This window comes from Ricinus communis, chromosome 5 (genome assembly GCF_019578655.1).
Source record: "Ricinus communis isolate WT05 ecotype wild-type chromosome 5, ASM1957865v1, whole genome shotgun sequence".
In the NCBI taxonomy this organism is placed as follows: Eukaryota; Viridiplantae; Streptophyta; class Magnoliopsida; order Malpighiales; family Euphorbiaceae; genus Ricinus; species Ricinus communis.
The window spans coordinates 2,147,698-2,264,226 of record NC_063260.1 but is presented as its reverse complement, the minus strand read 5'-3'; the positions used below and the strand labels follow the sequence as shown (position 1 = coordinate 2,264,226).

Below are 116,529 nucleotides of genomic sequence, written 5' to 3'. Positions count from 1 at the left end.
AGAAATAGTTATTTATTTCACGTGTTATCGACTGTTATAATTATTTCATTTACTATTTGAAAGATTTTTGTTTTGATATGTGTATTTTTTTTGACACATGAAATTTTTATTTTTAATTGTAATAAAATAAATTTAGAATTAATATTATATTAAAAATAATAATTTAAATATATATTTTTATATATTTATCAAAATTAGTCGTTTACCCGCCTTTTCTGACCGTCGTAATTATTTTGATTATAAATAATAATATAAATTGAATTTATATATTAAATTAAATATATGTTTTAATATTTTATAATTAATTCAAATATTTAAAAAATAATAATAAATTAAATACTTTTAACATCTTTATTAGTTTTTTTATATTTTAAGATTTTATCAATACAAAAATTTAAAAATTCTAAATAAATTAATAGAAAAATTTTAAAATTATACATAAACTTGAATTCTATGTGTCAATAATAAGTACAAGTGTCAAAATTAAAAATCATATGTATTAGAATATAATAACAAATGTCAAAATATTTTTATTAGACTAGATATATATTAATATTTTTTTGTTCATTTAGATGTACCAAAATGTTCAATTAATTTTTTTTGTATTTAAATATTCATTATCTATGAACTTAATATTCATTACGATTAATGTTCATGTTTATTTCGTTTAATGTATTATTCATTAATGTTAATATTAATGTTCATTATCTAGTATTGCAATGCTTGTCTGTATATATAATATTCATCAATATTCTAAAATAAAAATGTTGATTATTTATGAAATTTTTTATTATTTTTGTGATGCATATTGAAAATATTTTATGTTTGATAATTTATAGGCAATATTCATTAGTTTGTCAATGGATATTCGTTATTGATGAAAATCATACCTACTAATTCATTCAAATGGACATATATAATATAGATATAACATAAATGGTTTTTACACAATTGGTAAACAAAAAAAATATCAGACTAAAATTATACTATAAATATTTATATTGTGGTATATATATCTTTTCAACAATATTAAGTTAACAAATAGTGAACATTTAATATTTTCAACAATATTAAATTAACAAATAATGAATATAAATTATTTAAAAAAATTACATCAGCATTTGAAGCGCATCAGTGTCTGACGCACGTATAAAACTTAAAACAAAAATTATTGTACAAGTAAAATGATGTTGAAATCTATGTGTCACTATATAGACAGGGATCCATCTTATAATTTGCATATAAATTCCAATTTACATATAAATTTTAACATGTACCCCAGTTCATGAATCTATATGGATTCAGATCCATAACACATGTGTGGTGCATTTTCTTTCTAAAATATATGGTGCATTCTACTTATAAAGTGTATAACGCAGGAAATTTTGTTCACGTTTCTTCATTATTTTAAAGTTATTTTAAATCATAATAAAATAAATTTATAAAAATTAATATTATATTAAACTTTTTGCATAAACTTGATTTTTACGTGTCAATAATAAGTACACGTATTAAATTAAAAATCAAATGTATCAAAATATAGTAATATATGTCAAAAAAATTTTATTAGGCCATATATATATTAATATTTTTTATTCATTTTTTATATGTATAATATCCATTAGATGTAATGTTCTATAATAATTAATTTTTTTTGTATTGAAAGATTCATTATCAGTGAACTTAATATTCATTATGGTTAATGTTCACGTTCATTTTGTTTGATGTATTATTCATCAATGTTCACTGTGTGTATATATAATATTCATCAATATTCTCAAATGAAAATTTTTATTGTTTTTGTGATGCATATTGAAAAGATTTTATGATTGATATAAACATTCATAATTTATAGGCATAATATTTATTAGTTTGTCAATATATATTCATCATTAATTCATTCAAATGAACATATATAATATAGACTTATAACATAAATCGTCCTTACACAATTGGTAAAAAAAAAAAAACATCAAGCCAAAGTTATATTACAGATATTTATATTGTTAATATATATCTTTTCAATAAAATTAAGTTAACAAACAATAAATATTTTATGTTTAAACAATAAATATTCAATATATATTTAATGAATATAAGTTGATAAACATTTAATACAAATTAATGAATATTAATTATTTTTCAAAATAAAAATTTACATCGTCTGACATTTGTGTCCAGAGTGATTGTGGCGTATGTGAGATACTGACGCAAATTTTTTATAAATAAAATGGTGTCGGATAGACTCCTAAATCCACAAAACTATATGGACTGGAGTCCATCTTATAATTTGCATAATATAGAGCTTTGGGTAGTATTCTTCTACAAAATCATCAACTTCAATTCAGGATCAAGCTTCATAATAGAGATTCTAATGCATTTCTTTTCAATAAAATTTGACAATTTTTTTTCACATACTTGAAATTTTTTGTATTTTTAGCGTAAAATAAATATTTCATTGTTATATAATATTTGCAGATTACTGCAATCAATTGTCAATTGCTTCTTAGAAATCAAATGCTTGTCGGATTAAGACGGAGAATATAGGGAGCTTCAATGGAACCACAATATATGTGATCTCCAATCCTAACACCAGATGAAGTCATTCTTAAATTATGATCATAGTAATGTGCAATTGGATTTCCCTCCAAATCCACAACGTAAAGACCAGCATTGTTTCCCGAATACACTGGCCCTTTAAACCTGATCGAGATTGCCATGAACTTCCTGATGAAAGGATATCTATATACCAAGTCCACGAATGCTGAATTTCCCTGTCATATATGCACAATATTCGTTATGACCATTCTATAGTACTTAATCACAAGTCAGACACAGTTTGATGAAGGGTCTTACTGATGATAATGCAATCCAAAAGTGGCCATGTCCATCAGAATGAATGTTATCAGGTGCTCCAGGAAGGCTAATAAAATTTTCTATCTGCCCTTTTTTATTGCCTTGAATGTAATACTTTCTGCACCTTCTCCTACAATAATCAATTCACAGTAAATCATCGTCAGTATCAGTGAAAGCAAGTTTAATGCAAAAATAATGTAGTTATTCATTATATACATGGGGGTTTCACAGAAGACTACGAATTCTTGATTCGGCGAGACTGCAACTCCATTGGCAAAGTGGAGATCACGAACCAAGACTTTGGTCTCTTTGGTTGCCGGATCAAAGCTCATCAACCGACCGTAAGGCTTGCCCTCCAAAATATCCCACATGAAATCATGAAGGTCATACTTGTACGATGCATCCGTAAAGTAGATTGTTCCATCTTCTGCTATATCTACACCATCTGTGAGCTTGAATTTTATACCCTCTGCCTCATTCGTAAGCAGCTCAATTCCACCATCGCCATTTATCTTCAATAACCCCTATTATTTAGGAAATTTTATTATATTTTGTTGACCGAAAGATCATCATTTTCATTAAGCTTGATCACAAATTATACTCGGCACATAATATCAACTGTTGCACATGATGAAGCGTGATATATGTAATCTATCCTGCTTTTGTGTTAAGGAGATTGTTTTGAAAGGTTCCAGAAAGCTGAAGAAGCTTTCATAATAAAGAAGCTGAAAACATGATGAAGCTCGTAGGACTACCAATCCTACACTTCTGAGTGAAAGAATATAAGAAGGGCTCAATATCTTTAATTCGGATAATGATAGGAACACATTGATGGAATTATGATAGTTAAAATGGCTGGTATTCTATGTCCTATCACAACTATATATCAACTTAGTAGTTTATGTAATACTATTATTTCTCTTATATATTTTAATAGTTATATACTTAATTTATTATTTAGTAATTTATTATTTAGGTGAATTTTAAAATGAGTCACTTTTTAATATATTTACGTATTTATTAAAAAAAATTATAAAATTTGGATCAAATTTGTATAAAATTTATATATACATACTAGATCTTTTTATATAAATTTCTTAAAAAAATTTAATAAATTAATCAAAATTTAATTATATTTATTCAATAAACATATACAGGCATTGAAAAGCTACTATAATTATAATATTTTAAAATTTATTTATTATTTATTAATTTTATAGTGATATTTACTTTTAAAGTTATAATATTTACCGATTTTTTTAAATACGCGTCTTACATTTTAGAATTGCATGATTCATACATGATTAATATTTTAAAATTAATAAAATTAATAATATGTAATAATTATTTATTAATTTAATATATGAATTAGAATAAAATTGTTATTTTTCTGTATTGCATTCCACTTTTCCGTGCCATACACGTCCTAGGTTTCAAAGCCTACGAGGTTGTCATGGAAACCAGATATCTTATGTTGTGTCAGTTTCAGTTTGTTTCTCTGCGGCTCTTTCTTTTTTATTTTTTTATTTTTTTTTTTGCTGCCAATCAGAAGATTGAATATCACATTACTAAAAAGCAGAAACAGGATAATTCCTGATTACAACGAAACTCTGAACAACAAGCAGACACAAAAAGGATTTTGCTTAAGGCACATCCAGAAGGACTTTCCTTGCCAACTCATGGGCAGTCCAATCAGAATATGGCTTTACAAAAATTTCTGGATGATAAGTGGGTACCTAAGGATTGCAAAGAAATTAAGATGCAAACACGCAGCAAAAACATGCATTATTAAAAGAAACGAAATTGTCTGATCGAAAAAGAAAGAAAGAAATGAAATTGCAATCGAAGTCTAAAGTATCCAAATTGCACCCAAAAAATTTCTATAAATTTGCTAAAGTAATTAAAATGGCCAAGTGCATGTGAATCTTGAAGTGAAGGATGATCTCAACGAAATGCATTCTCTCAACATTAAGGGTCTGATTTTCATTTTAATTCTTCTAAAAGTATTTTGCCAAGTTGGTTTAGTCATATATGGATGCTAAGGTTTGATAACTTGGTTGGGGGGCCTATTGCATTTATGAACCTACTTAGCTAGCATATATTATATGAAAGAAAATAATTTATTCAAATTTCAATATGATATCTTGATGCCTAAAAGCTTGTCCATCGTATGCTTCCATGTAAGTAACCATGGATTAGATCGGATAATGATATATATAATTATTGAATTTTGTATTTAGTTTTATTTTAATGATTTATTTTATTTCAGTTATTCAATTTTAATTGTGTTTTAATTTATTCACCTTTACAAATGAAAAATTATTATATCATATAAATGATTGACAAAAACGAGTAATAATGAAAGAAATATGATGTTTCATTCTCTCATTGGTAAAATGACTAAATTGTAATAAAAATTAAAATTGAAATATTAACATAGAATAAATTAAAGTTTTTTAATTAAAATCAAATTAAATATAAAATTTAATGAAGTTATATCACTTTTTTAAATTAAATATCAAATTTATTTCAAATCTTATATAAATATGTAAAAAAATAATATTAAAACTGAATAGTGTTGTCTTTCAAATATTTAAATTTGGATTAATATAAAGAGAATGTAAACTATTTTTAAGTTTTAAATTAACTTATAAAATTAATGTGTTTATAGTTATTAAGTATAAATGTTAGAGTTATTTTATGAATTCCAAATACTTATATAAGCAAAGCTAATAGTATCCCAAGAGAGTTTAATAAAGACTTGTGTTCTTGTTTCCTTCTTTTTTTTTTTTTGTGAGAATTTGTGTGACTATGGTGTAGGCTCTACTAGCTTCTAACGTTGTCCTTGTTTACGTTTGGGTTAATATTGCTAGATATGAAGATACAAAAAATTTCTTATTTGTACTTTATGTTCTCACTCATGCACTAACAATAAATGATTGAAATATATATATTAGTTTTAAATAATAGAGTTTGTATCAATCATCTAATATCAAAATATAAAACACTTATATATATGTGACACTCTTCTATTAGTTGTGGTGTATACATCAAACCTCGCAAGGTGTTTTACTTAGAGATTGAGTGTTTACAAGTAAGTTTCAAATTTCTTAATTTATTATATTTATTTTTTAAATTTTTATAATTTAGTTTTTTCAAATTTATTTTTAAAAATATTAATTCATAAGTAATTTTTAAAATTTTAAAAATAATTTAAAATATAAATTGAGATTGGAAAAGACCGTTAAAATATTGGAGCTTAAGTTGGGGCTCTGGCTCTCGAGCCAAGTTTTGCTTGGGGTCAATTAATCCTAATAAAATCTTCTGCTTAAAAAGGAAAAAAAGAAAAAAGAAAAAAACAAATAAGCAACCTAATCAAAATGATGGATAACCTAACAGAAACAAAAATGAAATGATGTAATAAGAACAGACACACAGCTTATTGCAGATATGCATCCAAAACCGATGACTTAGTTTATACTTCAAATAATGAATACTTTTGTTTCAGTCCACAAACCTCAAAAGCATCGGCTGCCAGAACTTCATTTCCGTGTCCCAGGGCGAGTCCGAGGGGTCTACCACCTGTGTTAACCCAATTCTCGACGACCGAGTCAGTCACCGAGTCGTTGACTGTAACTCGCTTTATCCACCCGCCTGCACAACTTGTATAAATGAGCCCTGACTTGCTGTCAAATGCAATATCTTCTGGTCCTAGCAATTCCCCCTTGCCCAAGAACTCCGATCCTTTGAGGATGTGAGCATTCTTCGTCAACACATTAGCCGGAGGACGAGTCAACTCATGAATGGGCATAGGAGCAGGGTCAAACGGGTCGAGTTGGAAAAAGATAACAGAGGCGGCGACTAGAGGTACTAACAGTGATAAAGAAAAATTGAAGAAGGATGGCCATGAGGAACAACTCCTCCTAGAGATGGTATCAGCATTATTATTTGTTGAAGGCATATTGTTTGTTGGTGTTGAAGTAGTGATGGTCCTGCAGGTATTTTATATAAAAGTTACGTATTAATATATTTTATATAATTTAAATTTAAATTTTATAAATAAAAATATCAAAAATCATATTAAACTATAAAATTCTGAAGTTCATGTAATATACGGTACATTTTCTTTAATGTCTAACACAGTGGTCTCTATTAATTATTAACATAAAATAAACCTTCTTTTCTCTGCCAGAAAAAACAAATCAACCTTCTTTGGTTTTATATCTAAGGCAATTGCGATCCAAGTTTGGCATATGCTGGCTAGCCTAAGTTACGGTAGTAATACCGATAATGCCGGCCCAGTATTTCCTTTTTCCTTTTTTGTTTTTTGAAAAAGTACAAAAAAAAAACACCCTATAATTTGACTAATTAACAATTGTAAGTATGTAGTTTTTTTTAATACAAATAAAGACTTGTGTTTTAAAACGTAAGCGTATTTAAATATCTGGCCATAACGCCGTTTAAAACAAATGACGTGGAGTTGCTGACTGACACTCAGTCCACATGTCTTGCTTATATAGGATACGTATTTTAAAATTCATGAATTTAGACCACTGTTTTACTTACCAAATCATGAATTTAAACTAAATTTATAAATTTTACAAATTTTTTCATTTAAAATCAATTAATCCAAATGACCCCTAAAGTCTCTATATAACTTCTAATTTTTATAATAATTGTCAAGTACAGAAATAGATAGAACGACTGTAAAAAAAGAAAAAAAAAAACATATTTTAGTGATATCAAGTACTATGTATAATTAGTTAATTTGGTATCCAATTATATTAGTAAGTTATTTAAATTAAAATAATATCAATTATTATAGATGTATAAAGTATCATATATCCATTATATATTAGAATGCCTCAATAAATTGATTAAAATAATCCTAATTAATTCTCTGAAGTTGAAAGATAAATTTTATGATGGCTCAACAAAGAAAGGAAAACTCAACTCAGAGTTATTCATAGCTAAAATGCAATATAAAATTTGCAGAAAGAGATTATATAAATTAGATTTGGTGTTATACATGAAAGCAAAGAAAGAAATTCAATGAGGATAAATTAATAAAGACAGAAAATTAGTATTACTAAACGGAGAACTTAAAATAGGGGTAAAATACTGAAAATTAAGACAGAAAATTAGAATTTAACACAAATTTTAAAGACTCGTAATAGAATAAAATTCAGAAAAATCATCAAAGCAATACTATATTACAGAACATATTATATTATTAAAATTTTGTGTTTAGTATAAAGAAATTAAGTACCCCTATTTATACATAAAAGATACAGCTAATTAATAAAGGAAAATCAACCAAAGGTAATCAAGTTACACTAATCAAACTCTACTCTCTTGGAAAGGAACTGGAGAAAGGAATTTAAAGGGTAAATACATATTTATCTTCCTAAACTTGTATCGATTAGTCAGTTTAACACTTTAACTTTCAATTAAATCTAATAAACACATAAATTTTATTTTTCTTAATATCTAAACACTTTTAACTTTTAATTTAATTTAACATACACTTAAATTTTATTTTTAGTAATATTTAAACACTTTTATGCAATACATGTGGACGTATTAAATAAAAATATATGTCAAAAGTATTAAAATATTATAAAAATAATAATTTAAGTGTATGGTAGATTACATCAAAAGTTAAAGTGTTAAACTGACTAAATAATTAAAATTGAAGAGCATAATTATGCATTTAGCCTGACTTAAAAGAAAAAGGAAAGAAAAGAAAGGAAAATATAAGGTGGCGTCATATAGAACAAGAGGACAGGGAACCCACATATTAGGACCTCACATTCAATGCATGAGTAGGGTATAACAATAAAATTTGTTGGATAATTGCATTTTACATTGAGTAATCTAAAATTGTAGCTTAATTATGTGGTGGCAGTGGCAGCATAGGCAGGATATTTAGCAAGATCAAGACGGATAATGTAGGGATTGAGGATGGAACCATAGTAAAGATGATTTCCAATCTTTACTCCACATGAAATCAGTATTAACTTAGGGTCGTAATAGTGAGATATCAGTTTCCCTTCCAAACTCACCACAAAAACCCCTCCACTCTTCTGTGCTTCTATGGGTCCTATGTACTTCAAATATATTGCTGCAGCCTTTCGGACGATTGGATACCTGAATGCTAGCTTCCAAAAATATGTAATTTCCTGCCACATTAAATTCAAAAAAATTATTTACATATCTAAAATTTATGTATTTTAATTGTAGGAAAAGTTAATTTAGAATTGGCTTAATTACTAATTAAATTTTGAACTTCATATTTTTTTAATAATTTTATTCGATAATTTTAAAATATTAAAATGAATACCTATGGTTTCTTTTTGGTTTCAAAAACACTTTTTAATAACATTGTTTGAAATTTGATAATGAAAAAAAATAATGTTGGAAGTCAATTCTGCTTACTAATATAAAAATTAACGAGTTCATAAATTTTTTGTTACATTTCGATATAAAATGTGTGAAAGACTGTATATATGTAAGATTTTTAATGTTCATATTATTAAATCTAAAAAGAATTATTTTTAATTATTCATAATTATTTTCCTTTTAGTATATATAATCGACTTCACTGTCATCTTTTTTACTTTAAAATTTCAAAAATTGTCATCGGAAAGTATTTTTAAAACAAATTAAAAAACTGAGTATTTATCTTAAATTTAAAAATCATTTAAATAAGATTGTTAAAAATTTTAAAATTTAGAATTTAATTTGCAATTAGAATTCTTTATAATCAAAATTAGTTATGGCTAAACTAAATTCGAATAAAATAATTATAATTTTTAAATAAATTATGGATTAGTAAGTCAATATATTTCATAAAATAAAAATATCTCTTTCAATTTTATTATTTTTATTTTCTTTATCTTTCACATTTTTTCTCTCAAATAATATAAATTTTTTAATAAATTTTAACTAAATACAATGTAAGAGTTAGGGATGGCAGCCAGACAAGTATTTTCGAATCCTCGATCCGACCGAACCATAATAGAATAGATCCGGGTAATTAATAAACGGATTTGAAATTTAATTATACTATCTGTATTCGGTTCAAATTTGAACCTGTGGGTACCCGAATCCGATTATATTTAAATTTATTATATTATATTATTTTAAATTTTACAAAATTTATGTTTGGATTGTATTAGTATATTGAACATTTAATATTGAATATTTAGATTTGATTAGTTTATATTTTATATTTTTTACATTAATTTTTATTTTTAATTATTATAAACGGATTCGATTAACGGATGCCCATTAATTATCCGAATGTTTACATAAACAGATAGAATACACGTTATCCATTTAAATATCAATAAATATATTTAATATTATTTAATTTAAATGGATTTTAATTAGATTCAGATAGTATATAAGCATTTCTATTCATGTTTAGGATAAGTTTGGATACATATATTTTAATCAAGTTTGAATTTAGATATTTTAATCGGATTGGAATTAGGATATCTTTTAATGGATAGGTAATCCACTGGTTGTCATTCCTAATAAGAGTCGCTTAGAATCTTATAAAATTAAATTCTACATTTCTTTTTCAAGAGTTATTTTTTTTTTTTTCTTATAGATGGAGTAAATAATACTTTGGAAGCAAGTCATGAACTAGTCTACCGGATGGGTCTATCGTAAGATATTATGGCCAGATATATATACATAATGCTAACAAATATTATAATTACCGTGGCTGACGCAATCCAGAAGTGGCCATGTCCATCATAATGGATGTTATCTAGTAATCCAGGCAGATCAATGAATTTTTCTATTCTTCCTTTCTTATTGCGGTGTATGTAATATTTCTTACACCTTCCCCTGCAATGACCAAAAATAAAAATTTCGGCCAAATCAAGGAAGACCCCTTTATAGATTAAAAATCCAATGCAGATTTAAGTATATAACTTACATTGGGGTTTCTGAAAAGACCAAGTAATCTTGATCAGGAGAAATTGCAATTCCATTGGCAAAATAGAGGTGATGGACCAGAACCTGAGTCTTTTTAGTAGAAGGATCGTAGCTTAATAAACGACCATGGGGTTCACCCTCCAAAATGTCCCACATGCAATCATGAAGGTCATACTTATGTGAAGCATCTGTAAAATAGATGGTTCCATCTTCTGCTACAGCAACACCATCTGTAAGCTTGAATTTTACACCTTCAGCCTCATCAGTTAGCAGCTCCACTGCTCCATTTCTACTTATTTTAAGCAGCCCCTGAATTACCCAGTAGTATAGAAAGCATGCTCAGGATAATAATATATTTTTTCCTATAATTATAATAAACTAATCAATCTAACTCACATATTAAACTAATCAGTGATGGTCGCACATAATTATACTGTGCTGTGCACATGATATAAGCCAGTGATGGAGCCACATGATTTTCAGTGGGTCAAAACTGACCCACTACAATTTTAAAGAATTGAAAAATTATCTTTTTATTCGAAAATGATACTCCATTTTCAATTTATAAACGGATTAAAAAATATAAATTTTCTTATAAATACTGTTAGATATGATTCATATACCAGTTTAAAGGACAGATGCTGGAGCAGAGCAGAGTGAGCGAGTGAATTTTATAATTGTACCAAAAGTGTTATATATATATATTGTATTTATAACCTAATAGTGTGTATGATTAACTAATAATAATAGTCACAGCCGCTCATCGCTCCTGATGATGTAGGCACATTACCAAACCTCGTTATATCACATATGTTCTTAATTTTCTTGTTTGTTTGTTCATATTTTTGTGATTTTTTAGTATAATTTCTCAACAAATACTTTTATTAAAATTTCTATTTTATATATATATATATATATATATATATATATATATATATATATATCAATTAATGAAAAATATTTTTAACCGTTACTTATTAACAATTAAGAAAAAGTTAACTAGACTAAAAGAAATATATTTTGGAAGTATGTAATAATCTATCCAAATTAGTAAACCCAAAATTTAAGTTTGACCCACTTAAAGTATAATCTTTAACAATTTATTATGACTAAATTAAAACTTAAACTACAAACTTCGTAAAATACATGAATTTATTATTCTCATTTTTATATTTCTTTTCTTAAATTAAAAAATACATGAATTTATTATTTCTCATTATTATATTTATTTTCTTAAATTAAATGCTAAGTAGCACATGAAGTGTTTTGAAAGATTTCTTAAATTAAAATTTTATTTTAAATATTATCACATGATGCATACTTTTCGTTCTATCTTTTTGTTCCTTCAATATATATAAATAATTATATAATTGAATTAGAATAAAAGAAGTAGGGCTTAGCTTTATTCCAACCTTATATGCATCAGCTACAATAACTTCACCCCTGTGTCCCAATGCAAGTCCAAGGGGTCTACCACCAGTGTGAACCCAATTCTCAACGACCGAGTCAGCCACCGAGTCATTTATAGTAACCCGCTTAATCCACCCATCTACACAACCAGTGTAAATCACCTTAGACCCGGTGTCATACACAATGTCTTCAGGTGCCAGCAACTGCCCCACACCCAAGAACTCTGATCCTTTTAAGATGTGATCATTCTTCATCGTCGGGGTAGGCAAAGGGTGAGTCAACTCGTGGATTGGCATAGGAGCTGACTCAAACGAGTCGAGCTGGTAAACTAAAATAGCAGCTAAAATAGGGATTATAAGTGAGAAAGTGACAGTGTAACATAGCCATGAGAACTTCTTTGAGATGGATTCAGCTGTGCTTTCTGTAGGCATGATCAATAGTTTGCAAGTGAAAAAAAAAAAGAAGGAAATGATAGAGACGAAGAGTTTGTGTTATGAAAAAGTCTAAAAATCCATGAATTTGATATGAAAGTTTTAGAAAGAAGAATAGCAAAAGAAACGAGATACTCAAGTTGCCACGCCACTAGTATGTGGATATATATGCATTACGTACGAGTTGCTGAAGATATAAATCTACTTATTCGTATGATATAAACAAAAGTGTCAATTTGCCTCCTAAGCTTCAAGAGATATCCCATCTATTTCGAAATTAATTTTTTGACTGTTTTTTCTATTAAATTTATATATTTTATGATAAATTATTAGATAGACTCAGTCGATCGCATGGACAAAATCAATTACATAATGACATGTGATATTATTTAATAGTTATTATATTTGTATTGGTTAATTTTTAGTAATGGGTCATTATTGATAGTAAATCAATCAATCAAATGCAAATACAACACTTAATAAATAATATCACATGGTAACATTTAATTTAATTTGTCTTTTCTCAAATTTTAGTCAATTACATTCAATTGTATAGTGACATATCACTTTATTTATTAATTATTATATTTTAATTTATTAGTTTATTTATTACCATTAACAACTCATGATTAAAATCTAACCAATTAAAATGTAACAACTAATAAATAAAGTCACGTATCACCATACAATTGACGTGATAGGTTGAGTATTGATTTTTCTTTTAGTTTTTGTAACTACTGCGAACAAATCCTCAACTCCATTTCCAAATCAAATTTCAATTTAAAAAATATAAATTGTGTGTGAGTGATATGTATATATATGTATTTTATATTTTAATATTAATTTATTAATTTATATTTTATTATTTAGAATTAATAAATATGTCAATTATTTATCGAATTAGTATATAAATAGAAAAATATATGAAATCTAGACTTAAAAAAGCTATTTAACTGTTTGAGTTACATTCAATTACTCTAAACCTGTTTAAATAAGTGGATTCAAAGGTGTGCTTACTTGAAATTTGCATGAAAAGGGACCGAGTTTGTCGGCAACTGAAGGCAATTCTCAGCTCAACATAAATGAAGTCTGTTAATTAAAAATAGTATTCAACCATCACTGAAATCTGATATGTTCACATAAACTGAAAAAAGAAAAACATAATAATTCAATTTAACCATGCAGGTTTATTTATAGACTATTTTCTTTCTCCTAAACAATATTTAAAATTATAAATAAATAATAAACATAAAATATGTATGCAAATTTTTATTATAAATCATGGTTAATAAATTAGTGTATAATATAATATTAAATAGTAAATAATTCTATTAATAATGTATTGTTATAATGATAATGAACACATAAATTAATATATCAATAAAATAAAAATTGAAAGTATCATATCTCTATACCTTTTCTTCTCTGACTTCTTGTCTTTAATTTTTTTAAAAATTTATATTAAATTATTTGAACTCCATTATAGATATATATATATATATATATTGTAATATAAAGTAATTCATCAATTTCTTATAAGCTTTAGAATGTATATAAAAAAATTAGATTAGAAAAATATATACCTGCATAAATAAATTAATAAAATAAAATTAAAAACATCATACATTTTTCTTTTTTTTTTTTCTTGTCTTCAATTTTGCAAATATTTGTAGTGAGTCATTTAAATTCCATCATAGTTATATATATATATATATATATATATATATAGTATGATATATTCATCAATTTATTATAGAATTATGAATATATATGAAATATTGATAGAATTAGGACTGAATTAGATTAATTACTAATTAACTCGGTTAGAATTAGGATATTACTCACTAATTAAATCTATTATGATTAGAAAATTAAATTAGTTATATATATAATTAGAATAAGATAAGGTTTGTAATTACTAATTAATTATATGAATATTTTAATCGGTTTATAGAATTAATAAAAAGAATTCTTACAAATTATTGTTGCCTAAGAATAAAATGGTTAATATTTAAATATTCACTGTAACTTTTTCTTGTCAAATTTTGCCTACATAAATAGGAAACAACTATATTATAAAAACTCACAATATTATTTCTATAAACCGTGCAAATATATATACTATTTCTAAAATTTAGAAATTAATTGAAAATTCATAATTTAGACTCTTATATTCAATTAAAAATTCCAATTGAAAGCCAAATTACCGCACAAGATAAAAAAAAATAAAAATTCAAGAACCATTTCTGTCTTGAAATATCATAACAAAACTTTATAAGAAAAGAAAATCTTTATAGATTTAAAAATCAACCAAACATTAACTATACTCATCTTAAAATTGACTAAACATCAACCAACCATCCACCAAATTATTCAATTAAGAAATAAAAAATAAATAAAAAACTATAAATTAACATAAAAGAATCATGACAAAACCGTAAATAAAATCCTAAAATATTTTTTTATATAAAGTTTGAAAAATTGAACGTTTAGACATCTGGAAGAAACTAATCTTTATAAATCTGAAAATCAATTAGACATCAATATAACATCAATTATACCCAACTTAAAATCAATCAAACATTAACATAATAAAAAATAAAAATCACATCGGACATATATTGGTCATGGGACGAATATGCATAGTATATCATTTATAATAAACTAATAAATTTACTCCACAATATTTTGTTCCTTAACTTTTTATTTAAAGGTACTATAGCTTTGATTTTTAAGAAATAAAAAGTCAAGAAATATAAAGAAAGCCACGCAATATTATACATAATAATCCTAATAAATATATATTAAAAGCTAAATAAACGAAAAAATAAATATATATTAGAAAAACCTAAAATATTTTTTATTGATTTGTGATTTTTTTACATAAAAAATATCAAAACATATTCTATTTTTATAAATCAGAAAATTAGTAACAAAAAGAATCAAGTGTAAGATCGAACAAATTGAATTTAAAATGATTAGAAGATCCAAATTATTTTATTCACTCGAAGAAAAAAATTAAAAAATAATTTGAAGTCAAAACTGAGTAAATTATCATGTCTATCAATATTTTGTAACTAGCTGCTTTTATTTTTTTATTTTTATTTTTTAAATTTAAGATTTTATCTTTAAAAATCTAACTGAAAAATTAGAGAAACAAAATAAAGAAAAATAAGACTATATTCAAATATTATTATGATTTATCTTGTAAGGCTAATTAGACATGTTCTTTATGGAATTGATTCATTTAACCTATATTGTTATTTTCTTATAGAAATAAAGAATTTGTAATTCTCTTTTAACACTTGTCATATTTATGTAACCGCTAGACATTTTGAAGAATAATGAGAGATATTAAAAAAACAAAAAAAAGAAACAGAAAAATAATTTAAAACATTAAATGAAAGTGTAGTTGGAAGTTATATTGATTGAAAAATAAATAAAGTTCGAAGGTAAAGTTTGTCTTTTATTCTTGTATGTGGTGTGATTATTTCAATATATTTTATATTCAAAAATTATATTGCCAACGTAATATTGCTTGCTTTAGTATTTGACAAAGTCAAGTTCATAACCTCACAATCAGGTTTGCAGTCTCATATATATGCCATGGGAAAGCGATTTGTACATTTTGTGTTCAAAGAGATGGTGTAAAACCTATCCAAAAGAAGCTTTATTTTCTGATGAGGCATCAACTTGGCAATATAAATCAACATGCTCTCAATGCAGAAAAGACAGTAATTAAAAAAAGAATCAATTCGATTTATATTTCTATAGGGTTGAATAAAATAAAAAATTCAATTGATAATTTGATTTAATTGCTACACTTAGTATGTGGCTCATTGGTTTTTTAGGTTCAGAATTCAAGAAAAAGATTGGTCCATACTATGAATTAATAAGTATAAATATCAGAATTTGAAGAAGGGAAAGAAAAAAAAAAAAAAAAGAAATCCTTGATCCTTAACAGATGGAGGAGGATTTATTCAATCACGTAGTTTCAAAGGATAAAGATTCTTTTGATGATTTAAGTGTTGTGAAAGAGAGAGAGTGAGTGTAAGAAAAGTTTTCTCAAAAGAAGTGACAAAAATATATAGGGTGCCACTATTTTGGGTTTATTTCACTTGTACTACCTCTAGAAAATTATCTAAGGAAAACTCTCATTGTACCTACTATCTTAATAATGGAAGAAAATTATTCAGAGCTTGTCCCGTGGATGTAACCCAAATCAAAAGGTGAACCGCATCAAATTACCAGTATCCTTTTTTGTTGATTATTTTTGCATTATTATTATATTATACCCGTTGTGCCCAACACCATTGACATATGAGAAAAGGTTCTTACATCACATGAATGTTGCAGAGCAGTGAACTGAAATCCATTTCATTCTAATAGAGTTGCGGGAAACAACGTTGTATGACTTCTCTTACACGGGCATGTGAACTATGTTTGAATAAAATACATGTTGAAAGAGCCCTATGTGTATGTTTTTGCTAATTTAACTTCAAAATGCACCTGAACTCTTTTAACTTTTTTTGTAGATGTGAAACCAATTTGTCCAGATTCCTACATTCCATCTCTTAACTTGGCTATTTTTACATTCCTTCCTTTGGAAGCTTCCTACATTCCATCTCTTAACTTGGCTATTTTTACATTCCTCCTTTGGAAGCTCTTAATAGTTCAGTAACATATATATGAGTATTTTACCTATTAATATTGAATGTTTAACATATATTTTATTATATAAAACTAATAAATATGTGTCAATCATTTATCGATTTGATATATAAGAAAAGATATACATCTAAGTCTGAACAAGAATTTTCTCATATATTTTTTCGAGTTTAGGTAAAGAAGACAACTAGTCTCGACCTACTACCTTTCAATCGTTTGATAAGTGACATATACTTGATAATATCCGTTCTGGCCCGGGCATTGACCGCTCGACATAAGTTATGGTATTTTTACAAGGTCTACCATTATGTGGAGGTTTCAATCTCATGGAAAGATTAAATACAACTGAATATAGCAACGTCATGAAATTGATAATTTGAAAAGAGAGAACAAAGAATTAAGACATCACATGAAAGAAAAGATATTATAAATTGAAACAGAGGAGAAAAGAGAGAACTCGGTACAGAAGAAGTAGAATAAAGGTGAAAATTATTATATGAACAATATCACTAGCTAATGAACATATATGTGAAAAGAGTCGTTAGAAATACCAGCAAGTTCAAATAGGTTAAGAAAAAAACATCAGCATATTTTAAAATTTAATTAATGTCATCCAGCAGGAACCACCATGGCCCCTTCTTGGATACTAATCTGAAAGAAAATGGAAGTTTGGTTAAGAGCTAAAAGTGAGCACATCCATCGCATATAAAAACATAGCTAGAAGATGAATCACTCAAAAAGATACTGAAACTTAGCCTCACACAATAATACTGACCTCATATATCCGGCTACTGTCCGCAAACCCATGAAAAGAGTTAACCCAGACCAAACTCCAGAAAGACCAACAACAGAGGGTAAATAGAGCATAAATACAGAAGAAAGTGCACCGACCGCCATCTGTTATTTATTCCTTGGTATGTTAAAACAATTCAAACAGCAAACTTTATATAGTAAAATCATGATAGTAGTGAGATGTGAGACTGTATGAGATGGCAGCTTACCATGGACCAAGCAGCATATGAAAAGTCTGATATTCCATAATGAAGACCATCAAAAATATAAGCTATAGCATTGATCGGTTGACTGGCGGTAACAAACTGTGGTAGACCCGGATAGAATTCCATGAAGAAAATTAAGGAACAAGAGATACGAAAAAAAAAAAAAAACAAGATAGAAACAATTTAAAATAAAAATAAAAATAGAAAAAGAACAGAGAGCAAACACAAATGTTAGGCACGTACCAGTACTCCAGTTCTAACAATTGCAAGAACCTCAGCATCCTTCGTAAACAAAGTTGCTAAAGAACTGAATGATACACCCAATATAATGGCTAGGGAAATGCCAGTAAATAGTCCTAACTGTTGGAAAATATAGAACAATACATGAATGTTTGTGACACAAGATAATATTTAGATAACAGGAAATGTCTTCGAGTGAGGATTAATGCATAACAAAATGCAGCCAAATTGGAGACAATCACCTTTAAAGAACAGAAAGTAATTTCTTTAACTCGGCTGTAGTCACCTTTTGCAGAAGAACTTGCAATAAGGGCCTGCAAGTGTTTTTAAGCCATTAAAGAATAAGGATATACTGCCATGAGGATCCAAAATTCGAAAGAATAAGAATTAAGAAAGAAGAAAGAAAGGAGCTCCAAGGCTAACAATCAGTGTGGAAGCCTACATAGTTTTTCTTTATTTTCTTTTAAGAAAGGAGATAGGCCTCAGGGCGAATGGCGCCCCTTTGACCACTTCTGAATTACTGACTGAAGATTCAAAATGTGCTACTGAAAGTTCTTATTAGAATTTTGCTATATGATTAATTATTTTAAGTAGAGGATATAATATTAAAACCATAATTTGGTTCTCTATATGGAGTTCTTTTCTTCTCAGAGACAAGCCACAAGGATCATGTATAACAGAACTGCCATTGAATGTCAACCATGTTATGACCTATACAGATTAACATGCTTTCAAATATTTAAAAAAAATTAAAGTTGTAATAGAAATTGACAATTTGTTACCTGACTAGATGCAGCTTGAGCATCTACAAGAAGTGAAACAGATAACCACACTTGCAAACATATTTGATGAGCTGCCATGGCTAATGCTCCCTGACGAGCAGCCATAGATGTACTCAAGGTTATGGTCATGACAGCAGCTAGAGTTCTTCCAAGAAGAAAACCACCTAAGAAGAACAAAACATTTATCATTTAGAAAATATATAAATAAATAAATAAAAACAAAATAAAAAATCTTAATATGTGAAATGAAGGTAGCCTGAAAGGGAATTTAGTCACTGAAAGTAATAAACCAAACATGAGCTTTCTTGTCTATAGCATGCATTAGCACAAATATAAATGAAGCAATAAATTAAGTCCTAATTAAGAATTTCAACAAAGAGCATCAGCCCCAAATGGTCAATGAACTTCTTCCTTAAACCAACTGCCAAAGTTTTATAACTGAATATATATTTCAGATTCCTAAACCTTCTGCAGATTTCTTAAAATGTTTCTAACCTGTATGCATCTGTAATCAGAAAGAGAGAAAACACTCCAAACGGATTCTCAATTTAAAGCTTGAGTATTAGCATTTTGTCAAGAGAAGCAGGGACTAAGATCTTCATGCTTAATCTTTTGCAGCAGCTTAAGACATTAATTCAAGGCTGAAGACAGAATGAAAGATGCCAAAAACTTGCATAACTCGGACACCAAAAATACTGCTGCATTACTGTGAACCCAGTACGGGAATACATCTTACATACGTACTCCAATGAAAGAAGGCAATTTAACCATAACAAAAAAAATAGATGGTACTTCAAGGGTTTTATAAAGCTTGACTCATTAAAACTCACCTGATCTTAAATAGCCACCAAAATCCAAACCTTCAACACTGGGTAATGATAATACTGTCCTCTTGTTAAGATACCAAATCATCAGAAAGGAAACGATGTATCTGATAAATTTGAAGCATATTTGTCATCAAGGATACACAATATAACTGTAAGATTGGAAAAGAAAAAATGTAAAAAGAGAAAACACATACTGAGATGCAACAGTTGAAATGGCGGCACCAGTTACACCCAAACGAAAATAATGCATTAATATGGGAAATAAGAATACAGCTGATAAATTTCCCAATCCTGCAAATCAATATCCATAACATTTGGTCAAATCAAAGAGTAATTACACAATATAAAACCACTTATAACTTTTACTATCATGAAAAGAATGATAAGTGTGCTGAACAGAAGAGCCTTTGTGTTTTAGAATATTAATAACAACTTAAAAAGCTTAAAAGAAATAACTCTTTGTCTCCCATATAACCACTTGATTGACAACTGAACCATTGAACTCTAATATTAATATAAGATAGATATCTACAACCCAGCTTAGAAATTTGTAGTTTTGGGTAGCATGAGAAACTGAATGAAATTCTTTAACAACTTAATGAAAAGACAATAGTAACTTTCGCTGACAGATAAGACAAACTATTCTTTTGATTTCTAAATAACCCTTGAAATTATGATTCAAAATATGGTAGGGTGGAGGAAAAAGGACTCATAAGTGAGTTTGTATCAAGACTATTTATACTAGTTCTAAAAGTTGCATCTTATATCAGAAATCAAGCATCCATTAACAACCCTTGTGATCATAATCAGGTAGATCAGGCTACATGTCTCATGTTTCCAACTGCATGTGGATTTGGCTCCATATGCCGTTACAACATACAGGAATGTGCATCCACACTCTACGCACGTTGGTCGAACTTTACACCTTCAGCCATTTTTGAATTACTTCCTACATTTCTTCTCAATTTATGGATTTGTTTTTTACTTTTAATCGTATTGAAAAAAGTATTCCAATGCTCAAATGGATGTCATATTCATATATTAAACTATAAAATCTAAACTTAGTAGTGCTTTCATTAACATCTTAGAAGGCAAGCAAGACGCTTGCCTAGACATAGGACAGGAGTCTTTGTATCTTTAAACCCACGGAATATGCCCTGAATGGCCAGATAAAGGACAACTGCAGGAGCACCAATTGCTCTAATTTTGAGAAATTTTTCTGCTGGAACGCGCATAGGTGAAGCCTGTTGAGAAAAAATGTTTTAGAAAACCGTCCACCTTGTAAAAGGTTATATAAAAGATGAAACATGCTCATAGAAACCAGAGAGGTGGCATGTAAAATATTAGGGTTATGGGTTTCTGTTCAATAAAGTAATACTGACACCAAATTAAAAGCGTGGTTGACACCAGTCTAATGATGGGAAATGATTGGAATACAGCAATGTCATGTAAGACTAATTATGTTTTACTCACAGATGATATGCCCATCATATTGAGAAATACTCCAGATCCCAAATACATTGCTAAAGCCTCAAATAAACCAATTCCAGTGGCTAAAAGTAAGGCTGTAGAGACTGAAGGTAGTAGCTTTCTTTCAGAAATTATATTGTTGGAATCGCCACCATCTGTATATCAAAAAACTTCAGATTTAACTAAGATGTCAAATTTTTTGGTCAAATTAACATACTCAAGAGTTCAATAAAATCATATATTACCTGAACCAGAATCATTAGCATTTCTTGAAATATCTTCAGCCACAAATGAAGTCGCAACACTAAGGAGAGGTATATTGAAAACCTTTGAAATGATATTGAATATTGACATGGAAACACCTGCTGATGCCAACTCCAAAGGCCCTTTCAAACAATGATAAAAGCGTATTGAGTTTCCTGTTTTCCTATGTAATATTATGTATCTAGAAACAGAATAGTTCACATAAATGTGGAACAAAGGCCTCAAGTGTACTTGTTTTTCCACCTCACCTCTGCCCTTCCTTTTGCAGAAGGGTGAAATATTAGTTAACCTTCTATAGTAGCAATATTATGGGCCAAACTTTAGTGGCTATGAATTTGTTGACAATATTTCATATCCCTCTACGAAAGGGGAATAAATTAGTTCAATGAAAATATATCCGTATTAGTTTGCAACCCAATTTAAAGAACTCTCCGGATATTATAGTTTTCAAAAAGGGAAAAATAATAATAAAAAATCCAGAAAATACTAACCCAGTCTACCGACATAAGCTGTTTCCATCAGTTGTGCTAATGGCTCAATTGCTTGTCCAGCAATTGCTGGTATGGAAAGCATTATAAGCTCCATTTGAACACTTTGAGGCAATGATTCACTTTTCAATGGAGATCCTGTTGAGTCACTGAGAGACAATGCAGAATTCCATTTAAGTAGAAAATCTTAAAATATATCATCAAAGAATCAAAGATATTAGGGTTTTGCAAAAAAAAGATGCACCCAGATTAAAATGAATAACAGATTGCAGTGCCAATTGGAAACTACACAAAAGCAAACAAGTAAATTGCAAGTAGATTAGTAGAAGCTCATTTTACAAGTTTCCTTTGTGTAGTGGTCTTCGATTGCTTGAAATGAGCGTCCCCTCCAAACTTGACAGATTCAAATCATAATCTGAAGTTTCTTCTTTACTGATTGACCCACAACACTTTATGACATTATTGAAGATCAATCCCCTCCCAATGTTCATCGCAAGATTACTGCCTTGAGGAGAATTTATTGCATCTTCCAATGCCAAAGCTTTAGCCCATTTCTTGAATGCTCTTCTCTCGCATTTCCTTCCAGTGACTCCACAAAATTGTGCACCCGTCAATTGGCCTACCTTCATGTTTGCCAACGAGTATATTGGCCTGTAAGTTCCCAAAAAAGGGTCTAAAGATCAGGGTAATCTGTTAAAAAATGATAACAATAAAATACCATATTACGCTTTCCTCTCAGTTGCATGTTGCATTGTATCTAAGTGGAAATGATCTTTACCATGAGAATGTGACCATATACCAAAAATCTGAGTGGTTCACCTTTTGGTTTCGGATAAACACAAGTACAAACAATAAAATATTAGCTTGTTTATTCTATAATAATCTATAACTCTAAAAGAACCAGTAAATTATACATGCTGATGCCACAAAAACCAAAATTGCTAATTGCGTTCTCACCTTTCCTTCGAAAAAATATCTAGTTCTCTCAGAACCAAAGAGATGATTATTAATTCTAGGAGAAACCCAGTAACAGCAACAAGGGATCAAACTCAATTATACCTGATTATGCGTCTGACAATGGAAAGAACACATTTTTACCAAATGAAAATCTTCACAAAAACACAAAATTTGTTTCTTTTTATGCAACGGAGAAAGTGGGTTGAATTCAAAGAGGGGAATAAAACAGTAAGGGAGAAAAAGGTTGAGACTTGGTAACCTGATGAAGGAACAAAGATGTAAGGCCAAGCAGAACAGGCAGAATCACAGTAATCCCAAGTGTAAGAGAAGAATGACCAATGGCCATGAGATGAAAATAGTCGGCTGTTGTTGCTTTGCTTTATAAAACTAAAAAGTGACATGAATTACTCTCCACTTACATTTCATCACATATCATGTTACAGCATAAGTGTTGTGGGGTAAGACTGAGCAAGCAGCTCAAGCTGTTCATGAACATTGTTGGTTTTACGGGACAAGAGGGAAAAAAAGACTACAAATAAGCCCCTGAACCTTCAGCGAAAGAGCAAATAGACTCCTAAACTTCAAAGTAATTCAATCACACTTCTAAAATATAAAAATAAAATAATAATATTCTTAAAAATAACTTCATTTATTTTATCGCATATGGCATGAGACTCGATTGGTTTTAAACAGTAAAATGAACTGTTTTAATTCTTTTTAACCGATATTTTCTATATGCGAAAATCATAAAATAATAATTTTTTTCATTTTAACAAAGAAAAATCAACATCGTCATTAATAGTCAAAAAAGATTTAGCTCCAAAAACATAAAGATATGTTTGCCGATAAAAAAATATATCAGTTTTTCTAAAAAAGTTTTAAATAAAAATAAAAAATAAAATTTTATGTTTATTGTACTATTTTTTTAAAATAAAAATAGAAAATAGTTTTTTATATTTTTAAAATTATAACTAAATTTTATAAGATTTTTAAAAATAAGTTTAATATGGTTTCTGTATTTTTATAAAAAGTAATTTGTTTTCAAATGAAAAAAAAAAAAAAGAGTTTTCACTCATTTATTTCAAGTCTACTCTTTATATTTAAAATGTTGCCTAAATAGAAAATAAAATATTTTTTATAAAGTAAATATTTTCTTTAAAAACTAAAAAAAAAATTTCTCTGCAAGTAAACATGTCTTAATTATTTTCTTTTTCAAACTTTGACGATATAATTGAATTATTTTAAAATTTTAAAATTTAAATATACTTTAGCCAAAATTACAAATATTTATATATGCTCTTCCAAGAAAAAAAAAAAAAGGAATAAAGTTAGTTCGGCTACTAGACTTTCTCAAGGTGGCCTTTTTTAAAATAAAACTTTGCAGCTAATTTAGTACACTGATTTATATATTTACTTCAAATTAGTATTATTATTAAATAAATAAATAAATAATACTTTAAAATTATTTAAACAGTAGCAATAATTTTATAAACTATTTTATAATTTTAATATATTAATAATAATTAATTATTTTAATTTTAATTTTAAAATTAAATTTTTTTATTATATTCACTTTCCTTTGAGAGGATATATAATTTACTCTTTTAGAGCATTTCCAATAATATTTTTTATATGTCTCTTTATTGTTAAAAAATCTCTTGAAAGTTTAATTTTTATATTATACTCCCTATAATAGAGAAAAGATATAATTTTAAAAATTTGGTCCGAGTATTTTTAATACTCGGATATGTTAAATATATAAATATTTAAATTAAAATATTTATAAATTAAAAAAAAACAATTCAACCTAAATAATAAAGTTGGAGGCAAATTATCCTTTATTCTATTCTAAAGAAACACAAACAAAAAAATAAAAATGTGACTCTTGGTGTCGCATGTCCCACGTGCCACGTGAGTTTTGTTTTATCTCCAAAACTTTGCCCACGTGCGGCCTAGCTTGCTTGATTTCCCCGAAAGTCAAGATAGCTAGTCAGCCTACCCTTGATTGCCAAACCCGGCAGAATGATAGCAAATACGCTAGCGGAAATAATTTCACGAAAGTGGCACAAAGAAACGCAAGAATTATGGAAGTGTATACTTGTATTGATTAATTCACACTAAATCTACTTACAATGAGCACACTTTCTCTCTCTACAAGCTCTCTTCCTTCATATCTTTCACACAACATGTATTAATTTACATAACTACTTCCTACAACAATCTCTACATAGAGCATCTTTCTTTGCTCTATGTAGAGCAACAACACTATTTTCCTCTATATGGCTACATTTTGGCACACCTTGTGCCCACACTCTTCTTTTATTTCTGCCCTTGTTCCCTTTTATGGACTCTCACTCTCCAGCCCTCTTCTTTCCTCTCCCTCTTTCTCTTTTCCTCTTCTTCTCTTCCAAATGATACAAGGAAGGGGTATTTATAGTCTTTTCCCCCTGTCCGCCAACATGGCCTTGTTCTGGCGTGGCCGGGAACACTGAGTAATTGGTGTGTTACCTCACGTGTGTAGGTCCTTCGCATTTGTATTCAACCAACACGGGCGTGTCCTTGGGCGTGTTGGTAAACACGGTCAGGGTTGAAACTAATACGGGAGTGTCCTTGGGCGTGTTGGTCAACACGGGCAGTGTTGAAACCAACACGGTCGTGTCCGTCCATACGGGCATTTGTTGGGCAGTTTTCGGCGCATCGGTAGCCTTCCTGGCCTGGTTGCGAGGCGGGCACGTGACATTCTCCCCTACTCAATCCGGCAACGCCCTCGTTGCCTTCTCCTCGTAAGCTCTTGGTTTCCTCCTCGAGTTGCCATAAATCACAAATCAGCTCCCAATTTGTCTCACTTCCGGGGAGTCCCTTCCTCAAGAAACTCCGTCATGGGAGGTTATTTGTATTGTGGCGTCTTACGATGGGAGATGATGTAGTCCACCTCTTTGTCCTACTGAGCCCGCACCTTCTAAAGTTCTCTTATAGACTTATCCCGGCTTGGGTCATCGTGATCCTCCTTATAAAGCTTCAACATGCTCGGGATGGATCTTGATGCCTTTGTGGAAGATCTACCTTGCTACTCTACCTTTGTTCACTACCTTTCCCACTCGTTTTATTAATGAGGAAAGGTCCATCATACCTTTTTCGGAGTCTCCAATGAAGTCCGTCGTCTTTGCCATGCCAGTATAACTTGACAAGCACTTTATCCCCGTCCTTTGAACTCCATTGGTCTCCTCTTATTGTCTGCCCGCTCCTTCACTTGCTTGAATGCCTTCTCCAAAATAGGCTCAAGCAACCTCGTCTTGCTCCTTCCATTCCTTCGCAAGCTTGAAGGCGAGTAGACTGCGGCTTGTCCAGATCAAGGCAAGAGTACCTGGTGTGTAGGGTTGCCGACCCATAACTATCCTCGAATGGACTCTTGCCTGCAGACTCACTTCTTTGCAAATTGTACAAGAATTGGGCAACATCAAGCAGCTTCGCCCAATCTCCTCACGTAGTGCCTCCAATAACTTCCGAGAGTACACTGATCCTCTCGGTTTGCCCAATCGGTTTGGGTCTCGCATGCTTTCGTAGGGTCCGGAAGTGCTAAGACAGGCTCCTCCATAATGGCCTTCTTTTAGCCTCTCAAGGCTTATTGGCACTTCGTAGACTACTCCCAAGCTCGACCCTTCCTTAATACACCCGGAGTGGCAATGGAAGAATAGCCCTTGATGAACCTCCCGATAATGGTTCACCAAACCAAGGAAAGAACTCACCTCGGTCACCTTGGTCGGCAGCTCCCAATTCTTGGATGGCCTTCACCCTTAATCCATCCATCTTTCCATCGCCAATAATACGCCTTAGGGATACCACTTCCCGTTGGGCAAATGAGCATTTTTCTCTGACATAGAGCTCATTATCCCTCAAGGCTTTCAACCCTAGCCTTTGAAGCTCTATGTACTCCTTGAATTGCCTCCTTAGTTCCTCTAACTTCAGAGGCGCCGTACGATAGGATGCAAAGGCGGGTGGTTTGGCTCCTAATTCCAGCTCGATCTCGTGGTTCACCTCTCGTCGCGAAGGAAGCTTCTTCGGCAGCTCAGGTGGCATGACATCTTCGAACTCGTCAAGCATGCCTCGGATAGGGCTTGAAAGTATAGCACCCTCAACAAGAGGACCTCCTTCCATCTTGAGGGTTGCTGGGAAGGTTGGCTCCTTCCTTTTTAATCCCTGTTTAGAGAGCATGGGGCCGATACCATCTTTTCTTGACTTAACTCCCTCTTTATCGGCACAACACAAGGTCGGCCATTCTCCATTATGCACATGGTGTTGGCGTAAGGAACTAAGAATGCCTTCACCATGTCGAGGAAGTCCATACCAAGATAAAACCGTTGGTCATTAATAAGAGCAATGGTGATATCGACCTTACCTTGCCATTGGCCTATTCGGATGTTAGTCCTCCTCGCCATGCCAATGATAGGTAGCCTCTCTGCATTTTCGCCCTTTAATGAAGCCCTTTTCCTTTTCATAAGGCAGCTTTATGGAGTTAGCCACCTCCTTCGCCATGTACCTGTATCTGCATCTGCTTCGGTATCCACCATGGCTTGAATGCTCCTACCTCCGATGTTCGTCTCCACGTACATCCGACCACGAGACTTTTGCTCCACTTTAGCTTGGATAGCATTGAGGAGTCGAAGGGAAGCAAGTCTTCATTCTTCTTCTTGCCTCTCTTCCTCGGTGATTACTAATGCTCCAAGCTTCCCACGCTTTGGACACTCATATGCACGATGATGTCCATCGCAGATGAAGCAGGCAAGCTTTCTCGGGGAAGAACTACACCTGTCTTCCTTCCTCCACTTGCCCTTATCCCTGCATGAAGCCTTACCATCCTTGGCGGAAGATTTTCCCTCTATCTCCACCACCTTCGTCACTTCCTTCGTACTTCCATCTTGGTAACAATATTACTTAAGTAGAGAGAGATACGGACTTTACCTTGATGGCGTCGTCCACTATGCTCAAAGTAACAAAATATCCTTCCAACTGTCACAAGAATTCGCCGATCTCCCTAGCACTCCTAGCCCTACCGTAGGCCTTTGGTTTAGGAGCATCGACTCTGTGAACCGTCACTACTTGCGCTCCCCCACTATTTGCCAAGGCGGTCTTGCACAAGTTAAGCTCCCTCGAGCTTATCAACCTTCTCCACGTATTGGCCAAGTAACTTGTTAAGAGCCACTTTGCAGGCACCTTGCATCTCCCTGCGAAGCTCTACATCGTCCCCCTTGGACTCTAGCTTCTCGATGCAAAGGTCCACTTCTTGTCCCTCATTGTCCCTCGAGCACATTTACGGCACCTTCCATCTCCTCGCGAAGCTCTCCGTCGTCCCCCTTGGACTTTAGCTTCTGGATGCGAAGGTCCACCTTGCATCTTCCCGCGAAGCTCTCTATCGTCCCCCCTGGACTTTGGCTTCTCGATGCGAAGGTCCACTTCTTAGGAGCCTCATAGTCCCTCGATAAACTGTCGGCGAGAATCATTTAAGGCACCTTCCATCTCCTCGCGAAGCTCTACATCGTCCCCCTTGGACTTTGGCTTCTGGATGCGAAGGTCCATGTCTTCGATCCTAACCCAATCGGACATGGCAGTCTCCCCTCGACTAGCCTTCCCTCCATCGCGCCAACCACGTCTCAGGACTTCTCCCTACGGCCCTTTTCCGCTATCCTTTCCTCCTTCCCTTAGAGGAGCGGTAGAAGTGGATTGCTCACCAACTCGGGACTTATCCCTTCAGCCCTTTCCGCTACCCTTTCCTCCTTCCCTTAGAGGAGCGGTAGAAGCGGATTGCTCACCACTTTTGGCCATTACTTCGTGCAAGAATTCTCCCAAAGAACTTACCCGCGCTATACTTCCAACTGTGGCGTGATACCAACCTGCTCTGTCTTGAACTTGGCTTTGTCTCGAACCTGCTCTGATACCAACTGTCACGTGAGTTTTGTTTTATCTCCAAAACTTTGCCCACGTGCGGCCTAGCTTGCTTGATTTCCCTGAAAGTCAAGATAGCTAGTCAGCCTACCCTTGATTGCCAAACCCGGCAGAATGATAAGCGGAAGTAATTTCACGAAAGTGGCACAAAGAGACGCAAGAATTGTGGAAGTGTATACTTATATTGATTAATTCACACTAAATCTACTTACAATGAGCACACTTTCTCTCTCTACAAGCTCTCTTCCTTCATATCTTTCACACAACATGTATTAATTTATATAACTACTTCCTACAACAATCTCTACATAGAGCATCTTTCTTTGCTCTATGTAGAGCAACAACACTATTTCCCTCTATATGGCTACATTTTGGCACACCTTGTGCCCACACTCTTCTTTTATTTCTGCCCTTGTTCCCTTTTATGGACTCTCACTCTCCAGCCCTCTTCTTTCCTCTCCCTCTTTCTCTTTTCCTCTTCTTCTCTTCCAAATGATACAAGGAAGGGGTATTTATAGTCTTTTCCCCCTGTCCGCCAACATGGCCGTGTTTCTGGCCGTGTCGGGGAACAGTGCAGGGTAATTGGCGTGTTACCCTCGTGGCGTGTTACAAGCTTGGTCCTTCGCATTTGTATTCAACCAACACGGGCGTGTCCTTGGGCGTGTTGGTAAACACGGTCAGGGTTGAAACTAACACGGGAGTGTCCTTGGGCGTGTTGGTCAACACGGGCAGTGTTGAAACCAACACGGCCGTGTTCGTCCATACGGGCATTTGTTGGGCAGTTTTCGGCGCATCAGTAGCCTTCCTGGCCTGGTTGCGAGGCGGGCACGTGACACACGAGAGTCCCATCCTATTTTAAGAATACAAAACTATTTGATAAAATACTAAACCAACCAAATCTATCATAAATTACTCAGAGTTCACTTCAGCTCGAAATTCATATATAATCAGGGGTCCCACCTCCCAAACTTGTAAAAGATTAAATAAATTTTACTGATATCGTTCACACTCAATTTTTACTCATGTTTACTAATGTTATTCATATTTCAAATTTTGTCCTACTAAAGTCTTAAATATATCTCCTCCCTATATTTAAATTTGCATATATTATTGTAGATTGGGTATTATTTGTCATTAGAATCAAATAATAATGCATATTTTTGAGTCAGGTATTATTATGTATAATCATAATTGTCTAAATATACTCCAAATTATATCGCTTTATTTAACAGAAAAGTAAATTCTTAAAATAATAGTGAGAATAAGTAATTATATTTATTATTTTATCTATTTGATTTTTATGATTTATTGTCAAAAATTACTAGAAAATAAATTATATCAACGATCGCTAAATTTAATATATAATTTTAATTTAATTTACATTAATCATTGAACTTCAACTATATACTATTCCGAGATTGATATATTACAAAAATAGCAATAAAAAAGAGAATGATAATAAAAGAGATGAATCTCTCAATAATAGGTGATTAAATCAAAAGCAATAAAATTTAGTGACTAAAATAATTCAGATTAAAACTTTATGATAATAAATAGAGATTAAATGTAAAACTTAGTAATTATTAGTATAACTACCCAAAAAGCACAAATAGAGAGCATGAAGAATTGTATAGTAAATACAAATTAATCAAAATACATTCTTAAAAATATAAACTTCAATTGTGTAATTTTCAAGAAAAAAAAAAAGGAAAAAGAAAAAACTACATCAATTCCCAAAGTGTATTTGTCCAATGAACAAGTGAACCTTTATTGTTATTGAAACATTATAGGTGGAAATGGTGTATCAAATATTAAAATGAAATGTACTAAAAAATACATAAATGAAATGATAATAGTATTTTTTAGCTTAATTAAGGTTTCGAGTTCAAATTTTAAATATATAGTTATATTAAAATTCTTGAGAAAGTATTTTACCGCCCGTAAAAATTTTATCCGGCACGCTCTAAATAACTCTAGATATATGTATATCAGAAAAAGATATTAAAATCAGATGTGAGAGTGACTGTAGCATGCGTGTACTATCACTTTTATTACCTAAAATTAAACATGTGAGTTTGCAATTCTTGTAGGGTCCTTCTTTGTCACCCACCAATCATTCTGGCCTCTTCTATTTTCCTCCCATTTGGAATCCAAACTCACATGTGATTTTCAATTATAATTATCCTGTCGGTCTAATAATTTCATTTTCAATCCTCAATTATTGTAATTGTAGTTTTCTTTATGTGAATATTGAGTATGTCTTTATGTTGTTTTTGTAAGTGTTTTTGTAAGTAACACTGTGAATCTGAGAATAAACATATGTCTTTTTTAAAAAAAATTAACGTTATTATCTTTTTAAGTTCAACGAGTGAACTCTTAGAATAGTTTCAACTTGGTAGTTACTAATATTTTTATCTTTTTATTCAAATTATATAATATAATTCTTTTGAACATAGTATAATTGATCTCAATCTTGTGTTATTACAAACTATTTTAATGATAACTATAAATATTACATAAAAAATAAAATAAATAAAATATGAAAAATTATGTTAAAATGAATATAGGAAAGAGACATGTCTCATTCATTACATGAATCTCACTTCAAAATTATTGGAGCTAGGTGGCACAAGCATAAGGGTCTCAACTGCAAAATTATAAATATTAGATATAATATATATAAATGCAAAACCTTTATAATACAAAAAGATTCTTGTCTAGATTTGATTGATATCTTTATTTATATACTAAACCGATAGATATTTAATATATATTTATTAGTTTTAAATAATAAAATATTTATTAATTATTCAACACTTATAATAGGCTTAATTACAAAAAACATCCTAAATTTTGCACTTGTTATCAAATCTAGCATGTACTATTTAGATTTTCAATTTTAATGTCAAGCTTTAACATTGATTTTAATTTTACCTTGGGTGAAATTATCAATAGAATTTATTGACGTGGCATGAACTCCGACGACAATAATAAAAAAAGAGGAATTGAACAAGTACTCTAACTATTAATATATTGTCGTTTAAACACATAAGATTAATGAAAATTCAAAGTTAAGAAAAGAAAAAGATTAATTTATGTACTTAAATGATAATATTTTAATAATGAAATGAGTCAACGGCTCTAATATTTACTCGATTCTTTTTTATTGTTGTCGTAGTTCACGCTAAGTTAGCAAATTTAACAGATAATTTAATTGAATACTAAAATTGAAATTAATTTTAAATATAGTGCTGAAATTAAGAATTTAAAAACTATATGCTAGATTTGTAACAAGTTAAATTTCATATTTTTTTAGCAATAAGCCCTCATAATATGTATTACTCTTATTTGTTGTGGTGTATACATTAAGTTTAAATAAGAATTTTTATATAATATATTGTACATATTGACATAGAATTTCACATAGGTTGTCAGATTATAGACTACTCACTATCTCTCTAATTCTTGTTCTTTCGGATTTTATTTCAAGCAGCTACTGGTGGCTCTTCCACCAGCAACCTCCTTAGTGGTCGTTTATGGCTTTTTTTTGTTCTTTTGTTTATGCTTATATCATCTTCTTTTTTTAATTATAGATTATGCCTTAGTGAACTTAGATGTGCGTATTACTAGTGCTTTTATAGTTTTTTCTTACACAAGTTTTGTATGTTCTGGCTTCTTCCAGAGATAGTAGTGCGACTTTGTTTGTCGTTCAAGCTCGTCGGATTCTTAAAGGAGTACATTGCCTGGCAGATGTGGGTAAGGGAAAGAAAAAGTTGTTGGAGTCGCAGTGGAGAAAAGGAAGGAGTCGATCTTTTTCCATATTGATTGTCATGTTCACTCTATTTCTCCAAAAGCAAAAGAAATGTATTGGTTACGCTAACAACGGTAGGTCGAACTTTCTCTACCGTTTCTATTTGCCTATGATGGATGTGCTTTACTATCTCAAATTTTATGTTTTTGTTGATTTGGTTCAAATCCTAGGAGTTCTCTAGTGATTGGGTGCAATAGAAGGATTGAAGATGTGAATTTGGTCTCCCACGTCGAAGGAGCTATTGAAGATGGAGATGGAGAAAGATAGTCTTGGCAATATGTGGATTTTTCAAGGACTAGATTGCATTTTATCTGCGTTTGTGACAGAGCCGATTTATGTTTGGGCTGTAAGCTCCAAGCTCATGGGTTTAATGGGTTTTGACCCTTTCTTATTAAACCTTCTAATTTTAATGTTTATGTTTGGGCCTTAGGCATTTTGTGGGTTTGGCAACGGTGATTTTTTTCTCTTGTATTCCATTTTCCTGTCTAATCTTTTCAGATCTTTGAGCCTTCTATTCTATCCAGCAACTTTTAATTGTTAAAAAAAAAAAAAAAAAAAGACAAAATCTTACCTCTAAAATTCAAGATTATAACAAAAAATGCATTCATATTCTCATACTAGTAATAATATTTCAGAAAATAAATAAATTCGAGTCTCGGTATCCTCATTTATAATTAAAAGAAAACTATTCTAGAAAAATTCATAAATTAACATCATAATGATTTACTTTAGAGTTAATTGTTTTTGTTTTCTCTTTTGATGCAGCACTCTTGTAATGAATTAGGCGTATTGATCTTTGTTCAGAAGGTTTTTTTTTTTTTTTTTTTCCAAATTGGGAATATTTAGAAGTCTAGTTTATGCATTTTTAATTTTGTTATCTCAAGTCTTTTGTTTGAGTATCTGCTGGGTATGTCCTTCAACTATGTATTAAAGTGGGTACGGTTTGATTAATTAACTAAACTATCACCACAAATAAAATTGATCGATCATTTCAGTTTTAGATATTCTTAAATTAAAATAAAAAGATAAAATATTAATATATTTAACTAAAAAAATGGCTCGATTAATCAGCAATTTTTTGATTAAAAAGAAAAAGAAATTAAGAAAGAAACAAATAAGAAATATGATACTATAGAGGTATCATAATTGAAAAAATTAACTATGGAATTGTTATGATATATGAGTTCTTGTGCTCGTGTCATGTCTTCTTATGTGACTAATTTTCCATTTTCATATTGCTAGCTTGTTACTATTTGGCTGATACAGCAATTTTACGTAAGAAGCTTAGAAGTTAGATTAAACCTCAAATTTGCTAAAAAAGAAAAAGAAAACCCCAAGTCAAATGGGAACAAGGGTATTTAAATTAAAATAATTTTTGTATGATTTAACTTTTGAAAGTAAAATAGAACCCTCATCGATAGTAAAGAAATTAAACAGACTTATTCCATAATAATATTTTAAGATTTCCAAAAATTATGATTTGCAAAGCTACTATTACTATGGCAGATAGTTAAACTGGAAGAAATTGGTTGAGAAATAAAAATAAAGCAAACATAAATAGCATGAAAGACTGATGTCTCAAATTTAATACTCGCAAGTATACGAACCGAATGATAGTACAGACAAGTACACCATGAGGTCGATTTCACAATAAACTGTAGCGCATATACTATAAAGGCCAACTATCACATAAAAATACTTAAAAATAAATCTAAACACTTTAACCCAATAATTTGAAAATAGTTTTAAAGATTTATAAAAAAAAAATTAAATTTTTCTACAAATGAAATGTGTAATATAAACTATATGATAAAGCAACATTTAGTCTAGTTTATACTTAGTAATCCTTTTATTTTTCTTTAAGTTCAAATCTAATGAATGAGACGGTGATATGCTTTTTTCTTAAGTCATTCAAGCTAATAATGCAACCTAAGTTCCTTATACCAATATTGTATAAGATTTTCATACCAAATATTATTATTAAATTGATACGATGATCAATCAATAATAATATATTAAACTAATACAACTATGTAGGTAAAGAAATTATTCATTAAACTTATAATATATAAAGTTCATACATAAGTAAAAAGCCAAACTAAACACTTATGGAATTTAGTTTGACATACTTAATTCAATTATTATTGTAATTAAGTAGAAAGACAAAAAAAAAAAAATAGAAAATTAAAACTCCCTCAAAATCTAGAAGTTCTTCAAGGGATGAAGAAAATTGATCATACTCTCCACGTCCTGAAAAGCTTCTATAATCCTTGAAAGAATAATACAAAAATTAACTAAATGTTGTAGAAGACGAATTGCAGAGAATTTACGTGGAGAAATATAATAGAATGATCCTCTTTTATTTAACTGATCTCTACTTTTTGTAGAGATTTCTTTTTTAGAGTCATTTTCTAAACATAACATGATATAATTATCCTTTTAATTATTTTAAATAAAATAAACAACTTAAAAAAATAATTATTCTTAATTACATATAACTAATTAATTTTTTCTTTCGTGGATCTTGATAAATTCATCTAGGCTCGCAATTTTGATAGTCCAGTATATTTATTCCAAGCCTTTTACAGCCGAAATCCAATTAAAGTCTATTTATGTATTTTTTTTTGCATATATTCTCTTTCTTTGGCTATTGTCGCATGAAATTAGACAATAAAAACAATGTGAGACAATAAGCATATATTTTTATATATTATGTATATAAAACATTACCAATAAATTATTAAGATATATTAATTATTTATATATAATACGTACCTATCAACCACCTTTCACCAGCAGAGGAGTTTGGAAGCAGAGAGAGGATCAACTATTTGGCCATTAGACTACTGTTCCATTGCAACCGAATTTCCATTGCCAAGGTTACTTATTATGGCATTGGCTTTCTCCCTCAGAACAAACTTTTGCACCTTTCCGTTGAAATTCACAGGTAGATCTCCAAAAACTATAGTCTTAGGAACCATATAGTCAGGCAATTGAGCACCAATAAACTCGATAATTTCTTTAACATTAGCATCAGACCCATCTTTTATTTTAACAAATGCACAAGGTACCTCATTCAAAACAACATCAGATTTTCCGACAACAGCTGCTTCTAAAACTTTAGGATGACTTAACAAAGCAGCTTCTACTTCTAATGTACTTATAGTCTCTCCTTCGGTGACAATAATATCCTTTGCACGATCTTTCATTTGTATGCTACCATCTGGGTGCCTGATTCCAAGGTCTTTTGTATGATACCATCCTCCACTAAAAGCTTCTTGGGTTGCTTCTACATTGTTAAAATATCCTGACATCAAAATATTGCTCCTGAACATGACTTCTCCTACAGTTTTCCCATCATGGGGTACACTCTTCATGGTATTTGGATCTTTTACATCAACCCCTTCAATCAGAATGTTGTGCAATCCTTCAGAACTTTTAATTTTTTCTTGTTCATCTGATTCAAGTTTCCATGGCCTAACAATTGCCGGACCCAGTACCTCTGTCATACCATAACCATCAGCAACATTAAATCCTAGTTCTTCAACCTTCTTGAGAATCTGAGAGTTTAGTAATGCACCAGCTACGATAACATTCACTTTCTTGCTTGGAATCTGCCTGTGTTCATCACTAGGCTGTGCAGAATTTGCAAGAATATTCAATATATAAGGTGCACCACATAAATGAGTTACCTTGTGAAGTAATATTGCATCAGAAATTACTTTAGCCGAGACATTTCTGATGCAAACATTAGTACCACCAACAGCAGCCATTGCCCAAGTCAGGCACCAGCCATTGCAGCGAAACATGTCCACTGTCCATAGAAATACTGGCATTCGCCTCATATCACATCTGAATATTTCTGCCAATGAATTCAAATAGGCAGCTCTGTGGCTATACACAACACCTTTAGGATTCCCAGTTGAGCCTGAAGTATAATTCACTGAAATCGGATCGCATTCATTGTTCGGTTTTATTACTTCAAAATCAGCTTTTCCCATTGTAAGAAGAGAATCATAATCCAAGTGACATGGTGACTTGTAGTTATTGGTCATTGAAGAAGTTTCTTGCTCGCACTTATCATTGATTAGTATTAGCTGTGGAGGGTTGCCTTTCCTTGTAGACAATAATATGTTAAATGCCTGGAGGGCAAGATTTCCATATTGATAATCCACAAAAATTAATTTGGGCTTTAGTTGTTGTAATACCAACGCTAATGTGGTTGCATCCAACCTGGTGTTGAGTGTAGAAAGTACTGCTCCCGCCATTGGAACACTAAAATGCAGTTCATATAATGCCGGAACATTAGGGGCCAAAGTTGCGACCTGCTTATGCAGCAAAGCTGGAGATGTTAATATTTCGAGCATAGTTAAACATGTAAATCTTTAAACAATATTAAATTTATCACTTGATACAATTATTTAATGAACAAAATAAAGTAGAAATTCACTTCATTTATTTTAACTCCAGCCCTCAACAACTCAATTACAAAATGAATTAGATTAGAAGGAATACTACAATAAAATTATTGAAAATTTGTGTTAAATTTATTTAATATGCCAAAACTATACCTTGTTCTGCATTTATATGCATTAATTCACGAGAAAATATATCTTTCATTTAATAAATATGAAAAACAAAAATAAGAACATTGTTAAATTTTTGTGGATGATCTTGTTCTCTTTCTTATCCTAATTACCCTTTTATCTATAAAAATAAGAACAATAAGACTTTTCATTATTTTTTATTTAATTAATTTCTTTTCAAATAAGGACTTAATAGCACCATCTTACATAAATCTAGAGTCTCAATAGCACATGATTTTACTTGAGTGACATAATTGCAAGACATAATATAGTTAAGAGGCTAAATTACAAATTGTACCTAAGATTTAAATTTTGAATCTCCACTTATTTTTAGCAATGAGTCTATTAACAAGAATTTAATAGCAAAAATTCACATAATTTATTTCGGAGCCGAATAACATAGTTTTTACTTGAAGGATATAATAGCATAAAGTAATAAAGTTAATGGGCTACATTTTGGGTTTTGCCTATTTTAAAATAGAAGCATGGTCATTTATAGCTATTGATTCTATATATCAGGAGTTTTTGTGAATATGAATGCATTATATACTAAGATTGAACACAAATCGGTCCAGTTCATATTAAAAGTTATGGATATAGTACCATAATTTGGAACTTTTGAACCAGAAGAACTAAAATTGTACTAAATATAATATAAAGAATAATTACTCTCGCGGTGTCCGAACTTTATAAAGTCTAACAATCGAGTGCTAAACTTTTTTTTATTACAATTTGGTAGTTGAATTTATAAATTGATTTTAGCATATTATATCCAAGTATCCCAAAACCAAACGCCAACATAGAAGGAATTTATCATAACAAATTGTTGAGTTGGATTATGAAATATAAAAAGACATTAACACCCTCAACCTTTATCTAGAAAGAGAGACATTTAGGGATTTTGACCATTTCATATCATTTACACCAATTTTCTTTTACATCTCATTTTCTTGCTTCTCTCTACTATAAAATAATGGAGAATATTATCTATTTATGCTTTTGTGAGATTAAACTATACTGAAATATTTTATTCTTATAGTATGTTCTTGATATTTTAGTTATAATTTATACCAAAATCAAACCAAGTCCCTGATTACGATTCGGACAGAGATTAACAGATTTATATTCATTCCGGCAATTAAATATATATGAAGTAGAGAATGTTTAAAATGAAATCTAAAGAACAAGTTTGCTGTGTCATTTCTGAGTTCCAGTACGCAATTTGACAAAATTGAAGTTAGTGGGTAGGGATCCAGAAAGTGGACTTTTACTTTGCTTTTGCTTTGTTATTTTGTTTGTTTTCTATTATATATTATTCGTTTCATTTTCTTAATTGATGTAAAATTTCAGGCGCTTAAATTGGAATTGCATGTCATAAAAGTCCATGAATTGATATTGGATATCTTTATTTTTTCCCCTAACTTTATTGTATTATATTGATGAATTTAATTGGCAATTGAATAAGACTTTGCTGGCTCATTAAAGACTTGTCATAAATCATGATAGTTCATTTCTAGAATATTAAACCGTCCACATCAATTTAATACTACCCTAAAAACATGATGGACCAAGGGAAAGAAAATAATATAGAATTGTACCCAAGAAACATATTGTAAAGACCAAGACTTTTTGGAGTTGACGTAGTTACAAGGCTTCCTTTTCACCTATCTTTGCTAAAGGGATGGAGAACCAATTAGAAAACCCTACAAACTATAACATCATATATAGTTCAATCTATATGCTTTTCCTGTATTAGATTCTAATATTCGAGACATTATTCAATTTCATTTATAATCTTATTTCTTCTGTTATCCTAATCGTATCTTGAATACTCGAATAATGAATATGAAGATATATAAATGTATATAGTTATTCTTGTATATTTTTATTATTTTATTGAAAAATATATATTTTCTTGTTTTTAACTAGAGAAATTGATTAACCATCTAAATTTTTTGAATTAATCATGGATGAACATAAAGAAAGCCAATAAGAACTTCTAAGAATCATGCATTCAAATGTTCTTGGTACTGTATATATGCACTGCATGGACATGTATATATAAACATGAAAATAAATTAAGAAATAGAGAGCAGTTAAAGAAAAAAAAAAGAAGATAAAACTGAAGAACTTACAATATCACCAGAGCTAAGTCCCAAGTACTGGACAAGAGCAGAAGCAACTTTGACACATCTTTCATAAGTTTCTTTCCAAGAAAATCTAACAGAAGCACCATAGACGATGGAAGTCTTGTCTCTGTAAACGGTAGCTGCTCTTTGTAGGAAGCTTATTGGTGTTAAAGGTACATAATTTGCAGAGCAATGAAGAAGGCCCTCCATTGCTTATGGTCTTCCTATTCAATGTCAAGTAATCCTATGAACTTTATATACAAAAATAAAACAGTGGGGAATTAATCGATGTCCAAGTCAGCCCATAGTCATTATATTAAGTGGGAAAATAAATAAAGATACTATATATATGATAATGAAGCAAGGATGAGGACGGCACGTAATTCGCCCGCCCTTTTTATTTTTTATTTTACACCATGTTTTTCATGAAGTCTTTTTACTGTAGAAACAACATTTTAATGATTCAGAAAGTTTATGTTAGTTTCAGATTTTGAGATTTTACTGTATAATGTCAAGACTTAATTGTACAGCAAGACCAGATTATAAATTAAGGACAATAATAATAACTAAGAATTTTCTCATTAATGATTCAGATTTATTGACAGATGGTTGGAGGCTTGTGGTACAGTGATGAAGAAGTCAACTTGACTTTGCAAGGCAATGAAATCTTTTCTGAGCTGGAATAACAATTAAATCATAATTATGGAAATCAACTGATCGCTAATTATATAACAATAAGGACATCGATACAGGATAATCAAGATTCTGATCCAGAAAAGTTAGGATATCAACAACCAGAAATCTCAGAAGTTATAGGACCCCAGTGCACTAAGATCAGGATATCACTTCCAAACAAGAAAAACGTCAGGGTATTAAAGTAGTAATTTCTATAATACATTTATCTTTCACCGTCGACGTTTGTTTTTCAAAATATAACAGATTAATACAATTGATACACGATAACTAAAATAATGAATTGAATAATGAGCTTTATCGCAGCAAAAAAACCACGCATAATTTGTTTATATTTGAATCTAGATAAATATGAGAGATTAATCATAAAATTTCAAATTTAGTTTATGACTCTTGCCTTTTTATTTTAATAGTTATTACTATAAAAGTGAAATGAAGCAAAATGATATATTAGCAAAAATCAAGCTCATGGAATTAGCTCGGATAATACAATATTGTGTATAAAAATATTTTATATATTTAGTATTGGATGATTGATACATAATCTATCATTATATGTAAGAATGTTTTATATTTTAATATTAAATGATTACCACATATACTCTATCATTTAAAATTAATAAATATGTCATTTTCTTATTTATTGCGGTATATACATGAAACTTTAATAAAAAATTTCCGACAGACAAAAATGAATGTAGTAGTGAACTGAAAAATCACTAAGCTTTATTTTACTGAAAAGGAAAATACAAAGATATTTGATTTAATGTTCTATATATCTGAATGGAGACAAACTTGAGAGTTTTATCACTATCTTTTATAATTATTTCGTGACTTTATTTTTTATTTATTTAATATTTTATTAAAAAAGATAAATTTTACAAAAATAGAAGAACATATTAATAAAAACCAAGTCTGCTCATGTCAATCCGAACAATGTAGGAAGACTGATTATAACTTTTGCAATTAAATAAACGTGGCAATCTTAACGCGACGTCTATTTGAAATAGCTCAACTAATTCCAGCGTCACATAAATAAAATTATACTAAATTTTTTAATTTATGCTTTGAATTATAAAAAATTATAATTTTTTTTCAGAAATTATCAAAAATTTAAAAAATAATGCTAAATTTACAAAAAATGCTAGAATTCATATATATATATTTGAAACTATATATAAAACCACTTGGATGTCTGGTAGTTTTTCCATGTGAAATTAGCTCTACTCCTCAAACCAAGCCTCACAGTAGCTCATATATTGCAAGCTTCAACAAAATATTATAGTTTATATTAAATAAGTGAAAAATATAAATCCAATTTTAAATTCTCGTTCTTTGTCAACTCATCACGTTGCCATATTTAATAATAATAATATTTTACTAGGATAATTTAAAAATTATGATTTATATATATACCTAATTTTTTTATCAGAAAACAAAGAAACATTTTAATCAAATACAAAATAGTACTAATATAATTTGAAAGAAAAGAAAAATGCATCTACAATAAAGAGAAAAAAACTAGCGTATTCTGAAATACTATTAACAAAACAAAACCTATTAGGCTTTCCTATATTACGTAAAAAAAAAAGAAAAATATAAATTTTATTTTATTAAGAATTTATACCTTTTTACTCGAATTAAGATCTTTTATACATATTTTATGATATTTTTTTACTCTATTAAATTTTTATATCTTTATTCAGAATTATTGTATTTTTAATTAAAATAAAATTAAAAATATAACAATTTAACCAAAATAAATAAAAATTAAATAGCTCAAAATTGAAAGTTGTATTTTGCCAAAAATAAAAACTATAGGCAACACCAATGTGACATGAAAAAAGAAAATTAAGAAAGATAAAACTAAAAAAACTTTAATTTTATTTATTAGACCATCTAAATCGTGCTATTTATTTTAAAGAATATAATTTTTATGATAAAAATATTTAAATATAAATTTTTGTTATTTAAATATAATATACTCCTTATCTTTTATTATTTATCTTATTTTTATTTTTATAGCATTAACAGTTTTAATTTTTTTTTTATCAATAAAAAAATAAAAATAGTAAATAAAAATAAAAATTAATGCATAGAAAGTTGTAGAACATTTATTAAATATAAAGTAAAAAATGAATTTTAGTTTTTCATATATAGAGAGTCAAATTGACTCTCGTTTATATTAAAAAATAAATAATATATTGGAATGTCATTTTATATTATGATTTTTTAAAATTAAAAATTTGACATATATAAAAAATGTAATATTCCCACGCATTAATAACCCATTTGACAATTTTGCAGACTCCAACTCACAGCTTCCATATAACTTAATTAAGCGGTATTACAATGCCTGAATTAGTAAATGTTACTTCAACTTGCCACATACTTCACGGTGTAGAAACCACTAAACATTTCCAAAATGGAAAGATCCACCCAAATTTAATGCCTTAAGCGGTGCAACGTTTACTTGTCTCCACACAATCCGCCGGATACGGCTCTTCAAAAAGAAAAGAAAAACAGCACGGAATAAGCAACCTTTCTACACGCCCGGCCATGTGGAACAGTTAGCCATTTCTGTGTTCACTCCTTAGCCGAAACATAAATATTGTTCAAGTCTTTCCCTTCATTAAAATATGCATTTAAAAGTGCTCCCGGTTCAGACTTTCATTTACCCTTTTCTTCTTAACTTACACTGTATTTGGTAATGTTATTTAGCAGACCGGTGATAACGATATCATAAGCCAGTTTCTGGGTACAGTGCTAAGTACTGCACATTTTCGGCTAATTATTCATGCTGTTGAGACTTAGAGATCATGGCAACGCGGGATAACGGGCGGCCTCTACCAAAATTCAGCGAATTGGACGATAATCCTGCCTCGGCAGAAAGGTACACAGTGATATTTAGCAAGGCTATGGATGAGAAAAAGACTTATTCTGCTACTGGAAATGAAACACCAAAAAACAGAGGCAGCAAATGCAAGAAACCTATATGAATACATCATCAATTTCTTGCTTTAAAGAGAGAAAGAAAGAAACATCTAATAGGCTTAGTCTAATGGTAACACATAACTTAATTTGAATAAAGTACTTCCTTTATTTGTAAATCAATATATAAAAAAAAGAAAATTATACAGTCAATATTTAAATTATATTATTCGAAAGTTTGTAGATGAGACGATAAAAATCTTTTTTAACTTAATTAAAATATCAAATTCGACCCTTGAACATGCTTCCATTAAAACTTTTGGTTTAGTATTCTTTTATCAATAAGTATTAAGTTAATTAGATGCAAAGAAGATATTACCCTTTATATTTTCTATTACATACAACATTATTTATACTATGTAGCAATCTCCCCATTATAGAATATGAATTAAACCTTTCTAAAATTGTTTCCATGGGCCATTTCTGATTGTATGATACAAGAAAGTTATGAAGATCTATGAAATTCTTCCTTTCCTCAAGTCATATCATAAATCAATCTTAGGGATATGCAATAATTCTAACTACTTTCTTCGTTCCATCAAAGACAGGGTTTAATTTAAATTGGACGATTTGATTCAATCTTTTAAGTTGCATCATTGAGAAAAAAAAGAAGGAAAGTCAGTGTTTTAAGAGTTTTCTTTTTAAATTATTAACTGGCTCTAACTGGAGTTTGGAATTGAGATCTTGGGTTTCTTTTATTATTAATATATTAGCTTCAATTAGGGTTTAAAATTGAAAGTTTATATTCTTGAATATAATTCTAATACCAATTTACTTATACCTAGTTGGTGCAAAGGTTGTTTAATAGTATAGAATTTTTCAACTGGATTAAAACTTTTATGGTCTTGAATTCTGAATTTTAATTAAATCTTTTACCTGGTTAGTTTATCTTCTTTATTAGGATGGCAATTTTACTACAATTAAATAGTGAACATTAGGCAATTGCATTTTAAGCTTGGATCTATTTTATTTGGTATATAATTTTCCATGTGACTCTTGGGCTACACGTTTCTTCATTGTGTCCAAAGGATTACCAATACCAAGAACCCTTGCATTATTGGGAAGAGGGGACATTATTCAGATAAGAATACTCCATTTGATTAAAAAGTATAAAAATGTTTCTCTTGTATATGTAAAACATTTACGTTATGAGATTAACTGTAAAGTAATTAAAGTTTACAGCTAACTATTAAATGGTTAAAAAACATGTCAGTATGGGATCTAGAAAACACCCCATGCTTGTTTGATACTGCAGGTAAATTAGGAATGAAAACTCTAATATCTCTCTCCATCCAAAGTAACCTTAACCTCAATATGGTGTGGATAATCTTTAGAGTTTCCCTTAAAATCTGTTGCAAGAACTTTCTGAATACAAGAAACTTGTGGGAAAGTTAATTTACATTGACCATACCTCATATAGTGTATGCTTTGCATGTACTTATTAAGTTCTTGGACAAGCCTGCAGAAATTCATATGACAGCAGCTCTTAAGGTTGTTAGATACTTGGAAGTTTGCTCCAGGTCAAGGCATTTTCCTTCCTGCCAGTCCAAGTTGAGTCTAAAGGAATATGTAGATAGTGACTAGGGAGCTTTTTCGTCTATAAATTGTAGTTTTGATGCTAATTACAGCATCAGAATGTATTAGACTGATATATAAATCGATTTTCTGGTACATAATTATCACAATTTATCATTCATAGACGTTGATAAGATCCTTCCATTTAGCAGCAGCTTAGGCGGTAAAAAACAACATACTTTTTTGGAGAGAGATACTATTTCACCAATCGAGTCACAGGTATCTAACATATTCATACCTAATGATTTTCTACAAAGTGGTAAGACACTCAGAGACGAGGAAGGGTGTAGTAAGCGACAAAATGCTTCGGGGAGTTGAAAATAAACGTAGATCCGGAGATTCCCGAATAGGTCAACCTTTCAAACTGCTGTTGAATTACATAAATTTAGATAGAAATAAGATAGAACTAAATTTTAATATCGTGTAAAATTCTAATTCAAAACACCACTTGAATGAAAACTCACTTAATTTAATTTTATTATTCAAAAAATATTAGATTGTTTAAATAATAGAAAGTCAAAGTACAAATATGTTCAGTCATTATCCTATAGTATTTATTTCATAAATGATGTTTAATTAAATGTTATGTTTAAGTGATAAAATTTATACTTAAAACCTAATGTTGAATTTTTTTTTTTAAGAGGTGAAAGTCTTGAATTTAAGTTTTTATTTTTATAATGAGTATATGGAATGGCTACTTCTTGTAATCGATAGTGAAGAAAGCTTTTGATAATTTTTTTTTTAAAAGAATAATAAAATCTTAAAAATAATAAAATCTCAAATATAATTCACAATATAATTATATTATTCATATATATGTAAACCCTTTTAAGTATTATAGTTTCTACATCATAGCACTTCATATTGTCAAAAATCTTGTGTTTCGTGAAAGGATGGAACACATAGAGATGGATTGTCTGTTAGAGACTGCATCTGTAAAGACTTTAGAGCAAATTGCAGATACATTCATCAAAGCTCTGCACCCTGGACAATTTAATTTTCGATTTAACAAGATGAATATATGTAATCTACAAATACATGTTGAGGGGAGTATCAAGGTAAAGGATGCAGCTGCTGAGGACCAAAGCTAATTCTAGTTAGTTAAAGTTAGTTATTTAAGTAGCCAACAGTTTTCTTTCTAATTTTAACAGTTGTTCATCAATGGAATATCAATTACATTCACAAATTTCTTTCTCATTTACTTTTAATCACAAAGAGAATGGAGCCAAAGTGTTTCACTATGGAAATAAATAATAGCTAATTTAAAAGTAATTTAATAATTGTGGTAAGAATTTTTTTATTATTTAATTATATTTTTGTTGGTATCTTGTCAGCTTCTTGATGAAGATATATAGTCTAGATTTTGTTTGTAATTTTCAGTCTCTTTCAGTCATGTTAATCGGTTGTGTAATGAAGTGGCTCATTGCTTGTCAAAATGGGCTCTTTCAGTGGAGGATGAGGTGGTGCCAATTGAATTATGAAAAGATAAACAACTCTTTCCTTTCAATCGTCATTGCCAACTTTCCTTTTACATTTTAAATAAACTTAACTCGTAAGAAAATCAAAGGGAAAATAAACAGAAGAAGAATTTTACTATCAAATTTACACATTAAATTAGTAATAAATTATTAATCTGACTTCTCGTAATGTTATATTTTAATGATTATAAAATTCTTCTTAACATATTTAATTCAGACGTATATAGAAAAAAAATTAATTAATTTTATCCAATTTCATTGTTAATTTTTTACGATTTGAAAAAGAATTTATAATTTAATACTATTTTTTTTCTTCTTTTAGTTATAATGAATAACGTTTATATTGTTGTTTTTCATTACGAATTTGGCAAATTTTTTATCAGCTTTATTTATTCTTACAAATTATAATTAGGGAATTTATTTTATTTTCTTTAATTGGTAATGACTAGAAAAGAATGTTCAGAATTTTCTTTTAAGAAAAGTCATAATAAAATATTTCCGTTTATACTATAGTTTATAGTTTAGACTAATTATTACATATATTTTTTTTTAATAATATATTAGTATGTAATTTTATATAAAAATTACATATTAAAATATATTTATATAAAGTTGATTTAAATTTTATAAATTCTTTTAAGTAAATACATAAAAAAATTAGAGAAGCGTTAGACTGTGGAACTCTTGAACTCACCTATACTATATCCTTTATGACTCTATTTATTTAATTTTCTTCAAGCCATTGCTATTTCTGTAATTAATTGGCTCGCATATTATTATAATATTCTTTGATATGCACTACGAATTAATAATTATATGAAAATATTACTAATTGCTTCCTTTAAATTACACTTTAAATGAATTATAGACTGGGATTAATGAAAGTTCATTTGAATTTATTCACTAAAATTATTGAGTCAAAGTTCTGAAATTTTAACTTTTCAATTTTTATAAGAATTTAAAAAAAAATGAACTAAACTCAAACTTAGTCTGAACTCTCTTAAAAAGAAATAAGCCAAATTTAGATATTTTATAATAAATAATACTATATAATTTATTATGTTTTGTCCATCTGACGTGGGATCTATAAGATTGTCTTTTAATATCTTAGAATCAATAAATAATTTTATAAAAGCAGTGAATATCATATCAAATGGGTAAAAGGTGAGATAAAAAAATGACGAAATGTTTAGCATTTTTCTTTAATAAGTCATCTCAGTTCCACTAGTTTGCACTATTTAAATAATAACTCTGACTTCACTATGAATTATGGTATTAGCATCAGCTTCTACAGAATCTAATCTCAACAGCTTTATTTGAAAAGATATTATCGTATCTTCATATTTAAATGGATCTATTTTACTTATGGGCGGAAATGGTCATATTGCCATCATCTTTATGTATGCCAACCATGGGTACAAATATACATAAGCTTTAAAGACTAATTAACACACAGGCTGCACCAGTTAAGTGGGTCTGTTGTGTCGTCATGATAATGATAATGAAATTTCTACAGAACCTACCCATCAAAAGAAGCTGAGGATGGCAGGATAACCTTAAAATTGAACCACGGAAGTGCACAATTGCAACATTGTTCCACCATCTAACTTGAATGGACCTAAACATAAGTTATACAGAAGTGTCGGTATCCCATCTGGAGGAAAAAGGATAGTCACATGTTGGAATATGAAGGAAGCACCTCTTTCACATAAGAACCCACGGTGGTGAAAAAGAGCCATTTCTTTTTATTTTAAAAGTAAGTAACAATAAAGGGCTCCACTTCGCATGATCGATTCATCATACGTACCAGATTTAATCCACAATTATAAATTACAATTCTGTGATAATTATAAATTAATTATTGCAATATATATGATTATAATTAGTTATGTAGACGAATTAAAAAAAAAAAAATTATTATGTATCAGACTCAATGTTAACTTAACATAAAGAGCAACTTCACTCAATAATTAATTACATATATTAAACTTTAGTGGGCTATTGCAGGTGCTTGTTTTACCGTAATCATGCACTTGTAATCTAAATCCTTTATTTATACGAGCAATAATTACATAAGTTCAACAATAAATAGTGCCTAGTTGGAACCCAGTTCTCTAAAGTAAATAAAATAAATACATAGTGGAAATCTTTGACCTATCTCGTATAACATCAAGAGTGATTATAAACTGAACTCAGTTCTTTATGACAGACAGAAACAATATTTGTATCTATCATAGACTCATTTATGAATTCGGATAGTAGTTCAAACCAACCTCGGGCTTAAGTATGAGATTGACAAAGTCCGAAGCTGCCTTGTACAATTCATACACTGTTCTTTTTATGAAGTTGATACATAAAAGATATATAGCGTACCCTCTGACACACTGCTATGTACTGTCAGTTCTAATCATTTATTAGAGAAATAGGGAAAATAATATGACATATATATACACACACATATAAATATATAAAGAAAGAATACATAATGTTTGTTAAGCCATGCATGTCTACAAGCTTCAATTATTGTGCTCAGATGGGTTAATGTCTATTACACTGCGTTTGATGTTCTCAATTTCTTCTAATCTGTTGTCTGCATTTTCGCAATTCGTTTGTGCTTTTTTAGTCTGCAATTCTGCTATTCTGGTTTGTGTTTGGCTGTTATGTGCTTTGCAGCATCTTTTTCAATGTTGTTGTTTTACCCTGCAGTGTCTTAATTTATGTCTGCAGCTGCTAGTTGACCATTCTTGGAGCAGGCTGATTATTAGGACTTCTTGATCACTTGTTTGTGCAGCTATGGTTCTTTGCTATTTCTTTTTAATTTGCTGGTAAGTTTATTACTAATCTCGTTTGCAGCAGGGTATTACAAAAATAGTAAGAAATATATAAATTACAAAGCAACTGAATTATTATCTAATGAGTCCAAAGTATGGATGCAGGAAGAATTTTAGATAAGAGTATTTATCTGATCATTTATAAACACACTTGAGATACATCAATTAATAATGTCACATAAATTAATCTTTAGACCCAGATTACTACGTACTTTTCTTTTTATGAAAAGTAAAATTTGATATGATCAGTTTAGGGTTTTCAAACATCTAAACAAAATTTCACAAAAAAAGAATAAAAAAAAAAGGAAAGAGATCTATAATAGAAATTAAAAACAAAATATTTTGCGAATGAGTGTTCATTTAGTGATATTGGAGTACTTTAACAATACAATTAGAGTCCAATTAACCTAAATGTTAAAAAAAAAAAAACACAAAAATAACTATGATAACCCGACTCAAAGAAGTAGTATGATGAGGAAAGAGAGTAGATGTCAGGACAAGAATAGGATATCTGGACAATGAACATGTTTTAGTAGGCTTTTAGAATAGCAATACTCTAAGGAATAGAAATTGGAAGTATATCAAATTGCATATACAACAACAGTAGGGAATGAAAGTTGGAATTGATTACATAAAGAACCTTTTAGTTGTTTGGATTAAGAGTTAGAGGAACTCTAAAATTAAACATATTAAATTTATAGAAATTTCAAGATGGGTGACTTTTGAGAAGTTCTTGATTCCACAAAGTGACAGAAGTGTGAGGCTTATGAGGGCCAAAATGAACAAATATCTTATATGATCTGGTGCAAATTGTTATTGCGCTTCTTGCCTCGCGATTGCGATTCTTAAAATGTCCCGAGCGGCTATCTGACATGGCACACGGAGATTTGCTGCTTTAAAAATATCCGTTGGCAATTTGCAACTGTCATAACTCTTTATGAATTTCACGGTCGCTTTCTAAAGATAGCGGTCATGATTTCAAGCTTCAAAAATCCAATAGTCTCTGTCTTAAAATTCTTGATTTTCATGGTCACACTTTCATGGGTGCAGTTCCAATTTTCTTCTTAAATATGTTAAAGGTTTTGTCTTTAAACTTGAGCTTTTCGCGGTTGCACTTTGATGGATGCGGTCTCAATTTTCAGATAGACTTGGATTTTGAACTATTATCTCCATTATATAAACAACATTTCAAAATTCATTAGTTCTAGACTAAATTTGAGTGTCAACATTAAAATTAGAGACTTTAACCTTATGATAAATCAATAAAGATACATAAAATGAGAGGGTATATAGCAAGGTCAATATCTTGCATTTCTTATCAGCTTCGAACACAAATTTTTAGTATTCGGTATATTTTACTATTCCTTTCTTATTTATATATCATATGAAAACAAGTAGAATTATAAATTTAATAATATAATAATTTTAGTAGCTTTTTTAGAAATTTATATTTAAAATTATCATTTCCTATTTTCTCCTTTTAATTATTTTATACATTTAAATAATTTAATTGAATAATAAAATTCAATGATAATATAATGAACTAAACATTGCATGCAATAAATGTTCATCATAGTTATTAAATTTGGACAATCTACATTATAAATTGCAAAATAAACATCAAAGTATAAAAGGAATCAATTTGGAACATGAGGAGATGTTAATTTGTTTTGAAAGGAGTTAATAAAATGGGTCAAAATGACCAAATTCCAAGCGAAACAAAAATGAAGACCTTTTCATGCTAGATTTTAATTTGGTACAATCATTCCGATCAAAGCTCTCATGGAATTTATAACTAAAGAGTACTTATAGCTTGTGTAGTTTTTCTTTTTAGCCATGCCCATAATTGCAATTTAAAATTAGATAACAAGTTGGATTAGGAGTTAAAGATTGGATTAGGATTTTTTTAGTTATAAATGAGGGGAAAAGGAATCCAAATTTAAAATTTTCCTCAACTTAAAATATGCACTTATTATCAAGCTAAACCCGTGAGAGTAACATATTTTCCATAGTTTAGAAAGCAAAACATGGAAGGAAAGAAAATATTATTATCTTATGAATTTAATATTTTACCCATTATTTAATAGATAAAGAAATGTCAATGAAGAAAAAAGGTAAAATAGTAAGTACAATAATATTTTCTTCTCTCTATTATTCTCTCCTTTTTTTAAACAAGGTAAAAGTCAAATATCTTTTTATTTTTCATCTTTATTTTCTTTTCTCATTTTGCCTCATTACAAACATAGGCTAAATGGTACAACTATTTCTCAGAATTTAATGAAATTGATGAACAAATCTTGTTTATATTGAATCCTTTTGATTTATTGCTGATTTCATTTTTAGAATGTTAGATTTTAATGACTTATCCTTTTAGTGCTAGAAAATATAAAGAAACACAAATAATTTTTAACTTACATTTGAATACCTGCTCAAAGTGTTTGAAGAATATTTTAAATTATATTTTCTCTTCTTACTTATGTTGATAGTTTTGATGGATTTAAAATAATTTATATATATATATATATATGAACACATATAAAACCCATGTTTAATGTAATAGTGGTCAAGTTTGCTACTATATATGGAGATAAGTACATTATTGGTGTTTCCAGAAGCAAGTTATATGCTCTTAATCTCCTTGACGTGCATAATGAACAGATAAATAAATTATATATATTTTTTATTATCTTAGAAAGTAAAAGAAAATAAATTATTAAATACAACCAATTATATGTTACAATAAAAAAGAAAATAATATATATAATGTGTTATTTATAATAAATAATTGATATATAATTAAATAAATATATATTAATTATTTATTTATTTAATGTATAAATGATGGTTTACAGCTAAATTAAATAAAATATTTTTATGCACTAAACTGAGTTTTAATAGGAGAGGACATGTAGTGGAACGTAGAGTGGAACTGGAATTCATGACACGAAATTGCAACAAGTCCAGCCATTTAAGTTTCCAGAAGCCTCCATTTTTGAATTTAAGAGTGAATTATATCTAAAACATTGTATTTATATATACAAATACATTTGTTTATTTATTTATTACTCCACCAACATACTCACATTCCCAAAACAGAAATTAAAAATTAAAATAAAAAGAACTTTTACAGTCTCATATCATCACCTTCCTAGCTTTATTCTTGCCGGGATTGCAGCTTGTCCTAATGGATACGTTTCGAATATTAAATTTTTTTTAAATTTTTTGGATAATTTAGAAATTTCAAAAACAATTTCTATTACTTTTTATTTATTTATTTTTAGAACGTATATTATCGATCATCTTTCTTTTCTATATAAATAACTGTTTGAATAAAACCATATGAATCCATGTCTATCAATTTTCTTTTTTCCTCAGGAGGAAATATTTTATAATAGAAAAACTTTGCTCTTAACAAATTGTAATCTGAACTACTAAAAAGCAATAATTAATATGAAATGGAGGGACTAAATATGATCGTACGAGAACGAATTTGAATAGGCATCTAGTGGAAGTACAGTCAGTTGGATTGGAAGATCATGAAACAAATTGCAGCAAGTCAAAGGTATGCAATTTCCCACAAAGAAGTCATGGCTCGTAGCTAGCTGTAGTCATGGACCAATTCTATCAGAAGCAGCCTCCTTTCTTGAATTGAACAGTGCAAAATATCTACAACATTTTCACCTATATATACATGTAGTATTTCCTTCCTTTACTCCACAATTAAAAGTACTACAAAAAGAAGAAAAAAAAAATGAACCTTAACAGTATCATAATCCTCTTCACCTTCCTAGCTTTGTTCTTGCTAGATACCTCATCAGCAGAACAATGTGGAAGACAAGCTGGGAATGCAGCTTGTCCTAATGGGCTATGTTGTAGCCAGTTCGGGTGGTGTGGCTCCACAGCTGACTATTGCGGTGCTGGTAAATGCCAGAGCCAGTGTCCTGGTAGTACTGGCACGCCTTCTACCCCTACTCCTAGTGCTAGTGGTGTTGCCAGCATAATCACTGCACCTATTTTCGATCAAATGTTGAAGTATCGAAATGATGGGAGATGTCCTGCTAAAGGGTTTTATACTTACAATGCTTTTATTACTGCTGCAAACTCTTTTAATGGATTTGGGACTACTGGAGGTCTTGATACCCGTAAAAGAGAGCTTGCTGCTTTCTTAGCTCAAACCTCCCATGAGACCACAGGTTTGTTTTATTAGGCCTCTTTTCCTTTTTCTTATTAGATATTTCATTAAAGAACTAATTTAATATAAAATTTAACTAATATGATAAATTTTCTGGTTGATATTTTTAATTATAAAAAAATAAATAATTTATGTTTGAATCTCTTAATCCATGGTTTACTAAAATTTTTATTTTTAGGACGAATGTGATATATAAATTTTTAAAGTTTCAATAAACAAATAAAAAAAGCGTTTACTTTAATTTGTGTTATTTAATTTCTTAAAATATCATTTGAGTTGACTTTTTTTTTTCAATAATCACATTAAATTCATGAATTAGTGGGAAAGTCCGAAACTATTATATATAAATGTAATATTTAATATTCTGTTTTAATTGTGAAAAATATTAATAACATAGGCTTTGATATATTTTGAGTAATTAAACAGGAGGGTGGCCAACTGCACCAGATGGACCATATGCATGGGGATATTGCTTTGTTAGAGAAAATAATCAACAAACTTATTGTTCATCAAATCAATGGCCATGTCCTGCTGGTAGACAATATTATGGCCGAGGACCTATTCAACTCACTCAGTAAGTTTATTGCATTTTCCTTTTAAATTACTGCCATTTAAACCTAAGCATTTCATTTTACTTCTCCAATTGTGTTCTGTCATTTGTCAAATAAACACCATTTTCATCACCTAAAATTTACTAAAATCATTGCCTTATATATTAATAAATTAAGTTATAGGCTGAATTTATCTTTTTGGTTCAATTGTATGACATATTCTTTCAGGAAAATTCCAATTTTTCAGAAAATTCCAAGAAGACTATTTACTAGTTTACCTATAATTATGGTGGCTTAGATAAATTAATTAATTTCCACAATAAGTAAACGAGGTATATTAGTTTGAACCTAGCGAAGGAAATTGACTTATCCGAACCGAACGATAGCGGCTTAAAGCGAAGCCTATCACGAGCCCATAAAAGCTGTGTTCGGAATTGCATTTTTCAATGTAATTGTTTGAATTTTAAAGTTTTTCTTTTAAAGAAAATTAGATGAATTGATATATTTTTTCCAAAACAAAAAAAAAAACAAAACAGTTTATAATTTTTATTTAAAAAAAAAATCAATTAGTTAAATCTATTTAAGAACGGTTTTAAATAGAGTCAAAAAATCTAAACACGTGCTGACTTTGACTATTGACTTGTTGACTATGGCAGCAATTACAATTATGGTCAAGCAGGCAATGCAATTAGAGAAGATTTGATAAACAATCCGGATCTGGTAGCAACCAACCCGGTAATATCATTCAAGACAGCAATATGGTTCTGGATGACCCCACAAGCAAACAAGCCATCAAGCCACAATGTCATAATTGGACAATGGACACCTTCTGATGCAGATAGAGCAGCTAATAGGGTCCCAGGCTATGGCGTGATCACCAACATAATCAACGGTGGGCTTGAGTGCGGACACGGCGCTGATGACAGGGTTGCTAGCAGGATTGGGTTCTATAGGAGATACTGTGACCTTCTTGGAGTGAGCTATGGAAACAACTTAGATTGCTACAATCAAAGGCCTTTTGCTTGAGTGTATGTCTGTGATTTAAAGAAAATCCATACTATGTAATAAAGATGCCAATAATTCTAATTGACAAGGAAAACATGTAATGTTTGGATGTTGAAGAATAAAACTACTAACATTGGTCAAGAGCTCCTCTCTTGAAATTCTGTTGAAGATTTTGGCAAGAAAGAAAGGGAAAGAAAAATGAAAAAGAAAATGAAGGGCATTTATCAAGAGCAACAGTATCACATATTTGCACAATCATATTCCCAAGCTTTTGCACCCTTCACAATTTCAGTAGTTCCCTTCGTACCTTTCTTTTTTCCTTCTGCAGTTCCTTTCTTTAGCCATCTATTGTATTCTGTCAATTTCTCAATCTCACTGCATTCTTTTTGGATACTCCATTTCCGCATGCTTTAATATTTTCCTACGCAACTCGAGCAATGCACCACAAGTCTTGGAGGGATGGCACAATAATAATAATAATAATAATAAGGTAACTACAGGTTAATGGGAACTAAAGCTAATATTAACAATTTAACATCTCCTCATAAAGGAATAAGTATATAAAAATTATTAAACTTTGCACTTAATTTCAATTTAATTTTCAAATTCTAATATATATATTCAATTTTCATGGCAGTTTAGTTGCTCTGCAGTTGAAATATTGATATTTTTCTATCCTAATCACTTTCTTTTTATTAGTTTAACTTCAGTTTTTGTTCATATAATTGTTATTGTTCAATCACTCTGCTATTGAAAGCTTAATACAATACATTTCTCTAGTCTAATCATTCTTTTTCTAATAGTAATTTCCGCAACATAAAACGTGCTAATTTTTATTAATAGAGATGATTAAATTATAATAAGTAAACAGTTGAAATAAAACAAATTGAAATTTAATAATTAAATTATATTGAAACTAATGTAAATTTAAATGATGTTCAGTATAATTACCCCTACCTATAATTATAATTTAATTTGAAACCAACTAGGACGGCCAGGATTAAGCATCGATTATTTTGCCAAAGCTAGCTGTGGTTTCTGCATATTATGAATTAACTATGCAAGTGAGAAACTGAACACTGAACGCGTCTTTAAGCAAATAAGGAATTAGAAAAGATTTCTTTCACTTGTTTCTGCTTTTACTTGAGCGGGTTGTCCCCTTGAGCTTGTTATCATCATTTGCTCTTGAACTTGCTCTCCTACTCTCCACTTCAAATTCTGAACGTTTGGCCCTGTTATCTTCTTCACTTCTAACCTTGAAATCCCTCTGTAGCAATGGTGAGATCATGCTAATGCCAATTCCTGTTCCCAGTCTAAATGTTGAACCTGCTTCGAAAACCACTATAACATATACTAATGATGATCTCCATCACTGAGTTGCACAAAGATATGATTCATGGCACATCTTAAAATCGTAATGACGTTAATATAGTATTACTGCATCTGGAGATAGATTTTCAGCCAATTCTTGTCATGGTTTTCTACCACCATATCAATCCTTCGCAAACTTTGTCCAACATTTTAGTAGGTGCTGGTGAAATTCTGAAATATAACATGCTAACGCTGTCTTGTCTGCCGGCAGAGAGTCTTTTCCTGCTGAGTATAGGAGACCATTTGTCCCGTGATACGTACAAAGTACTCAGCCTTGGATTGGTGCCAAGATTGATTTTCCAAGCTGGATACAAATTCTACCTCACATCAGAGATCCATTTATAGAACATGCTCTCAGAACCAGGCTGCTCATAAAATATGGATAAGTTCTTTTCTGCGAATAAACCACAGATAAAACTGATGCTTTGCCGCTGGCAAAATCATTTTTATTGCCTCAAAGCCCTCAACCTAGGTTCCACATAAATTCTAAAATGGGTTACATTTCCGTGGCGAATAAGTTTCGGACAACGAAACTCTTTAGGCAGTTTCTTTCAGAAACTTTAAAAATTATTTTTTATTATTTATTATATATTTAAATGAACTATTCATATTTTAAATCTCTCTAATATTAAATTAAAATGAGTTGAAAATATAAAAAATGACTTATTTAGTGTCGAGTAAAAAATTTATTAGCCAAATTAAACTTTATTTCAAATAAAAATATCGCCAAAGAAATAATAGTCTATCTCAGACCTCCTATCTCTGAAAAATCTGCCATATAAGCCTTGGCATCAGGTTAAACTTTATAATAGAGTAATGGAACCTGCTCTTGCAGATGTCTGAGATAATTTAACAAGCACTCAGCATCTTCAGGATTTAGACTCTTTATTTTCTTACCATTCTGTCGAATTTAGTTATACAGATTGTATCGCCACAATTTCTTTTGACATTACAGCTTCAGTGTTCATGTGCACTGAATGAAATTGTTAATCCAAGCACCCATCCACCACCCACCAATATTCATCCTACCATATAAAATATTTAATTATTTTGAATAATATAGTTTTGGTAATTTTTATTATCTTCCATCTTATTTTTCTTTGTATAGTTATGGATATAAAGTCAAGTCTGCAAATAAATAAAATAGGAATAAATATATAAAAGTGTCATATGATTTCGTGGTTTGATAATTTTTAGTGTGTATGTTTTTAGATGAAAAGAGGTATGTGATTGTAATTTGTGACAAAAAAGTATTTTAATGTTAAAAAGTTTCAATTGGCGACGACTTAATTATTTTTATTCCAAGCGGTATTGTTATCATATTTTTTGTATTTGATAATATGAATTTACAGTTTAACAACTCAAAATATCATTATTTGACCGTTAAATTGATATTATTAGATCAATAATTTTTTAAATCGTAATTTAACGGTCAAATATTGAAACTAGGAATTGTTAAGCTCCAAATTCACCTTATCAAATATAAATAACATGATAATGATAGCCGATGGCGTAAAAGTTGCAAAATCTTTAGAAATTAAAATATTTTTAACAGTAAAATATTTCACAATTTGTATATACATACTTTTTTTCCCTACCGAAAATTGTGAACTAGAAAGTTAATTCTTATGCAGAAGTTTATAGTCTGTCTAATACGTATGATGCCAAAACTTGGCCAATCTCTAATTATAAGCTTAACTTTTGGACAAATAGCTAATTGAAAGTCGTTTCCATAAGATACTTGTGTTTCAGCAAAACCAAAAGAATAATGAGTTTAACTGGATTGTTTTTTTCATAAACCTAACTCAAGTGGTGGTAATTATTATTGATCACTGAGTTATTGGGGCTCAAATCCTTTTCTATGCACTATATCAATTACCATATCTTACACCCAGAAAAAACTATCATATTTATAGTTAGAGATAATTACTATTTATCTCCTAATATCTTATCCAATATATTTATTTTTTTATGTTGTTTTTATTATAATTGATGAATAATTTATATTTTGATTCTTAAATTTTTTATTAAATTTCAAACTTATTTAAAATTAATTATTTATTAAATTAGAATTTAATTTTCATTCTTAGTGTAATAATAATAATAAAACTAATATCTTTTAACTATAAATATTTATTTTATTTAATAATTTAAAATCAAATCACATAGTAATTTGCTCATTTGCTCTAAACATATGTATTTTTAAAAATTTTAAATCTCTAGAATTAAAACTATACTAAAAATCAAAGCATGTAAAAAAAATAATTAATTGTTTTATTAAATACTAAAATTAACTTGTTTATTAAAATTAAACATTTCACCCTAATTTGATAAAATAATGTAGACATTTATTACTATTTAATAAAAATTTAAAGATTAAATTATAATTTTTTTATCAACTTAGTTCTCTAACTTCATTGACTTTGAAAAAGACATAAAGACTAATTTTAGTAAAATATAAGGAATTTTAATATTGTGAAAACTACACAGAAGACAATCCATACAATAGACTAAAAATTAGAACTTATAATAAATATAAACATATATTTACACTTAATTAACACCCATATTTAAATATTAAAAAAAAAAGCCTCCAAGGACTAATTAGAAAGAAAAAAGAAAAGAAGAAAAGAAGAAGAAAATTCCAAGGACTTAGAAGTCAACCCCAAGGACTTCTCTGTTTCTCTCTGGCATTATTAACTTTTCTTGGTTCTCCATTATGTAATCTTTTTCTTATTCTGATTTTAGTGGACCTTGCATTAGGCCATCAATATCCTATACTATGTCTGCGTCATGTTCCTGTCTAGACTTTTCAATGAGCCAACATGAGTTGATAAATTATTATTATATAATCTTCTTCTTAAATATCTATCCATCCTATAAAAACTTAATTAATTATCAATTTATATATTTATTCTGATTTAATAAATCAATTAATTGAGGCAGCTAGATGTGGATATATGAATTTGAGCTTAAGATTTTCTATTTTTTTAGAAATACAATGAATTAGATTTTTTTTATTTATGTTAGTATCATGTGCGAAATAATAATTTGATATAAAAGTAAATAGTATTTCACTAAAATAGTAGGAGAATAATTTTCTTTTCTTTTTTTTTTGTTATTGGGTATTTTTGATAATTCTCTTCTTATTTTACATATTAATTATTTTTACATATTAATTTTATATATTAAATTAAAATACCGGTCAAACACTAAAACAAAAATCCTGGTTTATTATATAATTTCTCGAATCCAGCATCAAAAAATTAGAATCGGTCATGGAGAAAGACTTTTTGTGGCTTACTTACAATTTGCTTCTTGCTTCATAGTAAGAGAAGTAAGTCACTAACTTAAAAATCTTTAGAAGATTTTAAAATTTTAACCACCAGCAATGAGTTTTAAACCACCGTATCAATTATATTATTATATTGTTATATCTAAATCCAATGTAATTATTAAATTTTAATTACTTTAATAATTTAATTTTAATTTCTATTAATAATTTATATAACAAATATAAATAGAATGAATTTAGAATTCATAATTCTATTAATCCTAGTGATATAATAGGTAATATTAATGAAGTTACTGTAAAGACTACAAATTTAAAAATGGAAAACAACTCGAGAATTGAATCCGTGTCTTCGACATGAAAAGACGTTATTAAAATACTGGCACATTATATTTTTTTCTTATAAATATTATTTTATATTGCTTATCTTTGCGATTTATCAATCTCTAGTTGAGAACGGCAACTATATTATAAAACAATTAAAATTGAAGAATTAAAACATACAAATGTAATTGAATTGATAAAAATGAAAATTTATTGACTAAAATAAAAATATAAAATATGACATTGAATAATAATTAATAAAATCACTCCATATAAAATTTAGTTCACTAAAAAATTATTTTTCATTTAATATTAAAATTTAAATTATCATTCACAGCAAAGATAGAAAAGGAAACTTAGAAAATGAAGAATTGATAAAGCAAGGGCAATTTGGGGAGAGAAAAAGCTTGCAACGAGTAGTAATGGAGTTTTGAAAAGGAGAGGTTTGTGGGTGATATGAAATTGTACGGAGACTGCTTGTGCTAGGGCAAATTATAGATCAAATAACAAAAAAAAAAAAAAAGACCAAATAAAGTCAAGAAATAATAAACCTGTTAGATATGGTAACAAATAGCAAATAATGGACGACCATTGATTAATCAAAATTGAGAGAGAGCTTGCTTGGAATCTTATAGATCTTGTCTCTGATTTGGTCACTAAGAAAATGAAGGAAACACAAGAAATTTTTATATAATACGTAACATATTCCTAAATTTGGACCAGATTTCATTTTCTTCATTGGATTTTCATAGAAACCAAGCAGAGAAAGAGAAATACCACAGGGAAAGAGGCTGCTCAATTTAGGTATTAGGACGCCATATTTGGTAAAATAGAAATAAGAGAATTTCTTTCTATCTAACAATTTTTAGGAGCATTTTAGTTAAGAGGGCTTTTTTTTTTTTTTTTGTATTCTTTTGTATTTGATAGTTAAAATGGGTTTCAATTTAGTCCATTTTTATTAATCTATCGTATGCTAAAATTTCTTGTTATTATAAAAATAAAATAATATATGATGACAAAAAATTATTACTGTAAAAAAAATTATTATATTTTACTATAGTCACAATAATTAAAGTTGTTATATCATATATTTTAAATTCTTAATCACAATTTTCAATATTATTGCAGTATATTAACTTCTTAGTAATAATCTTTTATTTTTATTGTAAAATTATTACTGCAAATGTTTGCAGTCTTTGTTTATCAACACTTTCGTAACTGAAGACTATAAAATTCCTATAAAAAGAGAACTCAAGATTTCTATAATAGAAGATTATCAAATTTCTTAAGAAAAATATTAATATTTATTTATTAAATTAATTAATAATAACAAAAAAAAACTATCACTGATCTAAAAGTAATCTGTAGAATAAAAAATAAAATCTTGATAAGAAACAAGAAATAAGAGAAAAAGAAAAGAAGTAACTGGGATTTTTTCTAACAGAGTTGCTGCTATGTCCCATATACTTGGTAACGCTGATAGGCTAAAATCTGATTTTTTTTTTTTTTAATAAATAGAAAGCTTGATTTATGAATTTTATAGATATAGTGATTTTTTATATTTAATATTTAATAAATTAATAATTCTATTAATTAATAAATTTTTGATATTATTTTTATTGAATAATAATAATTTTATTATTAATAATTTATAAAAATTTGATCTTTAAAAATTATTAATTATTTAGAAAATATTCTATATATATATATATATATATATATATATATATATATATATATATATATATATATATATATATATATATATATTACATTGTATTGATTGAAATAAATAATTTTATAAAATTTCTTGTTCAGATTCAAAATTTATTTGTCTGATTGAAATGAAAGTTTTAACTTATTAAATTCATATAATTTATTATAGTATAATTAAGCTAAAATCTAATAAAATAGGTAGAATTTTCAAATGAATTATTAATAATTCAATTTATTTTATAAGACTAATTTCACTTAATTTTCTCTCCTATTTTTCTCTTATATCTTTTATTTTTATAAAAAATTTCCTCTCATCCTAAATTACTTCGAATACAATATTAATTCTTTTGAGGTGAATTCTATATTATTATTATAACATATAAAATATATAAATTCATTTGTTCAGTAGAAAATAGTGTAAATAAATCTTAAATCTAACATTTTAAAAATTACAAATACAGTAATTTTCTAAAAATTAAATATAACTTTCTTTTACACATGTGCCATGAAAAAAAAATGTTTTCTATTAAAAGAAAGTGTAGTCATTATGAGATTATCTTAAAATATGATATTTTCATAACAATCATTTTTTTTTGGATTAAAAACTAACTTTAGCTTACATTCATATAATAAATTTTTTATTTTATATAGTAATTTGATTTTAAATTATGTATATCATTGATTTTGAGCACATCAATTTTATATTATATTATAGTTTTCATCCTTCATAAATTTAAGAAATTAATATTTCTAATATATATATATATATTTTTTGATTTATTAAAAATAAGAGAGTATACTGTAGTTATAATTCAACTTTCTCTAAAAGCAAAAGTTAAACAGAAAAGTAGTGCCAGACTGGCTTATGTATTATTGAACAGATAGCTGAATTATGATATTTAAGTTCTGACGTTTCACACAAGGAAATAACAAAGAAAGTAGAAGGAAACTACAACTACTTTATTCATATCTTTTTCTTCTTGTTTTTCTTTTCATTCAGGTTCAGTTTTCACTTGAAATTTGGAATGTAGAACACTTTGTTTTATTTTCTTTTTTGAAGTACTCAATGATAATACTGAATGCAATAGTCAGGTCAAGACTTAGGACTGAAAATGGTCTCTTCTCGTCAATGATGTTTATAAGAACCGTGTGAGACCCACTGTTGTATCATTTTTAATTTATTCAAGACTTGAACATTTCTTTTCCAATCTTAACTATCATTCTTTTCTCCTACATTTCACGTATGTAGCTGTAGCTATATATAAATATAAATAAGTTGTCTACATGCAGCAGATATAAATTAATGAGGCAGCTCTTTCTTTCTTTGCTTACCTTACAGAAACAAAAATAAAGATTTTCTTGCACACACACTTCATTCAGTATGGATTTTCAGCTTCCTGGTTTTAGGTTCCATCCAACTGAAGAAGAACTCTTAGATTTCTACCTTAAGAAGATAGCTTTAGGAAAACAGCTCCATTCTGATATCATTTCTTTCCTTGACATATATCACCATGAACCTTGGGATTTACCAGGTAAAAACTTTCCCCAAAGTTTAATTTTCTTTTTCTTTTGTTTTACAAGGAAGAGGAAAGAATATATATATATATATGTTTGCATCTATAATGAAGTTATATAAGAGTAACCTCATTGTAACAAAATTAAGAGTCAAGGGCCCTTGCAACAATTTAAATTTTACCATCCTATTAAATCGAGATAAATATAATTATGGTCCAATACAAGCTTTTAAGTACATTTTTCATTTTTACTGTGAGTTATTGCAAGGTTTTATATATTAGCTTTTTTGGACTATGTGCATGAGTTTGTAATAAGAGAATGCAAATTATAGGGCTTGCAAGGATAGGGGAAAGAGAATGGTATTTCTTTGTCCCAAGAGAGAGGAAGAATAGACATGGCGGAAGACCAAACAGAACAACTGCAAAAGGTTATTGGAAGGCAACTGGGTCGGACCGCCCCATTCGATGCTTGACAGATCCTAAAAGGTTGTTGGGTCTTAGAAAGACTTTGGTTTTCTATACAGGCAGAGCACCTAAGGGTCAGAAAACTGATTGGGTCATGAACGAATATAGGCTGCCTAACACTTGCTCCTTACTTAAGGTAATATACATTTGGTTAGAAAAAATAAAATTATTGAATGTGCTAAATCGCAACCTAACTCGCAATTAAAAGAAAAATTCATTAATAAATAATAAAAGAGTACAATCTAAAATAATTGATATGGCCATGTACATGCTTTTTTTAAAAAAAAAAAAATTAATTACCGTGTTTTTTGTTTTTGTTTGCTGGCTACGTATTTAATGCCGAAAATTGAAGTATTAAATTCAAAACTTTTTATCTTTCAATGTAATAGTTTATTTTTTATTTTATAGAAAAAGTCATCCCCCTCTAATACACTAATATATTAATATAGTAGCAATATCTACCATTGAAAAAGATAATTGAGAAATTTTACTTTTATATTTACATGTATGTGCTATTGCATTTGTTTGAAACAGGATGACATAGTGCTGTGCAAGATTTATAGAAAGGCAACACCATTGAAAGTTTTAGAGGAAAGAGCAGCTTTAGAAGAGGTCACTAGGGCATCGCAAGTTGCATCTTCATTTCCTTTAAAGGAAGAAGCAGAATCTCTTTGTTTCTATGACCAGCAAATGAACTTTGGTAACTTGATGTTTTTCCAAGATTTTGTTCAAGAACTAGAAGAAATTAAGTGGCCATGCTAGAAGAATGTTTTGCATGGAGTGGAGAAGTATCCAAAAGCTTGGATTGGCCTAAATAAGCTGCTACTCCAGCATATATGGGGAAGCAACAATAGCAAACCTAATGGATGATTAGATAGTTCATTGTAGCAGAAGGCACTCCTACTTCTCTGAAGTCCTCGCAATTGTAAATAAAAATTCCTTCATGCTTGTGATTCTAAATCATGTGTGGAAAGTGATAACTTGACATAAAGGAATGTTATGTGGAATCTATAATTTAGTGGCATTTGTTGGGTAGTCTTGAATCTTAGTTTGCTCTTCGAAGGAATATGTACAAGGTTATTTTTGTTCAAATTTGTAGTTAAGTACCTGCATCATTGTTTGGGTTATTGGACATAGCCCTTTTCATTATTTGATTTTGGGTTTTCTTCATCTCTTTGAGTATTTTGTTGATCCATGAACCATATGTAAATTGGCTTTGCCTGAAATTATCAAGTTTCCTGCAATGCGCCAGTAAGCAGAAAGTCCTATATCTGTAACACGAGATAAAAGGTAAAATTATATCGGATAAAGCTTTTCTTTTCCTTGAACTTTTTGTTAGCTTTTCTTAATTGACAGTACAAAGAAAGAAAACAAATACAAATCATCACAAAATGGATATAGTAAAACTTGTATGTATTTCATTGTATATTCACGAATTTGATTTTATGTACATATATTGCTTTAAACTTGAAAATTGAAATTCCTAGGCAGATCCTCTATAAAATTGGATGCCTTAGCAGGATTTTGGACTAGAAGAGTCTATTGGGAGATTATGTTCAGAATGGAAGCTCGTGTTTTAATTAAGCGCCTGAACACTCTTTCCAAGCAATTCTCAATGTCTTGAATGCATATTTCCACATCATCCAGCCTTTGAATCATCTCGAAGTCGGTCTTCTTGGTTAACGCAGCATCAGCACTTTGTAACTCATTCTCAATTTCACATGCTATTGCTCCCTTGTGCATCAACTTTGAAACAATTAACCACTTACTGTGCTTTGTCTTTGATGCTGCCAAGAATGACAAGAGAGCTTGGAAGATAAAACTATTGGTTACAATAACTTGTCTAAGCAATTGAATGAAGTTAAGCTCTGGATCTTGAAGCATAGATGCCTCAGGTTTGCTGTCCATTTGCTTCAAGGTGGCAATAAACCTTTTGGCGTCCTTCTTCATCTTCTTTCTGAAGCAAGCATAATTAACAATACTGCTTTCGATGCTCAAATCCCCTTTTCTCCTACGAAGTGCAGATTGAAGAGATTGAACTTGCCCTTTAAACTGTGACATGGCATCTCTTGTAATCTCACAGATATCTAAGAACTTTACAGATCCATCCAAAAACTCATCGATACATTTTTCATTTCGATGGTGGGTGAGGATTTCATGTGCTGATGACATGTTGAGTAGATCATTAACACCTTCGTACAAGTCTTCTAGTCCTGACAGGCCAATGCAAATTGACCATGACGTTGATGTTGTCTCCCATGTTTTGAGCTTGTTAAGCTCTTCTTTTACTCTAAGGGTTGTAGGATGGAATCTTGAAGGCAAGCTAATTGATCTTGTATGATACTTAGTAGCCATTGCTGTTTTTTGTTTTTTCTCTTTTCCTCTCAGAGGTAGATATTTCTTCAAATAAAGCTTGATGTTATATATAAAGTGCAAGAATTATGAGGAGACAAGGCTATTCATTTCAATGTGGAGAGCATGTGAAGCTAATGTGGCTATCCTTCAGATACGGTCACCATGTCACAACGTAGCCAACATAGCTTCAATAATTTGATGCTTCTTGCTTGGAGGTCCTACACAATTATGGGTTCCTGCTACTTTTGTCATTTCTGTGTAATTAGATATGAAGATAACAAGCTGAATCATCCCCAGTTCTGCCTCCCCTTCTGCCACACGTACCTATGCTGCCTGCCTATAGAATAATAGACTAATCAAATAGTACAAATCTAGATTCTGCAGGTATAAAATATAATGCACAATTATATAATGGTGATTACAATATTAGGGCTCATATGGCGGTAGAGAAGGTACTATAATATATTATTGTATTGCACGAGTGGTTTGCCTTCTTTACTACCCTTGATTGCTGAAAAACTCTGCAACATTGTGATCTAATGCCCGCAATTATCTCTGCAATCGTGCACATAGGCAAGAACATGTGCGGTTGCTCTCTATCCTGAGTCATTGCTTGCTCATCCTTCAAAAAAATGAGAAGGCATGTGCAGCACCTTTTCGAAAAAATATAATACTTTTCTGTAATTATAATATTAATTGTAAAATTATAAAAATGATATTTTTTTATATGTTTTTATAAATTATTAATACTTTTTTTATATTTTTTTGTACGAAAAAGTAAATAATATTATAAAAAATAATTATTTACTCGCTTAAAATTTAATAATTTATAATGAAATTAGTAAATTTATAAATAATTTTAAACTTTTAACTAAAGATTTAATATTAAATTACAAAAAATGGCAATTTTTTTTATATTTCTTACAAATTACAGTAATTTTTGTAACTCTTATTATTTACAAAGAATAATAATATTATAAAAATTAATAATATTAAATTTATTACTAAATTATGAAAATAATGATTCTTAGTAAGTTTTTATAAATCTTACTACTTCTAAAAAATAAATATTATTACAAACATATAGTTACTTTTAAAGAAAATTTATAAATCTTATAAAAAATACTAATTCTTTTCATAATTTAGCCAAAATTAAATTATTTGATTGAATGCTATTATTGTTTTATTTTATTTTAAAACAAAATAACCATCAAAATTTACTATAAAATTGACTGTTAGTGGCAATACTGTTTCTTGCTATTACTAGTATGTTAATGAATGATTATGTAATGAGACATTATTGATTTCTTTGGCAGATGGCATCAGGAAATTTCCATTAAAGCAATTTTTACATTCGCCCCAAATTATTACAAACTAGTTTATGCTGCCTTTTCAGATTTCTGATCCTAGTCATGTTCGATGGTTTAGGGAATTTGAGTATGGCAAAACACACATGAATCGAATTTGTTGTATGAAAATGAAAGAAAAGAGAAACTGCCAAAATCGGATTGTAGAATACAACTTCTTTTGTATTTAATTCTACAACTATATACAATTTGATCCATTTACATTTAGGATTGAAATCCTTAGGCATACCCTCTAAAATTAGGACAGCCTATGCTAGATTTTTGGGGTAGAAATCAGAACTGATCAGAAGGCTCTATTGGGAGATAATGTTCAAAATAGAGGCTCTTGTTTTAACCAAGTGCCTGAAAACTCTCTCCAGGCAAATCTCAATATCTTGAATGCCCATCTCCAGAGCTTCTAGCCTTCTTTTTGCAATCTGCATCTTTTCGGAATTAGTCTTCTCGGCTAATGCAGAATCAACACTTTCTAATTCATTCACAATTTCTTGCTTTTCTTCACATGCTATTGCTCTTTTGTGCATCAACTTTGATGCCACTGACCACCTACTTTGCTTTGGCTTCGATGATGCCAAGAACGATAAGAGAGATTGGAAGATAAAACTATTGATTAGAATAACTTGTTTAAACAATTGAATCAAGTAAAGGTCTTCTTGATATTGAAATTTAGATGCCTCAAGCTTGCTGTCCATTTGCTTCAAGTTGGCAACAAATGTTTTGGCATCCTTCTTCATCTTCTTCCTGAAACAAGTATAACCAGAAATGCTAGTTTCAATGCTTGAATCTCCTTTTCTCCTGCGAAGGGCAGATTGAAGAGATTGAACTTGCTCCTTGAACTGTAACATGACATCTCTTGTAATCCCACAGATATCTAAAAGCTTCACGGATCCATCCAGTAGCTCGTCGAGACACTTTTCATTTCGACTGTGAGTAAGGACTTCCTGTGCTGTTGACATGTTGAGTAGATCATTGAAGCCATTGTACAAGTCTTCCAGTCCTGATAGGCCAATGCAAACTGACCCTGATGATGATGCATCCAATGTTTTAAGCTTATTAAGCTCTCCTTCGATTCTAAGAGTATTAGGATGTGATCTTGACGGCAAGCTAATTGATCTAGTACGGTACTTACTAGCCATTTTTCTTTTTTCTCAAAAGAAGTTTTCCTCTTGAAAAGAAAGCTTGAGATTAGATGGGTTATAAACAATGACATGGATCAGTTATATATATGTAGAGAGTGAAGGATAAAAAAGAGAGAGATATGTGGTGAGCATGTGAAGGCAATGTGGATTACCCTTCAAATGAGGTTATCATGTCACATCTTAAGCCAACATAGCTTCAATTATTTGATGCGGTTTCAGCCTTGAAGTCCTGCACAATCATGGTATGGAATGAGGTGTCCTGCTATTTCTGTGTTCTGATATGAAGACAACAGGATGAGTCATCACTAGTTTTGCCTCCCCTGCTGCCACATTAGTACCCTCTCCGATTTCAAGTATAAAAAGAAAATGCAACTATAACATGATATATTAAATAATGTTTCCCTGTTGAAAAATGCACCAAACAAATACAGGTATAGATTCTGCAGGCGTAAAGGTAATGTACAATCATATGATGGTGATTTAAATAATAGCCTCATATGTCGGTCGAGGAGGCACTATTCTATTGCATGCACGAGTGGTCTGCAATTTTTTATTCGACCTTGATTGCTGAAAATAGTCGGCAACACTGTGATCCAGTTGCTGCAATTTTCTCTGGAATTGTGCATATTGGTACCCATACGTGCACTGCTTGCTATTTCGACACGTGTTGCTGTTACTACAAGAAATGATGTGGCAATCAGGAATCCTGACAGCATTTCATGCCATTACGAAAAGTATCTAAATTTTGTTTCCGCAGGTGATCCTGAAACATTGAAGTTTTTCAGCTGTAACACTTCCAGCTAATTTTAAGCATGACCCCTGAATTTGTACAAGCTTCTTAATTCTTACAAACTGAAAGTGAAAAATAAAAATGTAAAAAAGTGCTAACAAAGATTAGTGACAGCAGGAAATATCAAATTCAATTATTAAGATCTGAAAGCCAAAACGATTTCCATAAAGCTTTAAAATGTAGCATAAAGATTAGAAGCCTTGGATGAAAAAGTTATATGAAGCTTTTTATAATTTATATATTTACAGCAATAAAAGAAGGATGGAAACTGATATTCTGCTAACAACATGAATTATAGAATAGAACTTCTTTGTATATTTCATTTTATAGTTATACAATTTGATCGTATACATTTAGAATAGGAAATTCCTGAGCAGATACTTTGAAAATTTGTGTGCTTTGGAAAGGCTGAAGACAGAGTCTAACTATATTCAGGGTTTTCTATTGGGAGAAAATGTTCAAAATGGAGGCTCTTGTTTTAATCAAGTGCCTGAACACTCTCTCCAGACAATTCTCAAGCTCTTCAATGCTGATCTCCAAGTCCTGCAGCTTTTTGCGTGCAATTTGAATGTTGTCAACATTGGACATCTCATTTAATGCATAATCAACACTCTGTAGCTCATTTACAATTTCTTGAGTTTCTTCACATGCTGGTGTTCTCTTGTGCATCAATTTTGAAACCATTGACCACCTACTTTGTGTTGGCTTTGATACTGGTGTTGCCAAGAACAACAGGAACGATTGGAAAACAGAACTATTCTTTACATTTACTTCTCTAAGAACACGAATCAAAGCTGAGAGGTGTTGATCTTGATTTGGGAGTTGAAGTGCTCCAAGTTTGTTGTCCATTTGCTTAAGTTCTGCAATCAACTTATTAGCCTCTTTTCTCATCTTCTTTCTGAAACAAGAATAATCATCAATGTTGTTACGTTTGCACCTCACAGGCTCAGGGTTTCCACGGGACGTCCACACACCGGAGCAAGAACGACGGACACATAAAGGTCGGGGAACGGAAGCCCTCTCTACGCTCACAAGACTTGACGCTGCGATCGCCGGAAAAAGAGGATACCACAGAGGTCTCTCTGGTCTCACACAGCTCAGTTTCTCTCTCTAGGTTATATGGCAGGGGCTGCAGAAAAAATGTGTTCTTTTGAAGATGGAACAAAAAAAGGATGCTTATATGGGAAGAGAAGAAGTGCAAAATATTTAAGCGGACAAAGGATTCAAATTAGGCAAAGTCAACAAAGAGAGATGGGGTTGGGCCCATCATCATGACAAAGTAGGAATGGGTTGCGTAATTGACCAAATGCCAATACACCATCCTACATTCTCCACCTTATTGGCCTTGGCGGTGTGTGGATACGTCGTTGTGGATTCATCACTGCCTGCTCACCGGTTTTAAAACACAAAGTAAAAAAACACAGTGAAAATGGGAAAGTTAACCATGGGTGATGCACAAGGCACACCTGCTAACCACAATGGTCAGCGCAACACAATTGGAGGAGTGCTTTGCAACACTCTCCTGGACCACAATAATCCAGTACAATCAGCACACGAGCCAGTCATACGATGGAGCGTGGTTCCCGTAAGCACAGAGCAAAAGGGAACCAACACAAAGGGTAAGCATAACCACAGAATCAACCACAATCAAAATTCAGAATCCTTTTACAAGATAGCAATTTCTCAGCAGATAGGCACTTCGTCCCCATATCAGCCGGATTGAATTCTGATGGGATCTTGGTCGTACTTCACATCACCCTGTTTCTACAATATCACGGATAAAATGGAACCTAACATCGATATGTTTTGTTCTATCATGGAAAACAGGATTTTTGCATAATTGAATGGCAGATTGGCTATCAGAATATATAACAACATCATGCTTAAGATAACCAAGTTCAGAAACTAGACGTTTAAGCCATATAGCCTCCTTGAAAGCCTCTGTAGCAGCAACATATTCTGCTTTCGTAGTTGACAATGCAACAATGGGTTGCAATTGGGACTTCCAACTAATGCAGGACCCACAAAGAGTAAACACATAGGACGTTGTTGATTTCCTATTGTCTCTATCATTAGCATAATTGGAATCAACATAACCACACAACTTAACACTTTCAGGACATCTAGTAAACATCAATCCATTATTCACGGGAAGATTTTAGATACCTCAACAACCATTTTAAAGCATTCCGTTGAGCAATACCAGGGTTGGACATGTATCTACTCAATACACTCACAGCATAAGCAATGTCTGGCCTAGTACTTACCATTAAATGCATCACGGATCCTATGGCATTTGCATAAGGTACATTTTTCATCTTCTCAACATCGGAATCAGTTTTGGGACACTGATCCTTACTCAACACAAAATGGGAAGCAAGTGGGACATTCACAGAAGAAGCACCCAACATATTAAATTTACTCAAAACCTTTTCAACATATGAGGTTTGATTCAAAATTAATATGGATTTGCTTCTATCCCTAACAATGTTCATGCCTAAAATCTTCTTAGCGTCACCTAAGTCTTTCATGGAAAAGTTATCACAAAGGCACTTTTGCACGTAAGCTATGGTTTTCAAACATGGACTGATGATCAACATATCATCCACATATAGCAGCAAGAAGATAGGCACATTGGATGCAGTTTTGAAATACAAGCAAGGATCACACTCAGATTTCACAAAATTCAAGGATTGCATGCATTTGTCAAACTTTATGTTCCATTGTCTAGGGGACTGCTTGAGGCCATACAGGGCCTTCCTAAGTAAACACACATAGTCACTTTTCTTAGGATCCACATAACCTTCAGGTTGAGACATATAAATTTTTTCATCTAAATCTCCATGCAGAAAAGCAGTAGTCACATCCATTTGCTTCAATTCCCAATCAAAGTGAGCACACAAAGCAAGCATGATTCGGCGATAGTAAACTTCACAATCGGAGCAAATATTTCAGTGTAATCTACCCCCTCTTTTTGAGTAATTCCTTTAGCCACTAACCTAGCTTTAAACCTAACATCATTAGGTTCCTCCTTGACTTTGTAAAGCCACTTGCAATCAACAACTGAGTGGTTTGGAGGTCTACGGACAAGGGTCCAAGTCTGATTCTTCCTCAAAGATTCCATCTCATTGTTCATGGCACTTTGCCATTTGTGAGATTCATGGGAACTGAGGGCATCTTTAAATGATTCGGGTTCATTTAATTCTAGGTCTTCAAACACATTAAAGGCAAAATCGGACATTGAGTCTGCCTTTCTCCTAATGGCTCGTCTAGACCTATCCCTTGTCAATTGATAATCATGTAAATCAGGCTCAACAGGCAAAGAAATTTCTTCAACTTGTTCAGGAAAATCAGAATCAACATGCACATCATGCAAATTATCATGCTCATGTTCATGCTCATGTTGATGCTCCACCTCACCAATGGTGGTGGCATCAGTATCATGCAAAGGCTCCACCTCACTAAGGGTGGTATGCATATCAAACTTAACAGAATTATCAGGCAATGGCACACAGGTGTTTGGTTGAGACTCCACCTCAAAATGAGTCTCTTCCAAACCAAATTTAGGTTCAAGAACAGCATTTGGCAAACAAGGGAAATCAACTTCATTGAAAACAACGTCTCTACTAATCACAACCTTAAAACCGGCTATGGTTCTATCCCAAACTCTATAGCCCTTAACCCCCTCTGGATAACCTAAGAAAACTCCCTTCTTAGATCTAGGGTCAAGTTTATCACCGTTTTGGTGCACATACGCTGCACAACCAAAAACTCTAAGGTTTGATAAATCGAGTGGTTTTCCAGTGAAGACCACTTCAGGACATTCCCCACCTAAAGGTACCGAGGGTGACCTATTCACTAAGTATGCAGCAGTCATAACTGCTTCACCCCAAAACTTCTTTGGTAACCCCGAGGCCGTCAACATGCTCCTAACCTTATCTAAGAGAGTCCTATTCATCCTCTCAGCCACTCCATTCTGTTGGGGAGTGTAGGTGACAGTCTTATGTCTCCTAATCCCACTATCAACACAAAGTTGGTTCATTTCCTTATTGCAGAATTCTAAACCATTGTCAGTTCTTAGAATTCTAATTTTCTTACCAGTTTGGTTTTCAATCAAAATTTTCCAATTTTTGAAATTTTGAAAAACATCAGATTTTCTCTCTAGTAGGTGCACCCAGACCTTCCTAGAATAATCATCTATGATTGACAGGTAATATCTCTTCCCCCCATGGGTTGGGAGATTAGCAGGTCCCCAAACATCAGAATGCACATATTCCAGTACAGACGTGCTTTTGGTAAGCCTAGGGTATGAGGAAATGGGAAAGCTCACCCTATGTTGTTTCCCTAACACACATGCTTCACAAAAAGGCATAGAAGACACAGAGTCCTCCCCAAAATAACCCCCTTTATGCAGAATTTCTAAACTCTTATTAGACATATATCATAATCTATGATGCCACAAAGAAGTCATATCAGAACATACAGCATTAGCAGATTCAGCAAAAGGATCAGCACAACAAACGTACAAGTTATTTCGCCTAATAGCATTGAATAACACAAGAGAATTTTTAAAAAATTTCATGCGTCCTTTTCCCCATCTACCCTCTAAATTAGCATCCTCAAGAGCAGCAACAGAGAGCAAATTATGACACAAAGCAGGTACATGCCTCACATTTTTCACAGTAAACACACTACCACAATCAAATTTTAGGCAGATATTACCTATACCTAGCACATTGCATTTCTTACCATCAGCTAATGACACAAAACCAGAAGTGCATGCCTCATAAGAATCAAACAAGTGCTTGTAAGGTGTCATGTGAAAAGAGCATCCAGAGTCAATTAGCCACTCATTATCAGTCATATTTGTTGTCACAGATTTAACATTGTCACACACAGAGGAGACATCACCAAGTCTATTACCATCTGAAACTATACTATGTTCACAAACAGAAAAAACATCACCAAGTTTATTTCCATCTGAGACTATATTAGCTTGTTCAGCTCTCTTAGGATGTGGACAGGCATTAGCAAAATGCCCTGGGCTGTTACAGTTGTAACAAACCCTCTTCTTGGACTTCCCCCTCTTCCTACCATTTTGACTATTGTTTCTAACTGGCCATCCTTCATTTTGTGTTTGGATCTACTCTTTGATCTACCCTCACAAACATGGCTTCCCTAAATCCCTAGATTGATTACTACTGGGCCTATGTTGTTTAAGGTCTAATTCCTTACTTTTTAATCCATTTACCACTATATCGAGAGATATTTCATCTCTACCATACTTGATGGCAGATTTGACATCGTTATAAGAGTCTGGAATGGCATTAAGAAGAACAATAGGAGTGTAATCATCAATGTGTTTGTCACCGACCAATTTTATGTCTTGAATTAGCTTATTAAACACGTCTAGGTTTTCTTCAATATCTTTAGTTAGATCAAGTCTAAACCTAAAGAATTTTTCAAGCAGAAACAACTTTCCAGGTAAGGAAGTATCAGTGTACAATGAAACAAGTTTTTCCCACAAATCCTTAGCATTTTCCATGATACCTACCTTTCTAAGCACAGTCGGACAAGTTCGTAAATTGTGGAACATGCAGTTCGTTTAGTTCAGCTCGTTTTAATTGATCCTCGATTCAGGTATATTCCACTAATGTTCTAAATACTTTTGTTGGATTAAAACACATTTAATCTTTTGCTTCCAAATATCAAAATCAGTCCTTCCATTGAAAGGAAGAAGACCATATTGATTTGCAGCCATTGCAACAATTAAGAATCAAGATACACAATCCACAGAGGATAAACAAACTGATCACAGAGGAGTAGAAAACCACAAAGGAATTCAAGCAAACACAAAGTATGCAGAAAAAAATCAAAAGCAGAAACACCAAGTAACTAGCTGGATAATCTGACTAGAGCAGCGGACGAAGGTGGCAGATGGCGGCGGTGCACGGTGGTGATGGCGGTGGCGCACGGCGGCGATGGCGGCAGTGCTTGGCGGAGTTGCTCCTGGTGCGACGACGATGGCGACCGAACGGTGCTCTGATACCACTGTTACGTTTGCACCTCACAGGCTCAGGGTTTCCACGGGACGTCCACACACCGGAGCAAGAACGACGGACACACAAAGGTCAGGGAACGGAAGCCCTCTCTACGCTCACAAGACTTGACGTTGCGATCGCCGGAAAAAGAGGATACCACATAGGTCTCTCTGGTCTCACACAGCTCAGTTTCTCTCTCTAGGTTATATGGTAGGGGCTGCAGAAAAAATGTGTTCTTTTGAAGATGGAACAAAAAAAGGATGCTTATATGGGAAGAGAAGAAGTGCAAAATATTTAAGCGGACAAAGGATTCAAATTAGGCAAAGTCAACAAAGAGAGATGGGGTTGGGCCCATCATCATGACAAAGTAGGAATGGGTTGCGTAATTGACCAAATGCCAATACACCATCCTACAAATGTTTTCTTGAATGCTTAAATCTCCTTTTCGCCTGCGAAGAGCGGATTGAAGAGCTTGAACTTGTTCTTTAAACTGCAACATGGCATCCCTTGTAATGCTGCAAGCATCTATAAGCCTCACAGACCAATCTATTAACTGGTTGAGGCATTTTTGACTTTGATGGCGAGACAAAACTTGTTGGGTTGATGCCAAGTGGAGTAGATCATTCACACAATGGTACAGGCCATCTACTCCTGATAGATCAAAGCAAAGTGAGCTTAAAGTTGATGCTGATGATGCTTCCAATGGTTTGAGCTTGCTCAGCTCTTCTTCAATTCTAATAGTGGTAGGATGGGATCTTGAAGGTAAGCTAATTGATCTAACATGGCACCTATTAGCCATTGTTGCTTTAATCCTTTTACACAGGATGCTTGCAGATTATATGGTAATGTTATACACCAATGAACTAGTTCTCTTTATATATTGTCAGAAAACCATTCATGACAAAAGCTTTATCTGTTGGGTGAGTCTTCAGGAACAGTTTTGTATCTCTAGTAATATGCGTACAGGATAAATGAGAGGATAGGAGACCAGTCTTGCCAATGTGGTCTCTTCATTAAAATATCAGTTACCCTGTCTCCATCAAATTCAATGATGAAGAGTCTTACAAGAATCAAATATGAGGTGTCCTGCTAATTGCTATTTATTATAGGCATTTTTCTACAAGCTATTCCAAAATTGTCTCCCCAGCAGCAACATTACAAGTAGTTTCAAATATTAAAAAACGCAGCTGCTATATCTTAAAAGATGTGGCCTGCCATGAATTTCTTCATTTCAAAAATTAAGATCCAAATGTTTCGAGATAGAAAAAATGCATGTTGGACATTATGGGTACAATTTCCAGATCATTATTGCAGGTTAAGCCACTTATTATATTGTGTGCACGAATGGCTTGCATTTTCTGGTCTTCATCCTGTACCCTTGTTGTATTTCTATTTATTTTATATTTTCATAATCTGTACTATTGTACCTATAAGATTTATTTAATTTAATTTTATTATTTTATTTTATTTTATTATATTATATCATATATCATTATCTTATTTAATACTTTTGATATGAACAAACGCAATTTAACTAATGTGATTTGTGTCGAAGAAATAGCTATTGGAATGCACAAACATTATTAGAATTACATGAAAGAGAACTTCGACTCTCACCAGTTAATGAAATATAAACAAAAAGAAAGAGAACTAATAGAACTTCTCCTGTCAAGATAATTCATAATACACAAGGGTAGATTTACAAAAACAGGTTTGTGTTTTGGCCATGTAAACCCTTTAATGACTGCTGGCTAAACTATTATATTGGTTATTGATCAATTGCAGTGAACTGAGTTTTCTTAGTGAAACACTTCACACTTTGAGTTGCACCTGAATTAGTGATTAAAAATTGGTGCTGCTTTTGGTTCGTTAGTTAAAACATATGAAACGACAGCTCCTGAGGCCTCTTAAGATTCACTATGTATGGCTTGATTGACTATAAGTTGGGCTGAGCTCGCTATGCCTGATGGATTCACGGGCAAATCAAGTTAATTTTTCTCTTTATACTTGTAAAACATAAATATAGCAAAATAAAAAATAGACTAATCCCAAAGTCACTCTCAAAGGCTGCAATTCAGATTTCACTAAATTTTTCATCAATTGTTTGAATAATATATCTATATTATTAAATTTTATACTGTAAGTAAATAATATAAAACAATTTTATTGAATATCCAATAAATAAACTGTGAATATATATTAAATAGAATTAAAAAATTAGGGTTATAGAACTTAAGCATCTCGAATTTTTATAACTAGTCATTTATTTGTATGTTGCATGGCTGTTATTATTATTATTTCAATTATAAAATCAAATTAATAATTATAATTTAATCAAATTTTTAGTATTTAATATTAATTTATAATATTTCAAAAAATAATAACAAATTAACTATTTTTATATATCCTCAATTTTTAAAATTTTATTAATGTAATAATATAAAAATTATTTTAAGAATATATATTAATTAATTTTTATATTATATAAATTAATATTATCAATATAATTGATATTACTATTTTTTAGGATTAAGAATTTATTATAAAATTAAAGATTTAATTTATTTTTTATTATAATATTAAAAATATAATTTAATAATAATATCTTTTAAAATTAAAAATTAAAAATTTTATATATCAAAATAAAAATTTATATATAAAAATGATATATATATATATATATATATATATATATATATATATAAAATAAGATATCAAAATTTAGTCCATATATATAATAAGATATATATATATTAGATCGATTGACTGTCTACTAAATTGTAATTTTTCTTTTAGACTTAATATATAATTTCATCCGTATACTTTTCACTTTTAATCTTTAATTTTTATATTTAATCAATGAGACATATTAATTTTTATTTTTAATCAATCTCATTTCTAAACACATTTAATAATATTAAAACCACTTAAAATATAAACCAATTATATCAAAGAGACCTGTCTCTTTTTTTGCTTTAAAAAAATAAAATAATAAACTAAACTAAATTAATTATAAACTCAATCAACCGCCACCATCAACTCCAACCACTGCCGTCAACTCCCCAATCAACCACCACGGCCATCTTCTCCATCACCACCAACAACGTTAAAGACCCACATTCTTGTTAACACCAGCATAAACAATACCAAACTTAGAAATATCAACAGCCATATAATAAAAATTAAAAGACATATCAGCAACCAAGGTCCCAGTTGTAGCAACGGATAATGTTCATCTTTACACTCAACACCGTGAATATCAAATATTTAGAATTTTCTGTTTTGATGCTCGCATTAAATAAATTACATCAAACAATAAAATTAGAATTCAGAGGTAAAAGAGTTCAAGTCTCATCTAAGATATTATATATTATTAACTGTTTATCCGTCCGTTATACGGTCATTATTATTTTTTTATTATAAAATTAAATTAATAAATACAATCTAATAAATTTTTTAATATTTAATTTTATTTTGCAAAATTTTAAAAAATAATAAAAATAATTATTTTTAAATATTTTTATTTTTTAAAACTTTTAAAATTTTGTTAATGTAATAATATAAAAATTATTTATTAATTAATTTTAATATTAAAAATTAATATATCAGTATAATTAATATTACTATTTTTCAAAATTAAAAATTTATCATATAATTAAAAATTTAGTTTATTATTAAATATAATATTAAAAATATAATTTAAGTTGTTATTTTCTATATTAAAATTATTATCTAATTATAAAATTAATTTATTAGTTAATATAATATTAATATATAATTTTTTAGAATAAAATTTAATTTTATTATTTAATTAGAAAACTATTTATTAGTTATATAATATTAGAATATAATTAATGTGTTACAATTTTTTATAATAAAAATTATATCTTTATCCCGATTAGAAAGTTATTTATTAGTTAATATAATATTAAAATATAATTAATATTTTATTTTTAAGATTTTTATTAGGAATGTAATTTATTAATCAATAAATTATTAAAAAAATAAAAATTTAAATACTATATGTCAAAAATAATTCACATATCAAAATAAAATTTTATATATTAAATAATTAATTACACATATTAGAAAAATTTAATATATATATATATATATATATATATATATCGAAAAGAGGGTTCGACTTGCATGTATATATATAGATGCCTTGTTAAGTTATTTACTGCATTGAAAAAAATAAAATTCTTTACTTACAAAGATTTCAGTTGGATCTATTAATTATAATCTAATTACAAAAAGATGGGTTCATTTGCAGCCCACCAGATACTCTTGTGTGTGAATGTGATCTGTAAAAGGCTATGAAACAATACGATGCCGTTTAGATCCTTCCTGCATCCTCTTCAAAATAACCACCAAAAAGATAAACACTGTAAAACCCTACTTCAAACAATCAAGAGCCAAAACCCCTAAACAGTTTGAAAAATGGGAAAAGTCCCACCTTCATTGCGTTCAGCAGTCTCAACAACAGCTCTATTAAGAAAACCAAACCCATTTCCTCCACCTGAAAAACCCCATTACCTTTCCAAGAAAACCAAGCTCCAGCTTTCCCAGAAAATTCCAACTCCAATCCAACAAAAACGCCTCTTCAAGTCACCAGAACTCAATGAAGCCAAAGAAATCTTCAATTCTCTCATTTCCACTACACGGGTCCCCCTAGACCTGCGTTTTCACCACTCTTTTCTCCAGTCTTACTCTTCAATCTCCACCATTGATGATTCAATCTCTCTTCTCCGCCACATGATCAAAACACTCCCCTCCTTCACCCCTACCATCTCAACTTACCATATTTTACTCTCCCAGTCCTGCAAAGCACCTGATCCTACCCTCTCCCCAGTTCATCAAATTCTTAATCTAATGGTTAATAATGGCTTTATGCCAACGCAAGTTACTGTAGATATTGCAGTAAGAGCTCTTTGTTCTGCTGGTAAAGAAGACGATGCTGTTAAATTAGTAAAAGAACTGTCTTTAAAACACTCAAAGCCTGATTCTTTTACTTATAATTTTCTTGTCAAGTGTTTGTGCAAGTGTAGAGCTTTAAGTAATGTTTATAGTTTTATTGATGAAATGAGAAGTTCGTTTGATTTAGAACCTAATCTTGTTACTTATACTATATTGATTGACAATGTTTGTAATTCGAAGAATCTTCGCGAAGCTATGAGATTACTGGGCATTTTAAGAGAGTGTGGATTTAAGCCTGATTGTTTTGTTTATAATACGATCATGAAAGGTTATTGTATGTTGAGTAAAGGGAGTGATGCAATTCAGGTTTTTAAGAAAATGAAAGAGGAAGGGATTGAGCCTGATCTTATTACGTATAATACCTTGATTTTTGGGTTGTCGAAAGGTGGGAGAGTCAGTGAAGCTAAAAGGTATTTGAAAATTATGGTTGAATCAGGTCATTTTCCTGATGCTGTCACTTATACTTCATTGATGAATGGGTTGTGTAGAAAAGGTGATGCATTGGGTGCATTGGCGCTTCTAGAGGATATGGAAATGAAAGGGTGTAGTCCGAATTCATGCACTTATAATACATTGCTTTATGGGTTGTGCAAGGAGAGATTGTTGGAGAAAGGAATCGAGTTGTATAATGTGATAAAAGAAGGTGGTATGCTGCTTGACACTGCTTCTTATGCTACGTTTGTAAGGGCACTTTGTAGGGAGGGTAAGGTTGCAGAGGCTTATGAGGTGTTTGATTATGCAGTGGAGAGTAAAAGCTTAACTAATGCTGCTGCTTACACGACATTGGAGAGTACACTGAAGTGGCTGAAGAAAGCCAGAGAGCAAGGCCTTTCTGTCTAACTGGTATATCCTGCATTTCGTTACTAATTATCTTTGCTTATAATTGATATCATCCGCTCTATGTCCAACTAAATGTTTTGGTTTCAAAATATCTTGTTAATCCAAGATGCTAAAGTTGAGACTGCGTGCTGCTTTAGATTATTGGTTGAAAATATTTAAGTTAATTAGTTTAATTGATTAATTTATCATACCTAAAGAGAATAGAACTGTGGGAGATGATGTTATGCTATCTCGTATGGCGGATAAATGTTAATGAGTTTAAAATTTTGCATTAGTGAGCAAGTTAATTATATTAGGAGATCAAGGTCTAGACCACTGATAGGAGGATGACACTTTTTGTTTAACTGGTATGTTCGATATTAAATAATGAATTCTCTTTGCTTGGTTTGATCTTAGTAACTTGTTTTTGTTAGACTAATTTAATTCTTGTGTTGGGAAATTGTCCTGTTTGTTAATCTTTACTATGGCAAACTGACACTGATGCTTTAGCTTATGGGTTGAAAAATATTTAAGCTCATCAACCTTGGAAAATTGAGAAAAACAAATCATATCTGAAGTAAAGACAATTGTGGGATATAATGCAATGCTACACTCTTATGCAGCAAAAATATAGTTTTGCACTAGTGATTGGGTAAATTACATATATGTCATTGACAGGAGGATGCCACCTTGTTTTCATACTAAAAATTCTTGACATTTAAAGTGGAACATTGTGATAGCCTGAGTTGTAATTATATCTGGAAAGCAATTGTTCACTAGAGGAACTCTCTAGATTAGGTAAAACACTTCACTTTTATGGTATGATTTTTGTACCTTTTTCACTTGTCCTCTTGTGAGGATCAATAATTCTTCCAACACTTTTATATAGTCTGATATGTTAAGGTGTTTAGTCCTGCTTATTTCCATTGCTTTCTTTTTAGCTCAGTGCTTGATAATAGATTTGTTACTGTTACAAGAGGGTCAGGATGCTCTGGTTTGCTCCGCAAAACCCTTTGTTCTTTTCTTTTTCTTATGAATAAAGTCTTCAGTTTCATCTAGAATCTTTTCATCTTTAAGTTGTATTTAGCTGTCTAATTCTGATGTTTATTTTGGATTTCCTGTGCACTTTTGTGGGACCTGCTTTTTGGGTTTCCTGTACCTTTAGATGCTCTACAGAACAATCATCATTTTGCACCTCCTTTGCACTGATTGTAAGATTTGTGAGTTATCTTATCTAGGATTAATGTTTCCAATTCACTGCCATACCCAGACCACCATTGCTGCTCTATTTTAGCTGCAAATGCTCCCATTTTACTGCCACAAGGTTGAATAATGGTGGTCTCTTTGATGGACCCCAATTTTGCTGTTTCATATTGTTTGTCTATGAGATCTGATGAAAGAATATGTACCTGTTATCTCCAGTTTACAACCACGAGCTCACCTAAGCCAAGTTTTTGCAGGTAAATTGTTGGTTGGAGTTGTCAACACCCTTTGCTTGGCTTGACATGTAGCAGTTCTGCATAACAGAATTAAACATGCTAGCAAAAACTATCTTCAGTGTAGGATGGTGGAAGCTACCGACAAGCGACATATAGCAATCCTTCTAGCTGCTAATGGATATAATGCTTGGCTTGGAGAGAGAGATCTTTGACTCCTTAACGAAGACCTCAATGTTTCTAAGGTAAATTGGGAAGTTTACAATTCTTCCTATTAACTACAATCATTGGTGCATCAGCATTTTGAGGCATCACATTTTTTTACATGTGTCATGTATTGTTGATTAGCTTATATGCGATCACACATGTATCATCAAGTTATGGTAGAATTTGATTTTCCTTGTAATGCAAAACTCTGTTCTTTGCTCGCTGACCATTGTCCCAAAGGAGAATAATTGCTCTAAACAACTCCAGTGAAAAAGAAATTTAATCAAACGGTCCATTGCATTTCTTCTCTGCACAACAGAGCATGGCGTGTGTTCTTTTAGGATGCTTGAATCAATAAGCAGATGAATTGCAGGAAGAATGGTGCAAGAAGAGATACTGTTTACAGGGGGCTATTCCTCTGAAAAACATCAACCTGTTGTATATTGATATGCTTCTTACTTTTAGTTGGCTTTACAGTGCGTCTAGTAAAGTGGTGTTGGTGAATAATCTGTTAACGAACTTTATTTATTTAATGGGGTCATACTTACCAACTCCGATGTATACACCATATTGAATAGTTGAGTGCTATATACTCCGAGTATTTTATATTTGGATATTAAATTTGGTTTAATGTATGGACAAGAAACATATATCTAAGGTGGGTAAATTTTTTCAATCTGATAACTCTAAACAGAGTATACGACTAAAGCCTTTTCAAATGTGGTAGAGGAGGAGAGCTACTTTGTTATTACTCCTGCTTCGAGGTTCAATAACTTTGGATCTTTGCTGTGTTTTGTCCTGTACTTGCTATTCTGCCTGGACGACATTTAAGATTCGTCAATGATATGACAGCCTTGTGCATGCATTTTTTTAAGCTAACCGTTCTTAACATGCGTTAATATTTTAACTAAAACTGATGCACGTTCTGCACCTACCAAATTTACGGTAAAACATTAGGGTTGTAACTTGAGAATTACATAATGTGAAAGCATAGGGTAAGGAAGGCGGAATTGGGTGCCAAATTCTTTTTTTACTTTTGTCCAGAAAATAGTAAGAAAATGCATCTAATATAGCCACACAAAGAGATGAATTCTGTATTTCATAATTTAGAGGGGGCAAAGGAATCGTGGCCTCTTTATAGTGCAGTAACAGGGCATGTGATGTAACTATGGGCAAACTCTTCTGCACCCATTACGCTTGGGACACTTAACTGTGAACAAACTACTGAGCCTCTCTCTCCCCACACACCCAGCATTTTTTAATATTCATGTTTTGTTAAGCTAACATTGTCAGAAGAAAATCTCAATTATTGTTCTTGTTCCCCAATAGCCCATATGGGATTTCTCTACAGAATTTAGAACCTAGCTTTATGCCGTGTGGTACGCATTATATTTGGAATGATATCAAGTATTATACTAATTTATACTGCTCATATTAACCCTAAATCTTTATATTATATAAGATAGAGATAAGCTCATAATATTTACCGCAAGACATCATTAATTATATATACAATATACAAAGTGTATCAATTAGATTTTAAATACTTCAAAAACAATTCAATTGATCTCAAAGTTCAATTTCAAAGCTTACATTTATCATATCGATGATCTAACATCGTAGTGATGAACAATATAAAGAGTACACTCATTTCCCAATGGTGACTCCTAAATTTAAGAAAGAAAAAAAAAAAAAGACACTTAATATCTTGACCTTGTCCTTCTTGTCCTTATCCGTCGCCCATTCTTTATGGCTTGGTCAATAGATTCGACACATTTTTGCATTCTTTGAAAGTAGAAAAATCATGCACTGCCAGCCCTTCCTGTTCACGACCTAATTACAAGAACATGATTGAATCTATAATGAAGACAAGAAAGGCACTAATGATTGAGGGAAGCAAGGGGGCATACGGCCTTCATAGCCTGATGCAATTGTTCACAATTCACCATCATAAACGCATAAATAAATATAACCTATACGTTGCTCATCTCATAGCCTCAATATTACAGAAAGATTTCAGGGGTTGGAGCTTGCTGTCTAAAGTTATTACAAGATCTTACAATGCTGGAATCACCCACGTTAGCTTCACATGCATATCTGCCTAGCTACTGCATGCCTAGGCAATAAACAAACAAAGGCCTCGTATTCATATAAATAGAGTGGCAGACCATCAATATTCAAAGCATCATTTTCCAGATTCAAGTGCTGTAATTAATAAGAAATGGCAGGCTTGTCTACAATGAACAACAATTCTGTGCACATTCCTGTTAGGTCTATCAGCTTGCCTTCTAGGTTGCATCCCAATTCGCTCAAAATTGAAGCAGGGCTAACCAGGTTAAAATCTGCTTCCAGTTTAAATCCTTTAGGAGTTGAGACTCTTCAAACTGGCTTGACTAGGCTCGCAGAGCTGTTTATCTGCATTGATGAACTCACTCACTCTCCTCAGACCCAGCAATCTCTTCACCATCATCATTTAAACCAGGTCGAAGATGTACTTGATGGGTCCATCGGATTAATAGACGTATGCAGCACTGCAAGAGACATGTTCTTGACAATGCAAGAACACATCCAGGACCTGCAGTCCGCACTACGCAGAAGGGGTAAAGATTCAAGCATTGAAAGCAACGTTCAAGCTTATGTTAGTTTCAGAAAGAGAGCAAGGAAAGACATTGCCAACTCCATTAGAACGTTGAAGAGACTGGAAAAGAAAACAGTGTCATCTCCTACGTCGTATGAAGAGCATCACTCATCGTATCTGATTAAAGTGATGAAAGAAGTGCATGCAATTGCAATTGGCTTATTTCAATCTGTCATGTTATTCTTGTCTCTACCAATAACGAAGACAAGTACAGGCGGATGGCCATTGATATCAAAACTGATACGTTCAGGATTTCTTGGTTCTGATAAAGATCAGAAGATTTTCAATGAGGTAGGAAGAGTTGATATTGCACTCTTTTCCATTCTTGGACAAATCAGAAAAGAGAATGCCAGGTTTGATGTGCAAGAAATGCAAGAGAGACTAAAGACACTTGCTGCCAGCACCCAAGGCATTGAAGCTAAATTAGATTGTGTTTTTAGATGCCTAATCCAAAATAGGGTGTCCCTCCTCAATCTTGTTACTCCTTGAACATTGTAATTTCTATTTTTCTTTCTGTACATTTTAAAGGATAGGTCAATGTTCAACACCCTAATTTTATTCTTTTTTAAAGTAGCTGAGATTTTGTATTTTTACAAATATTGAGATTATTTTAAAATGTAAATTCTTGAAGCAAAAGAAAAGAAAATATTATGTCTTGGCTATTAATATCATCAGTGATTCAGTGCTTTAAATAACTCCACCTTTTTATTTGTATTTTTTATTTCAATTTACATAAGAAATGAATGTTGTCGATTACATTTTATTTGTAAAATAAAAATGTTACATTTCTTGTAAATTTTATAATATTGAATGGCTAAATGAATATATGTTAATTAATTAAATTATGATATTCTCATATAATATAACGGATATCTTTATTTACCCATCAAATGAGATCACGTTAAAAATATATATCATAGTTCAAACTTACCTATCTCAAAATCAAATTAAATGAAAATTGTAATACAGTTTTATTATCATCAAATCCCTTTGGCATTGGAAATGCTCCTATTTCTCATTCTGTCAAGCCAAATTTAAGATGTGTTTGGTTAACTTGTACGCATGTTTTTCTAAGGATTTACTTTAGTTGGTTGCTTGATTTTCATAACATGTAGAACAACTGATCAGATGGATCCTATGGACAAATGGGCTAAGTCACAATCTAAAATTAAATAGGCAAAATAACATTAATCATATATTTTTTTCCATTAGGTATAGTATTAGTATGGAAATCTTGGCGAAGAATGGATCCTAATAAAACACCCCAAATTAGAAGTAGTTTTAGCTTTGAAATGAACAAAAAGAAACAACTTATTTAAGCATATATTGATGTTGATTAAGACAACCTTAAAATGCATTTCCCTCTTAAGAGTTGCTTCACCTTTGCTATTGTACAAATTCAAGGAGCACTTAAGATTTGGCTTTGGCCTTAGTAGAACTACTCAAACTCCTATGCAATGATGTGGCATCATTAAGAGATCCAACTCAATCTTTTTCTTTCTTTTTATTTTTATAGATAATGAGATAAATATAACCATTCAGATATGTTGCGAGTCCGTGTCGGCTCCAAAAGTGCAATAGGTTAGAAATAGCAACGGTTATCTCATTTAGAAATATTCAAATCACAAATTTATTTAAAAAATTTAATTTAATTATCTAAATTTATCACATATATAAATAAAAATACCTTTACGCTATCTGAATTTGTTGAAAATATATCTTTAATATATATATAGTTATTAAATAAGTTTTATAAATATTTAAATAAATAGTAAATACTCTATTCATTAAATATCTACTAATATAAATAGTATCCATTTATAGTAATTAGATTTTAAAATATATTAATAGAAATTAATAAAATAAAAAATTATAAAATTTAAAATATGATTTTAAATAAAATTTCAATTAATTTTAATTTTTTATTATTTTATTTTAGACATATATATATATATATATATATATATATATATATATATATCTTTTAAACGGATATCCAATATTTAATTCAGATAATTTATATTCATATCTATTTAAATAATTGGATAATAGATATCTAAAAGTTCAAATTTGAATACGATATAAATATTAAAGTTTAATTTAAATCCATTTATAAATACTTGTATCTATGCTATTAGAGTTGCGTTGGATTTAATAACAAAAATACCGGCGGATTGCAATAATTCAATAGTCCCTGCATGGGCAAAGTCATCATTAAAAGCGGCTTTGGAACATTACCAAAGGATTTATTTTATAATATGATATCATTATTAGCGACTGGCTCAAACAAATTTGTTAATTCAGATGCCTGCATAATGACGTAGTTTGAGTAGAATCTGCAAGAGAATTAATTGAACTAATGGCATGAGAAGCTCACTCATTTATTGAAGGGAACTCAGTAAAAAGCAAAATGTTTTGCTACTGGTTTTCTTGTCACAATCCCATAAGGAATCTCAACTTTTTCAACAAATAGGTCCAAGAAAATCTATTTTACAAACTGAATTTTAACTTTTCCAGTAAATAGGTTTAAAGAATCTTTTTTACAAGCTAAGAAGATCCAAATTCTGACTGATAAAGGAGGGTGTATCTAATAATTTATCAACAAATTTAATTAAAAGAAAACTTTACTCTACAGATCTGGAAAATAAAAAAGAAAAACTTGAAAAGGACAAGAATGGTGAACCTCACATCATATAGACACACATAAGAGCGGGTTAAATGTACCGCTGTACCAAACTTTTATACTTTTTTTTAAATGGTACTAAACCTTAAATTTGTTTCTTTTTGATACCACTCCTATTATTTCTGTATTTTCTCTGAAGAAATCCGGCCGGATTTATAAAATACCATGATCTGTTACATATACTTTATCCTAGTCAGCAATTAACAACATCTCAACTTTATCTCTCATGTCTAAACTCAAACTCAAATTCATTTTACTTTCTTGTATCTGTTCCCTCTTCTCATCTCTGAACCCATCAATCCCTATAAATAGTATTTGTAATTTCAGTTTCAGTTTCAAATCCAATCCAAACAAAGGCATTTCAGTTTCAATTTCAGTTTCTATTTCAATAAATCAAACAAAGTGATAACACACAATAAAACACAAAGAAACAAACAAACAAGAACAACGAATGACGAGACGAAATCATAAGAAGATAAGGCTTAGGAAAGGGGAAGTGGATATATAACAATAATGGCCCGGAAGAATGTGCGAAGCATAAGCCATCAATGATCAATAAAGAAGAAGACGACGTAGCACGCAACTATGGAGGAATCTGGCAAGTGACAATAGAGAATGATCTGCTGTTGCACGCGAATGGAAATTTGGCTGGACGGTGCTAGCCGAAAAACTGGAAATAGAAATGACTTCACAATCCAAAAAGGGGGAAAAGAACTCACCATCACAATAACAAGAAGTTTTTTTTCTTGGAATCCATACTCGGAAATTGGACTGAAAATTCATTAATTTTCCACGGACCAAAGAAAAAACGTAAATCCATCTTAACGATTTACAGTCCCCAATTCATTAATTTTTTTTCTTTTTTTTTTTTGAGGATTAGGATGGTGATGAATAATCTCCTGCTTCACAGGATAAGGTACGGGCTTCGACATCTGATGGTAACATCTCGGTGTTGATGACGAAGTAGCTGCATAGCTATTAGAAGCTGATAATGACGATGATGAGGAAGATGATGATGATGACGATGAAGAAAAAGAAGAGGATATTTTTTTAGAGATGGAAAGGAAGGCTCTGATCTTTTGATTGGTAGCTCGATTGTATTCCTCGATTAAATTAGCTAGATCTTCATCACAGGTGATTGATAGTAGAGCATCTAGATCTTCTTTTGGCAATTGACAACGTACAACACTCACTTTGGTTCCACGTAACTCTCCAAGCTTCATTAACAGCTCTGTATAATAAACACAAAGCTAAATGACTCCAGCTCCATCTCTAAATCAAGACTATTCAACATAATAATTATGCAATTAACGCTTACCAGAGAAGGCAATGGACCGGTCAACGGCCAGAACGCGTGTCTCACCACCGTGATAACGGAGCTCTCCGTCAGGATAACGGGGAATTGATGGACCGGTCAAATGCCTTTGTTTGGATTGGATTTGAAACTAAAACTGAAATTACAAACACTATTTACTGGGAGTGATGGGTTCCAGAGATGAGAAGAGGAAATAGATACAAGAAAGCAAAATGGATTTGATTTTGGGTTTAGACGGGGGAAGAGAGAGTTGAGATGTTGTTAATTGCTGAATAGGATAAAGTAAAGAAGTCAGTAGCCCATGATATTTTATAAATTCGGCAGTCATATCAAGAATAAGTCGGATTCCTCATCAAGACATGAAATAATAAGAGTAGTACTAAAAAAACAAATTAAGAGTTTGGTACCATTTGGAAAAAAGTGCGAAGGTTTGATACCAGGCATTTAACCCCATAAGAGCATAGACAATCTTCATCCCTCAGTGACATTAACTATAAGAATTCTCTTTCATTATATGCCTCATTATACCCTTCTCATTAATACTTGTTGCCCTAGGAGTCTTTTAGTGTCTTACATGTTCTGTGTTAGACCTTCCCTCAGTCAACTCTTACTTTCCCTTCCTCAATTGGTTCGATTACCACTTTGTTTCCACTCTAACTTGTTCATGGAATCAAGATTCACTCGTGACTCGTCCATCAGTGTAACTTTTATTTCTGAAGTGGATATTCTTGCTATGTCAATAATGCAGCTACAGGCTAGAAGGTGAGTTATAACAGCATCTTTCATGAACATTTTTGGGCAAAGGATTCAAATCCATCGTCTCCCAAGGAGTACCATTCATAGGTACATTGCATGTACAACGTACGGTTTTGATTATAAAATGGTGCATCACGTTAACCTTGGAGACAAGAAGAAACATGTTCTTATTACCTTCTCATATATAGTTATCCTAAACTGGCAGCATGATGTTTTTCAGTGTTTCAGAATTTTTCTTCTATCGCAATGTCTTAAGCAAGTTGTCCTCTTTTAATAATTTCCCAGCCAATATATTATCAGTGTGGCCTCATCTGTCTTCCAATGACAAGGATTATACCATAGTTACCCATGTGATATTCCATTCTTAAATGCAATATTCGAGCTAACATCGCTAATTTGTCTTCAGGGATTCTTACCATAAGCCTAGATTCGTGGCTGGAGTACAAGTCTCAATAATTCAATAATAATTATCATAATGCACCTAGCTAAAGTATTGTTCTCTTCTTGGTGAACATATTGTTTTTTTCTTGGTGCTGGTTCTAGCTATACTCTTAAGAATGCACCTGCTAAAGGTGCACTAAGACAGCATCTTTGATGAACATTTTTGGGCAGGTACATTTTTTAGGTACATTGTATGTAATTCTAGATGCAACAATGAAAGGGGTCGCATTCAGTAAAACCATAATAAAAAAGGAGAACCATGTGATAATGATGCTGAAATTGCCAGCATGAGGTACTTCAATGTTGTCAGATTTTTTCTTTTTTGTTTTTTCTCAAATCATAATGTCTCTAGGAAGTTGTCCTCTACAATAATTTTGCCTGTATTCTATTCTTTTGATTAGATTAAAAAAATTCGTTCTTGTCTGCCAAGGACATAAACTTACTAGCATTACCAATGTGCCAATAAAATATGGAGCTAACAGCTATTCTGCCTTCATTGATTCTTACCATAAGCCTAAATTCGTGGCCGTAGGTTAATCCTCATTGTTCGAACATCCTATCCTGAGCAATGCTAATGCTGTCTGAAATGGAATAATTTCTATGAAACGTATGATTATTCGATGTACAGGACTAAATTCTTGCTTGGGAGGATGGCACTAGCCATGATAGAAGAGGCACACTACAGCACTCTGCCTTTATCCTGTAATGTTTGTTTAAACATTCATATATCTATTTGTAATTACCATATTAACCACATGAATAAAGAAAGAATAAAGTCTGCAAGATCGTTGGCACAAATACTACAGAGAAATCAAAAAATGCAGGGTAGCCAGTGTTATCACATGCAATTTGCCTTGAAAAACTAGGTAATGCTTCTTCATCATCTTCCCATATAAATATTGAAGAAATTAGTGACTGAAGCAGCATATTTGCCTAGCTCTATGCAAACTAAAATGGAAGGCTCATCTCCATCTCCTTGCCTGCATCTTCCTGTCAGGAGTATTAGCTTGCCATCTAGAGAACACCCAATTTCTCTCAAGTTTGATGCAGTACTTAATCACCTAAAATCTTGGCAGATATTATCTGCTTCTGAAACAGCACCTTTCGGCGCTGAGAGCTTTCAAATCGGTCTAGTTGGCCTTGCAGAGTTATACAATTACGTCGAGCAAATTTTTCTCACCCCACAAGCTCAACAAGCTATCATTCACTATCAGAATGGAAAGTTAGTGGAAGAAGCTCTTGATGGATCTCTCACATTGCTAGATACTTGCGGCACCGCAAAGGATCTATTGCTGATGATGAAGGAACATGTTCTAGCACTTCAGTCAGCTTTTCGCAGAAAAGGTGGAAATTCAAGCAATAAAAGTAATATCTATGCTTATATTAATTCAAGAAAGAAGGTACAAAAGGATATTGGCAAGTGCCTTGTAGCATTAAAGAAATTGGAAACCAAAGTTGGCTGCCCTGATGTTTTTGATGCAGATCAGAACGTATCTATGGTGGTAAGAGTTATAAGAGAAGCAAGCATCATCACCATATCCATTTTTCGGTCCCTTCTATTATTCTTATCCATGCCAGGAATGAAGACAAGGAGCGGCTGGGCATCAGTTTCAAAACTAATTTCGCTAAGATCATCTTCTTCTGATAAAGGAGAAGATCATATAAATGAAATCAAGAGTCTAGATCTCTCTCTTTCCTCCCTTCACGAGCAGTTACAGGCCGGTGATCCCAAAGCGGAAGTGAAAAGGATACAGACATTATTAGAGGCTGTAAATCTTAGTCTTGATAGCCTTGAGGCTGAGTTAGAGTGCATGTCTAGGTGTTTAGTACAAAATAGAGTCTCTTTACTCAACATCCTCACTCAGTAGTGATACTGAAAAATTCTGTAAATTGAAGAATGATGATGGCATCCACATTTTAAAGGATTTGCTGTTGCTTTGATCTGACAATTGAGATGTAGTATTTTACATCTTTTCTGTGTACTCTTTTCTTACTCTTTCCTATTATGCAAAATATTGCAGAATGTTGCAAGTTTTATAGCTCTACACAAGAAAAGAGCAGTCAGCTAAAACTAACTTTACCATGGCCTAAAATTTGCATCTTTTATAAGAAGTAAATTACATTACTCTGCTGAAGATTCCTATCCGTTAGTCAAGGACCTCCCATTAGTTACCAAAATCAACGACTCTTTTTTTAGGATTCTTCTTCTTCTTTTCTCCTTGGCTATTCTGGGTGTATAATACTAATGGTTAGATATTTGATAATTATAATATTTTTATTTATATATATGTGTGTGCGTGTGTCATTCTTCCATTATCTAACTGCACGGTCACTCGTAATTGGAGAAGCCTCATTCACTCTCCAATCTGATGGTGACAAGCTTGTTCTCCTTGCAACAGAGGCTCTAAGTTTCTGCAAGATGAGATAAGAAGTCTTTAGGTCAGCAGTTGGTCAAGGACCCTCCAATGCTTACAGTTGCCAACATTTATGCTGCATTATACACCACGATATTATGTTGAAGTAGCAATTCCTTCTTTCAGAGGTCTGCTGGCCACAACAGACGAACTCAATAAACTCATTTGCATTGCAGCCAAAACATGCTCAACCTACAGCACCATGAAACTTATCTACTAGTGATAGTGATGTCAATTTACTATCATCTTGCAGAAAGAAATAAATATTTGATATCGGACAACAGCATGTTTAAGGAGAGTCCCCAAACTTGCATTTAGGTAAACATTAATTTATCTGCTTTTCTGAAAACTCAAGATATCAGATAAAATAAAATTGAATTCTAACCTCAATGCCAAACAATCCCTTGATAAAGTATATTTAGCTATCCAATATTGAAAACTTTTCCCGCATCAATAATTAACTTGACTTTTTGAGAATCCTAGAGTTTCAAACAATGCTTAATCTAACAACAAAAGATTCTTAGCCACATAGAACCCAATCAAACAAGATATGTTACATAATAGGAACTTGATTCTCCCATAGGTTTTCTCTATGATCTACAGTTGTGTAATAAGACTCACTGAGCTATTATTTAAACCCAAATAAACAACTATCAGTACTATCAATTTGGAGGAGAAATCTGCAATTTAAGAAGAAAAATTCCAATTCTAATTGCAAGCATTGGCATTTTTCTTTTCTGTTGTAAATTAAATTAAGGTTGTGAGTTGTGACAATTATTGAATGTCTTTTAATTTGTTCAAATATTTCTTTTCTTTTTCTTTTTCTTTTAACTGAAAAAAAAAAATGAGTTGGCTAACTTGAACCCAAATTTAATTCTAATGGGTCATAAAATTGTAGTCCAGCAGAATGGACATGTTGAGCATTCAGAACTGGACATATAATTTGGGCCATATCAAATAGTTTTGATGCTAACAATAATGGGTTAATTATGCTATTCTTGATCAATTTTATCCCTTTATGATGAACAAGAAAGAAAAAAATTCCATGCTACCAATTGATGAATCAAAAGATATACACAATTTGAATTTTATTCCAATCTTTCACTGTACAATGAGATTGATGAACATGATTAATTGTACATATAAGATCTCAAACAATATAGATCCTCCAAAAACTTGAGGATGCTACATTTCTTTACAAATTGCTGTTCAAGTCACTCTAGTTGGTGAGAAACTATGTTCAGAAGGGAGACTCTAGTATGAATTAGGTGTCTAAACAAGCACTCCAATTCATTTTCTAATTCTTCAATGCTGATATCTAAAACTTCCAGCATTCTCTGTGCAGATTGTACCTTCTCTTCTTGATCTAAAACATTGCCTGAATTAGGCACTAATAGGTTGGTTAGTGCAACATCCACATTCTCCAACTCATTCATGTTCTCTTCTTGGCTTTCAGATGCTGCAACTCCTTTGTGCACCAATTTTGAAATCAAAGACCATTTACTAGTTTTTGGTTTCAAGATTGGTGCTGAGAGGAACAATAAGAGTGAGCTAAATATTGAAATGCTAACCCAGTTCGCTTCTCTAAGTGATTTAACTACTGCAGCAAGATAATGATCATCTGCATTTAACATAGAGGATATGCTGTTGGCCTTCTGCTTCAATGCTGCAAGAAACTTTGCTGCTTCTTTTTTCATCTTCTTTCTCGAGCAAAAATAAGCATTGATATTGCTTTCGATGCTTAATTCCCCACCAGCCTTGCTTCTTCTAAGAGCTGATTGAAGTTCTCGAACGGATTCCTTCATCAACAAAATAGCATCCCTTGTGTTGCTGCACACATCCAAGTGCCTTATCAAGCCATCTAACATGTCACCAACCCATTTCTCCTGTTGATGTTGGGCAAGAGCTTGTTGGGTCAATGGCAAATTTAAGAGACTCTCTATGCATGTGTATATCTCTTTAAGTCCAGTTAGCCGAGCTTGAACTCTTTCTGCATTCACTGATGATGATTCATTCCAAGAAGTACTGAGCTTGTTCAACTCCTCTTCAATTCTGCGAATATTAGGGTGTGATCTAGCAGGAAAGCTAATCGACCGAACCCTGTAAGAAGGAGTAGGCTTTGGTGAGAAAGGTGGCATAGTAATTTTCTTCAACATGGAATGGTAAGCTTCAATGGTTGAGCATATGAACAGATTGGTTAAGGTATTTATACTAGCTGTAGGAACAATTATTGAAGGTGAAATGAGTAGGTCCTCACATCAACGTGAAGGCATGTGATGGCAGTGTGGGTTTTTAATGATTCTATGAAATATTAGTTTTGTTGTCATGTCTTGTTCTAATGATAAATATGCATGCATGACAAAACAATGAATCAAAATCTTAGCTTATTTAATGCAATCTCTCAAGGTTTGTTATATGAATACAATGAATCTCACTGTTGAAAACTTTGTATTTTTGCTCTTAAAGATTTCATTTCGGATTTCTCTATCAACCCTTTCTCTCCTTCTCATGCACCGCCTTTTCCCCACCGCCAATCAAGTACTTTCCAAGGTTCAATACATGGAAGTTGATACCATTAAAGATTTGTATCTTCCCAAGTTCTTTGGATATGAAGAATATTGAACTTTACATCAAAGTTTAAAACACCGGATTAATGATTAAATTGGTTAGAAGTTCGGTCAATGAAATTTAATTCTACCGGTTAATTCGTTTAATCTGTCAAATTTTGATATAATTAGATTTTTAATTAGTTTTATATATCTAATTAACTAAATTGATTAAATTTATAGATTGATAATTTAGTCCGATTTTAATACACTATTCTAGATATCGAGATGTAATAAAAAGATTAAAATCAACTTATTTATATGTTAATCAACTTTTAAAAAAATTGTAGTTGCAAGTACAAAATATGAAGATAATTTCATTAATTTATTGTTGCACGAGTGGCATGTTCTGAATTATGTTTTCATTATGTTCTCTACCCTTTCAATTCAAGGACTGCTAACTACCACTTTATGCCCATCAGTTTATAATGTACAGATCAGATCATACTCTTTTGTACTTGATCCATGAATCCTACTTCTGCATTGATCCAACCTGTTAAGAATACATAGTTGTCATGTAATAATGGATCAATTATGAACGTGGGGGGCTAATTTTGTCCTCTTTTAAGTCACTAAAATAGGTACTATTACGAGTGTACTCAAAGATACCAAGTATAAATAAAAAATAAAAATTAAAAATTAAAAATTTATATCATTGTGTTATTATAATTTATATTTTTTTAATTTAAGAGCATGTAGATGAAATGGTAAGAAACTCTTCTAGCTTAACTAAAATTTTAAATTTAAATCTTAAATACACAACTATTCGTAAGGATTCTACCTAATATGCTCTAAATTAATTAATTAATTAATTATATATATATATATATATATATAAGGAGGTATGTTAAGTTGGATATAAGAAGCTTTCAGATACTTTTGTTAAGGATAAAACAAATAAGAGTTGTGGTTCTGTGATAAAAGATCTTTGCTGCTGCTTGATCAGTATTTAATTATCAAAATTTTAGATGCCTTTCCTTGGAGGAGGGGACCAAGATATGAAGTATCTTATAGAACCATGAACCACACGTTGGAGTAAAGCATAATCAACCTAAACTTAAACGAAAACTAACTTCTAATCTCAACTTTTATATTCATTTCTATTTCTTTTATGCTACCCTACCTTCTTTCTGTGTTTGCTTTCATAAGAGAAATAACAGCACATAAAATATTAGAATTTTAAGATAGACTAAACTTACCACATCATATAAATAATTTAATATTTAATTAATTTTGAAATTAATTAGTATTTGACTTATTTAAATAATATTAATTTTTTTATTTACGTTATTAATAGTTGAATTCGTTATTATTTACATAATAAAAAAAATTACTAAAATTTAAATAAAAATTAATAGAATTAGTGTTATAAATTGAAAAAATAATTAAAATAGAAAATCTTATTTAAATTTTAATTTAGTTTTTATAAAATAGAGTGATAAAGCTTAGAGTTTGAATCTAATTGTGTACAACACTTATTTTAATCCACACTTAATTATATATATGATTTTATAAATAAGTTATATTATAATTATGAGTATTATGATTTGGTCGGTAAGAGTTAATTTAAAAATCTTTCAAGTGTGATGAGATGAGATAACAATGAATATTTAAGGTTAGACACCTTAATCTCATTCACCGCCGTCATCAGATCCACACATCCACAGCTGCCCACCACCGCTATTGTTAAACACGCTGCCGATAGTTTTTCCTTGTATTCCGATGATCCGGTCTAATATATGACTCAATTTATGCATTTGATTTATAATTTTTGAGTTCTATTAAACTAACTACTATCTCATTCCATATTAGTCAAAAGACTAAACTGGTATTTTAAAATTATAATTTAATTTTTAAATTTATTATCAAATATCAAACTCGTCCAAAATTAATTTTATTATCAAATTAAAGTAAATTTTATTTTTAGCACAACTTAATTTTAGTGTCTAATTAAAATAATAAGTTTTATTTGTTAATATTTTTTATTTCTTTTAATATAATCTAATTCTAAGAAAATTTAAACGAATTAAAAATATTTATTTTTTATTTAATATTATTAAATTGCTATATACTTTAATTTTAAATTTTAAAAAGAAATAATCATAAGTTATTTTTTTTATTAGATACTAAAATTAAATTATATTAAAAATAAAAATTTTACTCGTATTAATCCCATTTGAATAGTTGATTAAAACATTCATTTTTAACCTACAAGATTAACATGATCTCTTCATTGATAATGAATTTGTCAATTTAGTGTCTAGATTATTTCACCAGATTAAGACATAATTGTTTAATTTAAATTTTATTTTTTTATATAGTTTAACTATAACATATAATAAAAATAACAATAGAATGATATTTTTTAACTATAAATATTTATTTTATATTAATAACTAAAATTAAATTATATAGTAATTTAATAATATTATTATAAATATAAGTAATTTTAAAATATTTAAATTTTTTGAATTAAATTGTATTAAAAATAAAGGATTAGAGCAAGAAAAAGAATATTAAATTTATTACTTTAATTAGATACTAAAATCAACTTGTGCTAAAACTAAGATTTTACTCTAATTTAATAATGGAATTAATTTTGGACGAGTTTGATATTTAATAATAAGTTTAAGGAGCAAATTGTAATATTAAATTACCAGTTTAGTCCTTCAACTATCACGAAAGATGTTAGTAGTTAGTTTTATGAATATTCAAGAGGATTTTAATGTAATAGAAAAAATGTAGAAATTAACTCATATATTAGGCCAAACCATAAAGGGTAAATAGTATTTAACCCTTTTTCATTTTTATTTGCATTTATAGTTGCACTTTATTGTTTCATTAAGAATAAAATGACGATGGTGGTTTAGAATTAGATAGTTAATAACAATCCATTTTAGATAAATGGTACGGTCCAATAAGAGTGGATAGTAAATAGCGGGATAAAGACAAAATATTTATGGAAGGCCTTTAGAACACGGGCTTGTACGAATGAATTAAATTGCACATTAAAACGAGATAGAAAATAGATAATAAAAGAGTTAAAACTAATTACATAAGAGTTGACAGTTTAGTTATGGAGTTGTAAAAATTTCAAAATTAAACGTGTTGAATTTAAGAAAATTTCAAGATAGATTACCTCTTGTGAAGTTCTCAAATCTATCGAGGAATAAAATTGTGAGACTAATGAAGGCGACAAAACAAAAAATATTTTATACAATCTGATTTTGAACCATTACTAATTATATAAGCGTAGGACCATTCTAGTAGATTTATGGTTCGAGGACGTGGTTGGTGGACATATAATAACATGGGCTAAAGGAGCAGTATAATTAGGGCAGATAATCAAATGCCGGAGCAATGATAAGATGCTTGGATGAGAAGCAGCTTTTAGCAAGCTTTTAGGATGATACGCCACTAGTGTATGGAAGTGCATGAATGCATTAAAATTCACATTCAAATAAGATAGGAAATGATTTATAATATATATGTAAATAGTTGGAATCAATCGCATCAGACGTCTTTTGATAGTTTGGTTATGAAGTTGTAGAACTCTAAAATTAAACGTGTTAGGTTCAAAAAAATTTCAGGATGGATAATCCCTTATAAAATTCTAAAAAATCCACAAAAGGAATAAAACTGTGAGACCAATAAGAACTAAAATACACAAATATTTCATGTGATCTGATTTTGAGTTGTTATAATAGTGATCGTGAGTATAAAGAATCACGCTAAAAAGAGTCAGAAAAATGGAAAGCTTTTCTTATAATTTCATGAAGAAATTTTTCTTTATTTCTTTTATTCAAAGCCTACATGTGTGAGAGAAAAAAGTTAATAAATTACTAATTCTTTACTCTCGTGTTGCACGAATATTTTTATTATTTTGATTATAAATATTTTAAATTTGTAAAATTTAAAATTTATTTTTACATATAAAGTTTAATTAATATCAATTTAATGAAAGATATAATTGATAATATATCATCTAAGATGATGATATTTATTCATATTATTAATTAACTTATTAATTATATTTTTCTTTTAGATTTAAAACTTATTATTTAATTTAAGTAGTAACTTATTAATTAATATGCAGACTTTTTCAATATTAGAATTATTATTTAATTAAAAGAAATAACATACTAGTTAATCTACTAACATGATAATTTAAGTAAAATAGTAATAATAAAAAATATAAAATTATATATATATATATATTGGAAATAGACTGAGAAAAAAAATAAAAAAAATAAAACATATAAATTTCATGTGAAAAACCCTCAAACAAATTAGAGTAAAAATCACAGAAAAATTAGAAAATTTTACTAAAAAAAAAAATAAGAGATTACAACACCTTTCTAATTTTGAAGAAAAAAAGTAGTATTTTAGTCAAAATTAGAGAGACATTGTAATCTCATATTTCTTACCCAGTGGAATTCTTTTATTCTTATTCGTAGTTTTTATTCAAATTTGTTTAGAGATATTTCACGTAAAATCTGTATGTTTTATTTTTTTAATTTTTATTTTGATACTAACATATATAGAATTCCCGTAACTGAAAAAGAATTTCTAGCCACTCTTTAGGAAACATATCAAAATTACCTTTCTTTATGTTAAAGAATTGATAAATTATCTTACGTTAAATAGATTCATTAATTACTTTCTTTCTTTTGTTGTACAATTGAGATTAAACTAGAATTCGAGCTTTATTAAGCTCCCAGTGGTGATAACAACTCCAGTGTCACAATCCTAAGTATCGAACACCAATCTCATGCTGTCTGTTTCATTGCCAAAACTGGTGATTATATTAAGGAATTCAATGATTTGGCTCGACCATTCCTCAATGCTACTGAAAGGCCTCTTAATTTGATTAGGCAGAGACCAGAAACAATTTGGGGGTATACATATAAATGGAGTAAAGAGAAGGAGATGGCAAATATAATGGACTCCACTCCAGCAACTTTAGAACCTTAATTAGAATCAAATCTTTAGCTCACTCTTCTTTTTCTTCTCTGCACACAAATCTTGAAACCAAAAACAAGTATAAAATGGTCTTTGATATCGAAAATTGGTGCACAAACAAAGGAGTTGTAGCATGTGAAAGCCTAATCTTTTTATTTTTATTTTTTTTGTTTTGGCATAAAACATTTTTATTGTAGGTAATAGGTATGTACACAAGAGAGAAATGTTAGTACTTCTCTCTTTGTTATTTTTTTATTAAACACTTTCTTTATTATAGGTCTTCTTTTTTATTCATATAATTTTTTCCTATTAATTATTAAAACATATACAAATTTTCATTAAGAGTAATAAGTAACCAATAATAATAAAAATATTTTTAATTTTTTAGAAAAAAAATACTATTTATTTATAAAATTCACATATCTAAATGATTCTAATTTAGACAGATTTATTTTATAGATCACAAAATATAAATAAATTTTACGCATAAACAAAATCTATAATAATATTTTTGACTCAAGATAAAATTTTATATACATATTTATCAAATAAATTAATTAAAATAAAAAAAATCTTGTATTTTGCATTAGGATTTTTCTTCTTAAATTGCATACTTGTTTTCTCTTTGAAAAATAAAAAGTAAACAAATAAATAAATACACATTGCAATGGCATTTGTGACCCACCAAAAAAGCATGGCGTATCCCATGTATCATTCTGAATATAAACATAACGGCTATATTTCCTCACTGATCAATCACTCCATCAGGGCCTCCTCTCTCTCCATCTCTCCAAGCCGTCCGATCATTAAAAAAAATTAAATTTCCTTGAACAATAGTCAAAAGGACCGTTACTCCACCACCTAAAGAGACCCTCTGGTTTCAGTCGTTTTGTCTTCCCAAACAACAACGCAATGACGGTGGCCAGTGTAGCCTCTTCTCACAGCAAGAAACTCATGAAGTTCACTCTCTCCATTTTTAGCCCTCGCTTTAGTTCTTCAAGATGGTAAATAATTATTATGTTAATAAAATTTCAGTTTGTGTTAGTGTTTTACCTTAATTGGTGATTTTTCCTTCTGGGTTTGGTTTGGTTTGGTTTGATTTGTTTTGGTTTGTTATGTATAAAAAATAGTAAAACAGCGGCGAAAATGGCGGTGGCGAGGATTAAGCTGCTGAGGAATAAGAGAGAAGTTGTTGTTAGGCAAATGAAAAGAGACATTGCTTTGCTTCTTGAATCTGGTCAAGATGCCACTGCTCGTGTCAGGGTGGGTACTCCCTTTTGTTTTCTCTATCTTTTGCCCTTTAATACCCAATTATTGTCTGTAATTGAGTCTTTATCATGTGATCATTGTTGTGGAATTGAGATTATACAGTAAAGCTTTTCTACAAATGAATATAGTTTTCATTATGTTGCTATATGATGATCTGTCAATTTGATAGTACTAGGAGTTGTTTTGATTTGGGTTTTAACAGTAGTTGAGTCTTATTGTGGATCAGAGGAAATAATGGAAATTTGGGGGGCTCAAATTTTGTTGTTAGATTAAGCATCGGTTGAAATTCAGGAATTCTTGAAAAGCGGTGTCAATTCTAGCATGATTTCATTTCTTACCAAATTAGGGGTTCAAGTATAGGATTAAGTTGTGTTTGAAATGGATTTAACATGAGCATATTGTTCTCTTGTGGTTACATTTACTGCTCAGATTGGGGTTATTTTGAAGTTTGTGGTCATTGTTTAATAATCTCTCTCCATTGTCCTTACCATGTTAACAACTTAACATTTTAGAATGAGGACAGTGGATAAGTTGCATTTTTCGTTAGGCATCCGTAGACATTGCCCTAGTTCACTTATATCAAATTACAGCTTCAAAATGACAATTTATGTGTATCTTACAATCATTCGAGTCGAGCATACTGTTTTGTTGGCTACATTTATGCTTAAACTCGGATCATTTTTGAGTTTTTTATGTTTATTGTTCTTCATCTCTCCATACCATCCTACCATGTTCGCTTAACTTTTTAGAATGAGTATAAGCAATGGACAAGTTCGTGTTGTTATTTGGGCATCCAACGACTCTACTTCTATAGCAAATTAAAGCTCAAATCTTTAAAATTAGTTCTATAGCGTTTTTACAATACTAACTGTTTCTGGAATACAATCATTCTGAGATTCGAAGGAGATAGCCTCATTTTTATATTAGTTGCATGAACAAATGTATTGATGGCTTAGGTGTGATGCTTTACAGGTGATCCTTTTCTTTTTCTTTTTTCTTTTTTCTTTTTTTTCATTTTTAAAATCCTAACCTTGCTTCAAAAAAAAACTGATGACTTTATTTTCAAAAGAAGAAGGTTACTTTTACCTGCATTTATACACTAGAGTTCACATTGCTGTACTTTTTGTAAAGAGTCGAGTTGATTCTTATTATAGATGAGATTTTGTTAGAAATTGAATGATTTCAGCCCTTCTTTCATGAATATATTACTTATTGTGCATCTTGAACATCGTTTTTTAGATAAAATATTGGGCTTGGAATTTGGAGTGTATATATCCATTGCAAGATATGATTGTAAATTGACAGCAGATAAGTTTCATGGTCCTGTAGGTTGAGCATGTGATAAGGGAACAGAACGTTTTGGCTGCAAATGAGTTTATTGAGCTCTTCTGTGAGTTAGTTGTGGCCAGACTTACAATAATTGCAAAGCAAAGGTGAAGATGACAGAATATCTTTGTTGCATTTTATTGCGTAGTTACATGAATTCTAATGTTGATTTGACTGTCTCCAGAGAATGCCCAGCAGACCTGAAAGAAGGAATTGCTAGTTTAATATTTGCAGCTCCAAGGTGCGCTGAAATTCCAGAGCTTGGGGCAATTGTAAAGATATTTGAGAAGAAGTACGGAAAAGATTTTGTATCTGCAGCCACTGATCTGCGACCCAACTGTGGTGTTAATCGCATAGTTAAGTGCTCCATTGCTGCCATATGAATATACTTATAACTAAAATACTTGAAACAGATATATATATATACATATATATACTTCGACAGTTGTTAAATTTATTCATTCCTTGTTCTTTTGGATTGATAATGACTCTTCTTTGCTCAGTTGATGGCATACGAATAGTTCAGAGTGGCACAAACTTATCTCTTTGTTGAGGAAAATATTAATAGAGAGTGCTTTTTCTTTATAGTTAATTGACAAGCTTTCTGTTAGAACTCCTACTGGTGAAGTAAAGTTGAAAATCATGAAGGAAATAGCAAAGGAATACCAAATTGATTGGGATACAGCAGAATCTGAAAAGGAGCTTCTCAAGGCTCCAGAGGAGCGCATTGTGAGTTCCTCCGCCTCATTCTTGCCTAAGGGAAACACTTAGCTTTATTAAATTCTGTCTTCTCTTTCTTCATCAGGAGGGACCTAACACTTTTATTAGTGCTTCAAGCTTACCTGTCAAGCCAACTCAAAATAATGTTGTAGACATTGGGTAAGCTGGTTTTATTATCTAAATTATCCTGACAGTGGCGGTAGATTTTTAGACTTCCAAGAAATATACTTATCCCTTCCACATATTTTCTTGTCTTATCACAGATCAACTAATGAAGGGGCACTGGGTAATATACAGTTTCAAGATACTGCATCTGCTGCTGAAGCAGCTGCAGAGTCTGCTAAGCAAGCAATTGCAGCTGCACAGGCCGCTGCTCATCTAGCCAACAAGAACTTTAATCCAGGCAGTCAAGCACCTGGTTTTGATCATAAGTTGAATGCCTCAGCCATCAATACAGGATTTTCAATGCTCTCTGGCAATACCATGGGCCTTTCCATGGCAAATGATCCCCGAATCAACTGTCAAGTCATGGATTATCAATCTCAGGGCCTTGGAAGGATTCATGAGCCTCAGAATTTTGAAAGGTCTAATTATGCAAGTACTGAGGAGACACGTTCAATGCAAATGGATGGTGACCGTATCTATAGGAGACATAGCTACAATGATGAGACAAGGCCAAACCAGATGGATGGTCATAATGTCCATAGAAGACACAGCTACAATACCTCTTCACCAAAGTCAGAAATAAAGTTTGATGAATCAGACTGCGATGAAGAGATTGAAATGGAAGAATCTCCGGCTGGCATTTATGCACCACCACCTAAGCGGCCTCCACCACCAGTACCTTCATCTCATATTCATCAGGTTCATCCTAAATTGCCAGATTATGATTCGCTGGCTGCTCGTTTTGAAGCTCTGAAGTATCAAAGATCACAAACCTAGAGTTCAAAGTATCTGTGCTTAACTTTTGCTGGATTTACACAAGCTTTTGCGTGGTGTATGTGATTCACTGGGTGCTCGTTTTGAAGCTCTGAAGTTTCAAAAATCACAAACCTAGATTACAGAGTTCTGGTGCTTATTCTTTTATTGGTTTTTACAAGCTTTTGCATGGTGTAAGAATGCATATTCTTTTCTATAATATCCACAATAATAAATCAGTATTGATTTTTTTTTCCAACTCTTCTCGAATCAGTATATGAATTCATTTTTTCCATTCATTGACACATTCTTTATAGACTGATTGACCTTGGCAATGAACAGAAACACTGCTTCTATAAGGAATGAAAGCCAATGCATCTAATCCCTGTTATAATATTTAACTAGATAATTGACCTGCACGGTTTAATATTAATATCAATAAAAATTATTAAATTATTAAAATTATTAAAAATTAAAATTAAATAATATCATACCACAAAAATTAATAAAAATACTGAAAAAATTAATTGACTAAACAACTAACTAACTATATATATAGTCAATTAATATATATATATATATATATATATATATTGAGTCATTTATTTTATATATATAAATATGTTCTATCTTTTTAAAAATTTTAAATATTTATTAATTTTGATGACGATAAATTTATTCGCTGAGAAAAGTTTGTTCTCTCTTTTACATAATTTAATAATTTTCTATAGTTTGATCTCTTTAACTTTTTTCTATATTCATAATATATATATATATATATATATATATATATATATATATATATATGAAATTAAATAAATAGAAGTATCTCAATAAATTAAAAATTAGATATTTTAATAATATAAATCGAATCAAATTAAATTATTATATTATAACTTGATTTAATATTATATTATTTCATTCAGTTTTTGATATTTTTTATTGATTTAGTATTTTATATATTTTAAGTATATAATTCAATAATATTTTTCTTACTTTATGTAATACCCCGAATTTTTAAAATCTGAATTTTTAGATTTTAATTTCATTAGTTTCTTTCACTGCCATTTTAGTAAATAAGTATTTTCAGTATTAAATTTGAACAATTAATTAGTTTATTTTACTAACTAATTATCTTAATAGCTACTAAATTTTAAATGTTACAAATAAATTGTGTTGGCTTGAATTTAGTAATTTTATAACTTTACTTTGTGATTCAAAAGTAAATTTTATTTTGTTTAATTAATTAACTGTGTTATAGTTTTATTCCAATGGGTGCTTGGACACAGGCTCATATCAATAAATAAGTATATAAGTATATGTATGTGGGTATTTATACAAATAGATCAAGAGAGAAAATGTGCAACTACTTAGATTGGAGATTTTTCTCCAGTTAGGCTTAGTTGAGGGGTTAAAAGAGCAATTTTTAAAAAAATTACCCGATCGACTCCTCCCTTCTCCTTCTTCTTCTTCCACTCGTATGACAGTTCCACACCATTATTTTCCTCCATTTCTGCTATCCATATCACCAACCAACTGCCCCTGTGTTTTTTACAAACTTAAAATTTTGAATTTTTGATTTGATAAAATTTATTTGAACTTTAAAAATTATAAAAAAATATTAATTCCATTAATTATTAATTATAAATAAATAATTTAATTTAATTAATTGATAGTTTAATTATAAATATTATGATTTAATTAGTATGATTAATTATTATTCGATTTTGTGATAATTGTGGTTATGAATAATAAATTAGATATCGGTAAATTATTTGTGAGTTAGTTGTAGAGTAAATATTTATGCCAGACTATTATTTATTATTTGTGATATGAGTTGTGTTACAGAGTCGAGAAAATAATACAGTTATGGGTGACTTGACTCATGTTAAATAGTTGATAAATATTAGAAGTGTTTTTAGCAGATTTTGGACCTATTATATAGGGGGTAAACGTTTGTATTTTATAGGAGGTTCTACTAAATTTTTGATAGAATTTTCAAATTGAGATTCTTATATAGTTGAATTCTATGAGTTTAGATTTAGATTAATTATGAAATATTTTTATTAATTGAGTTATTTCTATAAATAGATAATCTGATAGTTCAGCCCGTTACGCCCGAGGCGTAGGAGCAATTTGAGAGAGTTATCAGAACTGTGAGTTAAAGTTGTATTGTCTCAGTACATATGTCATGTCTAATTTAAATGCAATGTTATTTGATTAATAATTATTATGATTATTATTATTATTAGTATTATTATTATTATTAATTTTATTTTCATTATTATCGATATCATTATTATTATTATTTTTTCTATTATATTTATTATTATTATTATTATTATTATTATTATTATTACAGATAATTTTCACGTCTGTTATACTCGAGACTATTTAATTTTAATACTATGATTGTTTGTAACTTATATCATTCTTAAATATTATTGACACTATGATTGTAACTTCGGGATAAAACGATAATAAAACATGTCACATGATAGATTGTATCAAAACCGTGTGCGCACCATATATATGATTGTATAAAAGAAATCTAGATTCTCTGCAGCAGTGATTCTAAACTTATTATTTATTTCGGCATGTTAAACTAATTGATCAGGCATTAACTAGTGGTGCTGATGGACCAGTTTAATTATATAGTATTTATGTAGTTAAGTATTAGTAATGAAATATTGATGTAATTGGTAAAGTTATATTTTAATTGAGTGAATGATTAGTTAAGCTTGCTACGGATTTCAGTGGCCTTACGCATAATCATTCCCTAGCACCGATCACGAGCTCACAGATCGGGTCGGGACACTATATATATATAAAATATTATTTTTTCATTTACTAAATTATAGAAAATCTAACCTTAAAACTCATTTTAATTAACTGAGTTCTTTACTTGAAATTGAATTCTATTGAAATAATCTCGTTGAAATTTTTTTAAGATAAAATACATTTAGAAATGAAAAGTATAAATAAATATAAATATTATAATTAAAAAATAATATTTTTAATTGATAAGATAATTATTCAACTATGAGAATAAAAAAAATTTAAAAAATCTAATCAAAAATTAAAATTATAAAAAAGATTTGGAGAAAAAATACTATTAAATACTTGAGATTTATAATTAAGGTGCTATATATTGCAATATAATATTTGAAAATAAAATTATTTAAAGTGAAAATTATAAATAAGAATCCAAAAGGATATAGGAATATGAAATAATTAAATATCCTACTTAAAATGTTGGAAGTTATAACATAATACTTTTTAAAATAGTAGAAAAATATATTAGAATAGATTAATTCTCTAAAAGTTAAAAGAAAATAGTTTAAAAATCATATGATATTACCATGTAGAATAGAAAATTAATATTAAAACATTGCTCTCATATATATATAGATAGACGTAGATATATTAAATTATATAAAAAAATTAATTTAGAAATAATTTTTTAATAAATACGTTTAAAAATATTTTATTTATTAACATAAAAATTAATTCTATTAACAAAGTTTTTTTACTTGAAACTAAACTTTGTCAAAATAATTTTAATGAAATATATATGTTAGATAGAATGAGAAAATAGACGAACGGTATAAATGAGTACAAATATAACGAGTAAAAAAAAAATTTAGTTAATAAAATGATTATTATATTATGAAAATAAAAATCTTAAAAAATTAACTAAAAGTTAAAATTATAAAAAATAATTTAATAAAAAAGATTATAAGATAATTAAGATTTATAATTAAGTTGTTTTATGTTGTAATACAATATTTAAATTATCTAAAGTGGAAGTTATGAAAAAGAATTTAAAAAGGTGGAGAAAAGTGAAATAATAGGATATCATAATTAAGATGTTAAAGTTATAATATAATATTTTATATAAAATAGTAAGAAATATTAAAATAATTAATTATCTAAAAATTAAGACAAATAGCGAAGGTTTCATATAATATGCTATGTGAAAGTTATAAAAAAGAATTCAAAAAGACAAAGAAAAGTGAAATAATTTTATATCATAATTAAAGTGTTAAATATGTAATATAATACTTTACATAAAAGAGTAAAATAATATTACAATGATTAATTCTTTAAGAATTAAAAGAATAATTTAATATATCATGTATGAGAGAGAAAATAATATATAAATATTAAAATTGTCAATAGACCTAATTTATTTAAAAATATATATTTTATATAGTAAAATTATTTTTAGAAATGGGTGTTGAAACTCAAATCTCATTAAATTAAAAAGTAAATAAAAATATTTTAATAATAAAAGATATTTAATTTTATATATAAATTTAAATTTTATATATAAATAAAAAAAATTATAGTTGAAAGAAAAAATTTCTACAAGTATTTGTATGTTAGTTAACTAATAATCATTTTATTTTTAATGTTTTTTTTCCTTTTAGGGCAAAAAATATATTAACAAATGAAAAGTAAAAATATTTTCTAAATAAATTTTTTATATATCAAACTTTTTATATAAATATCGCCTTATAAAATAAAATTTCAATATACTTTTTATATATAAATATAATGTAAATTTGACTTTTCAAATTTAGGGAGCTAAACTTTATTTATTATTTAATTTAACAAATTTACTGGCTTATTTATTTGATTTTAATAAATACCTGCACTTTTATGACAAAATTTTAAAAAAATTGGAAAAGAAATTCAAACAACTAATACTTGTAGAGATAAAAATGATTGATATTGAGAAAAATATAAATAACATATTGAGCTTAAATAAATATTTTTATTTTTATATTAAAAATATTTTTTAGAATATTCTTTATAGTAGAAATAATATTCTTTACTGTGATGCCCTAATACTAAAAATTAAACCAATATTCATAGTCTATGTTAAGAAAAAAAAATTCATAAAGTCTACTGTATTTTTCCTTTTTCTTTTATATTAGTTAAAAAATGAAACAATTAAACAATTTAAATTTAATAATAAAACGACAGCGTTTATAAAGTGTAAATCCATAAACCCTACAATTTCTAGCGTCCATGACATAGACCGCCACTCTCCTCCTCCTTCACTCTGCCCTCTAAAACCCTAATCTGCTTTCCTTCGCCATCTATCAATGGCTACGATCACACCATCATCCGGTGTAAGCCCTAAGACGGTAGAGAAAGCAGTGAATTCTCTACTAAAATGGAAAGCTACAAAATCCGAAACCCAAAAACCTCAACTTCTTGAGCATGATGAATTCGTATACTTGATTTTAACCCTCAAAAAAATCCCACAAAAGGGATCTTTTAGCCGCACCAATCCCCACAAAATCTCACTCCCTAACCCATTAATCAACCCTCAAAATGACAACACGGAACTCTGTTTAATCATTGACGATAGACCCAAATCAGGTCTTACAAAAGATGCAGCGAAGAAAAAGATTCAAAATGACAACATACCCATATCGAAAATTATCAAGATTTCTAAGTTAAAGAGTGATTATCGTCCTTTTGAAGCAAAAAGGAAACTCTGTGATTCTTATGATATGTTTTTTGCTGATAAAAGGGTTGTTCCATTATTGCCTAAGATGTTAGGGAAGCAGTTTTTTAAGAAGAAAAAGATTCCTGTTGGTGTGGATTTGAAACATAAGAATTGGAAAGAGCAGATTGAGAAAGCATGTGGGTCAGGTTTGTTGTTTATGAGAAGTGGGACTTGTAGTGTCGTGAAAATTGGGAGAGTTTCAATGGGTGGAGAGGAATTAGTGAAAAATGTAATGGCTGCTATTAATGGGATTGCTGAAATTGTGCCTAGAAAATGGGGTGGTATTAGATCTTTTCATCTGAAATTGCTTGAAAGTTTGGCTTTACCCATTTATCAGGCGCTACCGGACTTCAAATTGAAGATTGAAGGTGTTAAGGAGGAAGAGGAGAAGGAGGAAAAGGTTGAGGGAACCAACGTCAAGGAGGAAAAGAAAGTGGGGAAGAAGAAGGGGAGGATACATGAGATTAGGTATATGGATAATACTGCTAGTGAGGATGATGATGAGGTGTTACTGGACAAGGGTGAAGGAGATGTTGATAATGATGATGGTGATAGTGAAGTTATAATGGGTACTGATGGATTAGAGGGTAAGAAGAGAAAGAAAGGAGATGTAGGAAAAGTTGAGAAGAAGTTGAAGAAAACTAAATTAAAGAAAGAGGATGGCGTGAAGGGGAAGAAGAAACTAGACAACATGAAAAATGAGGATAGTCTTAAGAAGAAGAAGAGCAAGAAAGCAGCTTAGGGGACTCAATGTAGAGAAATTGTACTGTCTGGTTAGGCAGATTTTTGTTTCAGGTTTGAATTTTATGAGCTTCCTTATTTTAGTATTTCGTGCGATACTCTAAGAACCTAAGTTTGAGCTCTTATCTTGCTTTTCGATTACTTAATATAATTTCTATGCTCTTACTTTGATAAAATCGGTTACTTTCTAATTATAATTGTTTATCAGTTTTACACTCACCCATATTGCAATCGGCGCCTGTAAGAATATCTTTTTAATGTTTTTGAACTGGTTTATTATACTATTTTTGGTGAGGATATTGAATTTATGTTGATTCTTTCATACATGCAGCATTTGTTTTTCTTTTGTAATCTGATTTCATCATATTGCTAATGCTATGGAATTAACTAGTAATGACTATATTTTTACATTGTGATGCTAATGTTTGCGGATTGTAATTTCAGATTTAATACTTACAAATTGCTGTGTTTACATGGTTCAGAGCACCTTGACTTAGCATGGAGGAAATTTGGACTTAAATTGTCTTTTAAAAAAAAAAAATTTTAATAATTAATAAGTAGTGTTGCAGCTTTGCTTTATTAACTAGAGGACAAATCGTAGTAACTTCCAGTTTCTTTTTTCAATTTGAATAATCATTCAGTATGTTATTTCAATCATTGGAAATGCAGAGTAGGTTTCATTTAGCTCTTGCTTTCATCAGTTATTAACTTAGCTGGTTGGTTGTGCTATATATGAAATAACTAGAGGTAGTTGTGAGCATCAAGATGTGATTGGTCATCAAAATGATTCATTTAGTATCTGATTTAGCCTTTTGGTTCAATGTAGATTTTGTGAATATAGCTTAATATAATGTATCTAGTCAATTTGCATGTAGTAATTGTACTTTAGAGTGCTCAACTTAACTTGTACTCTTTGCTTTCTTGGTTGAGTAGCTGAACCCATTTGCAGGGCAGTAGGGATAGATCTAGTGTGAAGTCAATCTTTGAATTAATTTGGTATAATTTATTGTTTTAATGAGTTGAATTTTGAAAATTTGTATGTTAATATATAAATCAAGTATGATGGTGATACAAAATGAATTTTAGTCGAAAACGAAGTGACTTGGGTATTGATTAGAAGATTACGCGATAGAATGATTGTTTAACTTACTAGTAGTTCATAGAGAAACATGTAGAACTCTAAAATAGATATCATCTGGATAAGAAGAAGAGAAGCAGCTTTTAAGACGGAATCAGTCTCGTGGTTTCTTGAATATATTTTCAAGGTGGCGATTGATGAGGACTTTTTGAAAATGCTAGTTAGTTTTGCAACATTAATATTTCAATTTGTAGCTGTATGTGGCAATCTGTAGTTTGTAAGACTATTTTATAAATCCCAAGAGGGCTAAAACTAGCTAACTGATTTTTGTACTAATTATTCAAAATCCTAGAGAGAAACATAAAGGAAAATTCCTTGGATCTCTTTATCTGAAGGTCTAAAAAAACTGTTGAGATTGAATGTACTAGCTTAATCCTCAGTTTGCCCAGTGTCTAGAAGCTACAAGCAGCCTCAGTTCTTAGGATGGGTAAAAGGGACAGACAAGTTGAGGAGGTCTTCTGTTCTATTTCATTTATTTCGGCATTGTTGGTATGTGAACGCCTGCTGCAGGTAAGAAGAATGGTTAATGTTTGTGGGTCTACCAATTCAAGGTAGGCATTATTTTACTTTTATAGTTCAAAGTAGAAATGCTGATTTTAGTTGAGCGTTAGACCATCTTTCTAACTGTGGTTGATCATTTACTTTGCTGAGATCTGCTGATACGTTTTTCTACTTACTACTTGTTTGAATTTGCTGGAATATAATAATAGGCTGTAGATTCCTTAGGCCCATTTGGTCGGATAGGCAATCGGGAGAATTAGTTATGAATTATTGGAAAGTTTTGCCGAGTTCATTACAAATGCAAATACAGGGGCAACAATGGGGTCTTGTGGGTTTGTGGGAACCTATGGATTTGCCGAGTATTCTCCATAGAAAAAGCAGACCTGTGTCTCTTTACCTTGTTATATTATTCTTGGCTTAGCTTGAGACGGGTTCTTGTTTTTTTTCTGGGGGGCTGAATCCAATTCAATACAGATAGGATGGCTGCCTTGAATCAATAATAGAAGAAGACTCGAATACACTAAGTGGTTGAAACAATTTTAATGTTAATAATAATAACCAAACAACTTCTTTCGAATTTAAATAACTCTAAATTTTGATCACCAATTAACCGGGTGTTTACAGTACAGTTAATTAAATTTGCATACATTTCACAAATAATTCTACATGATAAAATAAAAATAAATTTATATATTAAAACTAAATAAATCTGCACTAAATAATTCTATCCAGGAAATCATCCATGCTCATATGATATGTGTATTGCTCTTAAAATGCTCTATAGTTTTCTTTTATCTTTTATTGCTTCATAATTTTATTTTAATCTTCGTAAAATCCTTACTTTTGCTTATGTTTTCATCTTCATCTTTATACTTACATTATATATCAATAATATATCTACTTATAATCACAATATAAAAAAAAAAAAAAGAATTTCAAGAAAATATTAAAGAAACTTATTAGTAATAATAATATTTTGCACATTAAAATCACATGAAATCTCGGGATCAATTATAAATATAAGTTATGTTTATATTGGGTTGGATTTTACCTAAATTAGGCTCCATATAATATTCATTAAATAAAAATGTATAATAATTATATTTGCAGATATGTATATCAATCATATAATATGAATTCAAGCTTAAGATGTATATTTCACCGGCAAATAAAACTTTTGAGGAAAATGACAGACATTAACCTACACTAACAAAGATTTAAAATAATAAAAATACAATACAATAAAATATTATAATATAATATAATTAACAATAAAAGAATCTACCTACTTCTATAGAATGATGCTTTTGGTTGTAGCTGTCTTGTTTAGAAATGGATTTCAATGCCATCAAGGTATGGACTTTGCCTTTTTCCAAACAAATTACTGTTTGTCATATATACTAAAATGCTTCATGGAAGTAATATTATTATGGCATAGTAGTCCTAACCTACTTAATTCAACTAAGCTTATTAAGGATTTGATACGATGATATGAGTATATCTCAATTTGAGTAAAGTCTCAAGTTCGAGTTTTTCTTTTTCATTTATAACTAAGAATAAAATACTTATCAAGAATATATACTTTTCTTCTTTTAATGCTTTCAATGATAGTATGTATCTAACCTTAAATATTGGTCAAAGTCCTGGTAGCAAAGAGGTTCTATTAAACATGTATGAGTGTTTCATACTTAAATAATAAGAAAATAATTTATATATTTACAATTTTATAATTATTTTATAGATCATATACATCGAATGTTAGAATATCATACACATAATGTAGTTAAAGAAATTTTTTAGTCATATCTCTACTTATTTAGAGCAAGTGTTTTTTCGATTATCAATCATGTGTTCTGAAGTGTATATAATATTTGTTTTTATTCTTTTAGTTTGTATTATAATTTTTTAATCTACCTTTTAGTTTGCTTTTTGTATATCTTTTTCTTATTAATTTTACATTTTATTTGTATTATCTAATTTCATCATGAGTACTATGCCATTCTGTTGGTAACCTGCCAATTGGTAAAAGCTAGTGATGGACATAAATTCATTGTTAATTATGGTAAGCTGGTATGAAAAAGATGAATCGATATATACTATTTGAGCATAAGTTAGAAGTAAAGAACTAGTCTTATCTTAGGCAGAAATGACAAAATATCAAAGGAATCATAGGGAGTTTGTATTTGCTTATATCCTAAGATGGATTAATCCAATCCAATGACAAACTTAGAATATGTTTTATAGGAAGACTGTATTTGCTTCATTTTCTGAGATGAATCGGTAAAGCTATGTTGGTATAACGTAATGAAATATAATGTAATCAATAATGTAATATAATAGAAATTATAATAGAAATTGTAATGCAATATAATATAATAATCATTTCATTGACATTGTTTGGTTGTAGCAAAAAAAAAAAATTATGTAATTCAATTATAATTTTTATTTTAATATCTAATTTATTTATAATAGTTGGTGCAGAAATAAAATTTTAAAATAAACTATTTAAAAATAATATTTAAGTTTTTATTATTTTTTAAAATATCACTAATTTTGATTAATGATGGCCAAAATCTGATCATTTGTTGCCGGAATTTAATTATCGATCACTAAAATTTGATTACCGATCACAAAATAATGGTGGTTAGTGGTAATTAAAATTGTTTAAATTATATTAATAAAAATAAAAAAATAAAAAAATTAAATATATTATAAGTAATTATAATTACATAAATTTTTTATATTAAAAATTACATAGAATTAAGAATAAATAATTACATGATGTATTTATTATTATATTATATAAAAAGTTATTACCAAAATAATAAAGTATGTAATCTAAGGGCGATTTCATGCACATGCTTTATTACATCCTTTCAAACATAGTTTTAAAGTTCATTGTCATTGCAAACGATGATTGATTCATGTTGGCAATTATCAACTGACAAATCTTTGTCAAGTATATAAACAAAAGAAATCACAGAGATACTCTTTCCTCTTCAACCCCTATGAAGACCTATTCAATGTTTTCAATTGTTGTTTGGGAATATTAAATGATAAAAAGATTTAGATAATTTGCAGGAAATGCAGAGGTATTAAGTTTAAATGTCACCAAGTAGTTTAAAAGAAATTATTTCTGTTATGTAATTCATTGGAAATTCCAATAGATCGAAGTAAACATTTGTACTTATATTTATGTTTTTAGATGTCTACTTCCCAATATTTATTTTGTTTAAAATAAAATAAATATAACTTTGATCTATATATTTATTTGGGAGTTTTAAGGCAACAATTTTGTATGGATCAAGGTAAGACAATATGCGCATCAAAATGGATCAAAACCCAAAGTCATAGATAATTTCATACTCATGCCCCCCCAAATTCTCTCAAATCTATATGAAATTTTTTAATTGAAATCAAATACAATTTGGTCTGCATTTTACATGAAAAGAATATATATATATATATATATATATAAATTAATTGTTAATAGTTGCCAAATAAATTAAATTCCTATTCCAATTGTTTGTGTAATTAAATTATTAGGTGTATCCGCCTAGAGAACAAAAATTTTATGTGCTCATATCCCTCAATCCAGACTGGAACTTAGGACAATGACCCATTAATTAAATTAGACATTT

At 30.2% G+C, this 116,529-nt stretch overlaps 16 protein-coding genes across 23 annotated transcripts; 7 read left to right on the top strand and 9 right to left on the bottom strand.

The window, feature by feature from the left end:
• Positions 1 to 2,346: 2,346 nt before the first annotated feature.
• On the bottom strand, positions 2,347 to 6,885 carry LOC8268750 (protein STRICTOSIDINE SYNTHASE-LIKE 5). Its single transcript, XM_002521649.4, has 4 exons — positions 6,374 to 6,885; positions 3,073 to 3,380; positions 2,857 to 2,986; positions 2,347 to 2,774 (listed from the first exon to the last, which is right to left on the bottom strand). Exons 1-4 carry the CDS (start codon positions 6,815 to 6,817, stop codon positions 2,514 to 2,516), a joined length of 1,143 nt encoding a protein of 380 aa, XP_002521695.2. The 5' UTR covers positions 6,818 to 6,885; the 3' UTR covers positions 2,347 to 2,513.
• Positions 6,886 to 8,628: 1,743 nt separating this feature from the next.
• Positions 8,629 to 12,839, bottom strand: LOC8268749 (protein STRICTOSIDINE SYNTHASE-LIKE 5). The gene is made up of 4 exons (XM_048374252.1): positions 12,219 to 12,839; positions 10,808 to 11,115; positions 10,587 to 10,716; positions 8,629 to 9,038 (listed from the first exon to the last, which is right to left on the bottom strand). Exons 1-4 carry the CDS (start codon positions 12,645 to 12,647, stop codon positions 8,751 to 8,753), a joined length of 1,155 nt encoding a protein of 384 aa, XP_048230209.1. The 5' UTR covers positions 12,648 to 12,839; the 3' UTR covers positions 8,629 to 8,750.
• A 4,886-nt stretch (positions 12,840 to 17,725) lies between these two features.
• Positions 17,726 to 23,820, bottom strand: LOC8268748 (protein DETOXIFICATION 45, chloroplastic). Of its 5 annotated transcripts, none has more exons than XM_048374251.1 (15): positions 23,601 to 23,811; positions 23,444 to 23,455; positions 22,724 to 23,035; positions 22,388 to 22,533; positions 21,878 to 22,018; positions 21,636 to 21,787; positions 21,271 to 21,406; positions 20,357 to 20,453; positions 20,166 to 20,266; positions 19,336 to 19,499; positions 18,796 to 18,867; positions 18,557 to 18,673; positions 18,317 to 18,412; positions 18,091 to 18,212; positions 17,726 to 17,966 (listed from the first exon to the last, which is right to left on the bottom strand). In XM_048374251.1, the coding sequence occupies exons 3-15, from the start codon at positions 23,011 to 23,013 to the stop codon at positions 17,915 to 17,917; spliced, it is 1,686 nt and encodes a 561-aa protein (XP_048230208.1). In that variant the 5' UTR covers positions 23,014 to 23,035; positions 23,444 to 23,455; positions 23,601 to 23,811; the 3' UTR covers positions 17,726 to 17,914. The 5 variants fall into 5 exon arrangements, with proteins under 5 accessions (XP_048230208.1, XP_048230207.1, XP_002521693.3 ...); XM_048374250.1 differs by lacking the exon at positions 23,601 to 23,811 and adding an exon at positions 23,163 to 23,203 and having other exon boundaries at positions 23,444 to 23,448; XM_002521647.4 differs by lacking the exon at positions 23,444 to 23,455 and having other exon boundaries at positions 23,601 to 23,820.
• Positions 23,821 to 35,166: 11,346 nt separating this feature from the next.
• On the bottom strand, positions 35,167 to 40,091 carry LOC8268746 (butanoate--CoA ligase AAE1-like). 3 transcript variants are annotated; one of them, XM_048373526.1, is made up of 3 exons: positions 39,814 to 40,091; positions 35,868 to 37,417; positions 35,167 to 35,361 (listed from the first exon to the last, which is right to left on the bottom strand). In XM_048373526.1, exons 1-2 carry the CDS (start codon positions 40,015 to 40,017, stop codon positions 35,936 to 35,938), a joined length of 1,686 nt encoding a protein of 561 aa, XP_048229483.1. In that variant the 5' UTR covers positions 40,018 to 40,091; the 3' UTR covers positions 35,167 to 35,361; positions 35,868 to 35,935. The 3 variants fall into 3 exon arrangements, with proteins under 3 accessions (XP_048229483.1, XP_048229484.1, XP_048229482.1); XM_048373527.1 differs by having other exon boundaries at positions 35,167 to 35,353; XM_048373525.1 differs by lacking the exon at positions 35,167 to 35,361 and adding an exon at positions 35,559 to 35,749.
• Positions 40,092 to 53,087: 12,996 nt separating this feature from the next.
• LOC8268744 (endochitinase) lies at positions 53,088 to 55,264 on the top strand. The gene is made up of 3 exons (XM_015720846.3): positions 53,088 to 53,568; positions 53,994 to 54,141; positions 54,775 to 55,264. The coding sequence occupies exons 1-3, from the start codon at positions 53,127 to 53,129 to the stop codon at positions 55,142 to 55,144; spliced, it is 960 nt and encodes a 319-aa protein (XP_015576332.2). The 5' UTR covers positions 53,088 to 53,126; the 3' UTR covers positions 55,145 to 55,264.
• A 7,843-nt stretch (positions 55,265 to 63,107) lies between these two features.
• Positions 63,108 to 64,975, top strand: LOC8268741 (NAC domain-containing protein 6). Of its 2 annotated transcripts, XR_007216113.1 has the most exons (4): positions 63,108 to 63,358; positions 63,673 to 63,941; positions 64,340 to 64,651; positions 64,734 to 64,975. XR_007216113.1 is itself a non-coding variant. In XM_002521640.3 (3 exons), exons 1-3 carry the CDS (start codon positions 63,208 to 63,210, stop codon positions 64,565 to 64,567), a joined length of 648 nt encoding a protein of 215 aa, XP_002521686.2. In that variant the 5' UTR covers positions 63,108 to 63,207; the 3' UTR covers positions 64,568 to 64,975. The 2 variants fall into 2 exon arrangements, 1 of the variants encoding a protein (XP_002521686.2); XM_002521640.3 differs by having other exon boundaries at positions 64,340 to 64,975.
• Positions 64,976 to 65,174: 199 nt separating this feature from the next.
• LOC8268740 lies at positions 65,175 to 66,406 on the bottom strand. Its single transcript, XM_002521639.4, has one exon. The coding sequence runs from the start codon at positions 66,158 to 66,160 to the stop codon at positions 65,345 to 65,347; it is 816 nt and encodes a 271-aa protein (XP_002521685.2). The 5' UTR covers positions 66,161 to 66,406; the 3' UTR covers positions 65,175 to 65,344.
• A 1,246-nt stretch (positions 66,407 to 67,652) lies between these two features.
• LOC8268739 lies at positions 67,653 to 69,103 on the bottom strand. Its single transcript, XM_002521638.4, has one exon. It carries the CDS (start codon positions 68,658 to 68,660, stop codon positions 67,821 to 67,823), a length of 840 nt encoding a protein of 279 aa, XP_002521684.1. The 5' UTR covers positions 68,661 to 69,103; the 3' UTR covers positions 67,653 to 67,820.
• A 754-nt stretch (positions 69,104 to 69,857) lies between these two features.
• Positions 69,858 to 76,319, bottom strand: LOC8268737. Its single transcript, XM_015720837.2, has 2 exons — positions 75,913 to 76,319; positions 69,858 to 70,374 (listed from the first exon to the last, which is right to left on the bottom strand). Exons 1-2 carry the CDS (start codon positions 76,291 to 76,293, stop codon positions 69,895 to 69,897), a joined length of 861 nt encoding a protein of 286 aa, XP_015576323.2. The 5' UTR covers positions 76,294 to 76,319; the 3' UTR covers positions 69,858 to 69,894.
• A 3,501-nt stretch (positions 76,320 to 79,820) lies between these two features.
• Positions 79,821 to 83,153, top strand: LOC8268736 (pentatricopeptide repeat-containing protein At2g17670). Its single transcript, XM_002521635.4, has 2 exons — positions 79,821 to 81,317; positions 82,754 to 83,153. The coding sequence occupies exon 1, from the start codon at positions 79,938 to 79,940 to the stop codon at positions 81,312 to 81,314; it is 1,377 nt and encodes a 458-aa protein (XP_002521681.1). The 5' UTR covers positions 79,821 to 79,937; the 3' UTR covers positions 81,315 to 81,317; positions 82,754 to 83,153.
• A 495-nt stretch (positions 83,154 to 83,648) lies between these two features.
• Positions 83,649 to 86,144, top strand: LOC112535283. The gene has a single exon (XM_025157808.2). The coding sequence runs from the start codon at positions 85,158 to 85,160 to the stop codon at positions 86,061 to 86,063; it is 906 nt and encodes a 301-aa protein (XP_025013576.2). The 5' UTR covers positions 83,649 to 85,157; the 3' UTR covers positions 86,064 to 86,144.
• Positions 86,145 to 88,608: 2,464 nt separating this feature from the next.
• On the bottom strand, positions 88,609 to 90,060 carry LOC107261460. The gene is made up of 3 exons (XM_015720845.2): positions 90,010 to 90,060; positions 89,576 to 89,702; positions 88,609 to 89,488 (listed from the first exon to the last, which is right to left on the bottom strand). Exons 1-3 carry the CDS (start codon positions 90,058 to 90,060, stop codon positions 89,079 to 89,081), a joined length of 588 nt encoding a protein of 195 aa, XP_015576331.1. The 3' UTR covers positions 88,609 to 89,078.
• On the top strand, positions 89,936 to 92,672 carry LOC8268734. The gene has a single exon (XM_048374665.1). The coding sequence runs from the start codon at positions 91,711 to 91,713 to the stop codon at positions 92,635 to 92,637; it is 927 nt and encodes a 308-aa protein (XP_048230622.1). The 5' UTR covers positions 89,936 to 91,710; the 3' UTR covers positions 92,638 to 92,672.
• Positions 92,673 to 94,262: 1,590 nt separating this feature from the next.
• Positions 94,263 to 95,411, bottom strand: LOC8268733. The gene has a single exon (XM_002521632.3). The coding sequence runs from the start codon at positions 95,337 to 95,339 to the stop codon at positions 94,398 to 94,400; it is 942 nt and encodes a 313-aa protein (XP_002521678.1). The 5' UTR covers positions 95,340 to 95,411; the 3' UTR covers positions 94,263 to 94,397.
• Positions 95,412 to 101,490: 6,079 nt separating this feature from the next.
• LOC8268732 (vacuolar protein sorting-associated protein ist1) lies at positions 101,491 to 105,243 on the top strand. The gene is made up of 7 exons (XM_002521631.3): positions 101,491 to 101,755; positions 101,882 to 102,014; positions 103,350 to 103,453; positions 103,531 to 103,702; positions 103,935 to 104,075; positions 104,152 to 104,225; positions 104,330 to 105,243. The coding sequence occupies exons 1-7, from the start codon at positions 101,664 to 101,666 to the stop codon at positions 105,006 to 105,008; spliced, it is 1,395 nt and encodes a 464-aa protein (XP_002521677.2). The 5' UTR covers positions 101,491 to 101,663; the 3' UTR covers positions 105,009 to 105,243.
• A 4,756-nt stretch (positions 105,244 to 109,999) lies between these two features.
• On the top strand, positions 110,000 to 111,425 carry LOC8268731 (ribosomal L1 domain-containing protein 1). The gene has a single exon (XM_002521630.3). The coding sequence runs from the start codon at positions 110,099 to 110,101 to the stop codon at positions 111,248 to 111,250; it is 1,152 nt and encodes a 383-aa protein (XP_002521676.2). The 5' UTR covers positions 110,000 to 110,098; the 3' UTR covers positions 111,251 to 111,425.
• Positions 111,426 to 116,529: the final 5,104 nt, after the last annotated feature.

Coding starts and splice junctions, on each gene's coding strand:
- LOC8268750 (XM_002521649.4), bottom strand. CDS start 6,817: ATGCCTTCAACAAATAATAATGCTGATACCATCTCTAGGAGGAGTTGT. Junction 3,381..6,373: donor TGGCAGCCGATGCTTTTGAG/GTTTGTGGACTG, acceptor CCTAAATAATAG/GGGTTATTGAAGATAAATGG. Junction 2,987..3,072: donor GTCTTCTGTGAAACCCCCAT/GTATATAATGAA, acceptor TGATTATTGTAG/GAGAAGGTGCAGAAAGTATT.
- LOC8268749 (XM_048374252.1), bottom strand. CDS start 12,647: ATGCCTACAGAAAGCACAGCTGAATCCATCTCAAAGAAGTTCTCATGG. Junction 11,116..12,218: donor TTGTAGCTGATGCATATAAG/GTTGGAATAAAG, acceptor TGGGTAATTCAG/GGGCTGCTTAAAATAAGTAG. Junction 10,717..10,807: donor GTCTTTTCAGAAACCCCAAT/GTAAGTTATATA, acceptor TGGTCATTGCAG/GGGAAGGTGTAAGAAATATT.
- LOC8268748 (XM_048374250.1), bottom strand. Junction 21,788..21,877: donor TGCTAATGATTCTGGTTCAG/GTAATATATGAT, acceptor TTTGATATACAG/ATGGTGGCGATTCCAACAAT. Junction 18,213..18,316: donor CATATGCTGCTTGGTCCATG/GTAAGCTGCCAT, acceptor AATAAATAACAG/ATGGCGGTCGGTGCACTTTC.
- LOC8268746 (XM_048373526.1), bottom strand. CDS start 40,017: ATGGAGGGCCTTCTTCATTGCTCTGCAAATTATGTACCTTTAACACCA. Junction 37,418..39,813: donor GACTTAGCTCTGGTGATATT/GTAAGTTCTTCA, acceptor CTGCATAAGCAG/GTCGCAACTTTGGCCCCTAA.
- LOC8268744 (XM_015720846.3), top strand. CDS start 53,127: ATGAACCTTAACAGTATCATAATCCTCTTCACCTTCCTAGCTTTGTTC. Junction 53,569..53,993: donor AACCTCCCATGAGACCACAG/GTTTGTTTTATT, acceptor GTAATTAAACAG/GAGGGTGGCCAACTGCACCA. Junction 54,142..54,774: donor GGACCTATTCAACTCACTCA/GTAAGTTTATTG, acceptor TGACTATGGCAG/CAATTACAATTATGGTCAAG.
- LOC8268741 (XM_002521640.3), top strand. CDS start 63,208: ATGGATTTTCAGCTTCCTGGTTTTAGGTTCCATCCAACTGAAGAAGAA. Junction 63,359..63,672: donor TGAACCTTGGGATTTACCAG/GTAAAAACTTTC, acceptor TGCAAATTATAG/GGCTTGCAAGGATAGGGGAA. Junction 63,942..64,339: donor ACACTTGCTCCTTACTTAAG/GTAATATACATT, acceptor TGTTTGAAACAG/GATGACATAGTGCTGTGCAA.
- LOC8268740 (XM_002521639.4), bottom strand. CDS start 66,160: ATGGCTACTAAGTATCATACAAGATCAATTAGCTTGCCTTCAAGATTC.
- LOC8268739 (XM_002521638.4), bottom strand. CDS start 68,660: ATGGCTAGTAAGTACCGTACTAGATCAATTAGCTTGCCGTCAAGATCA.
- LOC8268737 (XM_015720837.2), bottom strand. CDS start 76,293: ATGGCTAATAGGTGCCATGTTAGATCAATTAGCTTACCTTCAAGATCC. Junction 70,375..75,912: donor ATTTAAGCATTCAAGAAAAC/ATTTGTAGGATG, acceptor AAACGTAACAAC/ATTGATGATTATTCTTGTTT.
- LOC8268736 (XM_002521635.4), top strand. CDS start 79,938: ATGGGAAAAGTCCCACCTTCATTGCGTTCAGCAGTCTCAACAACAGCT.
- LOC112535283 (XM_025157808.2), top strand. CDS start 85,158: ATGGCAGGCTTGTCTACAATGAACAACAATTCTGTGCACATTCCTGTT.
- LOC107261460 (XM_015720845.2), bottom strand. CDS start 90,060: ATGTCACTGAGGGATGAAGATTGTCTATGCTCTTATGGGGTTAAATGC. Junction 89,703..90,009: donor CTTATGGGGTTAAATGCCTG/GTATCAAACCTT, acceptor TTTCAGTTTTAG/TTTCAAATCCAATCCAAACA. Junction 89,489..89,575: donor CCGGTCCATTGCCTTCTCTG/GTAAGCGTTAAT, acceptor TTTATTATACAG/AGCTGTTAATGAAGCTTGGA.
- LOC8268734 (XM_048374665.1), top strand. CDS start 91,711: ATGCAAACTAAAATGGAAGGCTCATCTCCATCTCCTTGCCTGCATCTT.
- LOC8268733 (XM_002521632.3), bottom strand. CDS start 95,339: ATGTTGAAGAAAATTACTATGCCACCTTTCTCACCAAAGCCTACTCCT.
- LOC8268732 (XM_002521631.3), top strand. CDS start 101,664: ATGACGGTGGCCAGTGTAGCCTCTTCTCACAGCAAGAAACTCATGAAG. Junction 103,454..103,530: donor ACAATAATTGCAAAGCAAAG/GTGAAGATGACA, acceptor GACTGTCTCCAG/AGAATGCCCAGCAGACCTGA. Junction 103,703..103,934: donor ACTGTGGTGTTAATCGCATA/GTTAAGTGCTCC, acceptor TTTTCTTTATAG/TTAATTGACAAGCTTTCTGT.
- LOC8268731 (XM_002521630.3), top strand. CDS start 110,099: ATGGCTACGATCACACCATCATCCGGTGTAAGCCCTAAGACGGTAGAG.